The following is a 144,179-nucleotide window of genomic DNA, read 5'->3' on the forward strand; positions in this document are numbered from 1 at the left end:
GATGACGTACCTCAGGTTTTGTTGTCATTTTGTGTAAATATGGGCTTTTATTGAAGAAGCTGTTTGTCATGAGTGTAAGAGAGGTAATATGGGACGTGAGCTTTGATTCATTACTTAAGCCTGATCCATATGTTGATGTTGATGATGTCATGGGGTTATGATCCCAATTGATGAAGATGAAATGTGGACCATGAATCTGCCTCTTGAAGTAAGGATCTCGCGGGCCATGTGAGCCCAATCCATGTAGTTGAATGAGATATAAGCTTATTTTGGGCTTTAAATAGATTTACCCAAAAAATCAATAATATGTTGATGTGCAATGGCTTGCCAATGAAGTAAGGCCATGTGGGCCGAAAAAATGATCCTCAACATGCTTCAATGCAAAATGGAAGCGCTGTATATAAGCTACCCACCGAGCATGCATCCTGTTAATGCTAACTTGACTGTTGATATGCTTCAATGCCTAATGATTTGTATATAATACAAACTCCCTTTGAATTAGGTAGTGCTCCCAATGCTTAAAAGTTCGTACTATAGCAAAAAAACTCCAGCTCATAGGACCACCATTTACTTCAAGCTTCAAAAACTTTCTCATTGAAGAATGCTACTGGTCTGTTGTCTTGTGAAAAAACAGCATCTATCCCGACCACAGATGCATCACACTCCACCTGAAACACCTTATCAAAGTTGGGCAATGCCAAAATCGGGGCTGTGCTTAACTTTTCCTTGATCAAGGCAAAGCTCTGTTCTACCTCATTTCCCCATGAGAACCTCCCCTTCTTCAGACACTTAGTGATAGAGGCTACTATGCTACTGAAATCTCGAACAAACCTTCGAAAGAAGGTTGCTAGCCCATGGAAGCTTCGCACATCACTCACTGTCTTTGGGGTTGGCCATTCTCTGATTGCACAAACCTTGTTCTCATCAACATGAATCTCATCCAAACTGACCACATACCCTAAGAACAACAACTTATCAGTCAAGAAGTTGCACTTCTTCAAGTTGATATACAACTCATTGGCCTGCAACACCACCAAAACTTCTCGTAGAAGCTTAAAGAAAGCACACACGATGCTTTTTTGATAGAATAGAAACTAAACTGTTAGTTCTTGGTAGTAAATCTCGAATCCACGAGAGGTTTTCCTAAATCCACAAGGAGAAGAAAACTACAATCCACTAGAGAAATAATTTGACAAAAGTCTGTGTTTATTGATAATAGTCTAATTTGCCTCTAACGACTACAAAACATATAAATACTGAGAAAAACATCTAAAAACCCTAATTCACACTAATTACGTGATTATGTGACAAAATACCGAAATTTATAAAAAATGGCAAAATTGAGTTAGATGCAGAATCATAAACTATTGACCTTAAGGGTCGTCCCAAAATAGACAAGATCTTATTCTGACTTTTAAACTAAAAATTATTAAGGAAAAACAAATATTACTATAAATAGCAAAAATATTGTTTTCGGGCCTTAAGGAAGGAATTTGCCTAAATTTTGGCTACAATCATGGTAACATGAATTTGGATCAGAATGTCATTTCCCTTCAACCTACCAAATTTCATGCAATTCCGACACTGTCACCCCGATGACCCCTACTGGCACCCCCCTTTAATTTTGCGTTGTGACTTCCTGCGCCCCTGCTACTCTAGGAAGGCATGTGCTATCTGTTCTACATCGCATATAAAAGGAAGAGAAGAAATAGAAGAAGGGGACACATAATATAGCAAGAGAAAAAATAATAAGGAAAACACTCAAAAGAGATTCATGTAACATATCACATTTGAATTAATAAAAAGACTAGAGGTTTACGTGTTCTTGTCCAAATTTCCCATTGTAAATTAATATCAACCCATAACACAAATTAATCCTAACATGTGTTTTGCTTAGTATCTTAAACCATAGAATTACTGAACACGTTCCTACGTATACCTCATGGCCATATTTTATAATTTAGTTTAGCTGGGATATTGTGCCAATACATAATAGAGGTTTATGCTAGGCACTTTAAACCAATTATGCCAATATATAATAGAGGTTTGCAATGCATTTCGAAGCAGTTATTAGTTCTTGAAAGTTTCGCTTCTGTGGTGGCCATTATTCCTTCTCAAGATAATCTGAAGATAAGATTCTCCTCATGGCCATATTTTTTATTTAATCTAGCTGGGACTTTGTACCAATACATGACAGGAGTTTGGTAAGCACTTTGAACCAATTATTAGTTCTTGAAACTTGAAGCTTTAACATCTCAAGATAAGATTCTGTTGGGGATATTACACAAAGTAATAATGGAAGAATAAGGTTAATACAAAAAACAAACATAAAATAGATAACTTGGAGGCACTATATCGTTTTCCTTAGATAATAGTTGCCCCCCACACTTTTGTTGCTAAAGGATTATCACAAATTTGTCCCTAAGATACAACCAAGATGTTGGGTTCTACAGATAGCAATTTTGGAGAATGACCACAGGATTTCTTGTGTTTCTTGTGTTATTTTTTCAAGTGAACATAAGCGTCTATTTATACCCATATGGTTATGTTTCATGAAAAGACATGTATGGAGAGTTAGTTATTTTTCAAGTGAACATAAGCCTCTATTTATACCCATAGTGTTATGTTTCATGAAAAGACACATATGGAGAGTTAGTTATTCTTTCATAAAACAGTTAACAAAGATTGAAACCTCTTCAACCTTTCTAAATAGTCACTAGAAAATTCTACAAAAAATTCCAGAAATTTCAGATTTTTGAATTTTCACTAAGAAAATTCCAGAACTTGAATTTTCACTTTATGAAACCATATTCTCCAAGCTCAAATGTCATTATTACAACCTATCATTGTATATACCTATATATACAACAATCTCCCACTAGGTTCTAATAATATATGTCTCACTTGATTGATATCCTATCATGCATAATGGAAGGTTTCTTTCAGCTTAAACCTCCCTTTGGTGTAATTGCTTAAGAAATCAACAGAGTTAATGGTGGCTTGATGCTTAAACCAAAACTCTTATGTGTTGAAATCGAAAACAACACATACATGAGAACACCCACAACACATTTAGAAATCCACTGTTGTTAGCACTATCATGGCCTTGTGCTCTTCCTGGTTTAAGAAACATTTACAAGAGAAAACGCTTTACTCTTGCTAGAAGTGGCACCACTTCTATGTTCACAAAGGTGAAGTTCCTTCTTATGTTCTTGTTACATAGACATTTATAATTTATGAACTTCATTAAGAGTTTAAAACTCATTCTCAATTTCATCGTAACAGTCTGCAGTAATCCATCCTGAATGAGACACAAGTTTAGTGCTTTTACTAACCACGTATCAATAGCTTGTTGTTACCCTTTAAACCTCTTAGATATAATCAATTTGAGGTTGGGTTCCTAATATTGGTGATTCTCTTAAAAGAAGGGTTTTAGTCTCATTCCAATGGATGTTATCCTTACCAAGTCTAGAGACACACTTCAATAAATGACCTATTTTATATATAAAATTACGTAGGCAATAGACTAGTCCAATCACATTTGACTTGCCTTACGTATTTTTATCTTAGACTTTTAAGTCTAAATTCACTTTGTATATAACTCATGTATACCATATGCATTGTGGTTTTACAACTACAGTACAAGGAATGGCTTACTATGGTCATGGCCACGACACTTTATCAAAATCTTAGCCAATTTGTTTCCTTGTCCGTTACCATTATAATCAATGCTTTCAATTTAATTCTATAGTAGAGTAAGAAATACACCTTATTTCTTTAATGCTTACACATAGCATCCCTACATATAGTGATTATCTAACTAGACATAGATATTATCACTCACATCAATAATAGAATTAAAATTAAGTACTTTCTAGTGATCAACCTCAAGTTTTAGAAACTTTGAAAGTCTACATACTATGAAGGCAATATCTAGTTTAGTTCCATACATGATACATAATTTGTACTTAATACACTAGCAAACTCGAGCTATGCATCCGCCCTTCCAGTAATCTCTTTATTTAATATTAGAATCAAAGTGTCTTTGCCTCTTTAAAGATATTAAAATCTAAGAAGCAAGTTTTCAACACTAATCTCAACACAATGAGATAACACAATTCCCAAAAGAATGAGAAATCACTAACCTCAACACAATGAGATTACTCAAATCTCAACAAAATGAGATAACATAAATCTCAAAATGAGATTAATATAGTGCACATCTCCACTATATTTCTTTACTTGATTCTCATTCATAAAAGACTTTCATTTAATTAAGGAAATAAAATCCCACCAGTCTTTCAAGCAAACTTCTTTACCAAGATCATTTTTTAAGAAAGTCACTTAACATATATATGATGCATACTCAAATTATATGTGGAGACACAATCTAATATTTCATTATTGATCCTTGAATGTTCAATTAATGAACTCACTTGTACTCTATTTATTTCACAAAGAGGTACTTTCAAAATAGGATCACAATATGTGCTTGTTTACACTCGAGACATCTACCACACATGGTAGAATTTAATCACAATGAATTTAACATCCCTCGATGTTAATTCTCAATACCTTTATCAAGCACATCTTTGATGCACATTAGCATTCTCATGAGTCCATAACTCGTTTAAAGGTTATACCGCCACACTTTCTTGGAAATCATAATTCCACCATTTGAGTTTCTAAACCCCACAATTTGGGTTCTCAACCATTCGAAAATTCACATATATACATACACTATAATTACATATATCAAAATGTAATAATAGAATATAGTGAATTTCTTTAAAATTATATGAATGGTTTTAAAGATATCAAACTAATAACACAAATAGTTACTAGTGTATAGATTTCAAAATTCTATCTTTTTCCCTTTGTTTCAAACTTTTTACTATTAACCTTAGACCAAAAGATTTTATATCTTATTCTAATACCCACTCACAACCAATTGGTTTTAAATCTAGATGTAGATCCATTAATACCCAATTATTATTAAATAATATCGAGTCTATCTCATCATTAATAGCTTTTACAATAGAAAGCTAAATCTTTTTAGTAGCACAAAACTTTCTAAAACTTTAGGATCACTTCCCTCAAAGAATACCATGAGTATTTAATTAGGAATATACTTTTATTACCTTTAACAAGGTAAACAAGAGAGTTTCACATGAAATAAAATTTGAATTAAAATCCTTTTTATTTCTCAGACTTTGACTCCACCTTTGTTCACTTGGTGAACCACATTTAAATCTTTAATATCACTTAATGTGATATTTAAGATTGGAGTCATTTACTCGTGTTTAAGTAAGTATCAGGATATCCTTGAAATCATCTTTGAATTTAAACTCAATAAATTCAATATCCTTTGATTTCACTCTTATATTAGACATTAAGTCTAATAAACTACAACCCTCGAATTTACTCAAAACCTACATATACATTACATACCTTCTTTGATTAATTAGTCCTCTTTGGACTATCATTTATAAAAGGTTAAACACCCCTACAATTTAAAATGATAAGCATTTGGTCACTTTCTCATTTCATAACACATATGAAATAGTTTTGAGATGAAACTTTATTATGCACATAACATACACTAAGCAAAGCTTCTTCCCATTGATCAGATAGGAACTTAGCTAATTGCACTCAAGTTTATGGCATTCACCATATCAAATAGAGTTTTCTCTTTTGACCAAACAATTTTATTAGGGTGTATAAGGGACTGCACTTTGTTATATTATGACATGTTCCTCAAAAGAATAATATACATTTAAAAATATTCATCATTTCTAGTTAATACACCATTCAATTCAAATCATCATGCTTATATAAATTATATCATGTTTTGACATAAATTTCAAGAATTTGAAATTTAAAAATCTCAATCTAGCATGCCACAAATAATATAAGCACAACGAAAACATATTGATAAATAATACTTTGTTTGAACATATCATTAGTAGCATATCCATTGCCTACTAATGTCCCATACTTGAATAAGACCATTTTTAAATAATAAATTGGCTTTTCTTGATATCAGGTGTGAGAGTGCTTTTTTCTTTAGTACAGGCCCAAGGATCCTGGGCCAAATAGTTGTATTTTGGTGGACTGGGCTTGGTTCACCTCAGCTAAATGGGGGCTGATTACGAACCAAGTTGTGCGCAAGTCACATGAATCTCCTCGAGGCAAAAATGCGATTCCTCCTAAGCAATAAAATACCATTATAAGTGTTTTAGTATCATAAAATGACCCTTTACTCTTACAAAATAAGTAAAATAGATGTTCATAATATTCACAATGAGAAAGAGATTGAAATAGAATATTTAAGGCTTATCTTTTATCGTATAAATATTTTAAAGAATTCCTTTACTTGGTACCCCGGGCGTACTGTCGTGGGATCCCGGGACGTACTGTCGTGGGATCCCGGGGCGTATTAGGCCTGTAAGAACCCAGAATCTCTGGTTCTCTGCACTATACAATCTTTCTCCATGCTTGTTATGCAATGGAGTTTTGTCCTTTCCTTTTACCTCTATAGGTCTTACACAAGAACAACTATACAAGGCACATATCTTCAAATAATTGTTAGTTTCTTAGATTATGATATATATATATATATATATATATTAATACATATACATATATGTAAATGAATTTTATGAGAATGATTCAGCTACGAGGATCCTGGCCCCAATTCTCACAGACTTAGTGCTTTTGCACAAGACTTGTGGGATTTGGAACTCAAGTCTGAGTGGCTTTACTTGGGCAAAAGACTCAGCTTTACAAGCAAGAATATATGTATTGAGCAACAAGAAGCAGTAAAGGAAGATAATATAATAAAGAAATATGCAAAGTAATTGTTAGAAATTCTCAAATCAATATGAGATATTTCATTATTTTTCTTAATTGTGGATTACAAATGTGCTCACTAAGACGTGATACAAGGTTCAAATAAGCTTAAAAATTACAGACTTTGATGGCTATTCAAGCCTCTAAGACTTGCAAAGTTTAAATCCTTTTGAATCCAAGTATGTGCTATAGTGGCTGTTTCTAGGATACCGGGAGACAAATATGTGCTATAGTGGCTGTTTCTGGGATACCGGGAGACGTTCCTCTGTTTTTCTTAAATTTTACAGAGTTCTCATGGCTCTGTTATGATATTCTTCCTACTGAAAATCCTCCCCTTTCAACATGGGTTTTCTCTTTCTTTTATAGTGTGTTTTCTAGGGCTCCATGGAACTAGTGATTTTCTCTCTTTTGCCCCTCAGAACTCGTGCTGTGACAGTTGCTCAAGGGCTGGTCTCTTCCCTTTTTTCTCATAGTTTTCATCTTTTATTGCTGTTTCTTTAAAAGTCATTTGCTGACTTTCCATTCCGGGGCGTCCTCAGCAATTAGCCTTCAATCTCTCTTCTTTCAAGGTTTCTCATTTTTCAGACTTAGCTGTCGGTGTTATTTCCTTGTTGTCATTATTCCCAAATAGTTGGTATCTTTTACTGCTGGGTTGAAAGTTCTCTTCCAGTTGCTTCTACGTATGATTTTCTTATTCTTGGTTCCTTGTGGTACAGCTCCTTTGTTCATGAATGTTTGCTTTATACTTTCTAATTCTTTGCTGCACCAGTGGGTACTTGAGAAGGACATCTCTGTTCTTCATTTCTTGTATTTCGTGGTACCTTTCTTGAGTTGTCTCAATCCTACAGTAGCTGTCCTGCATTACCTGAGGATCCCGGGCGTCTGGCAGCCTCTGGGTATCCCGGCCCAGTTCTTTCACTGAATTTTGCTGGACTTTTTAATGACCTTTTTGCTGAAAATCTGAACATAAATAGGGCCTTAATGTTGATTCTTCTTTCTGCTTGAATTGGGCCTTCTTTACTTTTCATGGAATGGGCATTCTTGTGAAATTTTGGCCTTCAACATCAGGTATGTGGAAAACATAGCTTTGGCCAAGAGAACTTCTTGCCAAAACTCAATTTCACTTCAACAATGTACTTTCCATGAACTTTTGCCTTGCTGTGGATATCCATAAGCACCTCTAGTTCTATGGAAGACTCCTCGTAAGTCTTGAATTGTGCCTTGTAGTTTCACACATGCAACATTGCACCCGAATCAAACCACCAATCGGAAGGATTTATAACTACAACCGTATGAAATATAGTGATCTTTATCCTTCTTATTTTTTTAAGAATTTATATTCTCAAAAGTAATGGTCTTTCTTTCCACAAAGGAAACATGACATATTCTTCTTGTCATAAGAAGCACTATTCAACCTATGGAATTCATATTAATTCTCAAAGGAATGATAAGTCAAATATATATACATATAAATGACTTAAAACCCATCATGCCTTTTAAAATCAATCAAGATGTCTATGAAAACCATCAAGGTGGGTAGGTGTCCGTAGTGTTTTTCATTCACATGGTTACTAATGAAAAACAGTAGCATCAACAATTCTATTAAAACATCAATTAATGTTTATACTCCACATCTATTCAACACGAGAAAAGACTGAACTTGTTGATAGCAATTTCAATAAGAAATTATAGAAAACATGACAACCCATGTATCGAAGTTCTAACTTTCTTGTGATAAATAGAAGCCCACAAACCAAAAACCTCCCAAAATTACTTAGATTCAATACTATGATTCCAAACGATGCAAAGAAACAGTTATTTCACTGATATCATTTCATAAATGCTTCTATGTTAGAATTCTCAAGTTGTACATAAATCCGCAACACATGCAAAGATTCTAACAGAGAAACTCATCAATCATTTTGAAATTCAAATTGTCCATGAACAAGAAATTTGTACCTTCAATGTTTAAACTATGAACATGGCTTTTAATGCATTCACAATGTAAAAGAATCATCACCTTGTCTTGCCAACAAAGAAACTTGTTTCTTTAAGCCTTATTCCATTGAATCTTCTTGTTCCATTGAATCTTCTTTATGATTGATTCATCATTTGAACAACTCTTTAAATCCAAGCCAATTACTCTTTCTACTGTGTAAAATTGGTTCCATCAAAATAATCCAATTTCACCAAACCATGGTTCAATATCTTCAAAGTTGTACCATCATTTACTCCTTATCTTGTGGTCAAATTTTGTCTAAGATTGTTGGGGATATTACACAAAGTAATAATGGAAGAATAAGGTTAATACAAAAGACAAACAAAAAATAGATAATTTTAAGGTACTATATCGTTTTCCTTAGATAATATTTGCCCCCCACACTTTTGTTGCTAAAGGGTTATCGCAAATTTGTTCTCGGGATACAACCAAGATGTTGAGTTCTACAGATAGCAATTCTGAAGAATGACCACAGGATTTCTTGTGTTATTTTTCAAGTGAACATAAGCCTCTATTTATACCCATAGGGTTATGTTTCATGAAAAGGCACGTATGGAGAGTTAAACGGTTAACAAAGATTGAAACTTCTTCAACCTTTCTGAACAGTCGCTAGAAAATTCTGCAGAAGATCTCAGAAAATTCAGATTTTCGAATTTTCACTTAGAAAATTCCAGAAATTGAATTTTCACTTTATGAAACCATATTCTCCAAACTCAAACATCATTATTACAACATATCCTTGTATATACCTATATATACAACAGATTCTACATCATGGCCAAATTTTATAATTTAGTCTTGCTGGGATTTTGTACCAGTACATGATATGGGTTTGCTAGGCACTTCGAACCAATTATTAGTTCTTGAAACTCTAGCTTCTGTGAACGCCATTACTCCAGCTCAAGACATACCACTTCGTGACTTCAGTTTTTTGCTTGGTACTGACGTTGTAGGAGAAATTGTAGAAGTGATAGGAGAAGACAATTGCATAAAGGCCAGAGCAACTTGTTATGACAGTGTGGCTTTAGTTGAGGACATATCCCATCACATCCACTATAGCTTGTTTCACTAGATAATAAAGGCTGGGGAAAGATGATCACAATTCCTTTAAGCATTATTATTATTGGTGGTGCTAAAAAGTCATATTGCTATTTTTAGCATCACCAAATACAAAACTATACCTACATTGGTGAAGCCAAAATTAAATAATTTAGCTCCATAGCTACAATACACTGCCAAAAGTGGTTGTGCACGGTAGCTCATATGTAAATATATATATTATTCATGTGTTCACACTATTTTGTATTATTATTCACGTGTTCACACTGCACTGTAGCGCATTCACCTATTCACACTATAGCTCATATGTAATAAATAAATAAAAATAAAAAGGCGGAAATACTATTTTCGTCCCTACATTTTCACCCAATTTTCACTTTGGTCCTTACTTTTTTATTTTACCACTTTTAGTCCCTAAAATGAAAAACGTGTTTTTTTTTAGTCCCTACCATCATCTCACTAACAGAAATTGTCTACGTGGCAAACAGGGTGTACTATTGGCACACTAAAAATTGATGTGGCCATTAAAATAATAATAAAAAATTTTATTTGGCATTAAAAAAATACCATGTCAGCATCAATCTAAATTAAAAAAATTAATTTATCAATTTTAACTAAATAAAAAAAATAACAAAATTAAAAACCAAAAATTACTTAAATTAAGATATAATTGTATCTTGAACAAAAACACCAAGAACATAGATTTAAATACAAGAAAAACATTTTCCTTTTCAGTCTCCTTTTCATCCTCTCCTTTTCATTAAACCCACACAATCCCATCTTCTCCTTTTCATTAAACCCACAAAATCTCATCCTCTCTCAGTCTCTCTTTTCCTCTCTCACATAGCCCGATCCCCTCTCTCACATAGCTCGATCCCAGCCATGGCCGAAAGTCAATCACCTTCTCTACCTCATCCTCTCAAACCCACATCCTAGGCAAACATGAGCAAGAAGAAAGCAATGGCGACTAAGAGAGGAGGTGGTTTTGTTGTCAGGTGAGGTTGATTTCGTTTGGGTTTGATAGTTTCGAATCTGAGGTTGGAGGTGATTTGGTTTCGGCTCTAAGGTTTGGATATGAGGTTTGTGTATGGTTTCTCAGAAAGTATAAGAAAATTTGGGTCTTGAGTTTTGTGTTTGGGGGCCCAAAATCTGGGTTTGAATTTAGTGTTTCGGGGCCAAAAATCTGGGTTTGATTTTTGTGTTTGATGTTTTGGTGGTGTGGGGGTTTGAAATATGGGTTAGAATCTGGGTTAGAATTTAATTTTTTGAATCTAGGTTTGAATCTAGGTTTGGAATTAATTTTTTGGGTTTTAAATTTGCTAGGTTTGTGTTTTTGTTCAAATGTTTAATGTGTTCAAGTTTAATTTATCAATTTTATCTGGGTTTGTCAAGAATGTTGGCATGAATTCTAATTCTGGGTTTTGGCTCTAAGGTTCGAATTTTCCGGGTTTTAGATTTTGTTTTCATGTTTAATTTCATGTTCATGTTTAATCTGATGTGGATTTGAAGTTTAATTTTGTGTTCTTATTTTATAGGTTTGTGATTTTTGATTTTTAATTTTGTGTTCTTAAATCTGGGTTGGTGTTCTTGTTGTTCTTGTTAAAGGTACACTTAGATCTCAATTTATGTGACTTTTGGTTTTTAATTTTTTTTTATTTAGTTAAAAATGATAATTTTAAAAAAAAAAATTAGATGCTGACGTGACATTTTTTAATGCAAAATACATTTTTTTATTATTATTTTAATGACCACATCAGCTTTTAGTGTGCCAATAGTGCATTCTGTCTACCACATAGACAATTTCCATTAGTGAGATGACCGTAGGGACTAAAATAGAACGAGTTTTTCATTTTTGGGACTAAAAGCGGTAAAATAAAAAAGTAGGGACCAAAGTGGGAATGAGGTGAAAATGTAGGGACGAAAATAGTATTTCTGCCTAAAAAAATTATTTTATTGTGTTGTTTATATTATTAGATTGTGTTGAAAGCTAAAATAAAATCACTTATATTGGGTGTTTTGTAAAGTGAGAAGGTAAAATAGATAAAGTAGTTTTTTGTGAAGAAATATTGCTAAATTTATGACTCCACCAATATGGATGCATACGATAAAGAATTTATAGTAGCTACACAGGGGAGAGGATACAACCCATGAACTCCCCTTACCATCAATCATGGACACTAGTACGATTGAGGAGACTAAAGGTTTGTTGCAATTTCCTCCAGTATTAATCATGGGGAAATTATTGGGTAGTCTCAGTGCAATGCTCCGATCTCTCACATGATGGTGGACCAGACTACGTAATAATTTGCCTAATCATAGACCTATGAGCTGTGGGAAGGTGCTTATAATGCAAGAGTAATTTCTAAATATATTATTTAGCAAAAAAAAAAAAAATCTAAATATACTAGTGCGTTGTGACACCATGAAAAGGAAAAAAAATTTGAAAGGATAAATTATCATTTGGTCCATAATGTTTGCTTTATAGGTTAAAATGATTTCTAACCGTTCAAATATGTCAGTTTACTTCCTAACTTTTCGATATTGTGTCAAAATAGTCAATGATTTTAATTTTTTTTAAAAAAAAAAAAAAAAAAAAACAAAGAAAATATTTGGAGTTAGTTTATTTTCAAACTTAAAATTTGAAAATTTATTTTCATTGTTTTCTCAGGAATGCAAACAAGGAGGGAAACATGTCCATGGTGTAAAGCTGAAAAATGATTTTTAAAAATGTTAATGGAGAGTGGTGAGCATCTGAAACAGCAAGCTCAAAAAGAAGGAAAGGATAAAAATATGATTAAATGACAGGGAGGAAAATCTTAATTAAATGCTAAGGTTAAAAAAAGAAGAGGAATGATCATATCCAACCAGTGCATAAACGAATAAAATGTCTGGATGCCATCATCACAGTCACACTAGCCAGTAGCCACAAGATGCTTATAAATTATAACAGGAAACCTTTCAGTAAACACAGCTAGTACCACCGGCAAGGTCTTTGGCCAAAAAAAGAGAGATATTTCACTATCGAGACTACTAAGGCAAAGCAATTCGTGCGGCAAAATGGTGAAGGTTGAGGTCACTATCATTTCAAAGGAAACAATCAAACCATCTTCACCAACATTGCACCATCTGAAACCATACAAACTCACCCTCTTTGATCAGGTCACTCCTGCAACTTACGTTCCCACAGTCTTCTTCTACCCCATGAGTACTAATCTCAATCTCGACAATGTCCCAAATTATTGCACAGCTTAAAAAATCCCTTTCAGATACCCTCAATATCTTTTATCCATTTTCTGGGAGCATAAAAAACAACCTTTTTATCCATGATTTCGACACAAGTGTTCCCTTTTCGGAAGCTCGTGTTAATTGTTCCATGTTTGAGTTCCTTAAGCACCAAGAAACAGACTTACTGGCCCTATTCGTTCCGTATCGTGCCTTTTGCAAGGAAACAGATACTACTATAGGTCAAGTAGCTATTCAATTGAATATCTTTGTTTGTGGTGGAATAGCAATCGGGTTGAGCTGCTCACATAAGATTGAAGATGCAACAACATCGAGTGCTTTCCTTCATTCTTGGGCTGCCACTTTTACTGGGTCTCCGGAAAAAGTTTTACATCCAAATTTCTCTGAGGGATCAACCATGTTTCCACCGAGAGATTCACTTCCTCAAAAGCATATAGATACAATGGATAACTTATGGTTCAAAGAAGGTGATTATGTTACAAGAAGGTTTGTGTTCCATGACAAAGCAATAGCCACCCTAAGAGCCAAAGCAAAAAGTGAATTAGTTCCTAAACCTACACGCATTGAGGCACTAACTTGTTTCATTTGGAAACATTGCATGGCAGCTTCTAAGGGCATATCAGCAGGTTTGAAAAAGACATCCATGGCCATGCTGGTCCAAGCGGTGAACTTAAGGGCACGAATGAAGCCTCGCTTGTCAGATGCTTCTATTGGAAATATATTTTGGTGGGCACCTGCAGCAGTTGATTTGACTATGGAAGAGAGAGAGTTGCATGAATTGGTGGACCTTGTAAACGCCGCCATCGCAGGGTTTGATACCGATTTTGAGAAAAATTTGCAAGGAAATGAAGGGTATTTGGCTTTCTCTGATTACTTTGACCAGTTAGAAGAAATGTTTTCTGCAGAAATAAAACCAGATGTTTGGGCGTTTACATGCTGGCTTAGATTTTTTAACGATCTTGATTTTGGTTGGGGGAAGCCATTTTGGATTGGTATCATGGGGAAAGTTGGTTCTGCATTCAGAAATTTAATAATGTTCAGTGAAACCCCATGCGGTATTGGGATTGAGGCATGGGTGACCATGGATGAGAAAGAAATGGCTATATTGGAGAATGATCCTGAATTTCTTGCATTTGCTTCTCTAAATCCTAGCATTTTACTCCCTCTTTAAAATCTTTGGATGTATTTATGTTTGATGCCCAAGATAAGTAAAATCGAATTGGTTGATGGTACGTATGTAAGTTTGTGTATGAAAAGAAAATAAATCATTAATAAATTGGTTTATCAAGGCTCTACTCTTGATAAAAATTAGGGATCTGATTACTTTACCTCCAACACTGTTCACATGTTTACACTATTGAATCTAAAAGGGTGTGTGAACTGTTGAAGGTGAAGTAATAATTAGCCTTAAAATTATAGGAGTACTTGTAAGGCATTTTGCTGAGTATGTAAGTTTAAAGAATTCTCGCATGTATTGAAATTCTTCTTCTTTTTTATTTTTATTTTTTATAATTGTAATTCCTTTTCTGAATCAAATGTAACGAAGTCCTTAAGTTGTAATAAGAATTTATATAAGTGCAATTCATCCACATCTATTTTGTTGTGATTCAATTTTTCTAGACAGAATGACAGCATTAGTCGTCATAGTGATTCGCTTTACACAATGCGTGGATAAATCTAGAAATTTGCTATGATTTTGTCTCCATTAAGTATTTGTGAGTTGAAAGCTTATCAAATCCTCTGTATAGGTATCAACAACCCGAGATCCATGCTTACAATCCTAATATTTCTTGAATAACCCCTAATCCATGGTAATAAGACGGTAAAATTTTTGCATCTATTAGCCTCCTCATTTATTAGTGCCTTGAGTACAACTTTGTTATGATTCCAGTGTTCTACATGGATTAAGTGTAAGTTTAATTATGTGTTTATAAGCTCTTGGGTATTCTTCCCTTGCAAGCTGGTTTTTAAGAGTGACATCTACTCATGAGTTTGTGGAATATTATGATTAGACAGCAAACCAAATAAGCATTTAGCATCTAGCTCTACACTAAAAGATGTTTGATGTTGAGATACAAAGGCAAGTAAGAGGCCATATTGGAGGGCATGAAGTTCAGCTTTGATGCTGGAGGAGTGGCCGAGAAACTGAGAGGATCCTTTTAGTTGAATAATGTCTTTTTTTTTTTTTCGTTTAACTCACTTTAATGTCTTTATATATATTTTTAAGCCATCTCTGGTTAGAAATTTATGCCATGCCTTTGTTAAACATTTTGGGGAAAATATATTAAATTTAAAAAAAAAAAAAAAAAAAATCAAGCACTGCGTTGTTGATTGGGATGGGCTTAATTTTTTTGACTAAAGATTCCATTACAACAATCACTTATACAAACTCAGAGGAGTCAGAGCAACCCAGTGAAAATGAGCTTCAGATTCAGGCATCGAGACACGTACATTTTCTGACTATATGTTTACGGTGCGCAATTTTTATTGATATTGCTGGTGCATGTGGATCATGTTGCTTATAGCACTACTGGAGCTGTCGAAGGAACCAATTTTTATTGCAACTGGGAAACTTGTCAATCTTAGTGAACTACAGCTTGTTGATTGCGATAACACCGTTAGCTACTTAGTTCTAAGTTTTAATCTCATTTCGATTCATGCTCAAGTTAAAAGCCTTCTTGTATATCTTCACATTGTGCTAAGAAATCAAAAATCTTTGGAGTTTTTTGTTTTTTTCTTTAATCAATCATTATATAAAAATAAAAATTATTGATTTGCAGGCATTATATATGCCCTTAATGATCTCAGATAACTTTTAGATAGATGCTTATTAAAAAAAAAAAGGGCAATCTCCTTATGGTAATATGGTCTAAATTGAGTTATTATAATACCCATATATAATGATTTCAGATAAGTTTTACTTTTACATAGGGTATTATGTTAACTTAAGCCCAACCTCACCAAGGTCTACATTGAATTATTATGATATCCTTTTAATTGCGGATGCTAGATTTTTTGCGGAAACCTTTAGGCACATTTTGTGCCCATTTTATAATGGACTTACTAAACAAATTACATTTAAGTATAATATCCAATGACAATATATATTTGATCAAAATATATTTATATTATTTATAAATAATAAATATAGCATCAACTGGTTTAACCTGAGAAGTATGTGCTAGATTACATATATGAATAATGAAATAGAGTATATATGTATCTCTCTAACAATATCCTCTTCCTTATTTTCTCTCATCAATCATCCTCTTATAATTCTTTAATTGCAACCTAAAAAAAAATGAAATTATAAATCAGGATTTAGGCCTCATTTGTTTTGGTGTAAAAAAAATTTCTTTCCCTTTTTTTTTTCCCGGTGCTTGGGGTGGCTAAAAAACAGTTAGACCAAAATTATCTTTTGTGCATTTTCTTTGAGGCTGTAATAAATTTTTTTTGACCTATTATTTGTTGAAATAGATATTACTGAGAGTAAATATTCTATATGAATACTATTTCATGAGATGAAAACGCAACTAATTGAATGATGATTATAAAAATAATAATCATTCCATTTCAAGTCTAATTAATACTATGTTTCAAACGTGCCATAAGCTTTCTTTAGATTCTGTCTTAATTCTTATGTGTCAAACCATATAGTTTTGTAAGGTATATCTATATGACATATAACTTACTGCAACAGTAGAAAGCTAAGATTTGTATTTTTTATTATACACACGGGTATGTATGTACGTTTGTGTATATATGTCTCTTACTTTTGTCCAAATTGGTCCGTCTGGTAGGAGAAGTGGAAAAGTTAGAGAATAGAAAATTGGTGGAAGGATGAAAATGTAGAAGGATAAAAAAGATTTAGGTTCTGTTTGGTAACAGTTTTTGTTTTTTTATTTTCAAAAACTTGTTTTGGGGAATATAAAGAAAAAACAATTTTCTTGTATTTTTGAAATTAAAAAAAAAATAGTTTTTGAAGAAAAAAATAAAAAATACCAAAATATGTTGTTACTAGAATTTGAACTTTAATGCTAACTCATTAAATGATACAGATTCATTAAATTATATACATATTTTCATTGACTTTTGAAAATTAAAAACTGAAAATAGTCTTTTGTATGTTTTCAGTTTTCTTCACAAATTGAGTTTTGAAAACAGTTTTTATTTTCTGTCTATTTTTGGTTGCCAAACAAGTTTTTTAGTTTCAAAAATAGAAAAAAAATTTTGAAAACAAAAAATAAGGGGAAAAAACCCAAACATAACCTTAGTTTTCCATTGTGTGTGTTTGGTTGGAATGGTGGAAAAATGAGAGGAATGGAAAATTCTTTTGTTTCATTGAGGAGAAAATTGGGAGGATAAAAAATGTAATTTATATAAATTTACTCTTAGATAAAGATTTGGTCAATATGTCAGGAAGGAACACAGACTTGAAATTGAAACAAATAGAGTAATAGGTTTGGACTTGGTCACCATGTTAAAGTGAAAAGAATGCTTATGTTATTGCATTCACACTAAGCCTCAATTGTTGACCGGTTATTATGCATTCACACTAGTTCAACCGTGTAATAGATTTTGGGTCTTTGGAGTGATGATTACAATATTATAATAGCAATTGTTTATATAGCCGCAATGAACTAGTAGTTCTAAGTCCAACATTGAAGTTGAAAAACTATGAATACTAAATACATTCTGACCAATTGCCATGCTACATCATGTATTGCCATGCTATTTCCTACTAAGTATGGTCCAAGCTTTGATTGATTATGTAGCTTTTACTTTTGTTTAATATATATATATATATATATATATATATATATATATAATATTAAGGTCAGTAGATGTCCAGCGGCATCAAGAGAGCATTCTAGCACTAGATTGATGGATTAAAGCAATCTCACATGGCCTTCAATGTTAAGTTGAATATATATAGTTATATATATAATGTTAGAGTCAATGGACATCCAGTGCATTAAGAGGGAATGCTAAGCAACAAATTAAGGCAATACGTGGCTTCCAATAGTAAATTGGATAGTTACGTGAATAAATGAAAAATTTTAGATATATCATTATTGTCTAGGATAAACCGTTTAAGTGTGAAAATAGATTTTTAAGTGGAGAATTGTGTATTGATGAACCTATTTTTGGTGTTGTTAGGTTCTAATTCTACTAAATTGTTGTGATTCAAGGGAGGATGATTTCTTTTATTTTTGCAACTAAGAGGTAAGTGGTGTTTACTAATTTTGGGGATTTTCCCAAACAGTGTTGGTTATTAAACTATTATATATCAAAGAAATATATTGTTATTCTATACATATAAATGGATATTTTATAATTTCTTGATGTGCACATTGACTATTCGTTTTATGAAAAACTTGTGGGACAACCTAAATTTATTTAAACTTGTATATGTGAATATGTCTTTATATTTTGAGAATTATGAATGGATTATTTTGTGAGCATATTGAATATGTTTTGGAAAACCTATGGCAAGTCGTGATTAGAAGCTCAGTATGGTATTTTAGTCCTTAGCAAGGGACAATCATACTGCAGCTAGTCCTTAGCAAGGGACGATCCTAGAAAATGGGACAGTGCACTTTTGATAACTTCTTAGCAAGGGAGTATACTATTAAGGATCCAAAAAGGAAGCTCCTTAGCAAGGGAGTGCACCTTTAGGTTCCAAAGGAGCTTTCCTTAAGAAGTGGGGATGGAAAGGAGGTTCTAGTCCTAAAAGGGACAATACAACCCTGTCAACGGGGTGTAAACGTTGACCACAAGAAAAGCCTAGGAAATTGTTTATATGATGGTATATATATATTATGATGGCTCACAATATAAAGATATTATTTTCTTTTACATGAAATAGTTGATGACAAAATATTGATAAGTTATAAGTTGTGAATCTGTTGAAAGAATTATTTATTTGAAAGGTTTGTTCCCACACCCCAATTCCACTTATTGAGTTATCTCACTCCCCTCCCTTTTATTTCCCATTACAGATACATTAGATGAATTACTGAAGTAAAGATTCTTGGGAGACAGAAGTTACGAACTATTTTTGTGGAACTAAGGATTTTATTATTATTTTATGGCATTAAACATTATATTGGAGAATTATCTTTGAGGATGTTTTGTATTTGGTGAATTAGAGTTCTGACTTTTGTGATCAGATTCAAGGTTGCTAGTTTCTTTTATTTAATATTTGTTTTGTAAATAGTTCTGTATTACATTACATGTAAGAAATAATTTATTTTGTATTCATTAAATAATATACTTTATCAATAGTTTTTTTTTTTTGTTTTTTTGAGAATGTACTTTATCAATAGTTGATTGGCATAAATGGCGTGAAATTGTTTTTAAAGGATGAAAACATAAAAATAAGCACCGTACCACGTCGTTAGTGTCCCATTTAAAGTTAAACACCCATTAATGAGCGACTTCTAGCACATCTAAAAACCAATTTATTCTATAAGAATAAATAAATAAATAAGAACCAATTTATTGGTAGTAGCCTTTTACCGTTTGAAGATGGCAAATTATTTTGGGAATTCACTATTCAGCAGCCCTATTGTAAAAATTCAAAACATCCTTCCCCATTTATGAGATTCTGGTTGGAATATTGATTGCTTCAACTACCATCTAACATCACTTAATAAATTTCCTTGAACAACCCCTTGCTGAATAGTTTCTCTGTCAATGTCAGGATGCTTATAAAAGGAAACTTTTGAGCAACACAGCTAGTACCACTGAAAACTAAGGCAAGGTCTTTAGCCAAAAGAGAGAGAGAGAGAGAGATTACTGAGGCAAAGTAACTAGCTAGTGTGGCAAAATGATGAAGGTTGAGGTCACTATCATTTCAAAAGAAACCGTCAAACCATCTTTACCAACATTGCACCATCTGAAACCCTACAAACTCACCCTCTTAGATCAGGTCACTCCTGCAACTTACGTTCCCACAGTCTTCTTCTACCCTATGAGTACTGATCTCAATCTCAACATGTCCCAAATTATCAGTCAACTTAAAAATTCCCTTTCAGATACCCTCAATATCTATTATCCATTTTCTGGGAGCATAAAAGACAATCTTTTTATCCATGATTTCGACACAGGTGTTCCCTTTCTGGAAGCTCGTGCTAATTGTTCCATGTCTGAGTTCCTTAAGCACCAGGAAACAGACTTACTTAGGCTATTCGTTCCGTATCGTGTCTTCTGCAAGGAATCAGATACTACTATAGGTCCAATGGCTATCCAACTGACCCTCTTTGATTGTGGTGGAATAGCAATCGGATTGAGCTGCTCACATAAGATTGGGGATGCAGCAACGGCGAGTTCTTTTCTTCATTCTTGGGCTTCCACCTTTAGTGGGTCTCCAGAAAAAGTTATAAATCCAAATTTCTCTGAGGGGTCAATCATGTTTCCACCGAGAGATTCACTTCCACAAAAGTATATAGCTACAATGGATAACTTGTGGTTCAAAGAAGGTGAGTATGTTACAAGAAGGTTTGTGTTCCATGACAAAGCGATAACCACCCTAAGGGCCAAAGCGAAAAGTGAACTAGTTCCTAAACCAACACGCATTGAAGCACTGACATGTTTCATTTGGAAACATTGCATGGCAGCTTCTAAAGCCAAATCAGCAGGTTTGGAAAAGGCATCCATGACCATACTGGTCCAAGCAGTGAACTTGAGGACACGAATGAAGGCACACTTGTCCGATGCTTCTATTGGAAATATATTTGGTGGGCTCCCGCAGCATCTGATTTGGCTATGGAAGAGAAAGAGTTGCATGAATTGGTGGACCTTGTAAACGAATCCATCGCAGGGTTTGATAGCGATAGTGCGGAAAGTTTGCAAGGAGACGAAGGTTTTTTGGCTTTCTCCCATTACTTTGACCAATTAGAAGATATGTTCTCTGCAGAACCAAAACCAGATGTTTGTGCGTTTACATGCTGGCTTAGGTTTTTTAACGATATTGATTTTGGTTGGGGGAAGCCATTTTGGGTTGGTATCATGGGGAAAGTTGGCCCTGCATTTAGAAATTTAATAATATTCAGTGAAACCCCATGGGGTATTGGGATTGAGGCATGGGTGACCATGGATGAGAAGGAAATGGCTATATTGGAGAATGATCCTGAATTTCTTGCATTTGCTTCCCTAAATCCAAGCATTTCAATCTCTCTTTAAAATCTTTGGATATGTTTTGTGTTTTTTATTAAGAGAATGACAAAGTTTAGCTACAAAACCATTTGTAGCCTAAGGCTACAAACTGCTCTAATAAATTGACATGTGTAAAAAAAATGGCATGTGCATTGCACATGATTACTTAAGTAAAATTAACCAAACTAACCCTAGTTAACTACACCACCTATTAAAAAAATAAAAAATAAAAACTAAAAAACTAAAATGGATATTCTCTCTCTCTCTCTCTCTCTCTCTCTCTCTCTCTCTCTCTCTCTCTCTCTCGGCTTCTCTCCAAACCCAAAAACCAAATCTCTCTCACCACTAGTCACCCCCAATCTACCACGTGAGTCTCTCTCTCTCTCTCTTTTTATTCCGTTTTGCATTTATTTTTCAATGCCACCAACTGTTTTTCAATGCCCAACAACTGTTTGAAACAAAGACTAAGTCAACATGTTTTTATTCTTTACCGTTGTTATTGATTGAAAACCTTTTCAAAGGTGATTATGACACAGTACAGTTCAATGGATATTAAAGGTTTTGATTGGTTTAATGGATATTGTATTATTGTTGTAGAATGGGTCTTATAGTGGCTTCAAGGGTGCAGAAACTAAATTAATATCTAACTTTGGGTAGAAAATAAAATCATATACACTGAACTTTTAATTGATAAATGTTGTTAGCATTGAAAACTGAAGCCTCAATGATGATTTGTTATTTTGTATACATAACGAGGAAGTATTAATTGCAATTTAACATCTTATTACTTGTGAGGATTAAATGATTCAACTATTAGCAAGAACTTGATGTTAGAACATTTTGCAAATCTGGTATATGGATAACCTTGATTCCTTAAAAAACTGAAGAGGATTTGCTAGCTGTAGTTTATAAGTTACCAAATCTTGTTTAATTTACTTATAAAAAAATGAAATTGTGTATTTCTTCTTCGCTAATATATAATAGTGCTGCTATTTGTTGTCTTGTACTGTGGTTTTGTTGTAGTTTTTGTGATACTAAATTAGCTAAGTTGTAGAAATTGTATTCCTTTTTCATTTAAATTTGAATTTATCTTTGATTCATCTAAAAAAGTTTGTTTTTCTTGTTCATATTGACTTGATTTTAAAAAATATAAGCAACTGAGGGTAAGTAAACTTTATAGGCTTTTAGACTTAGACATTCTAAAACTGTAATGTTTTTAAGTAATTCATTAAGAGTATTCTTTAATGGGTCTAGAATATTGGAATACTACTTTTTTAATATTGTTTATAAAATTTTTCCTTTTTCTGATTTGATTTTGAATATGTATCTTGACTATAGATGATGGATACTAGTCAAATCATTTTATTGGAAGATGAATTGAATGGTTGCATAGCTGATCAACAAGAGAAGGCTCAAGTAGAACCTACTCATGGAAGCCCAAACAAATCAAATACTCCAAGTAAATATAGCAAACAAATTGTGTTGGAAGATGAATTCATTGATTGGATACCTGATCAACAAGAGAAGGCTAAAGTAGAAATTACTCCTGGAAGTCCAAACAAATCAAATACTCCAGCAATTGGTATGAAATTTGATTGTGATGATAGTGCATATGAATTTTACAAAGACTATGCTCACCGAATCGGCTTTAGTGTACGGAAACATTCTGTAAAGTGAGGAAATGTGGGGCAAATTATACGGAGAACATTTAGTTGCTCAAAAGAGGGTGAACGAGTTTTTGACAAACGTCGCGAAAATGCATCTTATCGTCGTCCAATTTCACGAACAGGTTGTTTAGCACAGATGACTTGTCATCTTCAAAAGGATGGCATGTTACATGTTGTTTCTTTTCATGGCCAGCATAATCATGAGTTTGCTCCTTCGCCAATGAAACATATGTTAAGATCGAAGAGAAAAATTTCACTTGCTCAAAAAGCCATTGCAAATGATGCAGAGAGGTCTGGAATATCAATAAAACAAACCATTGAATTATTGAGCATGCAAGCTGGGGGTCGTGAAAATCTTGGGTTTATGGCGGTTGACTATAAGAATCGTGTACATAATGAGAGGAGGATGGCTTTGAGGAAAGGAGATGGACCTGCAATGATGGAGTTCTTTCATAAGATGCAATTGGTAGATCCATCTTATTTTTATTCAATACAAGTTGATGATGATGGTCAAATCATGAACATTTTTTGGGCTGATACTAGATCAATAGTTGATTATGGGAACTTTGGAGATGTTATTTGTTTTGACACAACTTATCGAACAAATAGATATGATCGTCCCTTTGCTCCATTCGTTGGGGTTAATCATCACAAACAATCAATTATCTTCGGTGCAGCTTTACTTTATGATGAGACTATAGAGTCATTTAAGTGGTTGTTTGAAACTTTTTTAATTGCAATGTCAGGAAAGCAGCCAAGAACTATACTTACAGATCAATCTGCTGCAATGGCTAAAGCAATAACAGAGGTATTTCCTAAATCTAATCATCGTTTGTGTGTATGGCATATTTATCAGAATGCTGCTAAGAATCTACATCATGTATTTCATTCATCTAATAAGCAATTTGTAAAAGATTTTAGTGATTGTTTATATGAGTATGAAGATGAAGATGAATGGCTTATTTCATGGGATTATATGCTTAAGGAATATGGTCTTACTGATAATAAATGGTTGCATAGCATATTTGATGCGAAAGAAAAATGGGCTATTGTATATGGTCGACACATGTTCACTGCCGATATGAAAAGCACCCAACGTAGTGAGTCAATAAACAATGTTGATGTGCATGAAATATATACAATAAAGTACTCACATATCTACATATTTAGCCTTACTTTTATGTTATTTTGTGACTAATTATATAATATATTTGTGTTGTAGGTAACAAGGGCTTTACATGCAAAGTGGGGCTAAGCCAATTGAATCAAGCCAACTTACATTCAGCCAGGCATGAATCCAAGAAAACACCAAATCCAAGTCCAATTCGGATTAGGATTCCAGATTGCACATCAGTTAGTATTTTTAGTATAACTTTCGGCTCAGATGTCCAATCGAGATGATACAAGTTGGGCTGGAACGATAACTTAAAGGGCTACAACTTTGTAGTTTACCAAAAGTCCAAATTCTGACGTTAAATGGGCCAAAATAGTCGGTTAACTGAAGCCTAAAAATCTGGAATTTTCTCCAAACAGGAATTCAACTTGTAATAGGATTCTTTAACCTATTTAAAGGCTCTTTAGGGCAAAATTCAGAGAGGCTGAAGCTAGTGCTAGGGCTGAGGGCTGAATGTATAGAGAGTGCGGCTACTTCTTTGGTTTTCTTCTATGACAGTTAGTTTTATTTTATTTGTCTAATTTAATGTTTAGTATTTTATTTTTGTGTTTTCTTTCAATTACTATGTGTAGCTAAATTTATAATTAGGGTTGAGAATGAAACTTTATTAAGGATTATCAGTTATATTTATGTGATTTGATTTTTCCCACAATAATTGTTCTTTAATGATTTAAATTGTTCTTGCTTCATATCAATTGATTAAGATGTGATTCTAGATATGAGTTCAATCATGTTTTTCTCATGATTTAGGATTTGTCTTAATTAATTGAATGCTTGGTTTATTAATTCTTGATTATAAAATTGGATATCACTTGTGATTTGTCTGTCAATGGATACAATTTATGATTTGATTTTTAGAATTGGATATATCTTGTGATTTGTTTGGCTACGGATACAATTGATGATTTGATTTTATACTTAAGAAGCGAAGAAGAACATGCTATTGATTTTTAAAATAAGGATTTTAATGATGATATTTTCCATGATAGCAAGATTGATTTCTAGATTATCATGTAGTGAGTTGGGAAAAATTAATGATCATAAATATATGCTGATATGACTTACAAGGCGGATTCCAAAACCTTAATTCCTTTCTCTTGATTGTTTACATCTTTTTATTGCTTTATATATTTTTCTTAGTTTAACTATTTGCTTAATTTTATTATTTGCTTAGTTTATTTTATTGTAACCAACCAATTCTTATTTAAACTAGATTAGGATTAATTTGGTTAAGGTTTAATTAATTTTCCTATGTTCATACAAGTCCCTGTGGGTTCGACCTCGTTCTTGTCTAACTATACTTTGGTACGGTTCGTACACTTGCGAGTATTTTAAAATTTCACAACAAGTTTTTTGGCGCCGTTGCCGGGGACTTGGTTAGGAAAATAAATTAGGTCTTAATTGAATTTTTCCTTCTACTAGTTGTAGTTATTTTTTTTAAATAGAAAAAAAAAACAAAAAAAAATTAATTTCTTTATGCTTGGTGTATGAGAACTTGGATACGTGATAAAGAAAATCGTCTTGTTAGTTTTGATTATTCATCCATAATGGGAGAAACTGGAGATGATTCAAAAACTCTTAGGGAGTTGTTCTCACCCATAACCACCAACCCTCCATCTTGCATAGTATTGCCTGCAACCACTGCTACACATTTTGAGTTGAAGCCACAGATAATCCACCTTCTTCCTACTTTTCATGGATTGGATAGAGAAGATCCTTATATGCATGTGAAGGATTTTCTTGAGATTTGTGCTACTTGTAAGTTTCAGAATTTCACTGATGACTCTGTTCGCTTGCGTTTATTCCCTTTTTCCTTGAAGGATAAGGCAAAAGCATGGCTTAATTCTTTGTCACCTGGATCTATCACTTCATGGGAACTGTTGGTCACAAAATTCCTCTCTAAATTTTTCCCAATGGCCAAGACCAATGCTTTGAGGAGAGAAATTGCAGATTTTTATCAGGATGAACAAGAGAAATTTTATGAGAGTTGGGAGAGATTTAAGGACTTGATCTTAAAGTGTCCCCATCATGGTTTTGAAACATGGAGACTAGTACAATATTTTTATAATGGTTTGACTCAGACAAATCGTAACATGATTGAGTCCATGAATGGTGGTGGATTTTTGAGTCTTGTAGATGATGAGGCATACAAATTTCTTGAGAATTTTTCTGAAAGTTCACAACAATGGGATTTTTCCAATCGTAAAGAGAGATGTGCCCCTGCAATTAAGAAAGGAGGATTGTATGAAGTCAGTGAAGATTTAGACATAAAAGCTAGGTTGGACAATCTCACTCGTAAGGTTGAAGCTTTAGCTTTAGGTAGAGGGATGAATTCTGTCAATCAAGTTCAAAGTGAAACCGGCAAACTACTTTTTTTTCTCCTTTGTTTTTGGCTTTGACTATTCTCACAAATCAAATACACGTTGTACCTTTGTATTAGTTGTTAGTGACATATAAGGCCCAACAATCTTTTTTTATATTATTTTTTTATAGATACTCATCAATTTTGAAAACAACGGCTATTTGACGAGGTAATTATTAGGTATTCTCGGAGTATTATAAATATGTATTTTCTTCTTTCACATAACTATAGGTATCACTAATTAAATTTAGGCGAAACTACATAATTAGTCCCTGAAGTTTATTCTATATGCGCAATTGGTCCCTCAAGTTTCAAGTGAGCGCAATTGATCCCTCGAGTTTTCAAAATGAGCAATATAAGTCATTCGGTTAACTTCCGTTAGTGGTGTTACTTATGTGTCTAACAGAATAATAACCTAACATTTTTTAAATGATATGGCATTCTTTTTATTAAAAAATTACAAAATTAAATTAACACATAAGAAAGAAATTAGACCTTTCTAATTCAAATCTGTATCCTAGCCCAGTACAAAAGTGATCGACGGTGCCATGGCAATGTCAACATAATGGAAAGAAAAACTTTATGGTTCGACGGTGCAATTGTTTTTAGAAAAACTTTATTCAGCACCATTGATTATGTGCCTTGGCTTTAATCGGATTAAGACAATTGCAATTGTCTTAAAGAAAAACGTTATTGTTCGACAGTGCAACCTTTAAGCAATTGTTTCAGAATGATTGACAGTGCCACGTCGGACGAAGACAAGGTGACTCCGGTGTACAAGCTCGAAGAGATCTACGAGCTTTGCAGAAATACCAGAGGAAGCCAGAGAGTAGGTAGACTAAAGTTCCACCAAAGAGTAGTTAGACTAAATTTCCACCAATGTAGTTGCGGACCCATATTTGGATGAAGTGGGGTAGTGGGTCCCACAGTTTCATTGACAAGAGACTCCCAAGAACAATGCGGTTGTAAAAGGTGGCCCTATCCATGAATAGTTGCGGATATGCACCATGGTCATCCATGTTTGGTGGAGGATGGTCCAATGATTTCTTGGGTCGGGTTCCGGTGATGGGCCGACGGAAATGTGGCCAGCAATTTGGAACTCAGAGAGAGTGAGAGAGTAAAATGAGGAGGTCTGAGTTGGAATAGAGTATTTGAGTTGAAGATTCCAAATATAACCGGTGTGTAAATAATATATGGAGCGTGATAACAAATGAATAGTGCAGTGGACAATTGTATTTGGGATGATCTAAATCTAATTCAATAGCCATGGATGGTATTTAATAAAAATAAATGTCACGTCATTTAAAAAATGCCAAATCATTATTCTGTTAGCCACGTAAGTAACACCGTTAATAAAAGTTAATCAAATGATTTATATTGCTCATTTTAAAAATTTGAGGGATTAATGGTGCTCACTTGAAACTTGAGGGACCAATTGCACACATAGGATAAATTTCAGGGACTAATAGTGTAGTTTTGCCTTAAATTTATGGTGAGACTCACAATTCATATGAGAGGGAAATACGCATTTATTGTGCTCTCGGGGTATTAAATAATTTTCCCAGCTAGAGACTAGCTCTACCAGTTTTTTCTTATGGATATGTGTGCCCTAATTTAGGTGACACTGCAGTATTAATTAAGGACAAGGATTTCCTCCAAACATGTTTGGAGGAACTATTGCAAACAGGGACAGGTGTCAAGCACAGAAAGAAACACATAAGCAAGGCTCATGTGCGTTGCACATGACCCATTTTAAGTTGAGTGCTGTTAACCTTAACGTTAATAGCGTTAGTCAAAGGACACGCCTCACTACTCTTTCATCTCCTCCACAGAGTTTCCTCTCTCTCAACCTCCAGCCACCTCTGTTTTTCTTCAGCAACCTCAGACCGGCAAGGGCATCTACTCTCTCAATCTAACCCAAACGGCACATAGCCAAGCCAAGCCCCTCTCATCCTCCTCCACCTCTGTTTTTCTCATGTCCACCATTGTTTTCTCAGCAACCTGAGACCGGCAAGAGCTTCCTCTCTCTCAGCCTATGGCCACGTATTGATGGGAAGAAAATACTCTCTCTTTAAAACCCAATCAATGCCTGTCTCATCCTCATTCTTTGTTCTTCTCAGAAACCCCAACCACTGCCACAGGCTCCGCCTTTCCCATCCCCCACCCACCTCTCCAGTGCCAAGGACCACCGATTCTAAAAAATCTTTTCAAGGCTCCGACTTCTTTCCAGGTTTCTTACCAAATCCCTCTGTATTTGATATGATTTTGGTTTGTTTTGTGTGATATATTTGGATGATTTAAGTTTGGTTTTTTCTTGCTGTGATAATTAGATTTCTTGTTTGTAATTTTTTTTAAATTATCATTTTGGCTAGCTTGAGTTCTTGCTGTGATATATTTGTAATTCTTGTTCTGTAATTTTTTTTTTTTTTTTTTTTTGGAGTGGGTTTTAAGCAATGAGAAAAATAGAGGTGGAGGAGGATGAGGATGAGAGAGGCATTGATTGGATTTTAAAGAGAGAGTATTTTCTTCCCATCAGTACGTGGCCGAAGGCTGAGAGAGAGGAAGCTCTTGTCGGTCTCAAGTTGTTGAGAAAACAACAGTGGACATGAGAAAAACAGAGGTGGAGGAGGATAGGAGGGGCTTGGCTTGGCTGTGTGCCGTCTGGGTTAGATTGAGAGAGTAGATGCCCTTGCCGATCTGAGGTTATTGAAGAAAAACAGAGGTGGCCGGAGGTTGAGAGAGAGGAAGCTCTGTGGAGGAGATGAAAGAGTAGTGAGGCGTGTCCTTTGGCTAACGCTATTAACGTTAGGGTTAACAGCACTCAACTTAAAATGGGTCATGTGCAGCGCGCATGAGCCTTGCTTATGTGTTTCTTTCTATGCTTGACACCTGTCCCTGTTTGCAACAGTTCCTCCAAACATGTTTGGAGGAAATCCATGTCCATTAATTAATATTCAATCAAGCAGTTACGTACACATTTCTTTTTCCTCATCAAGTGCAATGACTTTCCAAGCATTTCGACCTGTCGCTCAAGCTTTGGATTCTTGGCCATGCTCTTTGGAGTTGTCACTACCGGCATACTCGTCCACAGTCCACACTTGTTGTTTTCGTGTAGTTGGTGTTGGATAGAATTGAATATCTATATATATATAGAAAGAGAATTTCAACCTATTAGATAATAACCAAGATATCAAAATTATCATTCGCTATTAGTGTAGGCCATCCATAGTAGTTTATTTTTTGAATAGATATTCGAACTCCAAATTTCTTATTCGAAAATAAGATATTTTACCAGCTAAGCTAGCTAGAACCTACTACTATAAATAGATATTGAATCTTAACATAATACATTCTTTTGAAAAATATGGAATGGTATTATGTTAAAATTCTTTTTAAAAAATTTATGATGAATAAAATGTCTCTTTTTTTTTTTCTTTTTTTTTGAGAAGTAGATTATTATTATTTTTTTTATACAAGCTAAGATAGAAATTCTACTCTAATCTAATCTAAATGTATATGTGTGTAAAGCTCACTCCTGAAGACTTAAACCCTAGCCCTTGCCCTCCACACCCTACAAGCACTTATACTTGTGGAGTGACCATTACACCAAGAGTGTGCGGTGGTAGAAGTAGATAAATTAAATGTCTTTAGTTATGGAAAAAAAAAATTTTGCAACGGATGGAAAAAGCATTTTCAAACCTAAACCATTTAAATATTTTACATTACACACCAAAATTACACTAAAAATTTTAGAATTCCATCTCAAACCCATTATGCATATAATTGAAAATTCTAGCCCTTAAAACTGTGTTTATCTAACTATGCATTGGATCGTTTTGACCTAAATATTAATATTAAAATACTATTTAACTATATTTAAAGGGTTATGCGAAACTATGCTTGATTCTTTTTTATTATTTGTAATAAAATATTTGAATTGAATTTTAAATGGGAGTGGCAATCCATCATGCATTGTAGTACTCAAACACACTACAGAAGAAATTATGGATGTTCTTTGAAAATGTACTCATAGGCCATTCGGATTCATTGCTTCACAACTAGATTTTGTACTAGTCTTGAATCTTGATTCTTCTTTATTGTGGGACACACACATGACAGGTTTCGGGAAAAATGTCCTGACACTCCTTAAACTTTCGGGTAGTAGCCATGATATTGATACCCCTTAAACTTTTGTTTTAGCTAATTTACTCTATAAACTTTACACAATAGCCAAATCAATACCTCAGTTAGTTTTCGATTAGAATACTAACAAAACAATTATATGAAACTCACGTGGACTTCAAAATACCAAAGCTAATCCATGAACCCGATGGTAGAGGAGAGAGAAACCAAGGGTTAGGTTTTGAGAGAGAGAGAATCGATCGAACCAGACCAGCCATTATGGTTTCGCCGAAGCCAGAATTTGTGTCTTGCTGCTGATCTCATCGAAGAAATAATGAATAACTCACTGCTCCGCGAGATCATAGCTTAGTACTATTTGATTTAGTGCTTCACATGTCACAACTAGATTTGATCATGTGCATTATTCAATTTATTCTTTATTATTTTATTTTTCTTTCTCTCGTTCTTTCATTCGTTTTTCCTTTTTATTTTTATTCAAAATAAGAAATATACAGTTAAATGCCTTTATAATTTAAATGATACCTCATGTTTTATGTTTTAAGGGAGACGTGCAGGATTCAAATTCCTTATAAGTTATGACAATCAATTTATACTTGAATATGGGGCCCTTGAAGACAAAAAGCATTACAATAGAGTGCCTAGTTGGGTTGACTATCAGCAGCCCTAAAGGAAAAATTCAAAACATCCTTCACAATTCTGGTTGGGCTATTGATTTCTTCATCTACCATCTTTAAATTGCTTAAACATAAATCGGACACATCTCTTCTCAAAGCCAAAAGTTTTCAATTCAGAGGAGTTAATGTTGAATAATAATACCCGAGCTTTCATGATCCTCCATGATTGCACCCAAGCAAGCCTACCACCTTCTCAAACATGCACATCAACATAAACTTAACATCATGATATGGGCTAGCATTTTAATTCTTCCTCATCGCTTCTGATGAGAATGGAGATCTACATCCATCATACAAAACACACACCGCCACAATCAAGGCTGCATATAAAAAGTTGTGTGAAAAGATTAATTAATTAATTTTTTTTTTTTTTTTTTTCTGTTGCTAGGTGATTGCGGGGGCTAGAACCCCCAAGCAACAGGTCACAAGGGTACCTGGGTGCCAATAGGCTACTGAGGCCAATGGCATGTGAAAAGAATAAGTTGTGATTAATAAAACATCATTTTTATATAGATTTATGATTGATCACTTTTATTATTCACTAATTATAATATGTGTTGTGAAATTTTTCTATGTGTAATCATGGCTCCATGATAGACCATTCCAATTCATTGGTTCATAACCAATAAATTGGGACTGAGATAATTTGGGTCCCAGTAGACCCCTCTAGGAGTGGTCATTAAAATACTGGTACTACAACTATACTATCTCAATTATCTAATTTGAAATGATTGATTATGACCCTTGTGCGATTCAATTGTTTGAGTAAATATTATTGAGGAAAAAGAGCATTCACATCATCTTGCATAAATTATCTTTTTTCTTTTTTGTCTATTTAATAGGAACTTTTTTATTTTTTTACTGACTCACTTTTCAAAATACCTTAAATCATATTATATATTTTATACTATATTTTATTAAAATGTCATTTTTTTAAAATTGTTTCTTTATTTGCACACAATAACTCTCATTAACTTTCTTCCTTCATCCTATGTAAATAAAGAATAAAAAACTAAATATAAAATGAATAATGTCAATGTAAATTTACATGGCTATTGTAGTAACCATGTATAATATGTGTTGTGAAATTTTTCTATGTGTAATCATGGCTCCATGATAGACCATTCCAATTCATTGGTTCATAACCAATAAATTGGGATTGAGATTATTTGGGACCCAGTGGACCCCTCTAGGAGTGGTCATTAAAATACTGGTACTACAACTATACTATCTCAATTATCTAATTTGAAATGATTGATTATGACCCTTGTGCTATTCAATTGTTTGAGTAAATATTATTGAGGAAAAAAAGCATTCACATCATCTTGCGTAAATTATCTTTTTTCTTTTTTATCTATTTTATAGGAATTTTTTTTATTTTTTTAGTGACTCACTTTTCAAAATACCTTAAATCATATTATATATTTTATACTATATTTCATTAAAATGTCAAAAAAAATTTAAATTGTTTCTTTATTTGCACACAATAACTCTCATCAACTTTCTTCCTTCATCCTATGTAAATAAAGAATAAAAAACTAAATATAAAATGAATAATGTCAATGTAAATTTACATAGCTATTGTAGTAACCATGTATAATTACACAATTTTGCATAACCTGATGTGGGTGAATTTTGGACTTAATTGACTAAAATGTGACACTCTTTTCTATTATACAAACATTGATGCGAGTGTTTTAAGAGTATGTTTGGTTGGATGAGTGGAAAAGTGAGAGGATAGAAAAGATTTGGTTTTTCCTCATGTGTGTTTGGTTGGAGGGTGGAAAAGTGAAAGGGTGGAAAACTTTTTTGTTTGTTTATAGAGAAAAAAGGGAGGATGGAAAATGTAGTTTATATAAATTAACTATTATGCCCTTGTTATATAATATATAAGAAATAAATATATTTACACTCATTAAATGATATAAAAATTAACACAAATACATATACATTTATATTACTTTTCTTTATTATATATAAATTAAAATTTGTGGGCAACAAAAACTGATTATGCGTTAACTAGGAAGACATTTTCAAAAAAAAAAAAAAAAATTTATCCACATGACCATTTTTGCGTAAATTGGGAAGATATTTTCAAAAAAAAAAAATTAGAATGAGGAAAATAATGAGGACAAGGCAAAAAAAAAAAAAAAGAAGAAGAAGGAGAAGAAGAAGAAGAGAGAAGAGAACCTGGAGTTCACGTTGCTGTGCTGTGAAGATGCTAAGAAAGAGATAAGGATGAAGAGGCAAAAAGTTAATCCGGTCATAGGTGTAGTGAGAAAGTGAGAGGGATAGGTGAGTGCAATAAAAGTGAGGATATTTGTGTAATTTATTACCCACATCATCTTTTCTCCTTAGTTTTCCTCCCAAATTGGGAGGACAAAATAATGTGGGCCTAGATGGATTATTTTCCACCCCATTTTTTGTCTCTCTTGTTTTCTCTCCTAAACCAAATAAAAGAAAATTCCATTTCCCACCCTATTTTCCTCTCCTTCTTTTCCATCATTCCTGTTTTCACCCCAACCAAACATACCCTAAGAGAACCTAACCCAAGGGGAATAAGAGAAAAAGTAAGCCATGAAACTAGTTTCGTAATTTTTGTGACAATTTGTAGTATTCAAAATTTGAGAAAACATTGTCCAAATAAGAGGATCATAAATTTTGGATACATTACATTTTAAACCCTATATTTTACACTTTGTTTGGTTGGGGATGGAAAATTTGGGATATCTAAATAGAAAATGGTAGGAATGGAAAAGATTTAGTGTTTCCTCCTATATATGTTTGGTTGGGAGGATGAAAAGTTGAGAGATGAAAAACTCATTTGTTTGGTTGAGGAGGAAATGTGAGATGATAAAAAATGTAGTTTTTATAAATTTACTTGTACGGCACCAAGCTCCCTGGCCCATACAGGCCCTGGGCCCAGTCCCAATGGTACGGCGCCGAGATCCCAGGCCCATACAGGCCTTGGGCCTAGTCCCATACTGGCCTTGGCACAGGCCTAGTGGAAAGATCCAGTTATACCGTGCCTTCCTTGGAGCTTCCTTAAATACACTGACAAGTGTAGGGCATTGAGTTCCAAGAGGTGATCGGTCAAGCGTTCTCGGTCAAGTATACGAATCATTCCCAGGAAAATGTGGTATGCACGGGAGACTGGGTTGCCGAACATAATCGGTCCAGAAGGAATCAAGTTCCAAGACCATAAATGCAGCACCGCCCTCTCACCTAAACATCCACTTAAATCAAATAATATTGGACCTTCAATAGCACAAACGGTGACTGTAATCATAATCTCCCCACTAACCTTGGCTATAAATAGAAGAAAGTTGGGAGAAGAAGGGGTTCGAAAAATTTGAGAGAAAAGAGTCAAGGGAGTGAATACCAACTGGGCGTTGTTTTGAGTCTCTCTGCCGAGAACGACCCATAGTAGGAAATTCTCAAGTCCACTACAAATAAATTGTAAGCCCAAGTGTTCTAAGGCCCAGCAGTCTTATTCTTGGTTCCTACATTACTCTTATGTCTTTATTCATAATAAAAAAAATACGTGGGGTGAGTTTTGTAGATTAGAGAAGTTTTAAAACTAACAAAAGAGTGATCCTATTTTGTAGGGAGTTAGTGAGTAGAAATAGGAATTTAAATCAACGTAAAAATATGAGTTTATTAGAAGCATGAAGGCATTTCAACGTAGAAGTAGGAATTTATTATTTTTGTCAATTTACTATTTTAACCCCATTTTTAAGTTTTAGGTAGGGGTATTTTTGACAATAAAAAAAACAATAACTGACTTTATTTTGTCAATTTACTATTTTAACCCCATTTTTAAGTTATTGGTTAATTAATTTAGGGGTATTTTTGATAGAAAAAAAAAAAACAATAACTAACTTTCTGAATCCTCTTAATATATACAGAAGAAGTAATTTTGTTAATCATTAAATAAAAATTTATTATTTATTATCAATTAAAATTAATCTATAAAATTTAACACGTTACACATTATATTATATTATATTTATGTTAAATTATTTATATATATATATATATATATATATATAATTAGTTTTTTTTTTCCAATATAAACACTAATGAAATTGTTTCCAATGTTTAAAAAAAATTAAATTAAATTAAAAAAAAAAAAAAAACTGGACAAGGACATTGTAGTAGAAAGAGACAGAGATGTGTTTGAAAACGATAGAAGATGATAAGATGGGGTAGTTAACGTTATAATGAGAGGGACATAAATGTAATTACAATCCGCTTAAGTAACAACCAACAAAATTACCTGAGTCAAACTGGAGGGATTACATTTTTATGGGCCCAATGAGAGAATACTTGAGTCCTGCCAAAATCTCTCCTATTTTCTCCTCGAACCAAACAACTCAGAAAAACTATTCCCCCTCCCCCCTACCACATTTTCCATCCCTTCAATAATTGCCCCTACCAAATGGGGCCTTAAGGAAATTTCAAATTAAATATAATCATTCCAAATTAAATTATGAGTCTTAATAAGATTGCTATAAAATATAAATTAAACCTTATAGTTTTGCTAATTTAAAGTTGAACCATGAACTTTAAAAATCATATCAATTTAAATACAAAACTTATCGAGTTTGATCTAGGGATTTGAATTAATGTGATTTTAAAGTTATATGATTTAATTTTAAGCTAATGAAAAGGGGGGATAAAGGGAGATTTGCGGTGGTTGTCTGAGATGTCTTTTTTTTCCATTTGAAGAATTAAGAGTTTTGAGAGACAACCCCTCAAAAAAAAATAATAATAAAAGATTTTTGAGAGACACAGAGTACCTCTATATTGGATAATGAAAAAAAAAAAAAAAAAAAAAAAACATAACAAAAGGAATATATTTATTCCATTTAAAAAAAAAAAATGACCTATGTGACCAGTGAGTTAACTACGTGTGAGAAATGCGACTTTATGGGAAGAGATTAATTTCTATAAGGACATACTATAAAACTCATATTTTACACTTCCAATTCCAATATGTCACATCATCTAATCACATATTTAAGAATAAGCACAACTATACCCAATCAATTTTAATATCCATATATAAATTCAACCAAATTGGGAGTTTATTGAGATTTTATTAGGTGTGGTTGGATGTATTAAATTTTAAGTAAAAAACTAATGTGGCAATATCTTATTGGATGGTGTAAAATATGGGTTTTCCACCCCATCCTTACCAGATTCAAACTCTTATGGGAATGCTTCAAATTCTCCTTTCTAGTTTCTAGTTTAAAATGGAGTTCCTTTTGATTTAATTACATGAAAAAAAATTTAAGTAAAAACCTTACACAAAATGTCAAACTGGAATAGATTACAATACTTTGGTACTAGTCTACTAGATACATTACAAGAAAGTAATTACACAACTCTGTTTCCTAATTACATTCTAAACAAGAAAATAGAGAGGAAATGATTACTAAGAAAATGCATGACTAAGTTACTGAATGAAAATGTGTTTGTCACCCACCCAATAACCTAAAGTTTGTCTCTTGTGGTGCAATGACCAATATAAACAAGTTATCTAAGAAAACTACTGAAGGTAAAATATTGAACCCTTTTTTAGTTAGAATACCCTTTTTTATAGGTGAGAGCTTAGGTTTGAACTCGGGGTTGGTCCCTTTATTTTATTTTTTTTAATTTCAAACAAGAAAAACCATACTATTTGTCACGTCCCAAACCCGATACTCGGATTGCGACCATGACTGACATGCTGATATCAAGCTAAAACCTTATATTAACAAGAACCAACTAAACTCTAATAAACAAAAATCTTCCCTCTTTTTTTTTTTTTTTTTTTTTTTTTTTTTTTTAGAGTTTCAACTTATGGCATCCACTCCTAATGATAACTCTTTATTATCAGACCAAGCCACCAATCAGTTTTTGGTATAGGTAGGGATTGAACCCCAAATCTCTTATACAACCATCAGAGACTTTACCAGTTAAGCTAACTGGAACCCACTGTTTCTTTACTTCTTGATATAACTTTTGACTTGATATTCAGAGCATCTACATTGTACTTCAAGAGATAACACAATCCACCAGTTATTCAAATTCTAAATTTCACATAATACATCTCTAATTATACTAATATATACAACTCCAATCAGAAGATCCTAAAATACATAATACTACAAAACTAAACATCAAATTGCTAATTGGGATCTATGCTTTTAAAACTAAAACCAGCTCCTTCCAAAACTCGACTAAGGCTCTCTCTGCTCCAAAATAAAACCTACTAACTGAAAGAGTGGAAAGGGTGAGCTACACAACTCAGTAAGAATGCATGTAAATCAAATTATTTCATTTTATGAATATTTAGATATGAGAACATCTTTTCATGCATAGAATTTTATACTATTCATAATAATAACTTATACGTTTTTCATAGGAAAATAATTGTTCTCCTTTTTCTTATCAGAATAATATTACCAAAACCTTTTCAGGTTAAATTTCTTCTATTTCTTACAAAGTCACCAAATATAATATTGATTATTTAAAATCATATATATATATATATATATATAGTCTTATTACAAATAATCATTTTGACTTAAATTAGATAATTGGTAACTTTATCTTAAATTAGAAACATCTTGACAAATAAGAATACTTTTCTTTATAAACTTCTTCTCATAAAATATTATAACTTTCATAGTCACAAAACTTAACGTTTCTTAAAGAACAGATATCTGATAACTTTTTAACATAAGTTTTCATCAAAAGCTTTATTTTTAAAGCATAATAGAACTTTAGAAATTTTTATCTTTAAACAACCAACTTTTCCTTATAATTTCCAAATAGCTTAATAGCTCATTCATGATACATATTAATCAGTCCAATTGTAAGTCTGTCATAACTTTGGGAGGCTTCCAGCACATAGTGCCAGGCTTCCAGCACATAGTGCCAAGCATCGTTCTCAATGAGGGCGGGTACAGCAGAGTCCTCACCACTTATAATGGCCAATCAGAATCTCCATGGAAATACCAGTACTATAACCCTTACTAACTGAGTTCAGGTCATAACAATGAAATAACCGAAAACTATATTTTTTAGATAACTATGCTTTTACATAAATATTTCATAACAGTAGCATATCCACTTCATTCTTAAACATTATGTTCGTGATATAAGTAATATCATCAATATGCTTAAATCATATAAATAAGGTTTCGAAAACTCATGAACATATCTTTGTCTAAAATATGATTATATGCCATATCTCTAATTAAAAAATTTTTAATGCATAATACACTTTAAAATAATCTCATGACTTATCAAATATCCATATAACTTATCCTTTACCTGAAAACAGAAGAACCGAGAGCCTAAAGTCAAAGGAGCTCAGACCTGGGGGCTGGTAACACCTAAACCAAATATCAAAGCTTATTACTATCAATTATTCCTTATCATAAACTTACACATTCATCTCATAGCTTATCTCTTAAAATCAAGGAAATCATAATCCCACCTCAACGAGGTTCCCACAAACATATTATACACACATCAACAAATGATGTACCAAACTAAAGAAAAACCAACATTCTCATATTTATATCATATCTCTAAAAGAGCCAACTTCATTTTAAAAGGTGCTTTGAGATTAGGACAATAATACATGCATAAACATAAAATCCTTTAAACATGGTCATGTAACCATATACACTCACATGGCAACATACAACACGTTGAACAAGACAACAACATGAAAAAAGCAGTAGAATAGTTTAAAACCCCTCCTTTGAGTACTAAACCTCGAACCAAGGTATACAAAATTTATCTATAATTCAGACATACCAAATGATGAGCATATTAATTTATAGCTCAAAACATTCACCCTAACTTTAGAATTAAATCCTCAAAGTTAGGTATGTCACTTACTGTTCACTGTTTATTCCAGCAACATATATTCCACTTATAAAATACAAATGGGCTATCAATTCACATCCAATTTTCATGCTAATTTACAACCACTTCTATGGATGTCTAGTAGATTCCATATCATTTTCAGAGCCAAATCATAAAACTATGATTTACTAAAAATCATACAAGAAAACATACTCAACTCTGTCCCAACAGAATTTCAATTAACTTACAAATTGCACTTTTATTTTTGTATTGATCCAATTGCTGTGAGACCAAATCAGTAACAACCACAAGTGTCTTAGATTTCATGGGAAGTATCCCTAGCATCAAAATTCATTGTATAAAATTTAATACATAATTTATCATGCGTAAACACAGAATCTGTCACAGTGATAGTTTTGCAACATTTTCTTGTAAATTCACAAACAATTATCAAACGATGGTATTTTCATATGAAATTTAATGCACACATACTAGATAGATTATATAATAATCTCCAACAAACTTTTTACCCATATCTGTCCTAGAAAAATACAGGATTTATAATGACCAAACAGGTTAACCAATGAGTGCAACTCTTAACAAGTTTATGAAGTGCCTATTAACTAACTCTCAACAAGTTTCAATTACTGAATCAACTACATATTCAGCACCTCAATTAGCAATTTCATAAGTTTATCTAGCTATTTTACTCATTTCAAGACTTATCCATAACGGATTTTATCTTAGTCTATCATCTAGGAGCACATGCAAGCATAAACAATGACTCAATTCATATTCGGGCAATCAACAGTTTCTAGAATCCAACACACCCATATACAAATTCATAAAACCATCACTTAAGTTTAAATAGAAAATAGATAAAAGAATTAGGTTTTCCCCTTACCCTAGGCACAGGTTCTTGGAGTGATAGAGCTAGAATCACTCTTGTATGAAAGTATTTCCCTTTCCTAGTTGCTGGACCCGAAAGTATGAGAGGTAGAGAGCTTGAGAGAGTTTTTAAGTTTTCTAGTTTCTTTGAGAGAGTACGAAGAAGAAATGAGATAGAGCTTTATTTTTCTTTCGGTGTGTGGACCCGTGGGTTTGAGAAAAGGGACTCAAGAGAGCTTCTAGCTCTTTTCTTAAGAGAAATAGAGCAAAGTGAGGTGAGAATTCTGGTTTATTTGGACCCACGGGAATAGAGAGGGAGAGAGCTTCTTGGATGTTCTAGTTGTTTTGCGAAAGTCAAAAAAGAATGAGATGAAGCTTGTTTGTTGCATGACCGACCAAGTGTTGGTCTTTGGGGTTTAAGAGGATAACATTGTAGGGAATTAACCTGAAATTCCCAACCTATGAGAAACAAAAGAATAGAGAAAAAACACACCAAAGAAAAAATAATTACACGCACAAGACAATATTTACGTGGTTCGGTAATTTGCCTACGTTCACGGAGTTGTAAAGATTTCACTATTATCAGAGAAAAAATACGAGTGCGACAGTACAGTTTTTTTTCTTTCTCTCAAAAACTACAACAACAAACTCTAATCAACAAAACTGCGTTTTCTACTTCCTATGCACAGGATTCACAATGGGCTACAAAACGGGCCAAAAAATTTTGGGCCGACAGCCTCCGCTCCATGGACTAAGCCTTAGAAAATCTCCCATTAAAAACCACGCAACATTATTTGGGTCGGGTCAGGTCGTCAACCAGATCAAACATAACTAGGCTCCACAAAGCCCAACAAACATGTGTCACACATGCATGACACTTTGGCTTTACATGTGTTGAATTTCACTTGGTTGCATGTGTGGGTGGAATTTCCACTATATCCTACTCTTGACTACCTATTTACAACCTTAACCATGTTATAACATCTCATGCATCATACCTAATTAAAACACCAACTATGTATCTAATAACTTAAATTACTTAATATAGTTTTGTACATACTTAGTATATATATAATACAATTAGCCATTCAATTATTTATAATCTTTACAATTCTTATTCAATGGCATTATAAAATAATATGTTTATTAAATACTCTTCTATTAATTATAGAAAGGAAGTGGCTTAAAATAATAATTAACGACTCAAACATATAGTTTAACTATAAAGTTGGGTCGGAATGTTACACTATTGGTTAAGCTGGCAACCTTCGAACAGTCCCCTGTACAAGGTGAACTTTGATGATGCTTTGTTTGACTTAGAACAAAGCGCTAATTTGGGTGTGGTTATTAGAAATGAAGCAAGACAGATGATGGTTTCTCTTATTGAAAGAGCTCTGCTCTCTTTCACAACCATTGAGGTATAAGCAATGGCAACTAGGCGGCCTTTAGTTCTAGCTCTGAAGACAAGTTTTGATCGAGTTATTTTGGAAGGTGACTCACTGGTACTCATCAACGTGCTCCAAAAACAACAGGTGTGAATGCGAACAAACAAGATAAAAAAGGAGTATAAGAACAAAGGAAGACACAGCACCAAGAGCAAGCAAAGAAGAAACAGCTCTCACTCCTTATCCCACTTCGGCCACATAGTAAAAGACATACAGTATCTTGCCTCTTGTTTTTCAGAAATACATTATTCCCATGTACGTAGACAATGTAATACTGTAGCTCACTCTTTAGCGAGGTGAGTAATATCTATTTCTCATGATTAAATCTGGATGGAAGATGTACCACCAGATGTTCTCTCTGTACTACGAGCCAATTTTAACGGCCTCCCTTAATGCAATGCACTGTCTTTTTTCTCAAAAAAAAAAAAAAAAAAACAAACAAACAAACAAAAAAAAAAAACAAAAAGGTAAAGTGATAACAATCCTAATATGTCATTATGGTATTGATGACAATTTCATTTTAAACAACTTAATTAGGCAATTTAAGAGAAGTGAGAAGTTCAATGCATTTGTTTGTTTGTTTGTTTGTTTTTCCCATAACTCTTAGAGAGGATAAGGTCATTCTAGTGAAAATTTTGACTTATGTAATTAAGTAAGAAAAAGGGAAAAAAAAATTGATCCAAAAAAATTGAATTAGGTTACATTTTAGTACCTAAAATTTGAAAAGTTAAATTTTAATCTCAAAAAATTGTAAACGTATTAAATTAGTCATTTCATAACCTTTTCAATATTATTATAGTTTATGTGACTAAAGTCAATAAAGCCACCAATTGCTTTACTATAATTGCAAAACTACGAAATGACTTTGGTACATTTATTTTCATATAGAATTAAAAGAAAAACCTTTTAAATTTTAAGAATTAAAATAAAGCATGATCAAAGAACAGACCAGTCAAGGAACGGAAAAGTGAAAGGACATCATCGCCTTGTCTCCCCAAGTGCAAGAGCAAATATTAGGACTGAGCACTTGACCCGGCCCACCCAAAAACCGACCCGACCCGAACCGACCCGATATGCTTTGGGTGGGTCTAAGAATATTCGGGTCGGGTTTCGGGTCTTATTTTCGGGTTATTTTCGGTTTCGGGTCGGGTTCGGGTCGGTTTTTCGGGTCCTATAAATATCTAAGTCTGAACCCGATTCTTGTGTTTCTGAAAAAAAAAAACCCTACGTTCTCTTCTCTTCAGTCTCCGCCTCCCTCAGCTCTTTGCCTCCCTCCCTCCCTCACTTCTCTCTTTATTCCTCAAAGGTTTAAACCTCATCCTTACAAGCCAGTTTCAAGCCATTTGCTCCATTTGTCTCTGTGTAAGTCATAGAACCTATTTCTTGTTAATTTGTTATCTCTGTTTCTTGTTAATATAGTTGGGTTTTTAATACTTTCGGATTTTGGGGTTTTTTTCTATGTGAATATCCTGTTTGGGTTTGATTTTCTTGCTTTTTGTGATGTGGGTTTGGCTTGAATCGTTTTTTTAAGGACCCATTTCGAATTTTTTTCAGGTTTTTAACTAAAGAGCTCTTCTGCCTCTCTCTGGGGTTTCACTATTTTGCTTTTCGCCAAGGTAAAAGACCTCTCTGCCACAAAATCTTTGAAAGCTTTACTCTGTTTCTCTGTTGGATTCGTGTACTTAAACTGTTTGCTTTAGTTTCTTAAACCAAAGAACCCATGTCCTTTAAGTATGTCATGTTTTTTGCTGGTATATTCACATGTAATAGTTTTGATTTTAGCTAAAAATTCTATTTATTGAAATTTAACATAATTACACACTTCTGTTCTGTCAACACACATTGATGTTTACATTCCTTGCAATTTGCAACTAATATATGCAATGCTCCACCACCAGTAATTACCACCAAGTAACTATTCTGGTAAGTAGTTAATCTCCAAACTCCATAATTTGTTGGGTAGTTGAAGTACTGAATTAAAGTATTAATCAATTCTGTACTACAATTGTACAATGCAGGAGATGGGGAGAGCCGAGAGCAATATGTGTATATATATTTATGTAGTGGCAAGCATGCGAGGATTTAATTAGTGCAGTGGGGATGGAGTTGGCAGTGCCAACCTGCTACTTTTTTTTTTGGGGTGAAGATTTGTAATCATAACTATTTACTTTCCTCCACCTAATCTAATCATCATTTCTGGGTTTTGTTTTTTTTATTTTTCTTTAAAGGGTCTTTCCTGGAAGGAAAGGAAATACTTCTAGATTTTGGACTTTGGACCTACTCCATGTCCTATATTGTGTCATGTAATTTGACCCAATTAATAATTTTTTTTGCTGTACTAGAGTGGTTTCGTTGTTCCAAAAGCATTTGCTGGTGTTTTGTCTGATTGTTTTTGTAGGTAGTTTTTTCGTTTTTGTTTTTGTTTTTAATAATTTCCTTAAATGACAATGTCAGCCTCTTGACTACTTGTTTGATTGTTCTCCATCTTTCTGACTGTTTGTCTCTGTTTTTAATAATTTCCTTAACAGGCAATGTCAACCTCTTGACTACTGGTTTAATTGTTCTCCGTCTTTCTTACTTGGTATTAGGCAGTAGTAGCTGATGATATATGCATTAGCTATGACAAAAAGGTGGTCGAGCTTTGATATGTATCCAACATTTGACTAGGTAACACTGTTTCCCTTTTCATGGTTCAGCCTCAATTTTGTGATCTCATATTATTCACTTGCCTCTATCTCTGTCTCTATGTTGCCTACTATTTTTGCCTTTTGTTTTGTAATGCTAACTGTTGATAGTGAATGATCTACCAGAATTATCCAAGGTTTCTGTGTAAAGGTGTGGAAATTACCCAGAAGTATTCCTTATGTTAGAATCCTCTATAGGATCAGGTTGGGATCGCAATCCCACAACCCAAGTCACTGTTCAACCTCAACTCTAACACCCTCACTGATCATCACAGTCAGATCAAGACTTTCTGCATAGCACATAGGACTAATGCCCCACTTTCCACATAAAATCCTGTTAAGAACTGAATCAATAGCCTTGCATTTGCTTGCAAAAGCCTAACACCACAACCACCAGGTACAACTTTATGTTATAATTTTTAAAACTAGTTGGTAATTTACACACTAGGAAGTACGGACACTTCATTTAGGATGCCGTACTCATGTCTTATTGGCCATTTTATGTTATAATTTTTAAAACTAGTTGCATCCATTCAGAATTTAAAAGAATATTTCTTTTTTTGCAGCAACCCCATGTGTATGAAGCCAAGTTTAATGTTGGAGCTTGAAGAAGTGCTTACATGCAGGATTATTGAAAAGAAACTTTTTTTTGACAACTAAGCATTCTGTCCAGCAATGGATTGCTGTAATTTGTTTCACGACTAAGCATTTTGTTGTAATGTAAAGCTTTAGATATCTTGTCATAGTTTTTCATTTCCGGCTCTTTAGTGCTTGTGTTGGTTTTTATGCATTTGTTTTGCTTTCTCAAAGTTCTAACACTGTTTGGAGAGTACACAACAGAATGAAATGAATTAGAGTGGATAGGTTATAAATGAATGGAATGTGGAGGACTATATTATTTTCTTTTGTTTGGTGTGCTTTGGAGTTGCATAATAGAAGGAATAGAAAGAAGAGATATCATACTTTGATGGTTCAATGAAGATATTGTTGGTTTTGTGTTTTTATTGTGTATATCCATTTAATAGTCATAAATGTGGCTTGCTAAGTAGATTTTAGTTTTTATTTTCATAATTTTTTTTTTTAAATGATTTGATATTGGATTTTTTAAAAAATAGTATTTAAAATGATTTGATATTGGACTTTTTTTTTTTAATGAGAGATTATTATTACAAAAAGGAATATAGTAACTGAATATAGTAACTAAATGCACATGGAAAACAAACAACAGCAGCAGCAGGGAAAAAAAAAAAAAAAAAAACCGAGACCCGACCCAAGACCCGGAAAACCGACCCGATTTCAGACCCGAATTTTCGGGTCGGGTCTGGTTTCAGACATATAAACCCGATTTCTGTCGGGTCGGGTTTCGGGTCACAGTGAACCCGAACCGACCCGACCCAGTATCAGTCCTAGCAAATATATGCCCCATGGCGGTCCAGCGTCATTATTAAAGTTGTCGGGAAGTCTTTTGGTTATAGGAACCTCCTTACTCATTTGGGAAGCATCTGGAAACCCAAAGGTAAATTTTCTATGATTGATCTGGGCTATGATTTCTTTCTTGTTAAATTCTCTATACTCGACGATTATCAGAAAGCTCTAGAACAGGGTCCATGGTTTGTGGGTGAAAATTACTTGTCCGTAAGGAAATGGGAACCAGAGTTCCAAGCTGCTAAAGCCAAAGTCTCATCAATGGCTGTTTGGATTAGATTAGCTGAATTACCAATAGAATTATTTCATCCTAACATCCTTAGAGTAGTTGGTAATACTATAGGTACCTTTCTCCGTATTGATACCATAACCACTTCAGTTGCCAGGGGACGCTTTGCAAGGATTTGTGTTCAAATTGGTTTGGAAAAACCCCTTATGCCTAACATTACCATAGGAAAGTTTATTCAAAAGATTCAATATGAAAACATTCCCATGCTATGCTATAATTGTGGCATTTTGGGACACACACAGGACAAATGTAACCACGCAATATCAAATACTCCTATAGAAGACCAAGCCCAGGTCCTGAAACCCAACCCAGCAATAGGTAACCCATCTGACTTCGGCCCATGGTTTATAGTAAACCGTAGAAGCAATAAATCACGAACAGAAGGTAAGTCAAAACCACCTAGGGTAAATCGTCCTGAACTTATTTCCACACGTTCCCTCGGAGATTCCCCTTCAAACTCTTATCGCTACACGTATACACCAACGCCGTCACCTAATACTACCTCCCCAACTCCCCAATTAGCAAACCTGCCTACTGACTCTTCTCAGCAACTTCATAAATCGCTATCCAAGAGGTTCACCTTACTTGAGTACTCAACGAAGGATCCCACAGAGGAAGCAAGTGATACTGCAGTGGATGTGATGAAGGTTACACCCGTCGAAACGGAAGATGATGATTCTAATACTAACGTGGCAACTTTATACACTTCTAATGTTACTGTTTCATGCAACGAGGCCACTATTTTAGGGCAACCATCCCCTTCCACTACACATATTTCCTCCATAACATCTCCCTCGTCTACGCACAAACACAATCATGGACTTCGAACCATTACTTCCGGACTCCCTCGACTCCGACTCACCACCCTCTTCTCCTACCCACCACCACCAGAATACCAACATTCCCACAATCAACCCCTTCGCTCCAGCATTCACACCTTTGGACAATCATCATTCCTTCAATTCATTTCTGTCTCTGATTCATCTCCCAAATGCAGAACGTCCAATTCCCATAATTTAACTTGCTCTTCACCCAGAAACTCCAATTTACTGGACTGCTCACACGATACCAGCCCAAACGACACCTCATGGGCCTCATTTGTAGGATTGGAGCACTCAACTACAGATGCTGAATCCAATAACCTTCCCTCACAACCCAACTCCCTCTTAAGCACCCTACCCCCCCTCCTTCTCGCTCCCTTCGTCCGAGGAGACTTTCTCAACGAGCAACATCCACACCAAATGCAAACCGTCGAGCCACGTCAAACCTTGTCGACGACTACAATCTGCCAACTCCAATCTACAAGATCCTAGCCACCGAAGAAATGATGTTCTCAGTCGAATCAGAGAGACCAAAGCTAGTTATAATGCATTTCTCTACTCGGTTAGGAACAATGGCCGTTGCCATAATCTCATGTCCAAAGCCCATGGTCTTACATCCATAGTTCAAAATTTACTTGGAACCCTTGACCACGACACAACAATCTCTGTCTCCTTTCCCAATGAGGTCAGTCTGTCTGTCCACCTCCCAGAATCCACCTCCGAGTCAACCCCTCATTCCCCAATCCTTAATCATGAAGATAATCACATGGAATGTTAGAGGGGCTGCCAGCCCAAATTTCCGTTTGAACGCGTAAAACCTAGTGAACACTCACCACCCTGACATAATGGTTATTCTGGAACCAAAAATTGGTGGTTCTCATGCTGAAAATGTGGCTAACCAAGTGGGTCTCTCCCGTAACTTTTGGGTAGATCCACAAGGTTTTTCTGAAGGTATTTGGGTTCTATGGGAAGGCCAACGTTGCAACATAGATGTTGTTCGTGCCACAGAACAAAGTGTCACCATGTTGATTAAGGTAAACTCTCATTCTACACCTTGGTTATTTACAGCTGTCTATGCTTCTCCCACTCTTAGTAAACGTTTAAAGTTTTGTGAGTTTTTGATTGAATTAGCTAATACCCACAAATTACCTTGGCTGATAAAATAGGAGGAAGAGACTTAATCCCTAGCCGAGTGCAAGCCTTTGACAATTGTCTAAAACGATATGGTCTTTTTGAGCTTGCTTCAAGTGGGCCTAATTGTACTTGGACTAATAAATCTTGGAACTGGTCCAAACACATTAAAGAAAAACTTGACAGAGCCTTTTGTAACAATGAGTGGCAACTCCTTTTTCCACGGGCCCATGGGCTTACTCTCCCTAGGATGCACTCTGACCATCACCCAATTAGTGTTTCCACAGAGGGTTGGAACACTCAAAAACCACATCATACTTTTATTTTTCAACCTATGTGGTTGACTCATGCTACCTTTAGGCCCCCAGTAGACTGCTGCTGGAATTCCCACAACACACATGTCATGGAATCCCAAAACTTCACCACACTATTTTACTCTAAAATTCACCACATGCAAAGTTGCCTTACTCGTTGGAACTCGGAGACTTTTGGAGAAATAGGATGTAATAAGAAAAGACTCAGGGCTAGAATTCTAGGAATCCAAAAGGCTTTATGCACTAAACATTCCAGGTTCCTAGTAACATTAGAGCGAGACCTCATACATCAATATAATATAATTCTGTATCAGGAACATCTATTAGGGCAAATGAAGTCTCGCATGTTATGGCTGACATACGGAGATGCGAACACAAAATTCTTTCAACTCCAAACTAAAATTCGTCGTGCCAGACAACATATAGCTACTCTCAAGGATGATACTAGTGAGTGGCTACAAGGCACACATCTGCACACTCATGTTACCAACCATTTTCAAAATTTATTTCAAACGGCAAATCATCATAATACTCTGCCTCCTCCAACTGAAACATTCCAAGCTGTGGATTTTAATCTTAATTTTTTTCCAAAATACCCTTACTGCTTTCCCTTCAACTGAGGAAATTCGTACCACCCTTTGGAGTATTCACCCTCAAAAAGCTCCTGGCTAAGATGGACTGCATGCGCAGTTCTTTCAACACTCTTGGGGGACTTTGAGTAGAGATATTACAAAGTTTATCCGAACTATTTTCATTACTGGCCGTGTTCCCCATGATCTTACAGCTATAAAGTTGATCTTGATTCCAAAGGTTTCCAACCCTGAAACAGTTCATCAATTGCGCCCTATAAGTCTCTGCAACACTCTATACAAACTTCTTTCGAAAATAATTGTTTTGAGGCTAAAAAAATTCCTCCCTGACCTCATCCACCCAGCTCAATCAGGTTTTTTTCCAGGGAGGCATGCTAGAGATAACTATATAATATCCCAAGAATTGGTTCATCTAATACACAACAAACGGGGACAAAAAGGGCTCATGGCTGCCAAAATAGACCTAGAAAAAGCTTATGATCGTCTTAAGTGGTCTTTCATACGGTTCACCCTTCAGTTTTTCAACTTCCCTCAACAAATAATAGATCTTATCATGGCATGCCTAGAAACATCTTCGATTTTAGTCATGTGGAATGGTCAAATCAGTAAATCTTTCATCCTTCAAGAGGGGTTCGCCAAGGTGATCCATTATCACCTTATCTATTCATTCTATGTCTAAATCATTTGTCTCTCTTAGTGGACTCAGCGCTTCATACTAAATCTCTCCAACCTATCAAGGTCAATAGAAGAGACCTAACCATATTTTCTTTGTAGATGTCATTTTCCTCTTTGCCCATGCTAATCCCCAACAAGCATATATTTTATTTAATATTTTTAGAGGATTCTGTAATAATTTTGGGCAACTTTTTAGCTCCCACAAATCTAAACTATTCTTCTCCCGTAACACACCTGTGCAGATCCAAAATGACATTGCTGCACAAATCAATATTCCTATAGTTGAGGATTTAGGAAAATATCTTGGGCTGCCAATTCTTACTTCAAGGAAACTAAATACCACCTTTTCTCCCCTCCTCGAGCGGATTAAATCTAAAGTTCGTTTGTGGCAACCAAAACTCCTGTCAATGGCAGGAAGGCTAACTCTTATCAAATCTGTGCTCTATCCAATTCTAAATTATCACATGCAAACAACTTTACTTCAAGCAGCTGTCATCTAGCATCTTGAACAAGCCCTTAAAGGGTTTCTATGGGGGGACATAGAAAATCAAAGGCATTTTCATCTTCTGTCTTGGGAAAAAGTCACCAAAACAAAGCAACAGGGTGGTCTAGGAATTAGAGATATCAAACTCAACAATGAGGCCTTCCTTACCAATCAAGCTTGGAGAATTTGGACAAACCCAAATGGCTTTTGGGCAAAATTTCTCAAACAAAGACACTTCCCCAATTCTCACTTCTTAAATCCAGCTATATCTACTTATGGTTCTCATTCTTGGAAAGCCATTCTTAAAGGTCGCTCTATATTATCAAAAGGGACTTGCTGGATAGTTGGAAATGGCCAATCCACAAAATTCTGGACGGATCCTTGGTTACCTAATGGTACTCTTCGATCTTTAATTCATGGACCTTTAATGCCAGGGGAAGACCACGCAAAAGTGTCAGATGTTCTTGCACCAAATTCACAATGGAACCTCAATCCTCTTAGTTTTGATTTGCCTATGTCTATCATTAAACAAATACAAGCAACTCCCCTCTCAGACTTCAATGTTACTCAAGACAAGCTCATTTGGTCATCACATGCGGGTCTTTGCTCAGTTAAGTCAGCTTACATCTTTTTATCTAAGCAGACACAAAACATAACCCAAGAATCTAACCTGTCATGGAGTTGGATTTGGAAAATTCCTATTCCCCCCAAAATCAAACTTTTCTTATGGAAATGTGCACACAACAGAGTACCATCGCGAGCTTTCATTTTCAAACATGCCAACCTAGCAGCTCAAGCGTGTCCCAGATGTGGCCTTCAAGAAACAACTATACATCTCCTTCGAGACTGCTCATTCCCAAGGGATTTGTGGCTCACTTTCTCCTCTTATCATCCTACCCCAAAATTTTTTGATACCCCTATACACTAATGGTGCAAAACAAATATTCACACAAACGTGACAGTTAACAATATTCCTTGATACATCCTCTTTCCATTCATCTTGTGGTCCATTTGGTTAAGTCGTAATTCCCTTGTTTTTAGCAATAAATATATTACTTTGTCCCAACTTCACAAAACAGGGATACACCATGCCACTGAATTCTTCTATTTAAGCATGCATCCTAAACTTCAACACCCGACCACCATTACAACATTTGTTGGATGGAAACCAACTCCTTTCCTCTTCCTTACTCTTAATACTGACGGTAGCGCAAAAGGAAATACGGGTCATGCTCGAGCAGGCGGAGTTATACAAGATCATTGGGGGAAATGGTTAGGAGGATTCTCTATTAACATAGGCATCACCCATAGCATGATGGCAGAACTGTGGGCTATTCGAGAAGGTTTAAAATTTGCTTGGAATAATGGATACAAATATATCAACCTTCAGGTGGATTCCAAATTGGCACACAATTGGATAACAAACCTGAACTCCCTATTTCCTCTGGAATATTCTAACTTAATCCATGATTGCAGGTCTCTCCTGGAGCGACCTTGGGTGGTCAAAACTAACCATATTTGGAGGGAAGCTAATGGGTGTGCTGACCTATTGGCAAAGAAAGGAGCAGAGCAATCTGAGCGTGAAATTTTCTATGACACCTGTCCTGCGTTTTTGATGCAATGCTATTTTTGGGACTCACTAGGATTCACCTCGCCTAGATCAGTGGGTTGTATATACCAAGGAAGTTGAAATCTATCGAAAGTCTATGTGTGTGTGTGTGTGTATTAGGTCCTTCTCTGTTGTTGTGTCTGTCTTGTTTCAGTGTCTTTATCGTTGTGGTGTTTTTGTATTGTTTGATGTGTTGTGGCGGTGTTTGTCAAGTCTTGCTGTGTTATTGTATAGTGTGATATGTCTGTAGTTGGTAACTCTTTGTAGTTTCTGTACTGTACTTTTAGTGTTGCAATAAAATCCCTTTTAATGCAAAAAAAAGAAAAAAAAAGACAAATAAAACATTAATAAAAAAATGCCAAAAAAAGAAAAACCTTGAACTTTGTGCTAAAATCAAATTGACTCCACAATCTTCCAATTTAAAACTAAAAGTCCCTAAACTTTGAGAAAATGCTTAAATTATGTCAGGAAAAAAAACATAAGAAAAGAAGAAGAAAAAAACTTTAATTAAATTTAACACATTAGATCGATGGTTGAGTTTGATTTCGATCCAAAATCTATTTTTGCATTTTATCCTCAAATAATTTATTTTATATATAAAATAATAATAATAATAATAAATTATGTGGCAGCACTATGAAGGCCCAGCCCAGTACGGCACACAGATTGATCCAAGCCCAACAATCCGTCTATGCTGACGTGGCGGAAGTGGCGCCAGAGTAAAACCGGTACGTATATAGTAGCCGCGAAAACTCAACCCGACCTATTAGACCTTTCCCTTCTCTCTCTCTCTCTCTCTCTGATAGCTCTCACTCAGTCTCAGTGATCGGTTACTCGCTAGTCCACACCCACAATGTTCCGTATACCTTCCGACGCCGCCACGCCGACGCCGATGCAAATCGACGGCGGAGAAGGGCACGATCGTCAAATTACGGGAGAAGAAGCGTCCGAGGAGCAAGGCTATGGAGAGAAGGGAAAGGAAGAGAAGGAGAAGAAGAAGAAGAAGAAAGAGTTGGGTGAGAGTAACTTGGACGGGCTTTGTTGCTCTATTTGTATGGAACCCTGGGCTTCCCATGGCGATCACCAAGCCAGGTCTGGCATTTCAATTCCTTTACCTTGAGTATTTCAGTATTCTTAGCCATCTGTATATGTATATTCTTAATTCAATTATTGCTTGTGTGTAATGCAATGGTGTTATCCTTCCCTAATAGCAACTAAATTCAACTATACTTATTGGCCAATTTGAATTTAATTAGGGAACCTAAGGTACAAAACCTAAGGAACTGTATCAAATTTTTGTTGTCTTTAATGGTGGAATCATAGTTTGTTGGTAATGTTTGTGAAGCGCTTGAGTACGGTGCTGGAAGAGGTGGCATGGCATCTTTTCGTTTGTGAAACATTTTGGGTGTGAAAATTGTTGTTCTGTTCTTATTTGGATTCATAGTTTATGATATTTTGTACATTCATATTGATCAATCATTGAACAAATATGGTTAAGGATTGCAGTTGTCTTCCTTGTGGACATGTATATGGTATGTCTTGCATCATTAAATGGATTCAACAGTGCCATGGATATCCTGCAAAGGTAATTTTTTTTCTTATTAGTTGATGTGATGTACCGCTACTGAAGAGGCTTCAGTACATTCTTTTCTGCATCTTACCTATGCATTTCTTCTTTCTAGTGTCCACAATGCAATGCAAAATGTATTTCAAAGGATGTCAGAAAGCTTTTTGCGTCACCTGTGGTTGTGCATAATGAAGGTCTACAGAAGGTAATGCTCATGTATCATACATTGAAATGCCATTCTAAAAGATAGACATGGCACATGGGCACTAATATTTATTGATTCTATTGACTCATGCAGAAAATTGAATCTCTTCAAACTGAAATCAGGTCTCTCAAGAATGAGGTAATCCCCCCAATCCAAAAGAAAGTTACTTATTCAATTGCTTAGTTACATCGCTTCCTAATGTTGGCTGCTTTTTTCCTTTGCTGTTTTATCCGTATCAGACTATCATTTATTGTCTTGGTCTATCTTCATATATCCCTTATGCTTGAGTCTTACTGAGATTATGATGTGCCTACCGTTATGATGGCTATTAGCTATGACAGTAGTCAATGTGGCTAGGAATACTTTTACAAAATTTTCTGACTATTTTACATGCAAATTATAATTCTGTTGCAAAAAAATTATAGAAATTCAAGAGGCAGAGTTTCAAGGTAAGACCAGAGGGAACTTCCTTTAGTATATGAAGTACTCTCTCTCTCTCTCTCTCTCTCTCTCTCTATGTATATATATATATATATATATAAAGTCATTAAATTTCATTTAAAAGCTCAAAATAAAGTGCTACCCTAGAACATGGGATGTGTACAAAGGAAAAGCAAAGAAGAAAAAACAAAAAAGGAACAAAGAAAGAAAAAAGGGTTAACATTTGAAATAGAAATCATCTAAGAAGCCCCTGAAGGTAAGTGTGGAGAAATGTGATGGCATTTTTTGCCCATTTATATAAAGCCTTAAGAAAAGCAAGCTTTTGACGTGGCACAGGTAACTCCTTGCCCTTTTTTGATAATTTGATAGTTGGGAGAGGGAGAATTTGAACCTTGGATATCTCCATTGGAAATTGATGAGGTGTCAATCAATTGAGCCACAAGGTTCCTGGCAAACAACATGCAAACCACATACCACCCTATTAATTCCAACATACATACAACAAATTTAATGCCCCACTTGGTGATAAGCTTGCGTTACTAAGCTTGGAAAAGACAAAGGTAACCTTGCCCTTAAAAGTACATCTATTATGCTCTTTTTAAAGACAACACATGAGATATAATTTGGATTCGGAAGTAAGATATGTTTTATAGCAAAAATACTATGCCATTTACAAAGGACATAGAGAAGACTAAAGAATACAAAAGAATGAATTTATGTACAGAGAGACAACGACTCTATAAATTCAAGAATGTAACTGGTATTAGTGAATCCCCATGCTCCAGACCAATCAAATAAAAAACCACTAAACAAAGCTACCATTTGGGTTCCTATTATATCCTTATCCTTAGACAAAGACACCACATGAACTATAAAGGAACTGTCATCCAAATTTCTCCATTTTTTATTTTTCCCAATTTTCCTTTCCAAGAAGCCAACATATTAGTTACTGAATTGGGCATTACCTAAGTCAAACTGATATAGAAAGCGCAAAGAAAATTTTATTTTTATTCAATCTTATTTGATTTAAGAAGTCAACTAGTGTAATTTTATTGGTAAATTGGATTTTATTTTAAGTCTTTTTAGTAAAAAGGATATTATTATTTTTTTTTTTTTATATAAATTTTCTAGAGTCGAGAATTAGTAATTCAATAATTAGCTTTCCTAAGACCTACAAAAAAATTGGCTTTTCTAAGTCTTAGGGTTTAGTTTTAGCAGTCTATATAAGTGTGCTATTGTACTCTTGTGGAGATAAGTTTGATTGATTAGTGAAATTTCTCTTGGAATTTTTCCGAAGGTCTAGTGGTGACTCCAACTAACTCTAGATGTTGACTCCAACTAACCCTAGACAAATCTTATATTTCATACCTTGTTATTGTAAGTTGTGATATATTTCTATGATTAAGGGGAAGGGAAACATGGGGGAATTCTTGATGTACAGTGACATCTGTTTGTGTGTAATTAATGTGAGGAAGTATATTGGTCGTTCTGTTTATATGGTAACTTCAGTCTTTCTAAAACTTGCACAATTGGTCTGGAAGTTAGCTGCTCATATCTAGAGGTTAACGAGGGGATGTGAATTGGGTTTTAATTGATGGTTTATGTCACCCTAAGGGGTAGCAAAATTGGCTGCGAACACCTTATAAAACGGAGGTCACTAGTTCAAATCTTACCTTTCCTCTTCCCTTGGGGCTTAAACTTATCCAAAAAGAAGAAGAGGAAGAAGAAGAAGATGGTTTCTACGTCATCAATACTTAGGACAATATTGTTAGAAACTTTGTTGATGATTCTGTTTACTATATGCTGAACTGCTTCAGAGATGCGTTAATCTCTCACTCTCTCTCTCTTTTGGGTGCAGAGAGCTGGTTTGCTTGATGTTCAAGATAAGTTACTCGATGTACAGGATAATCTACTGAATGAATTGCACCAAGTCAAGAAGGTATAATCTATTGATGTTTGTATTTGGAACTTGACATTTCATGCCAATGTTTTAGGTTGTCATTTTGATTTCCTCTTTTCTATGGTGTTGATTTTTTTTTTTTTTTTTTTTTTTTTTTGTGGGGGGGGGGGAGGAGGGAATACTAGATCCTTCTTTCAATTTCCACAGGTCATTATTAAATGTTTTAAAATTATTTTTGAACTGAGAATACTAAATATTTTTCTGTCCAACAAAAAGAACTATAAACAAAAACTTGAGGCCCAATGACTAATAGTTTTAAAATTATTTTGTTGTGTGTTTATAGTTTTCTCTCTTTTCCCTTAAAACTTGAGGCCTGATTTTGGTTTTGTAGAAGCAAGCTGATTTGGAGAATGCAACATTAGGAGGGATGGGGAGTAAGCCCCTTGGATTCTTTTCTGCTAAGGAATCCTGGGGAGAGAATAACGGTAATCTTCATCTTCTTATTTTCATTTTTTAATATTAATTTTGATGAATAACTTTAGGAAATGAGTATTGCTTTTGTTTATTTGTTTTTCAATAGTTTGATTGGTCATCAGTGTAGGCTTGCCTAGACACCTAGGATGAATGGATACTCCATTTTTGCTCAATTACCCGTATTTGATATGTATCTTACCGATATAACACCAAATACCTCTAAGATACATACCAAGTCTTTTTTTTTTTAATTTTTTTTTAAGTGTCAATACATTTAGGATACACCCGTAATACGACTTGGATACCATTGTAACCCAACCCCCAATAGTGAGAGATAGCCCGGACTTGTAAGAATTTTTATTTATATTTTTTATATATTGGTTTTAATGTTGAACACTTATCTAGTTAGCGTTTATTTACTCTTTTGGTTCTTTTTTTTTATTCTTAACATCATTTAATGGTTATGAATTCACTTTGTTATCCATTATTACTTTTAAAGTGATATTTGCTTAACAATATATAAAAAAATATATTTAATAAGTAATTAATACATGTATCCTCGATGTAATCATACCCTAAGTTTTTAAAAAATTGTTGTATCCCCATACCAATACCCATATCGTACCCATACCTGTATCTGTACCATTCCATCTTTGCCAGACACTCAAGTGAGGAGAGGTGTTAGTTGGTACTTTACGATCCTTGAGGCAAGATGAGATTTGTTAGACACTTGCCTTTGTGCCTAACTGAGGGCCTGGCTCTGGTTGAGGTAACAGGTACTAGAAGTAAGCCCCTTACTGAAGGCTCCTTCATTAGTGTACCATTATTACACTCAATCCAGGCAATCCTTTCTCATTCAAACTGGAATGTTCTTGTCCAATGATAATCTACCCTCCTAAAACAAGGGGAAAAAGATGCATATATTACAAGAGTACCCTTTGCCTTATGAACAATAAAGGTTCTCAGTTAAAACATAAATTTTTTAAGTAAGACATTGTTTTAATTCTCTAACAACATGTTGCACATAGGCCTCAACAATAAGGTTCTTCCCTTTTAATCACATGGTTTCTTCTTTTAATTGATTATTTCCCAGATTTCATATAATATGATTATTTGGTTCATTAATAAAAAATAAACTAAGTGCCTTTTGTGACAAGTGTCCCAGGCAGTATAGGGACCTAGGGGGTACCCCTTGCCTTTCTTCTTCAAGAAAATTCAATTAAAATGGTGTGAAAGGGATGCAACCCTAGTACATGGTTAATATACAAATGAAAAGCCCAAGCAAAAAAGAATAAAAAATTAAAGTAAAAATACAATAAAGGTTATTGAAAGCTCAAGGTATCTAGGAACTCTAAAAAGTCCACATTAGAAAAAAGAATGAGAGACCCACAAATATTCTATGGAAGAGAGTCATTATTATTTTAGATTGGTGCGTTATGTGTAAACAGAATGGGGATTCGGTGGTTCATCTCTATCTTCACTGTCCTTTAGACTGAGTTGTGGACCATGGTGAACTGTTTGTTTGGAATTACATGGGTTATGTCAGCGGGTCATTGATATGTTAGCATCCTGGCATGGCAGTTTTGGTCAACATCAAAATATAGATATTTGGAAGGCAATGCCACTTTGCACAATGGGGTGTCTTTGGCGGAAACGGAATGCTAAAACCTTTGAGGGAAAGGAACAGTCTATTTTTGAGATTAGGTCTTTTTTCTTTCATACTTTGCTCAATTGAAATTTAGCTTTATGAACTTTTACATGCTTTTCTCATATATGTCATCCAGTAATTGTGTCATATATTCTATTTCCCAATCATTCACCACTCTAATGAAAAGAGGATTTCAATAAAAAGCAACCCTAATGTACTATAGATAATCTACAACACGAGCATCTTTGTCCCTACCAAATAGGAAAAGATTAGAAAATCTCTCCTAAAGAGTAGTCTTTCCCACAGGTCAAGCTATTTTAGAACCGTCACCAATGTCATGTACGATAAAATGTGAGAAGTTGTCCCATTTGTTAATATTCTTCTGCAAACCCACACCACATGTCCCCCTAAGCCAAGAACCTTGTATCTGAACTGGCACATCTTAGTGTTTTCAAAGGAGGCATCTAGGGTCCAAATCCCTCCATCCCTAACTATTTATTTATAAAAAATATGGCCCCCTCATTAAAAATCAACTCCCTCAAGTGGTGCAATACGTGAAATCTATAACCTTCCCCCAAGGGTACCCTTCACTATGTTGCATCCGATTCTTTTATCTTTTTTCCATGTTTGATCATTGTTTTGCTAATCAAACATAGCCATAATATGTAAAATCAATCAACTAAGTGGTTTATTTACTGACATATGATGATGTAGGACACCACATTGACTCAAACATTAGCAAACAGGAAATTCTTCCCTGCAGCTTTGTACTACAGGTGTGCTTGTGGCTTTTCTCTTTCTTATTTGTTAACTTACTTTCTCAAATTTTAATTACAATTGGCTGCTGCACATTACCAATCCAAGAAAAACAAATCCACTACTTGTATAACAAACTTTTACATTTTTTGTGCAACAAAATTGAGGTATAGCATTGAATTACACTTTCCATCATGATCAAATGCTCTTGAAATGGAGCCATAATCATTTGAAACTGAAATTTGTCGCGTAAAATATGATTTAAGGACAACCAATGATCTCTTGAAACTAAATTAAACCAATAAAATGTGAAAAAATTTACTAATTTGGTCCTCACTCTACTGCGCAAATTGAATTTGGTTACTTATCTATTAATTGTTTCAATTTAGTCCTTCAATTTTTAAAATCAATTCAATATCATCCTTTTTCTGGTACTAATATGTCACCCATCAAGAATGACATTGCCTTAATTTTGAAAGTGAAGGAATTAAATTGAATTTGTCAAATAATTCAGAGACCAAATTAGTAATTTAAACCTATAATATATATAATAGCCCCTGATATGCAATTTGTTATTCCATCTCATAAAATAATCTATATTTCTCTTTTTGGATGTCTAAAAAAAATTTGTCTTTGCTCTAACTGCCCAGGTCTTAAAAGAGGATGCTGTTTTGTACCATTACATATCATACAATCCTGCTGCATGCTTTACATTGTTTTGATCCTGTCCTTTGCATATCACATCTTAAAGTTTATTTGGTTTGGTTCTTTTAGTCTTGTTTGTGGATTTCAATTCCAAATGCTTTGTCAATATTTTGAATTTTTATTTGGACTATTCTCTTTGTGTGTTGACATTTTTCTTCTCTATGATTTTAATGAAGCAACTTTAATTTTGTCAGCAAGAGTTGGCTGTAGAAGGTGCAACACTTTTTGATATGGATGCTTCTTACCAAATTTTAATTCTTGCTCGAAGGATTTCTGGGATGGGTGGGACACATATGCTCAACAAAGTATATCTCTTCCTTAAACTGAGGGAGAAAATTGATTTTTGTAACACATGTATGCACCTGAGTTTCTTTGTTCGACTCTTTAGTTTAATTTGTGTGAACTCTTGTTTCCACAGATTAACTTGATCTGTCCTCATGAAAATGAAGATATACAGCTTCCTAAAAGAATAAGGGCCATTAAGGATCTACGTGTCTCCCCATGTGGTAGACTCACCCTTTTAGCTTCACTTGGGAAGAAATTATCCATTCTTAGGTAATCTTTTCATCAGCCTGGTGCTTTTATATACATATATTCTTGGAATCTAGCTAATTTGTTTTGTTTTGTTGTTTCAGCCATGGAAGCAATGAATTAGTCATCAATTATGATTTGCAGGTACAACTTCATTCTCTTTTCTCTAAATGCCAGTGCATGAAAACAGAGTGTTCATGTTCCTTTTAAAAAAAAAAAAATCATTTCTCTTATATATTTTACTAGATATTTAACTATATGGTCTTAATTATTTTACTATATAGTTGGTTTGGAATTACTATTGCCTTAAAATAATTAAGACCTTATAGTTCTTTCTAACATTTCATGAAAAGCTGTGCCAAAGGGTGCCTTGTTTAAGAGTGTATGGTTACAGAGTATCCATGAAACATCCATTCAACCACTGTTCTAATCATATACGGAGTCTAGTATCCATAGCATATATGTGATACATTCAGACCTTGCAACAGGGACTGGAATGTGGAATGCCACTTAACCTTTAATGCCGTATGAAGGGATCAGGTTTATTTAGACCCTATATACATTGCTTATGCAAAAGATAGATTGTGCTAAGGTAGTCCTAAGATGGAAGTTTGATAGTACTGCCTTCTTTTTACTAAGGAAGTCATAGTCTATTGAATGTTTATACTAAGGACAATTTTTTTGTTGTCAATGTCAGGCTTAGTTATGAAAATAACAGTCAGACTGGAGATAAAATTCTGTCAGTAACTGCAGAAAATTACTGTTCTACCACTGAGGACAAAAACACCTCCAATTTTTCAAATCTATGACTCAAATAATAAACTTAATTAACTTTAAATTCCTTTCAAGTGCAACCTTCAACATCAGGTAGACCTTCACCAAACTGGATTCACATGTGGGCCCCAAAGATGAAAATAACTGAATAGCTAAAACAGTAATTAACACAGAAACAGCAATTTGACACTTTCTTCTCACTGGCATTAACAAATTTTATATCTAACAGCAATGATTCTTTTCTAGAGGCTATTATGTTTTGCAAGTTCTGGTTGAGCAACAAAGTATTAATAAGGGATAACAGACACAGAAAGGCAAAAAAAAAAAAAAAAAAAGAGGTACAACCACAAAAATTAGGGAAGAATTAGTGGCTATCTTAATTCTTAAGGTTTGGAACTAATTGATGGTTTCCCCTTGAATGCTTTAAATATTCTTCAGGATCTCTTTTATGGTACTCTACTCTCTCTCTGGGTTTACAAATAATTAATCTAGTTCTATTGGACGTATTTTGCAACAGATTTAATAAGTGGTCTTTCTTGCAAGAATTCATTTATATTTTACAGTGTAAATAATGGTGGATACTGCATTATGCAATTATTTTCTTTCCTTTTTTTCCTATGCTGCTACACTACTTCTGCTTGGTCTGTAATTATTTATATAAACATTACATTTCCAGGACCCGGCATGGTCATGCTCATGGGATAGTAACAACCCAAGTTATATTTATGCTGGTTTACAGGTTTGACACTTAACTATGACCTTTTTTTAAAAATATATCCTTGATAATATAGTTAGCATAATTTGAAGAGTAATGACAGTTTAGAGTCCTTGGTGCTCGCTGTTGTCAAGAGAGTTAAAATCATATTGCATCTTTTTCTCCTGTTGCTGAGGATTTGTTATGAATCTCGTCTCTGTTTTGTAACAGATCAACCTGTAATCTTTTTCTTTCTTCGCTTGATATGTACTTATTTTGTATATTTAAACAAAAATGAGGGAAATTACATTAAAAATATTTATAAAAAAAAAAAAAAAAAAACCCAGAGGTTTTTCCCTTGTTTCAAATTGAACTTGAAGATTTTAATTTCATGAATTAAGACCATATGATATTCCTTCCATTGCAATTTCCCCATCCATGAGCCCATGTGACTTGTACGTAACACCAAATAAACATGTGAAGTGATGCCATTTCTGTTATGAAGTTGAAGTGGAAAAAAAAAAGAAAAGAAAACTCTAGTGCTGATCAGTGACCACCACTCTCTCCTCCCTCCCCACCTCCTCTGTCTTTCCTCTTCCCTTCCTACCCAACACTCCCTCTTCACTTCCTAATTTTTCTTCTTAAAACACCACCAGATATAACACAAATTTAGAACCAATTTCCTGAATTCATAACAAGTGTTGGACCCTTTCTTAACTGTTTCCAGGATCTTTTGTACTTGATTTTTGGATATTAATACAAATTTTTTATTATCTCTAGCTCAATCACTAGCCCCAATAGTATGAAAGCATACCAACCAAAGAACATCAAGTGCTCTAGCCTCCACCATTGGTGCCATACCCTAAGCCTAAAATGAGTGTTTTACCACTATGAAACATAGCTATTTTTGAAGGAGAGCAAAGGACCTCTTAACATTGAGCAAAAAAATAAAAGAATTCTTTACCACAAGAGAAGCCTGAGAAAGTTGGTGAAGGGTGGGACGCTTTTGAATTCAATGGTTGTAGTATTGAATGACAGTCTAAACCAGCGTATGGTGTAGTATTTCTTGGACTGTGAAAACCCATAAGCTCTCTCCTCTTTTGATAGTAATACTAATCTCTGTAGGCACTAAGGGAGGTTCCTCTTATTCAGGTTGTAGCACCTCAAAAGAAATTCTCTAATCTTCTGTGTTTCATCCATGTTGCAACTCTCTCACGAGCAAGTTGAGAATCAATGGTCAGGTCATGCAGGTGATGAAGGATTTTAATTTCTAAAACGAAATCTTTCTGGTTGTTTATTTGGATTTGATACTTCTCGGTTATTCGCATTTGAAGGATGCTTATGGATGGGGGAAATTGCAACAGTAAGGAAATTATGTAATTTTAATTGATGATATTAAAAACTCAGTCCAATTTGAAACTAGGATAACATCTCTGGGCTTTTTATGTAATTTACCCAAAAAAATAGATGTAGGCAATCCGTAATTCCGTATATTTTACTTTTCATGTTGGTTTATATTGTATAGTGCTATTATAATTTTATATGATTCAAATACTTTTGATTTGGATGAGATTGTAAAATTAACTGTAATCAATTTTGCAGAATGGTATGCTTTTGACATTTGATATGCGTCGGACCAGAAATCCTCTGCAGTGCATGATTGGATTGACCTCCCGGCCCATTCATACTATATACTCCCTCATAAACAACCCAGCTTTTGGTCAGGGTGCTCACAAACTGCTCACTGCTTCTTCCATTGGCCCATGTGTGTGGAATACTGGTTGCGCCAGAGAAAGGTTGGTCTATAAAAGCATGTCAGAATTATTTACTTGGGTCCGTGCCTGTTTTGCTAACTCATTCAGGAGGCTGCACTGCTAATTGCTTTAGTTGTGACTTAATATCTTGAATTTGAATCTTAATATATAAAATTTGTCTCCTTGTTGATGAACTTTATAAAATTTATTGCCTTTTCCAGTCATTAAGTTCAGTCCAATGATATTTTCCTTTTTGTCTTATATCCATTTTAATTTTGGTTGAGAGAGTACAACTGTATGCTTAATTATGCATAACTTTTGTTGTATCATCTTAATTATCTCATGCTGAGAAATGCATTTATTTCAAGCTACTGATTTATGTTGCTTGTTGACCCATTACTTTCAACTTGATTCCTTGTGACATGATCTAGAATCCCTTTCCCAGACATGAACTTCAGTAGTTCAGTCCATTGATTTTTTTTTTTTCTTCATCCCATATTACTTAGTGTTTCAGTTGAAGAGTCAACCTCATGTGTAACTATCCATGACTTTTGCTTGCATCTGAACTATAGCGTGCCAATGAATGCATATATCTCAAGCTACTAATAAAATGTGTACATTAAATTTATTGTATTTTAGAAGTTTACATTCTGTTATAAGAGATCTGAAGGTAGTTTGGAAATGAAACATTGTCACATAGTTATTGTATTCGTATATGCAAGGTTAGTTTTTTATTCTCATGGCGCACAAATATAAGCTTGCAAACGCATCAAGTTTCAGATAATATGCTATAACAGAATAGGACCTTATAATTGTGAGATACAATTCATGGAGGAAAGATGGTGTTGACAACATTATGATACTAGTGGGCACCTTCTCTTGAAACTTACAGAAAATCTGAACTTGTCTAAACACACATCTTAGGTTGGTGTCATCTCCCAAGAGATGGGGGCAAAGAGAAGAAAACATGTCAAACTGTAGGTAGAAAAGCTCTATATAGCTGTATGGAGAAACTAGGGAGAGCATTAAGATACTTGAAATATGTTATTTGCGTTGGACCATGTTTATGTGCTTGATTTACATCAGTAGATCAGATTTCCATGAAGAACGTAGTCTATTAGATATCCAAGTTCAGCCAATTATTGACATGCATGCACTTTCAAGCATGACGTGCATTGACATAAAAATGAATTCATACCTATGACTAAATTTTACAGAGATGTAACAATTTATAAACCTCAATACCGAAGGGAGTTTTTGTGACACCTCTTTTTTTTTGGGTAAATTACTCACACACAATGAGTTTTAAACCCAAGATCTCACCCTCCATCCCATTATTATAGGGCGAGGAAGTACCAGTTGAGCTATAGCTCTTTGGTTGAAACCACTTTCTTCATCCTGAAGTATTGCTGCTGCAGTTAGTGGATGCACTCATATGCCATCACAAAAAAGTAATAATTCCAGTCCATGTACAGAGTACAGACATATATCTGGTTTCCTAATCTTTACTTAAAAGCTGTACAGTAGATACTATGGATTGTAGTTAGTGAATGTCATCTTTGTCATTACTAGGTCAAAAGCATGTTAACATCCCTCCCTTTTTGTATGCTTGATGTACCAACTTATCCTCTTGGCAACAAAGAAAATGAAAGCAAAAAAGAAACACGTAGTATTGGGTTCCTGGTTACCACAATCGTTAACTATAGATTAAGTCACCTGCTGGCCAATTGTAGCCATCTTTAGGAGTTAATGGTCTGCATGATCTTTTCTTGTGCTTTTTATTAATTCTTTTGTCAAAGATTGACAACTTCCTCACCTACAATTGGTCTGTCTGGAAAAAAGAAGTTTTCTGATATTCGAAGATGTTCACAAACATGCAAAGTAGTTGATATCCTAAGGGGCAGCATGTTGGTTTCAAGCATTAAAGCCCAGGAAACAATCCCTTTACATCTGCATTCAGTTTCCTCAATTAATGAATTTTGAAGGAGCAGGAAAGGATTTCAATGTTCTAGGAGGAAAGGGATAGAAATATTTAAATTTCCAAAGTGAAACATCTTAATGATGTCATTAGCTTAACATTTAGCACTGCCTTGAAATCTCACTGGTTGTTGGTATTTTATATATATATATATATATATATATATATATATATATATATATTTTTTGACTTAGGGTTTGACTTCCAATCAAGAAGAACTTTTTCATTGCACCTAAAGGCAACCTCCAATTCTAAAGAAAGAGAATATGAGAAAGAGATGTATGAATTAATAATATCAAAATAGTTAAATTAAAGAACATTTTTTTGTTCACTAGGCACAGATAGAGAGAATGACTAAATGTTTCTGATTTTCTCTAACTTTTGTCATGTCAACCTGCAAGCTCTTCTTTCCCTCTCCCATCATATTTTTTTCTCTTTTTATGCTCTTTTTACGACTTTCCTCTTGTAATAGCAGAATTTTCTCATAAAATTCCATCTGAGTTTCTGCCATCTCTTCACACAGAATTTACTCCCTTTTCTGAAATACAGCTCTCTTAATTATAGGTATGGGATGGTAGAATTGTATTGAAATTTAACCTTCTTCCCAGCCAATCATATTTTTTATCCTTATCTAGATAAGTCCCTTATCCATTAGGACTTCATCTGATCAATTAGCTGCTGCCGGCAGTGATCCATTTCATTTAGATCAGTTTTCTTAAGCCATAGTCTGATGCAGAAAGGAATGGGTAGAAAATAGAAAGAATGGGGCAAACCCTAGGCTCGATCATGTAGCTTCTAATAAGAAACCTTTGTTCAAATTGCACTGCCCCAAACCATTCCGGGAGCCTTTTTTAATAGGCTTCAAGTATTACAAACAGCCACAATTACATCCCATAAAATCCTCAACAACATAAAAGACCAAATTCAAAATTAAAAAATATTAAATTAGGCTCCAAAGATTACATCAAGCCACAATTACATCCTATAAAATCTTAAACAACATTAATGACCAAATTCAAAATTCAAAAATGTGATCTGAAAAAAGAATAAATTCTTAAAATAAAATTTATTCTGCTCCCTGCACCAGAGTCTAGTAACAAATAGGGTTTAATTCCAGCACAAAGTGGGACCCAAAGTGGCTTGTTTGGATGCTGGAAAACCTCTAGCTGTGGGCTTGGAACCAGGCCCATATCTGACATATTTTTGGGCCTTTCAAGTCTCCTTTTAAAGCCCAATGCTGCCCATCCTCACCAAAGCATGGCTCCCCCTGGCTTTTCAAAAAATTTCCCTCCCCCTTTTTTTTATTAATAAAAATTATAAAGTATGTGTACATTTTACAGAGTGGCTCCCCTTGATATTTAAAAAAAAAAATTATGCAAACACTCATTTGAAGTACTATTGTCTTATTTTTTGGTGGGTGGGGTCGTGTATCCATTGTTTACTCCCCAATGGTGAGTCCAAAGGGCCCTGTCTTGGTGAGGTTCCATGTGATAAATAAAAAAGTACTAATGTCTTTTAATATATATATATAAATATATATATATATATATTATTCAGTTTTTTAGTAATATAACTTATTAAATTATGGAGCATTGAAAGCCTATGTTTTCAAAATATATAAATAAATCTTTTTTAGTAAGAGTCCGAATTTTTTTTTTTTTTTTGGGGGGGGGGGGGGGGAGAGATATTTTGCTTTAAAAGTTTAGGACATGTTCTAACATTTCTCTTATTATATATTGAAGGCCATTTCTAGTTCCTGGTTTGGAGAATCAAGGCATTTGCATGTCACTTGCTTATAGCCCCTCAAGTGATGACATTGTTGCTTCATATCGTCCTAAGATCCTAGCATCAAATGGAGCTACTAGTTCTCAATCTTCACAGTCATCCACTGCTCTTAATACTGTGGGTTCTCAAGTTCTTGTCAAAAGGGTAGCTGGTAACTTTTACAATAAATTGGGATCTACGTCTACCAATGTAAGTTATGTTCAGATGACAAAGTCTACAATTATAAACATAGAGAATTGCTACCCAATTTTTGCATATGGGGATGAAGAGACCCACGGATTGAGGTTGAGGGCATTGCCAAATCTATCTGACAGCCAGAATCTTAAACCACATCAACTTCCTATACTTGACGTGAAGTATGCACATTCCCAAGGCTCAGGTTTACTTGGTTGCATTAGTAAAGAGAAGTTGCAACTTTTCTCTCCAAAGTACATGTGAATAGGTATGTTTATCACTGAAAGTCTTTAATTTCTTCTGCAAAACTTCTTTATCTGGTTTTTCTATACAAATGGAAACAATATATCTCAGTCTTTCTGTTTTTAGATTTTAAACTATTAATATCTGATTGGTTCTGCTCAACTTTTTTGAATTAAGGCTTTGTTGAGTGTTTTCTCAAGCATGACCAACTTGGCTTACTGTTCCTCTTCCTCCTCATCTCATTTGTTTGCTCTTGAACCCCAAAACACCATTGTGAGAGGGAGCCGGATTTTGGACTTGTTGTAGTGCCTAATGAATGTCTGGATAGCAAAATTAAGAGCTGTCATTTGCAAGTGATTTGCAAATCTGATATTGAAAAGTCATATGATCATGTCAACTAGGCTTGCTTGCTATATTTATTAGGGGGAATGGGTTTTGGAAAACAGTGAAGTTGGATTCACTCTTCAAAGGAACCAGGTGTTGAGATAGGGTAATCCTTTAGTGTCCTTAATCTTTATTCTTCTCATGGGGGGTGGTTGCTTTTTAGACCTTCAAGTGGGAGATGATGCTTGTGTTACTATTCCAGTTTCTCATTTGTCAATTGTTGATGATGATACAATTTTGTTTCACGATGCTCATGCAGAGCATCTCCTTCACATTAGAGTAGTTCTACTTTGTTTTGGGTTGTGACAGGATTGAAAGTGAACTTGTTCCTGTGGGTGAGGCTCAATGATTTGGCTAGTTTCTTGTGCTGTAAAGTTGGTTAACTACCTATGAATTACTTAGGGCTGCCATTGGGTTCCTCATTCAAAGCAAAGTCTGTTTGGAATACAATCATAGAACAAGTAGAACAGAGAGTGGCTGGGTGGAATTTCCAAAGAATTACCCAGTGAAGAAGAAGATGATCTTCCGATTCCCCACAGCTCTTACCACATATAGCACCAATCAAGAACTACAATATGCCTTTTTCGAAGATTATTTGTGGTAAGAATCTTCTTTGCGTCGAAAGGGGATTTGGAAACCAAAGATTCCTAAGCGCGTGGCAGTCTTTTTGTGGACAACTGCTCATGGTCGGATCCTCACTTTGGATAATCTAATGCTTAAGGGTCGCCCCTTGGCTAATTGGTGTTGTATGTGTTGCCGTGATGGGGAGTCGGCAGACCACCTTCTTCTTCATTGTCCTGTTACTCATTCCCTATGGTCCTTTATGTTTCAGGCTTTTGGTATTCATTGGGTTATGCCAGGTTCGGTGGCAGGTTTGTTATCTTGTTGGCATCAATGGCTTGGGAAGCATAAATCGGACATTTTGGAACTTGGTTCCAGGATGCTTAATGTGGATTGTGTGGTTGGAACAAAATCGTCAATCTTTTGAGGACAAGGAGAAGACGTTGGATGAGTTAAAGGTTTTAAGCCATCGCAGTCTTTTGGAGTGGTCTCATTGTTGGGGTTTCACTAATTGTTCTTCTCTCTCTGAGTTTATGTCTTCTCTTAGCTTAGTTTCCTGATTACCCTCTTTTTGTTGTGATGTGTGCTCTTTTTCTTTCTTGTTGTTCATCATCATGAACATCTTGTACTTTTCTCTTAGTTTTTATCATTAATATTAATTTTCTGATTAACTATCAAAAAAAAAAAAAAAAGAATCCTACCTAAGGAGGTAGACCAAGATCCATCTATCTTTATTTGGACACATAAATGAAGGGATCGAAGAGATTATGGCTGATCGTGTTCACCAATAAATTACCCGAAATTGGATCTTGGTTCATTTTAGATTTTTCCTTTTAATCATAATCAAAGATGTTTTCTTGTCTCTCATTTCTTTTAAAAAGAAGAAGAACCTAGTGGATCCAACTTTCACTTTGAGTAACCTTACTGCGGTCACTCTAGTGAAGAAAGGTTGCCACTTCCCCCTCTCTAAGAATAAGGTAAGCTTACAATGCTCCTTCCTTAACCTGGGTGAGCCTTTTGACATAGGAAAAATTGGAAAATTTGTCTGTTTGCTTGTGGTGGGTTAGAGGTAGGTGAATTTGTGGATCTAAAGTTTAGAGTTGTTGTAGAAAAGGTTATTGAGTTTGTATTAGAAATTAAAAGATGGTTTGAAGAGTTGTTTGATGGTTATTTGGTAGAAGAAAGTATGCGGTAAAAGGAAGGGTTTGATTAGGGATTGTATGGAAGAAGGAAAAGAGAGGATTTTATGGTGTTCAGGGGCTATATGAACAGTACCACAAGAGAGAGAAGAAGAAAAGGAGATAAGAAAAAAGGAGAAAAGAACACGCAAAAGCCAACATGCCTCAACTCTCAAAATACTCAATAATTTTATTAATCAACTGCATCTCCTTTTTTAGAACATTGATCTCACATACACACACATATATAAGTACTATTTCTTGTCTTATTATTATTAGGACTCCTATTTTGACTAGTAAATTAAAAACCAATGAAAGACTAACTTTGACTCAAAAGAAAATAAAACCTAAGATACTTGGGATATCCTGGAAAATTATAGACTCAACTAAAGTACCAAAATACCCTTAATTTGGAGGAATCACAGAGATTACAGATTTGCCCCTGATTAAAAAACCAGCAATAACTAAGAAAATAAAAACCCAAATAAAAAATTGTTTAACTATAAAAAATTCATACCTAGACTTTTAAAACCATATGACTTTTATTTCAATTGGACTTCACACATGGACCCGATAAAATAATTCTTGAATAAGCAAATTTGCAAAGTAATAGCAAATCAATCTTCCGTCATTACCTTGGCCTTTTGGATCGTCTTCTACCCAAAGCGATATCCCCTGTTTTATGTTTCCCATTGGGTTTACCTTACCTTGTTAACAGGTTGACCCCATTGCATCAAGGAAAGTCTATCTTGTGCTATAGTTCAGCGATCTCTTTCCTACCAAGGCACTCAAACTCCCTAGTGTCCTAGATCACATTCTATGAATTGAAAGGGTAGCCTACTCATCCATCAGTTCCTCTCATAGATCAGTTCAGTTTTACGAAGCATTTAGGCACAGTTCACTTGTGTTGATCAATCAAGAGCTTTGCCGCCCCTCCTTAAGGTTACCTGTTGTATCATACATGTCTTTCATTGTTTCCCATGCTCCATTCCCCATGTATTTATCCAAAGGATGAAGAGTACATTATTCAGTCTACCAACGTATTCCACCTTGTTATGGAGAGAAGGAAAATCATCTCTAGAGAGAGGTTGATCAGGACGAAATACGGGGATGCATTAGGGCCATTGGACCATGCAGAAGGCTCAAACTAATCCTAGGTGTGGTTTTTGTGTGTGCGCACCACATGTTAATAATTACTCATAGGTATGGTTTGTGGAAGAGTGTAAGAGTAGGACGGGATAGATTTGTGACCTACATTACTCGTGGTTGGAGATGGATATAGGATAAGATTCTGGCATGATTATTGGAGTGGTGATCATGCATGAAAAGAGATGTTCCTGATCATGCATGAAAAGAGATGTTCCTGAGTTGTACTCCATCATAGTTGACAAAGTTGATAAGATTCTGACATGATACTTGGAGGAGGAAGCACATCATGGAATGTTAGATTTGTTGGCGAGTTTAATAATTGAGAGCTGGAATCAGTTGAGTATATCTTTATCATTCTATATTCCTGTACTCCTAGAGGTAGTGTTCATGATTGCTTGGAGTTGAGATTGAGAGCAATGGAAAGTTTGATGTGAAACTCTTCGTGGATCCAATGATGTAAGATTCCAATGGAAGAGTATATGGCATGTAAAGATGCCAAAGAGTTTTTTTTGTTTTTTTGTTTGTTTAGACAGACGCATTGGAAAAGATACTGAGAGGGAATAAAAGTAACTTTCTGTTAATAAAACATGATAAAAGAAAAACTCCTCTCTACCCAATCTTCACTGATGAACTAATGATTTTTGTGATAAAGATGATCTTAATGATCTATTATTTTGTACTCATTCTGATCATCTTAATGATAAAGACAACTCTATTGATGTATTATTTTGTAATCATTCATGACACTGATCATCTTAAATTTTCAGATGAATCGAAGTGCTTCCTGGCTTTCTGGTATACCTTCTGAGCACAATACACTTAATGGTGAGTACTGTCCACTTGAGTATATGATGAGTATAAGTAGGAGGAGATGGCTGTTAAATTGTAAATAGCATTATAGAAAAGGAAAGGTAGCACTATGATAGCCCGAGGGCATGTTTTGCCTAGAAGATGTGAGGTTTTAATTTGTTAGGTTGTAGACATGCCCAGTTGCTTAGATGGTGCATGCGTTACTTAAAATGTAAAAAAAAAAAAAAAAAAAAAAAAAAAAAAAAAAAGAGCTCAATGTTTCAATATGTTTTTTTAGCCATTAACAGTGTCAACTTCTTTTTAGCCTTTTTTTCTTTTTCTTTTTCCTTTCAAGTGTACATAGGAGGATCGAATTGAACACCAGACGTTTATCCACATAGGGTAAGGCATGCCATTAGGCCATTGGAAATTATCTTTTTAAACCATATTTCTGGTTCAAGTGAGATGGCCTGAATTTTTATCCTCTTCACTGAAATCCATTTACCTTATGTTTGGTTCAACTTATTTTCATGCTAAAAAGGAATATACAAGTCTTAAGAATCACATTTTTCAAGGTACAACTGTATTTTTACACAATAAATTGAATAAACTAATGAAAATGAGCCCATCCAAATGTACAATAACATCCAAGTGGGATAAGATTTAGCTAAATTTTGGAGGAAATTGAAATCCAATTTAAATGGTAGGAAGGGGACTTAGATCCTTTTCTCATCTAAGTCTCCTTTACTCCCCTAATAATGATAATTGTCACCCTAGTTCAAATAATGTTTTTACACGCACCATCTCGAAGTTTCTTCTTATTCTAAACTATACTATCTTAACTGCTCGGTTACAATTGAAAGCCCAAACTTTACTTCCATAGTGAAACTTCTTATTCTAAACTATACTATCTTAATTGCTCCGTTTCAGTTGAAAGCCCAAACTTTACTTCCATAGTTTGGCTACTTTATCTTCCCGTAGATTTATAGATCCATATACTATGATTACTTAGCAAAAGCATATTTCTGATTCCAAAGTCACAAGGCATAAATTAGTACAATGGCCTTTCTACAGGGAAATGAAAGAGTTGTATTAGTACAATGGCCTTTCTACAGGGAAATGAAAAAGTTACAACTCGTATATTATAATGTCTTCATTAAACATCCAACCTAAAAAAAAAAAAAAAACCTAAGCTATGAAAAAAATGTCCAATAATCTTTCCATATAATAATAATAAAAAAATGCCATATATTTAAACTTCATTTTATTTTATTTTTAAAATGATACTGACTATTCCACAAAACAGAAGTTAGATACATCGGGCCTGAGTCCATCTCTATTTTAACTTTTGTAATATAGTGTAATCAGTGGAAAGCATTGAGTTATTTTATGATGGATGTTTTAAAGTGAAAAAAAGAAGTCCGACCTGCCGGATTCGAACCAGCGACCTAAGGATATCTATTAGGATAAACCTACTACAGTCCTCCGCTCTACCAACTGAGCTAAGGTCGGTTTGTGTTTTCATTTAGATTGTAATTAGCTATGTATCTTGTACAGACTAAACTTGACAACACCCCAATCTTGAGAGTTGAAAATCATGCTTAATGCGTAATCTTGCGAAGGAGATAGTACAACTGACATATAACATATAACAAGAGATGTCATGATCATGTCTGATAAAAAAAAAAAGATATGAGTTTTTTTTTTTTTTTTGGTAGAAAACAAAAATAAGTATGTGATGAAGCAATTCCTACACACTTAGGGCAATCGAGAAGAAGATACGCACCAACACGCTCACTACTCAAGACCAAAATCTTATTGGCCCAAGTCCCTTATCATTAGGTTACTTGTTGTGTTAGCTAAGGTTATGTTTGGTTGTATATTTAGAAAATATTAAAAATAATATTTTTTTTAATTATTTTGTATTTTCATAAACTTTAAAAAAAATTCAAAATCTCTGAAAAAATAAAATTTCTTTAAGAATAACTTTTTATGCAATATGTTTTTAAAGTACACTAGTAGCATGCCCGTGAGATTAAAAAAATATATTCATTATATATAAACAAAAATAATATTTACTATATTATGGAAACTATTTTAATAATCAATGAGCCACTTAAAATTTTAATAGAGTTTCACCTAAAGTAAATTTAATTATCTTTATTTAATGAACCATACGACAAAAACACATTCATTTTACCACTAAATTATGGTACATAATTAATAAAAAAAATATTAAATTTAATTCTAAATTGTTTGAAACTTTTGATTTTAAAATTTTAATTGGGGTAGAATTCAAACTCTCTTGAAATTTTAAGTAATAAACTATTGTAACAATTAATAAATCACTTGATATTTTGGTAATAAACTATAAACTAAGATAAACTATTTTAATAATTAATGAGAGGGAAAATAGTCACTTGGCACAACCATGGTTTCTAAGACCCCATTTTTTTATTATATAGTATAGTAGATGACATATATGATTTGATAATTCATGTCATTTTCACATTGTTTTCTACTTTAATAAAAAAAATATTTCTTTTCAAAACAAGTAGCAAACTATTTTTGAAATTTTTATTGAGTAGTAATAGGGATACAAAATTTTCCACAATCTTTTTCATTTATGAAAAGTTACGTCTCTAAACTTATTATTATTTATTTATTATCCTGATTTTTTTTAATAAATAAAACAAGGAAAACAACAATGGGGGTTTATGTACCTATGCACTCTCAAAAAAAAGCAAGGGCTTACACACAACATTCCTCATGGATGGCCTCCACTGCTCTGAAATCACACAACCAATTACAATACAATGAGAAGCCCACGTAGATAGCAAATGAGCCCCACATTCCTATCTCTATTCACCCAAATAACGTCAAACTAGTTAGATGGATGAGTTAGACTTCGTCACAAGACTCACAACACTAGAGGAAAGCTCGTGTCATCAACAACCCTTCAACAACTACCCTCGAGAACCTTTCCTTGGTTGCAATGCAACCACAACTACTAACCTAAATGCAAGAGTACGTTATTGCAGATAGGGGATTTTCTTGTCTTAAACCTCTAGATGACTAAATTCTATTCAACATTACACACCTTTGTGAAATGAAATTTGGCAAAATTTTCACATGTATTGAACTTGGAATGGATAGTACAATTAACAAAAAAAAAAAATCAGTCATTCCTATCATAGGCATACTGCATATCCACCTTGATCCCCAACATCTCTCTCCCTTTCCTTCTGATCTCAAAGTTATGGACAACTTCTTGAACTATTATGGAATTCTACCGTAAGCACCTTCCTAGAACAAATGCATCTTAAATGAGGCAATAAAATGTTATAAAAGGGATCTCACTATTGAAATCAATAACTTAGTTATAATTTTACAAGAGAAATTTAAGCTTATAGGCTTAGACAAGCTAAACTGAGTGAAAGAGTTTGGTCCAACAAGCTTTGAAATCAAGGATTGAAGGTTTGGTTCCATTTCTGCAGCAAATATCCCTCGAAAAAGAAATTCCCGACAAAATATATTATAACTTCTTCTTCTTTTTTTGAGAAAAAGAGTAAAAGACTAACTTTTTTATAACTTTTTTTTTGTTAGAAGAACTTTATTATAGCTTTATTATAGCTTTTTGATTGTTTATTATTTGCCTTAAAAAATAAGATTGTTTAATATTAGCTTGGTCTTAGAAAAATTATTTAACAAAAAAAAGAGCTTGGTCTTAGAAAAAACATGCAGCATAGATGTTTATTATTATTATTATTTTTTGATAGGCATGCAGCATAGATGTTGGCCGTGCAATAATAAAATACATAAAAACTGATTTTTTTTTAAAAAAAAGTAAAATATTGAAATCCCAAATGCAAGCAAGGTTCTTCCCTTTTGTAACGCGAAATGACCAAATTGTCCTCTGACGTTACGTTAAATTTTGCATTTTTTCTCCATGTAGGTTGAGGGTATTCCTGCCATTCCAATTGATATAAATACCTATATATGGCCTACTTATCCAATTCCAGACACATCCACGTTAGAAGGGCACATAGAATTCAGAAGCCTGTGGAAAACAAAGTTAACAAACACAAAACGCAAGCAAAACACGAAACATACAAAGAAATTCTCAAATTCTACATTTTAATTCTAATTCTGTCTCCTATTATCACTCAAACCCATTTCTCTAAAATCTGTTCTCTCTACTCTCTCTGTATCAATTTCTCTGCAAAAGAAAATGATTCTGTAAAATGTGCACGACAAGGTATGGCTTAATTTTCCTTCTTCTTTTTTTTTGGTTATATTATTATTATTATTATTATTATTCTTAAGTTGTTGCTTCACTAGTATAAGGTTTGTGTATAAATATGATATGGGTTTGTGTGATTTTTAACTATTATGGTTAAATGCATTGCAAAAACCCTGAAATAGAATCATGGGTTTAGGCTCGTACTTGTTGTTTTTAGATTTTTATTTTTATTTTTGATATTAAGAGTTAAATCTGTTGTGTGTAATCTTGGTGATGTTTCCTTTTCTTCTTCGTTTTTCTTGCAGAAGTTTTGTTTTTTCAGGTAATTTTTTCAGTAACGTAAATGAAGTTAAATGTTAAGTTGAGATTGAGAAATTTGAGATTCAAGATTACTGAATCAATTTGGTAAAGGAATAAAGATTTATGCTTTGCATCTTGGAAGCTAAAAGATGAATTCTTGAATAAAATAATTCTTCAATTTGGTTTTGTAAATAATGCTTGACATTTTGGATAAGAAATTGTGTAGAATCTTAGCCCAGAGATGAATGGGTAATTGGGTATGGTATAACAAGGTTTTTTTTTTTTTTTTTTTTTTTTTTTGATGGGTTAATTTGTATTTATTTTTTTAATTTGGTTCACATGGTATGGGTTATGTTGAAAAGGAAATCCGCTCTGTTTATCTAACATTTGGATCTGTGTTGAACAAGCAATGATTGTCAAGTTTTTTTAGTAGTTATAGATGGGGAGAGTAATGAAAGCTTTAGCTCTACCATAAATTGTGCTTGTGTCAAACAAGGAAATGGGTTCTTGCATTTGAATGTGCCAGAGTTGATAGAAGATAGAAAGTATGAAAATTAATGCTTGCGGTTGCTTGTTGGGAAGTTATTATTTTTCTATCTTTAGCAAGTAGTAGAGGTTGATTGGACAATGAGTGATGGTCTAGATTGTATTGTGGAGATGCATAGGTGTCTGAGATAAAAAAAATACATGGTTGTAGAGAGTATAATAATGAGACTAGCAGTGTGACGATGGATGATGCACTTGTTGTATTGAGAAGTAGCTTTAATACCTTCTAGTCTGATTTTTATCTCTAGAAATTTTCTATCTCTCAGGACATTTGACACTTGATCCAAAATATGGGGTATTGAGTGGCCTAGGGAGTCATTTTTATCTATTTGGAATTTGATGAAAATCAGATTATAAGGTACAGTGAACTGATACAGTGATACCTGTTTGGATGGAAGTTCTTACTGAAAGTAAAAACCAATTTCTGGGAAAGTAAATGAAGAGGGAGTCAGTGATAGAGGTAGAAATGAACTTTGTGAATGATTATCTTTTAAAGAATAGTACTAAGCATTTCCTTTGGCCAATGAAGGCGTAATAGCTGTTGCCATTGGCATTGGCATTTTCTTTCTTTTTTGGTTTTTTGTTGTTTTGGATAAGTAGTGGGGTTAGTGCTTCTTCTTTTTTTGGGGGGGGGGGGGGGTGTTAATATGTCGTTAAGCTTAATTACAAGTTTGCATACTGTTGAGAAATAATAACAACTATGAATTTACTAATAAGGAAAATGTGGTTCATAAGATGGAGCTCATGTCATCTTTGTCTTTTCTGTTGAAATTCTTGTGATGTTTGCAATTAAATTGCACATTCTGTGAAAATATTTAGAAATTAATATGAAAAATTGGAATCAAACATATGTAAAATTTATGTTTTGTGTGATTCATGAATTTCTCATTTTGGGAGAATCTATCAAGTTTCCCAAGTTTCATAATTTCAAATTATGAAGCTAGGAGATGTCAACTAACATGTATAGTTTTCATGTTAAGATTATCCATATTGTTTTATTTCTTTCTTTCTTTCCTTCCTTCCTTGACATGTCCATAGCACTGAAGAGCTACTTTATGTTGAGCATTAGCTGTTTTGTCACGTCCCTGTATTCCACATGGCCATTTCTGTTGATAGAACCTTAAGATGGCTTCTTAAAAGGAACTGTTGTCAACTTCCATTGTGTCATTGCAGAAGGGAATGTTCGTTCAGTTCAGAGACAATGGAGCAAAATACTGGAAGTTTCCGTCGCAATAGAACACAACCTTCAGAGCATTCTACATGTACTGATAAAGAAAATCAGTCCAAAGAAAAAGATATGGGCACTTCCATATATGTCAATCATGGTAAGACTCTTGATTTGGGTGATCTTGTGCTGAAGGGTTTTGTAATGCTAGTTAAAAGTTAAAACATAAAATAAGGTAGTATCATTTTTTTTTTTGGATAATCCTAGTCTGTCAATTGCAGTGATGTTGTCCTCCAATTTCTAGCTTTGTTTCAATTTAGTCCCGTCCAAATACATTTAAAAATAGGTATTGGAGTTAAGTCATATGTTAGCAATGTGACTAAAATTGCTGACGTGCATTCAGTGGAGACAAATAGTCTACATGGTTTGGTTTTTTTTTTTTTTTTTTTTTTTTTTTTTTTTTTTTTTTTTTTTTGTATAATTTCTAATTAACAAAGAAAGAGGTTTCTGCCTTCCATCCTCTCACTCCTCTTCCTTCAACCCTTCCAAAGCCTGACCCCACACCATCCAATCCTACTTCTCCTGTGGCCCATCACTACCTCAAGCTCATGCTAAACCTTGTCAGGTTTGTGCTGTAGAGCTTCCCATTTTTGTCACTTTTCCCTTACCAAAACTCAATAGCTAGTCTTCCATGAGAACCAAGCCTGCCATATTCTCACAAAAAGTTACAAGTGAGATTGTACATAATCAGACTTGGAGATCCAAATCCTTCAATGATCAAAATTAATGTGGGAGAAGGTGCAGTTTCCAGCAAGACATGCAGGTTAATTGCTAGAGAGGAGTTGCTTTCTGGCACCCCATGAGCAAGATAATCATTGTTGATTGGTGTTATATGTGCAAACCAAATGGGGAGACAATTATCCATCTCTTTCGACATTGTGCTATTGTTAGGAAGCTCACACTGCTAATATTTGCTCTGTTTGGGATTTATTAGATCAATGCAAAATTAGATCCTAGTTTTTCTTTTCTTTCTTGTAAACCTCCCATATACTAAGGTTTTGCCTTCTTTTTTCTTTTTCCTAATAAATTTTGATTGCTTATAAACAAATATAAACAAAATTCTATTGATGTGGGCCAATTGGCATAACTCTGTTATGACTTCCTTAAATGGAAATTTCATTCACATGACTTTCTTATGACTTAACTTTGTTAACTTGACCAAAACATATTTATGAATATTATTACTTATCAAAAAACATATTTGAATGAAAGAGTGAAATTGAAATGAAGTTAAACATTGAAGAGTAACATTGCTACATTCAAAAGAATAAGCACGAAATAGCAACATTATTATGAAGACCAAGAGTGCACTTTACTCTTTCCTTTTCTTTTCTATTCTGTATTTTTCAAAATATTTTTTATAATTACTGAAATTCATTATTCAAATATTGTTCTCTGAAGAGTAATCGGGCTGAATGTGTGATGTAGCTGCAATTGCCTGGCAAGAGAGTAGAAGAAAGTGGGTGGGGGATCCATCTCGACGACCAAAAAGAAAGGCAAAGGACCCAATTATAAGGTATATACTTTTCCCAATGCTTTGTTGATACAATGGGATCAGTGACAGTAGTCAATGTTAAAAATATTATACTATCTATATATTTTACTATTTAAGCAAATAGTCTTCTGTTTTTAGAATCATAAGCAAATAGTCATTGAGATTGAGGGATGTGTTATTCTGAAGCCTGAACTAAAATCTGTGGACTTGCAAACTCGAAAGAACCTTTTTGGTCTTAATTCTTGGAAGCAAAGGTAGTGAGTATAAACAAAAGGATGATTCATAATAGAGTGACTAAATTTTACGCTAGCCATCAACCTACCACAACCCTCCTCCTTTTCTTGGGCTTGAAACCAACTATGAGCAAAATATATGGCACTAGCAAAAATAAAAGGATGATTCGGCTTCTCTATTTTTTTTTTCTTTTATGTTTTCTTATTGGTGAGTGTTTTTTTATTCATCTTCATTATCAGACCTAGTGTCATAAAATGAGGATCCTGTTGCAGATTAGGTAAGGAAAAAAGATTGCTTACATACCTACAAAAAAGAAAAGAAAAAAAAAAAAAATATATATATATATATATATATACACATACACACATATGAGAAAAATGAAGAAGTCCTCTTGTTCAAAAACCCAATTATGAAACTCCTTTCCACATCACACCTGAAAATAATGTTCTTATAAAGTGAGATGTGCTTTCACATCTTTTAGGGTACTTCTGAGATATAGAGCAGGGCTTGTAGCTTAAAGGATTAGAGCACATGGCTGTGAAACACCGAGCCAGGGGTTTGAATCCCTTATATTTGCTTTTTTTTTTTTTTTTTTTTTTTGGGTCTGTTACAATATTTCTGGCCATCACAGTCTTTGTCCAATATCATTTTTCTGTAGTTACATGATTGAAAGATATCTGGAAAATTTATTGTTTCAGTTGGTCCATGGCATATGAAGATCTGCTCTTGACTAATGAGCCTTTTCCTGAGCGAATTCCTCTACCTGTAAGCTTCTCAACACACACAATTCATACATGCATGTCATGTTCTTGTATTGAATATTTCTTTATTTATAACAGCAGCACAGGGTGCTGATGTGCACGTGTTTGTTGTGTGTGTGTTAGGGAGAGACGGGGGAGAGCGAGAGACTTAGATTTGAAGCTTTGAAAATTAAAATGAGAGCAAAAGATAGAACTGATCACATCATTACGTAACTTATTCTTTTTGGTGCTGACTTCTGAGATCACATTTATGTCTTTAAATTGATTCTGAGTTACCCATTTTACCCCCCAAAAAATATTTCTAACCAATAATTTGTAGTTACAGTTTAGGACAGGGGATGTCTAGAGTGTATTATAACTGCCACCTTAATTGTGCGTGCACCTATGATTTTGGAAGTGCTTATGTGAATCTGGTTGATTGGTCGCTTGTGCAGGAGATGGTAGACTTCTTGGTTGATATTTGGTATGATGAAGGCCTTTATGACTAGATAGCTAATTGATAGTGTTTGAGTGATGGAATGGAGACTGATGGAAGGTGGATACACTTGAACACTTAACATTCCAATTACACAGTCTATTTCTTGTAGCCTATTCTTCCATTTACTTCGAATTAACACGACTCATATAGTCGGATTTTTTAGAAAGTCCCCAGGTTGGTGTGTGGGGGGGGGGGGGGGGGGGTTGGGTGTGGTTGTTCCTCTAGAATTATAAAGTTCACATTTTATTGAAAATTATAGCTCTGAATTATAGCTCTCAGATATTGATGTATCTCATTCAGCTTTTACCATTGAAGGAAATTGTGTTGTATTTGTCACTTGCATCATCGGGAAAATACTACCTATTAGAACACGCTTTGTAATTCTTCTGTTATTTGTAATCGTTTTAACATAGTTCTGTTATTTGTAATCTTAGAAGTATGTTATTCTGTCTCTTTAGTCTTTTTTGCTATTAGTGTAAAAAAATTTGTTTTTACTTAATTGATTTTTTCTAACCCTTCCAATTTTTTTTCTAGGATGCCACGTAAACTCTACAATTAGTAAAACGATGTATTTTTTGTTCATTTTTAGAGTGACAGAAGTTAAAAAGTTTGAATAAATTTGTCAAAACTTAGTTTGCGTTGGTTTTGAGCAATTCTTTTGGATTAACCAACGAATATTAGTCCGAGCCTGATGATCTCAACCTGAATTTTGGATAATTGCACAACTTATAACTAGCATGGTTTTGTAAGTTCCAAGTAACTCAACTGGTAAAAAATAAATTTATTATCAAACCAAGCTCGTCACACGTGCTTTGCGTGTACAATAATGCTCTTTTTTATTTATTTGTTTTTTTGGTTTAATGTTATAATGTTTAAAAGTGATATATAAATAACTGTGTTTTTTTTTTGTGTTATAATGTTTAAAAGTGATATATAAGTAACTAATAAGATAACGTGAAATAATGTTTAAAAATGAGATAGAGATAGTGTCTTAAGTTTAGTCAAAATGCCAAAAAAAATAAAAAAACTTTAGGTTGAATGGAGAAGATAAAGGAAAAAGCCTAAAACTTAATAATAGTAAATTACTCTTTTAACCTGTTTGTGTTTTTTAATTTGAAATTTGTTAACTAAAAGATGAGGATATTTTAAAGAGTTTAAGAATTTGTGTGAGGATATTTTAGTACACAAAATATTAAAAATTAAACCAGAAATTTTGTTATTAATAATGTAGGTAGATAGATAAGAGCCCTGAGTTTGAATTTTGTTTACACGAAAAAAGAAATTTCTTGGTGTCTTATAATAAAAAGCCATTTTTATAAAGTGAACATTAAATATTTTAAATACTATTGTATTTATTAGAAAAAGATCTTTGAACTGAGTCATCACTGGTCACTATAGGCTGTTATATGGCATAAATTATAATAATATTCAACACTGTACAAGATAGAAAGAGTATGTATGTCATCAGATGATGGGCTCAAATGGATTAAATCTGAAATCTTGTGATATAATTATCAAATCCCAAAATAGTCTATAGTAAGAAGGGCCATTTTGAATTTCCTACGTCCTTAACCTTACCCAGCACATTCAAATGGGCAGTTTGGATTGCCTATCCCTTACCTGTGGTGTGAAAACAATGTTCCAATCATCTTATTAGCAACCTTAAACCTTCAAGACTTTCACCCTAATATGCCATCCTAACATTCCGATCCTTTAGAGACGAGGTCCCATAAAAAAGTGGTATCCATGTCGATAATGATCGGGCAATCTTCTTGAGTTTGGTATGATATAAATCTCTTAGCTGAATATATGAAGTCTAAATTGCTAAACTTTTAAACCCAAAACCGAGTTGAATTTATATCGGAGTGAAAAAATAGTTTCTTCAAAATCAAATTTTTAACACAGTTAGAATTATTGAAATTGGTTCTTTCACAAATTGGATAAAATTGATATGTTTTCCAATAACCAACTTTCACAAATTCTCTCTTATTTTTGTGTTGTGATGGACGCAAGTGAAGTGATAGAACCCAACAAGCATAAGGTGATCAAAGATACTTGCATTTTGGCTGTTGACTACACTTCAAGTCCAAAGTCCAAACAGTCTATTGGAGTTGGAGGATAGAGCACACGAAAATCTTGAAGATAGACACCCCAGTGCACGTTCCTTGAAGAAATATGTGAAAGAAATTAAAGGTGAGATTGAAATATTTGTTTTGTTTATAGAATATAAGAATTTGTTAATGAATTAGAAAACCAAAATAGAAAAGACCAATGTACATTGACACACACATACTGTTGAGCAGGAGCAAATAGAAAAAATGATGATAATGGTGAAAAGAAGATTAACATAAAATTGAGAGAATTGGAGAACTGAAGAAGAAGCCATTTGAGTTTGAAAACCAACGTGAGTGTAGTGGGAGTGTGGTCTTATTTTGTAGATAGTGTTTTACGTGGAAGTTAAAGAAGTATTTTTACCAAGTTTTGACCCTACTTAAACGTAGGGTGTAGGGGTATTTTGAAAAAAAAAAACCAGTTCAAATAGGGGAAACCCCGTAAATAGAGTAGTATAGATGATATGATATGATGTCAATTCAGAGTTTGTTTGGATATCGTTTATTTGCTGAAAATTGAAAACTTATTGTTTAAAACACTATAGCAGAATACTTTTTAAAAGGTAAAACACTGTTTACTTGCCATTGTTAACGTGTGTTTGTGCTTCGGCTGGTCCATGAACAGTGCCATGGGACCAACCAAAAAAGCAAATGTAACTTCAAACAGACACGTTACTAAACAAACTCACACTCAATCAAACTTATCCAACCCATGATGGTTGGGTGGATCAGATTAGACCCACGATTTGGACTCTTCATATAAGCCTATAAGTTGAAAATGTTATACGGATGGTAGACAAAACGTCAAGAAATTGAAAGGAACTTTTGCATCTCCATGTTTTTACTTTTAAGTTATCTTCACAGTTTGAATTTGAAAGACAACCTACCAAAATCATGCAAAATGTTTTAAACAAATCACCGTCCAATTGAAAAGTGAATTTGAAAGACAACCTACCAAAATCATGCAAAATGTTTTAAACAAATCACCGTCCAATTGAAAAGTGAATTTGAAAGACAACCTACCAAAATCATGCAAAATGTTTTAAACAAATCACTGTCCAATTGAAAAGTCGATGATAAATCTTACAAACCAAACTCCGTGTCAAACTCCAAGCTAGTTGGCTTTCTAGTAGTACAGCTCTAAATTAGATGTATAAAATCACACGCATTTTGTACACATTCGGTCCATGAGTATATTTAATTATATATTTATTTCAGTCTACTGTATTTGTTTACATCATTTATTTATAAAATCTAGTTGTTGCTTTTTGTTTACATAATCATAAAAGTAAATTATTTTGTACTGTATATCAATTTTGTCTACTATATATATATATACACAAACCCTAAAACAAGTCATTTACCAGATCGCACTTAACACATTTTCCTTCTAATGAAAAATCTGGAAAAAAAAAAAAAAAAAAAATTCCTTATTGGTAACTTTCTCACTTCCCAACTAATTTCTCAAAGATGAAAGACTTCAATATAGCTAGAAGTGACCTAATTAGTAGTTAAGGGTATGCTTAAAAAGATAGAACGTCTAGTAAAGCCAAGTTGTGATTGTTGTGCAGCTTGCAAACGTTGAGAAATTATTATGCCTGCCCTAGACTTTAAGGAGTATATAATAATTTTTTGTAAGAAAAATATTAAAGTTACTACAAGTTTCAATATAAAAAACTTACAAACTGATGTAGTAAGAATATAATTTTATTACTTCTTATAAAGAACATAATGAACAAATGTTTAAAATAATTTTTTGTAATTAAAAATAAGTTAGTTTGTAAACCTTATATATTAAATCTTTAGGAAATTATATATGAAGTCCACCTGATGGATTCCACTGCCTCTTAAAGGATGTGGTGTTTCTTTGAAAATCTAGCCGGTAGTTTTTGAGACAGCACAACCATTGCTTTCTCATATCTATCGTACATGTATGTCTTGTATTAAATTAATACATAATGTAATACGCACGTTTATACTGCACTCATCATATGTTTGTCTATATAAAGGCTAACCCCATGCAATTTTTACACATTGAATACAATATTCACAATTCTAACAGAACTTTTGAGCCAACACCCATTACTTTGTGTTACTTCACAAAATACAACGACAAGAAACACAAAGCAAAGTTGAGTTAATGGACCACCTAGCATTTTGGCTAATACTTCCCATCGTGTGGGCATGCATTCATGTGCTCACTGCCGCTCTAGGAGGCCGGAAGTCTGGCTCTTCAACACTTCCCCCAGGTCCCCGCCCTTTTCCGATCATCGGAAACATCCTGGAGCTGGGCAACAAACCCCATCAAGATGTTGCCAAGCTCTCCAAAACCTATGGATCCCTTATGACTCTCAAGCTTGGGAGCATAACAACCATAGTCATATCCTCTCCAGACATAGCCAAAGAAGCACTGCAAAAAAATGACCAAGCCCTCTCCAGCCGAACTATCCCGGACTCTATCCAAGTATTTAACCACCCCAAAAATTCAATGGCATGGTTGCCCGCGTTGGCTCGTTGGAGGAACCTCAGGAAACTTTCTGCCACGAAAATATTTGCTCCACAACAACTCGATGGCACACAAGCCCTTCGACAGAAAAAGGTGAAAGAATTATTTGACCATGTTGACCAATGTTGCAGTGGTGGGGAAGTGGTTGATATTGGTCGAGTAGCCTTCATTACAGTACTTAATACCATATCAAACACTTTTTTTTCCATTGATTTGGCACAGTATAGTTCAAATTTACAGTCCCAAGAGTTCCAGGACCTTATATTTGGTATCATGGAGCTTCTTGGAAAGTCCAACATTGTAGACTATTTCCCAGCACTTCGTTTAGTTGACCCGCAAGGTATACGGAAAAGGATGAAGAGTTATTTTACAAAATTGATCGGAATTTTTGATGGTATCATCAAGGAACGAGTACAATTAAGAGCTTCATCAGAGGGTTCTAAGGCAAGCAACGATGTACTAGATTCCTTCCTTAATCTCACTGAAGAAGATAATTCAGAATTAAGCTGCGACGATTTCAAACGTCTGCTTCTGGTAATTAAATACCTTTCTTAACTTTGCTTCAAAACACTTAATTATATTAGTTTTTTGGTGTAAAATGCATTAATGTGGTACTTTTTTTTTTATTATACAAGCACCGATGAGTGCTCTTAGCAACTTAGCATTAATTTTTAGCCGCAGGAAAAATACTAATTAAGAGCATTATTTTTTGTCTTCATTAATAAACTTGGGCAGTGCTCTATAAGTTTAGCTCTCACACTATTCTGTATCAGGATTTATTTATTGCAGGGATTGACACAACATCAAGCACTGTTGAATGGGCACTGTCTGAGTTAATACATAACCCTGAAAAAATGGCTAAAGCCCGAGACGAGCTTAAAGAAGTTCTTGGCAAGGATCGGCTAGTTCAAGAAGTGGACATCTCAAAGTTCCCTTTTCTACGAGCAATAGTGAAAGAAACCCTTCGTTTGCACCCACCAGCACCTTTTCTAGTTCCTCACAAGGCTGAGACTAATGTAGAAATGCGTGGCTTTATTGTGCCCAAAAATGCACAAATACTAGTAAACGTGTGGGCAATGGGACGAGACTCAAGCATATGGACAAACCCAAATTTATTTATGCCTGAAAGGTTCTTAGAACAAGACATTGACTTCAAAGGAAAAAACTTCGAGCTAATTCCCTTTGGAGCTGGAAGAAGAATCTGTCCTGGATTGCCGTTTGCTAATCGGATGGTGCCCTTAATGTTGGCATCTCTTGTACATTTCTTTAATTGGAAGCTTGCAGATGAGATGAATCCAGAAGATATGGATATGAGTGAGAGTGAGACCTTTGGACTCACCTTACACAGGGCTAAGCCTCTCCGGGTTATTCCAACTAGAGTGTAACTTCTGTTATTTCTGTTTTTTAGGCAAGTGTATGTGCATGAGTAGAATCGTTTAATGTTAGGATTTTCCACAAGCATTATTGTTCACCGTTGGTAGTAATCTTCTTGAATCGTCATGTTATGTGTTACAATAAATTTAAAAATAATATAATAATTGTTGAGAAACAAGGTGGACATGCAACTATGTTTATTCGATTAATGTCAATGTTCTTAGATGCAACTGTTTTTATTTTTATTTTTATATATCAATGTTAATGCTAATTACTATATGTAGTGTCATGGTTCATCTTCTTAAGCTTACTTGGTTGATTCTATTGATGTGTGGCATGGTAGACTTGGACATATAAATCTTGGTTACATAAAGAAAATGAAAGAATGTGGAATCATAAACTCACTAAGTGAAGCAAACATGGAAAAATGTGAAATTTGTGCCAAAACTAAAATCACCAAGAAACCTTGTAAATCTGTAACAAGAGAATCTGAAACTTCTTAGTTTGGTATATAGTGGCTTGGGTGATTTAAAACCCACAATGACTAGAGGTGGTAAAATTATTTATGTAATCTTTGTTGATGACCATTTTAGATTCACTGAACTTTATTTATTAAGAACCAAAGATGAAGGTTTGGAAATGTTTATAAAGAATAAAAATGAAGTTGAGAACCAAAAGAATAAAAGGATTAAAAACTTAGAACTGATAGAGGAGGTGAATATGAGTCTAACTCTTTTAAAGAATTTTGTGAACAAAATGGCATAATTCATGAGGTAACTCCTCCTTCTTCACCTAAATCTAATGGAATAGACGAACGGAAAAATAGAACTCTTAAAGAGATGATGAATGCTATGCTTGTTAGTTCTGGGCTATCTTCCAATATTTGGGGGGAAGCCATTCTTTCGGCTTGCCAAATACAAAATAAGGTATCTCATAAGAAAACTGGTAAAACTCTTTTTGAACTTTGGGAAAGACATAAGCCTCTAACTTGGAATACCTTAAAGTGTGGGGGTTGGCTAAGGTTATGCTGCCTGAGCCTAAAAAGAGAAAACTTAGTTCTCGAATATGTGATTGTGTGTTTATTGAATATATGCTAGCAATAGTTCATCTTATAGATTTCTAGTTATCAAGAGTGATATTTTAGAATCTTACACTATTATTGAATTAGAAAATGCTATATTCTTTGAACATTTGTTTCCTTTAAAAAATAAGGAAAAAGTAATGTATGAATCTATTGATACTTCTAATGATCTTGTTGATGACATGCAAGAATTAAGAAGTAAGTGAGCTGGGAAGGAAAAGAGTTACGGTAACGATTTCTTTGCCTATATTGTTGAAGATGAACCTGTAAGTTATTATGATGCAATTAAATCTATTGATGCACCATTTTGGTTGGAAGCTATTAATAGTGAATTAGATTCTATTATGTCTAATCATACTTGGGAATTAGTTGAGTTTCCTCCTAAGGTTATTGGTTGCAAATGGATATTTAAAAGGAAATTAAAACCGGATGGTACAATAGATAAGTATAAAGCATGCTTAGTAGTTAAGGGCTATAAGCAAAAGCATAATGTTGATTATTTTGATACTTATTCTCCAGTTACTAGAATTGCATCTATAAGAATTTTGTTTGCCATTGCATCTATTCACAAACTTGTTATACATCAAATGGATGTCAAAACTGCTTTTTTAAATGGTAATTTAGATGAAGAAATTTATATGGAGCAACCCGAGAGTTATGTTGTCCATGGACAAGAATATAAAGTTTGTAAATTGGTTAAATCCTTGTATGGATTAAAACAAGCACCTAAACAATGGCATGAGAAATTTGATAATATGATGCTTACACATGGATATGTGATTAATGGTGCGGATAAATGCATAATAGTAAGTTTAATAATAATGAAGGTGTCATTATTTGTTTATATGTTGATAACTTGCTTATATTTGGAACTAGCCATAATGTTGTGTACGATACGAAATGTTTTCTTGCCTATAAATTTGATATGAAAGATTTAGACGAGGGAAATGTTATTTTAGGCATTAAGATCCTTAGGGAAAATGATTGCATTATACTATCACAATCTCATTATGTGGAGAAAATTCTTTAAAAATTTGAACATTTTGATATGTCACCTATGTCTACTCCATATGACTCAAAGGTGCGCTTGGTTAAAAATCATGGTGATAGTGTTTCACAAGATAAATATGCACAAATTATTGGTAGTTTAATGCTTTTGACAAATTGTACTTGTCCTGATATTGCATATGTTGTTGGTAGATTGAGTAGATACACTCATAATCCTAGTATTGAGCATTGGGATGCAATATCTAAATTATTGAGATATTTAAAGGGGACTTTTGATTTTGGTTTGTCATATTATGGCTTTCCTACCATTTTAGAATGATATTGTGATGCTAACTAGATCTCTGATACAGATGAGATGAAGCCCACTATTAGATATGTGTTTACAATAGCTGGTGGGGCTGTCTCTTGGAAGTCAACCAAGCAGACTTGCATAGCGAGACCCACCATAGAAACAGAGTTAGTGGCCTTAGAGAAGGCTGGGTTTGAAGCTGAGTGGCTTAAGAGTTTATTAATTGATATACCTCTTTTTACAAACTTTATTTCTTCTGCTTACATTCTTTGTGATTGCCAAGCTGCCATAGCACGTGCTAAGAACAAAATTTATAATGGGAAAAGTTAACATATCTAATTGAGGCACAATATTGTGAGGCAGCTTATTGGTAATGGTGTTATGTCCTTGGACTTTGTGAGGTTAGAAAGGAACTTGGCTGATCCTTTGACCAAACCACTAGCAAGAAGGTTGGTGAATGAGACATCTAGGGGGATTGGAATGATACCTAAGTTGTGACACTGTGACTAATGCCCAACCTCTATAATGGGTGATTCCATGTAAAGGGTTAAATGGGTAGAGGTCATTAGTGGTCCATGTGGGCACTGTCATTTATTATGTGTTTTCCGCTATCTTATTAACGAGATTAGTGATAAGTCCATCCCTATGGTGTGAGACAGTGCTAAGTTGCAGAATTTGGTAAGGATGAGTTTAGGCTCTTAATGGATCCATATCCCTACTTGTTGGGATGGGGTGTATTTGTACGCACTCCTGATAGATGCCACCAATTAAGTTGCAAATTATTGGAGGTTGAGCTTTAGGCTCTTAATGGATCCATACTCCGTACTTGTTGGGATGGGGTGTTTTGCACGCACTCCTGATGGATGCCACCTATGTGTGAGTGGAAGTTGTGCCACTTCCTATGAGACTTTTTGGGTAGGTCTTTAGAGCTCTCATAAAACCCAGTGGTGCATGACCTGGATAAGGTGCTAACCCGCTTAAGAACAACCTTGATAAAGAAATTTATGAGGGTGGTAAGTTTGGTTTACTAACAGCTTCGTTAAAAGAGTTTTAACTCCACCATTGTCTTTTAGTTCCTACTTATTTATCCTATGTATGGTTAAAACCTTCTGGTACCATATTGATGCATGCTTTCTTCAACTGCGTGCCTTTCCTATTTTGTGTTTGTAACATGTGGGGAATTGTTGGTGTGGGTGTATGTTCAAACACTTTTATTCTTATTTATTTTCTAGCCGTTGGAAATTTATGAGAAAAATAGCCGTTGGGCAATTATGAGAAAAATAGCCGTTGGACAATTATGACAATATAGCCATTGGGCTTTTAAGGGTTATTAGTAACCAATAACTATAGAATATTATCTTCATAAGTAGCCTATATAATACTCATCATAACACATTTTCTAAAGGGTCTTTTTACTACTCTATATTTTAGATATACACGACTCTACTGTAAGGATATATGTGATTCACTTGTTAGGAACATATGTCACTATTTTATGTAATTGTGTAGATCTAGGATGTGTTTAATACTTCAAGAAACTGTGTTTCAAGATCAAATGTTAAAGCCATGCACAAATTATTGGTAGTTTAATGTTTTTGACAAATTGTACTCGTCCTGATATTGCATATGTTTTTGATAGATTGAGTAGATACATTCGTAATCCTAGTATTGAGCATTGGGATGCAATATCTAAATTATTGAGATATTTAAAGGGGACTTTTGATTTTGGTTTGTCATATTGTGGCTATCCTACTGTTTTAGAAGGATATTGTGATGCTAATTAGATCTCTGATACGATGAGGAGAAGCCCACTAGTGGATATGTGTTTACACTAGCTGGAGGAGCTGTCTCTTGGAAGTCAATTAAGTAGACTTGCATAGCAAGTTTCACCATGGAAGCAAAATTAGTGGCCTTAGAGAAGGCTGGGTCCGAAGCCGAGTGGCTTAGGAGTATATTAATTGATATACCTCTTTTTACTAACTCTATTTGATAGGCCATAAACTAAATGACCTCTTGTGATAGAAATTAATTAATTAATTAGCCAAGTTATTAATTAATCAATTTATCATGCAAACGCATGGTAGCACAAACAAATCACCAATAAACTAATTATACAGCGGAAAATAAATAACATGGTGATTTGTTTACAAATGGGGAAAACCTAACAATAAAAAATCCCACCGGGTGATTTTCAGGTCACCACTCCCGAAACTCCACTATTATCACAACAAGCGGTTACAAGTAAAGGAACCCCAAGTATCTTACCAACCTACAGTTGAACCCTTACCCCAATACCCAATTGGACTTGTTCTGTAGTGACAGTTCCCCTTTCTGATGCACGACTCCCAAGTGCATGACTAACCAATTGCGCGAATCCCAATACGCGACTTCAATCACCAACTAAGAAGGTTGTTGGCTACAAAGTTCTTTAGTTCATCCACACGATGAAGATCAAGAAGATGCTTGGTTACAAAACCCTACGGTGTACATACACAGCAACTTCTTCAAGAGAAAGAGATGAACTAGGGCAAGAACTTCATCTCCGGTCACAATTTGCTTGAACAGAGTTTGCTCAATGCTTGTGCAACTTGATAACTATTTGACGGCCCTTAAAACAATCCTTTTATATGTCTAGGGTTAGGAGAAAAGAAAGCCCAAAGACATATTCAGGGATCCCAAGAAAATCATATCAGAATTCTGAAATTCTTAAATCTCGACAGATAGGAGGTGTCGAGCAGGTGTCAAGCACACGGGGCTTGAACAGCTTTCTTAAGCTCGATAGATGCAGCTGTCGAGTTTTAATGAATTTGCACTATCAGCTTGTTTTCTTGGACAGACTTGAAGGCTTCAACACTTGATCTTGAAACATGGTTTCTTGAAATATTTAAACACATCCTAAATCTACCCAAATACAAGTAAAGCGTGTTTTGTCAATGGATAAGCCAATTACATAAAATAGTGACATATGTTCCTAACAAGTGAAACACATATGTCCTAACACTATTGCTTCTGTTTGCATTCATTGTGATTGCCAGGCTGCCATAGCACATGCTAAGAACAAAATTTATAATAGGAAAAGTCAACATATCCAATTGAGGCACAATATTGTGAGGTAGCTTATTGGTGATGGTGATATGTCCTGGGACTTTGTGAGGTCAGAAAGGAACTTGACCGATCCTTTGACCAAACCACTAGCAAGAAGGCTGGTGAATGAGACATCTAGGGGGATTGGACTGATACCTAAGTTGTGACACTGTGACTAATGCCCAACCTCTATAATGGGTGATTCCATGTAAGGGGTTAAATGGGTAGAGGTCATTAGTGGTCCATGTGGGTACTGTCATTTATTATGTGTTTTCTGCTATCTTGTTAGGGAGATTAGTGATAATTCCATCCCTATGGTGTGAGACAGTGCTAAGTTGCAGAATTTGGTGAGGATGAGCTTAGGCTCTTAATGGATTCATATCCCTACTTGTTGGGATGGGGTGTATCTGCACGCAGTTCTGATGGATGCCACCAATTAAGTTGCAAATTGTTGGAGGTTGAGCTTTAGGCTCTTAATGGATCCATACTCCCTACTTGTTGAGATGGGGTGTTTTGTACACACTCCTGATGGATGCCACCTACGTGTAAGTGGAAGTTGTGCCGTTTCCTATGAGACTTTTTGGAAAGGTCTCTAGAGCTCTCATGAAACCCAGTGGCGCATGGCCTGGATAAGGCACCAACCCGCTTAAGAACAATCTTGATAAAGAAAGTTATGTGGGTGGTAAGCTTGGTTTTCTAATATCTTGGTTAAAAGAGTTTTAACTTCACCATTGTCTTTTAGTTCCTACTTATTTATCCTATGTATGGTTAAAACCTTCTGGTACCTTTCTTTAGCTGCGTGTCTTTCCTATTTTGTGTTTGTAACATGTGGGGGATTGTTGATGTGGGTGTGTGTTCAAACACTTTTATTCTTATTTATTTTCTAGCCGTTGGAAATTTATGAAAAAAATAGCCGTTAGGCAATTATGAGAAAAATAGCCATTAGGCAATAATTAATAATATAGCCGTTGGGCTTTTAAGGGTTATTAGTAACCAATAACTATAGACTATTATCTTCATAAGTAGCCTATATAATACTCATCATAACACATTTTCTAAAGGGTCTTTCTACTACTCTATATTTTAGATATACACAACTCTACTGTTAGGACATATGTGATTCACTTGTTAGGAACATATGTCACTATTTTATGTAATTGGCTAATCCTTTAACAAAATGCACTTTACTTGTAATTGGGTAAATTTAGGATGTGTTTAATACTTCAAGAAACTGTGTTTCAAGATCAAGTGTTAAAATCATGCAAGTTTATCCAAGAAACAAGCTGAAGAAGTGATGTTCATTAAAACTTGACAACTAGCCATCTATCGAGCTTAAAATAGCTGTTCAGCCTTGTGGCTCGACAGCAGCTTGACAAATAGGGTATCTATCGAGATTTATGAAAAACAAAATTTCAGTTCTGTTTTAACTCTAATCTGTGATTATGTGTTTGAGTTTTCTTTTCTCACAACCCTAGACATATAAAATGATTATTTTAAGGGCCGTCAAAGAGTACACAAGTTGCACAAGTGTTGAGCAAAATTTGTTCGAGCAAAATTTGTTCAAGCAATTTGTGACCGGAGACACAGTTTTGCCTTAGTTCATCATTCTTGTGAAGAAGTTGTTGTATTTGTACACCGTAGGGTTTTGTGATCAAGCATCTTCTTGATCTTCATCGTTGGGATGAACTGAAGAACTTTACAGTCAATGATCTTCTCTAGTTGGTGATTGAAGTCACGTACTGGGATCCGCGCAATTTGCTAGTCACTATTGGGAGCCATGCATCGAAAGGAGAAATTGTCACTACAGAACAAGTCCAATTAGGTATTGGGGTAAGGGTTCAACTGTAGGTTGGTATAAGGTACTGGGATTCCTTTACTTGTAACCACTTGTTGTGATAATAGTGGAATTTCGGGAGTGGTGACCTTAAAATCACCCGGTGGGGTTTTTGCCATGTTATTTTTCTCCATTTGTAAACAAATCACCGTGTCAATTTATTTTCCACTGCATATTTAGTTTAATTGGTGATTTGTTTGTACTACCATACATTTGCATGTTAATTAACTTAATTAATTCACTTGGCTTAATTAATTGGTTAATTTATCACAAGGGGTCGATTCGTTTTTGGCCTTTCATCTATTATCTTTCTCTCCTACATATTTTTCTACAAGAATTTTTTTTTTTTTTTTTTTTTTAAGGAAAGGCAATAGAAGGTTGTTCTTAAACCTTTTATGAGTGGAAGTGCATACATCACAAAGATCGATGCTATAGTCTAATCTTAGGGGGTTGTTTGGCCAAGAGAACCAATCGCACCAAGTTTTACGTTGGGTGGCACGAATCAACTTTTAAGGACAACACTCTTTGCATGATTCTATAGCACTGTAAGATTGTTCCTAAATTTACTTAGATTTATATTATTATTACTTATTTACATTCTTGCTAATTATTTGAGATATTGTTTGTTGTATCAAACTTGTTTATTCACTATTATTTTTCCAAAAATCCACACTTCCCCCAGGCCCCCACCCTTTTCCAATCATCGAAAACATCTTGGAGCTTGGAGCTAGGCAACAAACCCTATTAAGCTGTTGCAAAGCTCTCCAAAACCTATAGACCCCTTATGACTCTCAAGCTTGGGAGCATAACAACCACAATCATTTCCTCTCCAAACATTGCCAAAGAAGCACTCCAAAAAAAAGACCAAGCCTTCTCCAATCGAACTATCCCGGATATCAGCCGAGTAGCTGACCACCACAAAGTTTCAATGGTGTGGTTGCCCGTATTGACACACACACACACACACACACACACACATATATATATGTGTGTGTGTGTGTGTGTGTGTGTGTGTGTGTTGAAATTTTAAATTTTTGTCCTAATAGCCCCCCCCCCCAACACACATTAAAAAAAAAAAAAAAAAAAAAAAAAAAAAAAACTGGTATAGAAATGCAATTTGAAAAAATAACCGACAAACTAAAAACTACAAAATAAAAAATAAATATGGACTGAAAACCTAAATTACAATTCCCAAATTTTTACCCTAACCTCACTCTTGCCCCACTCAACCTCATCAACGCCTCCATCACTGTTGCTGCTATTCTTTTCCTCAAATCAAACTCGGTGTTGCTGACTTGCTACTGCTGCTCCTCCTTAGATCCTTGATCACAATCACACACGAGTCTGATAAATCTAAGAAATTTCTCTCCTCTCTCAAGTTCATATTTTTGTTTTTTTGTCTTTGCTATATTGCTCTGCTTTAGCCCTTTGCCCTCTGCATTTTTTATGAACTAAGATGTGTTGTTTTTGTGAGTTGTGACTTTTTATGGACTGGTGTGTTGTGTGGACCGTAGACTAGTTTGTGGCTTTGTATTGACTATTGTGTAACTATGGCTTTTTTTGTGGACCGGTCACTTGTGTGCTGTGTTTCAGTGTTTGTAACTTTTTTTTTTTTTTTTTTGGTTTTGGTTTTATCTATAAAGACATAAAGTGACTATTTTGTGAGTTGAATTTGTGAGACTAGTCTTTGGTAAGTCATAAGTGACTTTTTTTTATAGTGAATTTGTGAGACTAGTCTTTGGTAGTGATTGTTTTGTGAGTTGAATTTGTGAGCCTAGTCTTTAGTAAGTCATAAGTGACTTTTTTGTGAGACCAATTGACCAGAGTCTTTGGTCTGATTGTTTTGGTTTTATCAAAAACTTTGTCTTTGTTACTTTGTGTGATGTGGTTAATATTAGTAATATATATGAACTTGTGAATTTTGTGTTTGTCACTTTGTGTGATGTGGCTAATATTAGTAATATATATAAACTTGTGCTTGTTTGTGATTATTTTGGTTTTAGCTTTTTTTTTTTTTTTTTGGTTGAGAAGTCCCTTTTTTTAGTTGGTGTATAGAACTACGAAATATGGAAATAATGAAACATTTTTCTTGATTTGTAGATCATGAGTAAGTCCACTACAATATTAAATTTTCATTAAAAAAAAATAAAAAATAAAAAATTGTTTTAAGTTTTGGCCCCTCAGGTTCGAATCCTAGTTCCATCCCTAGACTCGTTGGAGGAACCTCAAGAAAGTTTCTACCACGAAAATATTTGCTCCACAACAACTCGATGCCATACAAGCCCTTCGACAAAAAAAGGTGAAAGAATTACTTGACCATGTTAATTAATGTTGCAGCAATGGTGGGGAAGTGATGGATATTGGTCGAGCAGCCTTCATTACAGTACTTAATTCCATATCAAACACTTTTTTTTTCCATTGATTTAGCACAGTATAGTTCAAGTGCATTGTCCCGAGAATTCCAGGAGCTTGTATGTGGTGTCATGGAAGTAGTTGGAAAGTCTAATATTGCAGACTATTTCCTAGTACTTCGTTTAGTTGATCCACAAGGTGCATGGCGAAGGGCCACCATTTATTATGAAAAACTGATGGGGATTTTTGATGGTATCATCAATCAAGGAATGAGTGCAATTAAGAGCTTCATCAGAGGGTTTTAAGGCAAGCAACGATGTACTAGATTCCTTTCTCAATTTCGCTGAAGAAGATGGATCACAATTTAGCTTCTACAATTTCAAACATTTGCTTTTGGTAATTGATGACATTTCTTAAGTATGCTTTAGAATACATAATTATATCTTTTCTTTGATTTTCTTTTTAGGTAACTTAAGAAGTAGAAGGGCAGGATGAAGCTCATAATAAGCATTCTAATTAAGCTCATCTTAAGGTTATAAATACAATTTAGTCATTTTTTAAATGAGAGAAAATGATTCCTATATTACTTCATGTAGTAATGGGAATCTAATACTACTCGGTAGCCTAGCTTGCTCATCATATTTATCAACTTCAAGATCATCATCATTTTCAAAAATTAGTAACTACATTGTAGCACTAATTCGAGCAAGAATATTTGGAAAGTGGGAAAAAAGGAGAATATTGTCCAAAGAAGGACAAAAATATATGAGTAGATTGTTCAGTAGTTTTGTTGGAGTCACGTAATTCCTACTCTTTGTTAGCACTAACCTTTAGCAGCAAAGCAAACGCAGGGGCGTTACTTTTTGTTTTCATTAATAAATTTGGGCAGAGTACTCTGTAACTAGCTCTCACACTATTTTGTATTTGGATTTATTTATTGCAGGGATCGACACAACATCAAGCACTGTTGAATGGGCACTGGCAGAGTTAATAAATAACCCTGAAAAAATGGCTAAAGCCCAAGACGAGCTTGAAGAAGTCCTTGGCAAGGATCGGCTAATTCAAGAAGTAGACATCTCAAAGTTTCCCTTTCTACAAGCAATAGTGAAAGAAACACTTCGTTTGCACCCACCTGCACCTTTTCTACTTCCTCACAAGGCTGAGACTGAAGTAGAAATGTGTGGCTTTACTGTGCCCAAAAATGCACAAATACTAGTAAACGTGTGGGCAATGGGACGAGACTCAAGCATATGGACAAACCCAGATTTATTTATGCCTGAAAGGTTTTTAGAACAAGACATTGACTTTAAAGGCCAATATTTCGAGCTGATTCCCTTTGGAGCTGGAAGAAGAATCTGCCCTGGATTACCGTTAGCTAACCGGATGGTGCACTTGATGTTGGCATCTCTTGTACATTTCTTTAATTGGAAGCTTGCAGATGAGATGAATCCAGAAAATATGGATATGAGTGAGACCTTTGGACTCACCTTACACCGGGCCAAGCCTCTCCGGGCTATTCCAATCAGAGTGTAACTTCAGTTACTTCTGTTCTTTAGGCCCGTATATGTGTGTGAGTAGAATTGTTTTATGTTAGGATTTTCCACGACCATTATCGTTCACCTTTGGTAGTAATCTTCTTGAATCTTCATGCTGTGTTACAATAAATTTAAAAATAATATAATAATTGCTGAGAAACAAGGTGGACATGCAACTATGTTTATTCCACTAATGTCAATATTCTTAGATGCATCTGTGTTTTTTATATTAAGTTATTAACTAGCACGGTTTTGGTCCAATTCTGTTCGTTGGGTCTATTTCCGTTCAAATCGGCCCATCAGGTCTATTTCTGTCCGTTAGGTCTACTTTGGTCCAATTCATTTTATTCGGCCCACTTTGGTCCATTGGGTCTATTTCGGTCTATTTTGATTCAATTTGGTCCATTCGGTCCACTTTGATATTATTCGGTCTTTTCGGTCCAAACAACGTGATATGTGAAATTAGATGTATAAAAATATGTTGATATTTGTCAACACGGATGTTTGTCAGAATAATAAATGTTACACACAAGAAGAAAGTATCAAATACTATGTAATGAATCTCACTACAGTACTCAAGTAAAATATATAATAAAAAAAATGTTATCAATAACAAAAGTGTCTTGTTGTTACTTTTAACATTACACATACTTTGCAATACATATCACTTTTCACTAGGGGTGTACATGTGTTAAGTTGGATCCAGTAAAGGGATTTTTTCAATCTAACTCAACATGGTTGAGTTGAAAAAATCTCAATTCAATCAAACTTATCCAACCCACGTGGGTTGGATTAATTGGATTTGACCTGTAGTGATCCAAAAGGGGGTCTTGCAATCCATGGAATCCCACATCGCCTAGGGAAGCACATGGGGATGTGCTTATAAGGAGTAACCTTCCTTAAATGTGTAGAGGCTTTTTCCTCCACTGCTATGTGCTTTGAGGGAAAACAAAACGGTGAGGGACATGGGCCTCAAAGCGGACAATATCTACACAGTTGGGGTGGGGTCGTTTCATATGGTATCAAAGCCATGCCCTAACCGGAAGTGTGGGTCCCACACGCGAGGACACGTGTGCTTGTAAGGGGGGTGGATTGTAGTGACCCAAAAAGGGGTCTTGCAATCCATGGAATCCCACATTGCCTAGAGAAGCACATGGGGATGTGCTTATAAGAAGTGACATTCCTTAAATGTATAGAGGCCTTTTCCCCCACTGCTATGTGCTTTGAGGAAGAAAAAAACCGTGAGGGGTATGGGTCCCAAAGCGGACAATATCTACACAATTGGAATGGGGTCGTTACAAGACCCACAAGTTGGACTCTTCATATAAGCCTATAAGCTACAAGTTAAAAATGTTGCACAGATGGAAGACAAAACATCAAGAAAAGGAACTCTTCATGTTGAACTCTTGCATCTCCTGTTTTTACCAATTGAACCACTGGTTTTTTCAATTTTCACTGGAACAAATTGGGGTCTAGTTCTAAGTTGAATAGGGGACAAAATAGATTTTTGAGTTGATGCTAAGGTGGCTGTTTCATTTCAAATCCTAGATCGTAGGTTGGATAAAAACAAAAGAGCCCTATATTAAAAAAAAAAAAAAATGTTAATAACATATCAACAAAACTAAAAATCAAATAGGACAAAATTAATTTTTTTAAAAAATATTATTGTGTCTGTCAAAATATTATCAACCAAATGTAAAATAAAATAAGAAAGAACTAAAAAGAAAAAAAAAATTGATAATAACAATTAAGCCGTTGCAAATTTAAAAAACCAATTTTTTATAAAATGAAGTTGATATGAATCTAGGTTGCATGTTTTGTTAAAACACTAACAATAGTTTTTTAGTAGAGAAACATTAATAATTGTTGATAAGAATAAATAAGTTTTTTTTGTTTTTATCTAAAAATTGTAATTTGGTGCAGCCATTTGGCGCAACCATGACTTCTAGACTCAATTTTTATTATTATATGATATGATATGATGTCAATTCTAGTTACTATTTGTGATTGTTTAACCCTCAAGCATTCCTAGGCATAGATGTATAAACAAAGCGATATGTGAAATTAGACTAATAAAAATATGTTGATATTTGTTAAAACAGATGTTTGTTAGAATATAAATGTAACACTCAAGAAGAAAGTATTAAATACTATGTAATAAATCTCACCACAGTACTTAAGTAAAATACCCAAAAAAAAAAAAAAAAGTTATCAATAAAAAAGTGTCTTGTTGTTACTTTTAATATTACACATACTTTGCAATACGTACCAATTTTCACCAGGGGTGTGCATGTGTTAAGTTGGATCCAATTAAGGAGTTTTTTCAATCTAACTCACCATGATTGTGTTGAAAAAATCTCAATTCAGGGTCTGTTTGGATACTGCTTATTGCTGAAAACTGAAAACTTATTACTGAAAACACTGTAGCAAAATAATTTTTAAATGATGAATAGTGCCCATGGGTCGCATGAATAGTTTTTAAATGATTAATAATTTGTGTTTTTCCGTACAGCTGGGTCCCATGAACAGTGCACGGGACCCAGTTGCTGAACGCAAACGCCATACGTAATGAGTTTGGAACGCAATCCAAACTTACACTCAGAGTCTGTTTGGATACCACTTATTGCTGAAAACTGAAAACTGAAAAAACTGTAGTAAAATAATTTTTAAATGTGTGAATAGTATTGTGGGACCTAGTTTTAAAGTTGTTTTTTTGAAAAAAAGTACTTGCGGGTCCCATGAACAGTGCATGGGACCCACCAAAAAACGCTTGGACGCTGACGCTGATGCTAGACGCGCTATCCAAACGTTCACTCAATCAGACTTATCCAACCGATGTGGGTTGGGTGGATCAAATTAGACCCACAAGTTGGACTCTTCATATAAGCCTATAAGCTACAAGTTGAAAATGTTCCACACATGGAAGAGGAAACGTAAAGAAAAGGAACTCTTCATGTTGAACTCTTGCATCTCCATGTTTTTACTTTTTAGTTTTCTTCACAATTAGAATTTGAAAGATAACCTACCAAAATCATGCAAAATGTTTTAAACAAATCAAAGCCCAATTGAAAAGTCGATGATAAGGATAGGTTTGGATAGCATCCAGCGTTTGGAGTTTTGCGAGTCCAGCGTACGAGACCCGCAAGTACTTTTTTTTTTTCATAAAAACAACTTTAAAACTGGGTCTCACGATACTATTCACACATATAAAAATTATTTTGCTATAGTATTTTCAGTTTTCAGTTTTCAACAATAAGCAGTATCCAAACAGACCCTAAATCTTACTAAATACATTGAACTTATAATACCTTCTAACCAAACTCCGTGCCAAACTCCAAGCTAGTTGGCTTTCTAGTAGTAGAGCTCTAAATTAGATGTATAAAATCACACGCATTTTGTACACATTCCATCCGTGAGTATATTTAATTATATATTTATTTCAGTTTACTGTACTTGTTTACATAATTTATTTATAAAATCTAGCTGTTGTTTTTTGTTTACATAATCATAAAAGTAAATTATTTTGTACTGTACTTAAATTTTGTCTACTCTCTATATATATATATATACACACACACACACACACACAAACCCTAAAACAAGTCATTTACCAGATCACACAAAACACATTTTCCTTCTAACGATAAATTTGGGAAAAAAAAATCCTTATTGGTAACTTTCTCACTTCCCAATTAAATTCTCAAAGATGAAAGACTTCAATATAGCTAGAAGTGACCTAATTAGTAGTTAAGGGTATGCTTAAAGATATAGAACGTCTAGTAAAGCCAAGTTGTGATTGTTGTGCAGCTTGCGAACATCAAGAAATTATTATGCCAGCCCTAGGACTTAAGGAGTATATGATAATTTTTCATAAGAAAAATATTAAAGTTACTACAAATTTCAATATAAAAAACTTATAAACCGATGTAGTAAGAATATGATCTCATTACTACTTATAAAGAACATAATAAACAAATGTTTAAAATCATTTTTTGTGATTAAAAATAAGTTAGTTTGTAAACCTTATATATTAAATCATTAGGAAATTATATATGACGTCCACCTGATGGATTCCACTGCCTCTTAAAGGATGTGGTGTTTCTTTGAAAATCTAGACGGTAGTTTTTGAGACAACACAACCATTGCTTTCTCATATCTATCATACATATGTCTTGTATTAAATTAATACATAGGGTCCATTTGGATAGAACTTATTTTGCTGAAACTAAAAACTAAAAACTAAAAACACTGTAGCAAAATATTTTTTAAATGTGTGAATAGTACCGTGGAACCCATTTTTAATAAAAAAGTTGAAAGTGAAATTTGTGGGTCCCGTGTACTGTTCACAGGACCCACAGAACTGATAAAGGGATTGAAAAGTCAACAAACTATGGTTACTGTTCATGAACAGTAGCATGAACAGTAGCATGAACAGTAGCCATTGTCCCCCCTAAACGCATGCGCAAAAAAAAAAAACCGCAAACGTGAAACGCAACCTCCGGATCCAAACCGCACCATAATGTAATACGCACGTTTATACTGCACTCATCATATGTTTGCCTATATAAAGGCAAACCCCATAATTTTTACACATTGAATACAATATTCACAAGTCTAATAGAACTTTTGAGCCAACACCCATTACTTTGTGTTACCTCACAAAATACAAAGACAAGAAACACAAAGCAAAGTTGAGTTAATGGACCACCTAGCATTTTGGCTAATACTTCCCATCGTGTGGGCATGCATTCATGTGCTCACTGCTGCTCTAGGAGGCCAGAAGTCTGGCTCTTCCACACTTCCCCCAGGTCCCCGCACTTTTCCAATCATCGGAAACATCCTGGAGCTGGGCAACAAACCCCATCAAGATGTTGCCAAGCTCTCCAAAACCTATGGACCCCTTATGACTCTCAAGCTTGGGAGCTTAACAACCATAGTCATTTCCTCTCCAGACATAGCCAAAGAAGCACTGCAAAAAAATGACCAAGCCTTCTCCAGCCGAACTATCCCGGACTCTATCCAAGTATTTAACCACCCCAAAGTTTCAATGTCGTGGTTGCCCACGTTGGCTCGTTGGAGGAACCTTAGGAAACTTTCTGCCACGAAAATATTTGCTCCACAACAACTCGATGCCACACAAATCCTTCGACAGAAAAAGGTGAAAGAATTACTTGACCATGTTGACCAATGTTGCAGTGGTGGGGAAGTGGTTGATATTGGTCGAGTAGCCTTCATTACAGTACTTAATACCATATCAAACACTTTTTTTTCCATGGACTTGGCACAGTATAGTTCAAATTTACAATCCCAAGAGTTCCAGGACCTTATATTTGGTATAATGGAGCTTCTTGGAAAGTCCAACATTGTAGACTATTTCCCAGCACTTCGTTTAGTTGACCCGCAGGGTATACGGCAAAGGATGAAAAGTTATTTTACAAAATTGATCGGAATTTTTGATGGTATCATCAAGGAACGAGTACAATTAAGAGTTTCATCAGAGGGTTCTAAGGCAAGCAACAATGTACTAGATTCCTTCCTTAATCTCACTGAAGAAAATAATTCAGAATTCAGCTGCGATAATTTCAAACGTTTGCTTCTGGTAATTAAATATCTTTCTTAACTTTGCTTCAAAACACTTAATTATATTAATTTTTTATTAAGTAACTTTAGAAGTAGAAGCGTAAAATGCATTAATGCGGTACTTTTTTTATTATACAAGCACCGATGAGTGCTCTTAGCAACTTAGCATTAATTTTTAGCCGCAGAAAAAAAACTAATTAAGAGCATTATTTTTTGTCTTCATTAATAAACTTGGGCAAAGTGCTCTATAAGTCTAGCTCTCACACTATGTTGTATCAGGATTTATTTATTGCAGGGATTGACACAACATCAAGCACTGTTGAATGGGCACTGTCTGAGTTAATACATAACCCTGAAAAAATGGCTAAAGCCCGAGACGAGCTTAAAGAAGTTCTTGGCAAGGATCAGCTAGTTCAAGAAGTGGACATCTCAAAGTTACCTTTTCTACGAGCAATAGTGAAAGAAACCTTTCGTTTGCACCCACCAGCACCTTTTCTAATTCCTCACAAGGCTGAGACTAATGTAGAAATGCGTGGCTTTATTGTGCCCAAAAATGCACAAATACTAGTAAACGTGTGGGCAATGGGACGAGACTCAAGCATATGTACAAACCCAAATTTATTTATGCCTGAAAGGTTCTTCGAACAAGACATTGACTTTAAAGGAATAAACTTCGAGCTAATTCCCTTTGGAGCTGGAAGAAGAATCTGTCCTGGATTGCCGTTTGCTAATCGGATGGTGCCCTTAATGTTGGCATCTCTTGTACATTTCTTTAATTGGAAGCTTGCAGATGAGATGAATCCAGAAGATATGGATATGAGTGAGAATGAGACCTTTGGACTCACCTTACACAGGGCTAAGCCTCTCCGGGTTAATCCAACTAGAGTGTAACTTCTGTTATTTCTGTTTTTTAGGCAAGTGTATGTGCATGAGTAGAACCGTTTAATGTTAGGATTTTCCACAAGCATTATTGTTCACCGTTGGTAGTAATCTTCTTGAATCGTCATGTTATGTGTTACAATAAATTTAAAAATAATATAATAATTGTTGAGAAACAAGGTGGACATGCAACTATGTTTATTCGATTAATGTCAATGTTCTTAGATGCAACTGTTTTTATTTTTATTTTTATTTTTATATATTAATGTTAAAGCTAATTACTATATGTAGTGATCGTTTAACCCTCAAGCATTCCTGGGCAATTGGGATTAACAGAAACAGAGCAATATATGGAATTAGACGCAACAATATGTTGATATTTGTTGATGCAGAAGTTTTGTCAGAATAATAAACACTCAGTAGAATACAAAAAGAAGTCCACAATAGAAGAGAGTTTTATTTTTACTTGTAGCATTACGCATATTTTGCTATATACACAACTCTTCACTGTTTCACACTTTAATTTTTTATTTCCTTAGAGTTGCATTTTCAATCTAAGCTTAGCTACAACTTGAAAATGTTACATCAACATGGAAGATGAAAAGTCAAGAAAAGCAACTTCTCTTAATGTAACTCTTCCACTTCCGTGTTTTGCAAAGAAAACATGCAAAATGTTTTAAACAAATCACCATCCAATTGCAAAAGTCGATGATAAATCTTCTAGTAGGTGTAGGGCGCTAAATTAGATGTATAAGATTACACCCATTTTGTACACATTCGGTATATGACTATATTTAATTATACATTTATTTTCAGTTCGTTGTACTAATTTACATAATTTGTTCTTATTCATACTATTCATAGGATCCGTTTGTGTTTTTATTTATAGAATCTCCTCTAGTTGTTTTTTTGTTTACATAATCACAAAAGTATATCGTTTGTACAATAGTTATGCTTATAAAGAACTTTTGATGTCCGTATGTTAAACATGATAGCATGCTATTCCATTTAACCTAGCCAAAGGTCTTGTAGCTGAATTGGCACCTCCCCATGTACAAAGTGCTTAGGGGTTTAGGGGAGAAAGGGTTCGAGTTGCAAGGTTAGCGACATATTGTAATTATCTCTAAAAAAAAAAAACCTAGTCAGGGCCAGCTCCACATTGTGTCCAGGATTGTCACAAGACCACTGGCTTGGAAAATAAAATAATTACTATTTTCTATGACATTTTTATTCTTAAAAAAAATTTGTGACTACCTTAGAATTTTTAGGCTCAATATAATAAAACTTTGATCAAAGTTTGGCAACAAACTTGATTGTAGTCTTATAAATTAACGTTACAACTCCATTTATTATTATTTTATTGGATATAAATTTTGACAAATCCCTACTATTGGATTACATTTTTTTTTAATTCTCCATACTTACAAAAATTTCAAAAAAATAAAAGATCAATAACTATGTTATCAATCAAATGTTTAAATTTCAAATTTTTGTAATTTAAAATTATACATAAAAAATAAGTTATGGATCGAATAGTAAATAATATCCAATTGACATGAATTTTGACATGTGTTTTAAGAATATAAAGAACATGCAATTCAATTATTAGATTTTCAAAATATGTAGTCATATTAATCTATTTAATAAGAGTTGTAACTTTCTACTACAACTAAGTTTGTAGCAAAAATTTGTTCTTAAACTTTGATTCCCTTAACAATATATTAGGTATTTACAAAAAAAAATGCCCAAGAAATTTTTTATTAAAATAAAAATTTGAAAAAGATGTAGCTTGCAGCATTAATAATGAGATTATCATACAACAATTTCAAAATAAGAAAATTCTTAGAAGGAAATTGTAAAATTTTATGTATTTGCATTTTTTTTTATCAATATATAAAGTTCTCTTTTTATTAGATTTTATATAATTTAAGTTTTTTTTTAATGACCACTTTAGAAAAGAAATTTGGAACCGCCACTGAACCTATTTAATATATTTTGGATACTACAAATTATTTAGTTTTTGTTTGTTGAAAGTATATGGTTTATGGTTTCGTAACTTTCGTTAATATTTGTGAACTTGTAAATATGGGTGTCCTTATTTGTTAAGGGATATGCTTAGTTGGCTTATATAATATTTATATTTTTTAGATTTTTTCTTATATAATTATATGAGATATTAATGATTATTAGCGTGAATATATATACACACACACTGTGGGAGTCAAAAACACAATAAAAATAAGACACTCATTCAAAACAGGGGGATTTTTTGTATAACTTACTAGTACAATTTATTTATTACAAGAAAAAGGGTGGAAATTCCATAATGGGAAGCTCAAACAGCAGATTAAGATAATATGATTACAAATGTGAAGAGCAATGACCTACAAACTGCCTTCTCAAGGTACAGAGGAATAGCAATTAAATAAAGGAAAAGAAAATCACCATTTGGCTTTTTCTCCCTCTAGCTCTTTTCTTGGTTTCTCTCTCAATATTTCTCGACCCCCTCTTTGTTGCAACCTCTCCCATTTTTATAAGCATATTTCTTCCCTTTATCTCTCTAGCTGGTCTCTTTCTCCAGGCGGCCTACTCCCAACCAGATTTCTTGGGGATATTTACCTCCTCTTTCCTTGGTTTTCCCCTCGTTTTTATCCTGAAACAGGACTTTTGGGGGGTGTTTATTCTGTTCAAGTTGCCCTATATGTTTTTAATGCAGAAGTGATTAGGTAGAGAACTTCTCATTAATGTGGAGGTGATAGTCTTTGTGATCCTTATCCTCTCGAGGAGTTTCCCGAGGTATACCTAGTGAGAGTGGCATCTCGATTAAAAGAGGGATTAGTTCCCCAGGATCGCTCCTTTGCCTACTTCAAGGTCACCCGTGTTTATTACCTTGGAGTTTCAATGTTGGTGGCATACCTAGAACTTCGCGAGAATCATTTGGGGTGACATTTCCCCTTATGACCCACAGAGATGGGCCTAACCCGTTCTTTCAATTATGAGCTTTCAAGCCCTTTGGACCTCGACCCAGAATTGAACTCAAGCCCCCACACATATACTATATATAAGAGGATTCTCCTTTTTCAACTGAACTTTTATGTGGTTCAAAAATATCCTCTTTAGGGTAACTTCATTTAGAAATAGAGTTATAAATGTCAAATAACAATTTTCATTTTGAATTCAAAAAGAAAACTCATAAAATTTAGGATTTTTTTTTCCTTCACGTTTAAAAAAGAAATTATAGTTACTTTTTATTTCTAAAGTTTATCATTTTTATTTGTTTGAAAAATAAAAAATATATATTTATAAATTATAATAGATGAAAATTATTAATTTTTACCCAAAAAAATAAAAGAGCCTATGAGTAAAATCAAGTCATCACTGGATCTCTTATAACATGTTTTTCTTTTAAAAGAAAATATCTAAAATGAAAACATACGTAGTGGCAACTTTCTCACTTCTCGGTAAAATCCTTGAAGATGAAAGACTTCTATGAAGTTACATAAGTAGTTAAGGGTACGCTTAAAATGACAAAATTTGACTACAAAATTGATTGTAGTCTAACACATGGCATACTATGATCGGTGAAGAATAAAGAAGAATACAAAAAGTAGAACAAAAGTTTTTTGTATTCAGTTTGAATTAACTTCTTAAGGCTATGTGTTGCAAGAAATTTAAAATGCATATAATAATTGTTGAAAAACAAAGTTGAACATGCAACTTTGATTATTCTATTAATGTCAATGTTCTTAGATGTGATCTTTTAATCCTCAATCATTCCTGGGTAATATGGACACACAAAAAGGCCATATGTGCAATTTTAAATTAGATTTATACGAATAAATTGACCTTATATACCTTCTGAGTTATCTAAAACCAAACGTCGTGCTAAACGCTGATTCCATGATTGTTGGTATCCTAGTATAGCATCAATCCCTGGATCTTGTTCCCTATATGCTAAATTCCCTGTATCGATAATAATGCGATAGTTGAAATCAGATCTGTTAGTTATTAGCTAAACAATTTACTTATTTTTTAAAAAATGGTAAGTCTATAGATATGTGAAACAGAAAACTTTCAAATTAAATTTGAAAAAACAAAGATTTCAAATTAATTTGTCACACCATTTTGTTATATTTATAAATTTGATAGTTACAATAAGGGATTTGAAAAGTGAATATTTTTGTTGAAAATACCAGAAAATGTTAGTTGAACTACAAGACTCTTGTTATGCACAATTTATTGCATCCTTATATGATAGGATTTAAAATATAATCTCCTTTTTAACTATGTATGTACTTGTAAAATACTCTAGCACTAACTATGTCGATTAGTAGTTTATTTCTCAAAAAAAACTATGTGATTGAGTACTAACGATGTGATAGACAACCATTGCAATATATAAATATATATATATATATATATATATTTCTTAATTCTTTTATATTCAATTATTACAATAAGTGAGAAGAGAGGAGAAAATTTGAATAACAATTCTCCTCAAGAAGAAGATTAGACAATACCACTAAATTACAATAAATACTCATTTAGTTCAATTTCCTAACAATAGATTAGATGCTTACATAATAACATGTTACAAGCATTATTCAAATAATAAAACGCAAGTGACAAGCATTCCAATCAGATCATTAAAATCGCATTCTAGTAATGCGTCAAAGATATTGTTTAGTACATTATTGTTGCACCAAATCTGATCCAAATCATTCTTTAGTGGGACTCGCAACCATGGTTTTCAGACCCGGATCGGACCGTACGATCCGACCGGATTAACCGTGACCTTCTCATCAATCCGGTTCTTTAGACCCTAAAAACCGTTCTATACATAAAAAGCATGAAACCGTTCGAACCGCGGTTGAACCGGCCGGTCTAAAAACCGTTCACGATTTTCACGGTTCAGATCAAAGCAATAAAAAAATTTAAAAAAAAATTGTTGAACCTCCTTCCTTCTTGCGTGTCTCTCTATTACTCTTTGCATTTTTCTTTTTCCGCTCTCAGATCTTCCATTCGTGTCTCTCCATAAAGTTTGGATCTTTTTTCTCAAGTGATAGAGAAAGAGAGGGCAACATGAGATAGAGAAAATGAAAGAAGTTGTTGACCCAAAAAAAAAAAGGTGGGGAAAGAAGGAAGAAAAGAACAGAAATTCACAAGCACACAGCGGTGGATGCTCAAGTGAAGAGAAGAATAGAGAGCACTGCATCTGAAACTTTCAAAGAAAAAAAAGAGAAGTTTTGAACTGCAAAATGCCAACTTTGAACTTTGAAGCACTTTGCGTGGAGGTTCTTGGAAGTTGAGAACTTTCATTTTATATTAATACTCTTTACTTTTATTTATTTGCTTTATTGGTCTGTCCGCCCACCAAAACAAGAGACTCCAGGTGCTGTGCTAGTTAGTGTACTGTTGAAGAAGAATGAAGGCTTCAGGTGAATCATCACATCAATTCACAACTAATGTCTAATGGGCTATTTATGTTGGGCCCAAAGAACCTAACAATTACAACAACTTTGGTTGTCTTTTAAGTTAAATCACAAGGCCCAATGATTCTTTGTTTAGCCCAAAACGCATTTCCATTACACGTGCAAAATATGAAATTGCTAAAAGCATGATGAGAACTTTTGAGTGAGTTGAACCAACTTGATTCGAGCTGATTAGGAAAAAATAACTAAGATATAATAATGGGTTAAAATGAAAAAAATATCATAACTTAACCGAAAGTTATGATATAATAACTTAAGTTACATATTAAGTTACATAATAACTTAAGCATGGTTTTGTAACATAAAAGTGAAAGTTATAATATGAAAAAATACATTTGAAAGATAGATTTTTATATTTAATTCGGTAATTTAATTTAATTTTTCTATTTATACTAATTTAATATATTTATTTATATTTAAATAATTATTAAATTAATTATGACGTCATCACGGTTCGACCTCGGTTCAACCTCGATTCGACCTTAAAAACCTTGAACCTCTTCCTTTTACGGTTCAATGAACGATCCGGGTCCGAAACCTTGCTCGTAACAAGTCAACTTTTGCGACACCAATTTGATTTTCTATTGGTGAAGGCCTATTTTTTTTTTTTTTAAATAAAAAGGTTGTTGTTATTACTATTTAGTTTAACCCTTAATGACAATATTTTACGCTAAAGGGTTAAAATATTTTGTTCTATAAAGTGGTTAAGAAGGAGCGCGAGTCTTTTTCACGTCATCACGTATGGTTGTAATGAAATATGGGCATGGCACATAAAACTCTTTTCTTATTATTATTATAATATTATTTACTGTCACTTACATCGAATATTTGAACTTTAAAGCTTTTATTCAAAAAAAAAAATTTAATTAAGTTAATTGGAACTCACAATAATGTCATTTTCAAGTCAAATGAAATGGAAATTAACTTGCTATGTGCAAATTTAGAATTTTCCAATTAGCTTAGAAGTTCTGGAGAACATCTGCCTTTCACATACATGAAATGTTTTTGTTGAGGTTGTGGGAGTGGACCCACTGTTTCTCTTATGTTTTGTTATGCTAAGTCTAGTTCATCGAACCAAACAAAACTTAATTAAACCTAATTACTTTTAGGAGCATCACAATTGAAAGTTGGATTATTTGAAAATTTTGGTTCAAAAGCAATTTTTGAAAAACTTTTTCAATAGTCTTTAGGATTAGAAACATAAACAAGCTCAAGAAATGATGGAAAATAGAAATGACACTGAGATGGTCAAAACTGACAAAAATGCACCGAATGCACCAAATGGACTGAAGTAAACCAAAATAAATCGAAGTAAACTAAATGGACCAAGTGGACTAAATATGACCGAATAGGACTAAAGTGGACGGAATAGGACCGAGTTTGACCGAATAAGATTAAAGTGGACCAAATAAGACTGAATGGACTGAATAAGAATAAAGTGGACTGAATGGACCGAATAGGAATAAAATGGACCGAACTGAATAGGACTGAAGTAGACCGAAGTGGACTAAACAAGACTAAAGTAGACTGATTAGGACCAATGAGGACCGAATAAAATCAAAGTGGAGCGAAGTAAACAAAATGGACGGAATAGAACCAAACTTCACTGATGTGGAACAAATAAGACCGAATAGGACCGGAATTTTTTTTTTTAATTTATAAATATTAGTCTTTAGACACCTAAAGTATTTTTTTTATATGTATTTCCTAAGAAATATAAAAAGCATTATCAAAGGATTTGAATTTTATTGCATTTTTTTTAGCTATGCTACTCTTTAAAATATATATATATATATATATATATATATGATATGTGCATGACTCCATTTCAATATGCGGAATTTTTATTAATAAGTAAAAAAATTTAATATATAGTTTACTTATTCAATATTTTGAAACTAAATGGGTTGAAAAAGAAGCCCTCAACTTTGTCAATAGCCTTTTGTATTAAATTTTAGTTCTATAATAAATTATTTAGAAATAAGATTTCTATCAACATAATTTTGTGAATTTCGTGACTTTCATATGACAAAATATTTTGTCAACACTTCTAAAATACTTGAATCTACAAAATGTGCCCTTAAAAATTAGAGAGGAAAAAAAAAGAGCTATTAATAATCAATAATTGCATCAACCATCAAACAACTTTAATTAATTTTATGGGAAATATTCACCAAAAAATCGGAAATATTATATCAAGACCAATAAAATTTATCTACTTGAAAATATTATAAGTAGATATAGTTTAATAGTACTATTTATTATTAGATAGAGTTTTATATTATTACTATTTTTTTTTTTTGTTCTATTTTAGGCTGAAATTTGCTAGAAAGTTTTCTTTTTTTCTTTTTTTTCTTATAGGTAAAATTTGTTAGAAATTTTTATCCCATTTGAAAGGATAAGTTGGAAATATCATAATGCGAAAAACAATTAGGTGCACCTAAGGACTAAGTAATGTTTAGTGATTTTTCCACTCAATAGTATGATACAAAGTACTCAATAGTAGTGAACTAGTGGAGTAAGGTAGTAAGTATGTGTGAGAAAGTTTGAAATTAAAAAAAAAAAAAAAAAAAAAAAAAAATTATTACGTTAGTACTAGTAGGCTTATCGATAGATCTTAAACGGTATCTATGTGATATGATATTCACTAGGATTAAAATTGTTTTATTTCAAATGTTTCTTAACCTTTAATTTATATTAATATTAATGAAAGAATTATGGAGATTAACACCATGTTATGATTGAATTAGATTCTATTCCTTCAAAAATAAATTACAGAGGCTACCATAGAAAAGCACCAAAAAGAGGGAAAAAAAAAGAAGGTTGTATTTGGTTCGATAGAAATTGATTTTGGAAAAATATTTTCTGCATTTACGAGTGTTTATTATAGCAATTGAAAATGTTGATTAACCAGAAATTGTTTTCCTGTTGCCTATAAAATAAAGGCACTTATAGTGGAATACAGTTTACACTTTCATTTTCTGTCTTACTCAAAACTTATCAATTAAACCTCCACTCTCACCCCTATTATCGTCCTTGGTCACCATTGTCGGTCTCCAATCACAATTTATTTTATCTAAAATGTTCATTTTTTTATTATATATGTGTTTAGAAAATGAGAAAATTTAAAAATAAAAAATATGTTTTTCATCGCATTTTTTTTTGAAACACAACCTGTGGGGCCCAACAATTCGTGGACCAGGCCCATTTGCCCTTAGAGAGTCCGAGGGCCCAATCCGAGGAGAACTGTGGCCCAAGCTCCATGACGCAGAGCACAGACCAATTTTGGGAGGCAGCCGAGGACAGTCTAGTCCTCGGCAGGCCCATAATCCGCCCAGAATAAAGGGATAAATTCGTAAGGAAATCCAAAATATCTTGGGGCGATTACCCTAAATACCCTTCTGGATAAGGCCCAATGCCTGACAGAACCGTACTCTGCAGCTTTATCAAGTCATCCCCAACAATTCCGGGATTAGACTGATGGGACCAATGTCAGTATTTGTAAAGACTGACCCTACACGTGGACGAAGGACATCGAATGCACGCTAGTATAAAAGGAGAAGTAAGTGAATCTAGTAGGGGGGGAGAAAAAAGAAAGACTTCATGAATAAGATCGCCGGAACGATCCATGCACAGAACAGAGAAGGTCCTCCGTTGGACAGCCGGAAAGGATCACAAGGGTCCTCGGATCAAGTCCGAGGAGCCCATTCTCAGAAGTGGCAGCATGGCGGGGCTTTAAACGTTTAGGCCCAGTCCATTTTCCACAGGGACCTTTCTGAAATCCAGACCGGACCATCGCCTCGTGACCAAGCCCAAGCTTTTCAAGCCCACTCTCTACAAATCGTATTGTGAGGGATCTCTCCCGCGTGAACCCAAAAATGTCACTGGGCCGCGCAGGAATCGTGTCCTTACACAACCAATTACTTGAAAACTTTTTTTTTTTTTTTTTTTTGGGAATATTTTATGGCCAGAAAAAAAATTTCATGGAGCCAAACACGGCAAGTTAAAAAGTAGCAAAACGGCTAGACTTTTTTTTAAGCTGCAAACGACATCGTTCTAACGCAGCCACCCCTGGACCCCGGCTAGACTTTTTCTTTTTCTTTTTCCCGCAGAAGGACACAGAGACTTTTCCTAGGAAACAAACACGGGAAATGAGAACGAGTAGATGCTTTGAGTTTTGATCTAAAGCAGAATATCATCTTTTTTTTTTTTTTTTTTTAAGTTAGTTTATCTGAGTTCTGTATTCTCTTCACTTTTCTTTGAAAGGCATAGAAAAAACAAAAAATGGACAAATTTAAGAGCGTGTTAAAGCCCAAAGCTAACCCACAAGAGCAATTGAGAGGTTGGCAGCGACGCCTCCGCCAAGAGTGCCGCAACATCGAGCGACAAATCAGAGGCATGTTCTCTTTTTTCTCTCTCTCTTTTTTTGTTAAGTAATGTAAATTTTGATTTATGGGTTTTTTTTGTTGTTGTTGAAATTAATGAATTTTGGTTGAATTCGTCAACTTTTTTGTTTGTTTTTTTGTTTTGGTTTAATGGGTTTCAAAGATTGGATTTTTAGATTGATGGGGTTGTCTGATTTTGTGTTTTGATGATGGATTTTTGTCTAAATATTATTTTCATGGGTTGGTTTTTTTAGATGTTCAGAGAGAGGAGAAGAGTGTGCATAAAGCAATTAGAGAGGCTGCAAAGAGAAATGACATGGGCTCAGCAAAGGTAATTTGTAAATTTTATTGCTTTTTCCCTGATGGTTCAATTATTCATTTATTGTTAAAACATTTTTTTTTTTTTTGGGTATATATATTTATATAAGATCTGGGACTTTGGAAATAATGAATTGTTATGATGACTTAAGATTTGTTAGAAGAATCAAGGATTCGTATGTTTGATGTGTTCTCAAAGTCTATCAGTGTTGTCTAAGTTTGTTCCTTAGTTCATAAAGTTCCTAAAGTCATAGATTCCTTGAAGGATTTGTGGGTTATGAACAGGTTATGTATTTGAAAGGAAATGCAGTTAATTATGTGGTCCAGATGGTCTTTTTGCCCGTGTTCTTTCTTTCTTGGTTTCAGGAGTAACACTGTCCTGATTGCAAGAGTGAATTAAAGGACTGATGGAGTATTATATCCCTCTTGCATGTGTGTCTAAGTTCAATTTTTATGCGGGCATGTGCATCTCAGTTTAGGTTTAGCCACATGGAATGCTTGGGTGTTCACCTTACATTGAATGTCTACTACTGTTACTATGTTATAATTGAGCTTTCATCTTTTCCATTATTTTACATTCAAAATTCTCATGTATATTAAATCCAGGCACTTGCAAAGGAAATTGTGATGTCAAGAAAGGCTGTGAATCGCCTTTACGAGAATAAAGCCCAACTTAATTCAATCTCAATGCACCTTGGAGAAAGTGTTGGTATGTTGCTTAACTTATCTGAACATATTTCTAATTTTTTTTTTAATAAGTAATGCAATCTTTATTGATATAAAAATAGAGTCACTCCTGTATACATGGAGTGTACAGCAGGGGACCAAACAATCACATGCAAATTACATGAATCTAATCAAACAATAACAGAACATAAAGAATGACTATGTATGATTGACATCCAATCCAATAAGGTTCTAAGAAAAAAAAATTTAAGGTCAGGCATGGTCCTTTTTGTGTCCTCAAAGCTCCTATTGTTCCTCTCCCTCCATATGCACCACATCAAACAATGTGGAGCAGACATCCACAAAAGTCCATTCTGATGGGGCGTCTAAAGCGACCTGGCCAAGAAGCAAATAAACCCACAACAGTCTTCAGCATCACCCAATAAACTCCAAATAAACCCAAAACCATAGCCCATAATTCTATAGTAACAGGGCAATGCAGTAAAAGGTGATTAACTGATTCCCCATTGCATTTACACATATAGCACCAATCCAAAAGCCACATTTTCTTTTGCCATAAATTGTCAATTGTCAAGATCTTCCCCAAAGTGGCAGTCCAGCTAAAGAAAGCAACTCTATATGGAATCTTTGATTTCTGTATGCTCTTCCAAGGGAAAGATTGGTCATCATTGCCAAGTAGAACCCTGTAATAACCCTCACTGTGAAGCCCTTATTGTTATCAGGTTCTAAATTCAATGCAAGCATGTAATTTAGGGATGGCAAAAATTTCCACTCCGCTTGACCCACCCTGCCCCACTTTACCTTGCATGGGTTTTCTCAGCCCCAAAGAGGTGACTGGCAAGGGGCAGGATTTACTCCATCAGCCTCATCTTACTCCGCCCTGCCCCAAATGTGTGTGTGTGTGTATATTTAAAATATATATTTAAATTATTTTTATATATAATTTAATCTTTGTTTGCATTCCTATATACAATTTTCTTTGAACATCTATTTATAATTATAATTTTTTTTGGTACATATTCTTATTATCCCCCTAAATTCTTGGTTTCTCTCTCTCCCTTAGCATTCTCATGACTATCCTTCTCCTTTCTGTTTCATCTCTACCCCATTAATGTTGAAGCCAACTCATTAGGGATGACAAAATACCTCCAAAGCCACCTAAATCTGACCTGGCCCGCTCCTGCCCACACGGGTTTTCCCGCCTTGAAGAGGGGACATGGCACCTTTGATCTGAGCCTGCGCCACCCCATCACCATCCCTAGCATGTATATTTTTTTTTTGATAAGTATCCCTAGCACGTATATTGTCATGTGAAAATAGACATTACCTCGTTTTTAAGCATCAAGCTGATGAACCTTGTTTGTGACTTACAACTGAAGAAAATTACTCCATATTCTTCTTTTCTTTTTCTTTTTTGGAGGACTTACATTTCAGAATAAGGTAAAAACTCACATGTTGCTTAAGAATTTTAGTACATCAATGCTAAATTTTGTAAGAATGGTTTTCAAAAAGAATGGGCAAACTATGTTCCCATGTGTTGGTGATATAATACCTGATCAGTACAGGAGTGTAAATTCTCAACTGATGGCAACCCATGCTGTTAGACATCTTTTATGATAGTTTATTCAAGGACAAATAACAAACTTGAACCAGAGGGTGTAGTAGGTAGAATTTAGATGAAACCATTTTGTTGGAGTCAATATATGGTTTAAGAAAGAATTCACTTTTAGCATGTTTGTAATATGACATCTCTAAAATAGTGAAAGAAATTTACTCCAATATGAAAATTTTCCTTTGTTTCTCTTCAGAAAACAAACTAAGAAGAAAGAAGGGAGAAAGAAATATAGAGATCAACTAACATGTATAATTGTGTTGTGACTGGCCTACAAATTGATCATTGAAGGAAAGTCTCAAAGTCCACCATTTAGTTTATGACTATACTAGCTGCAAAGAAATTCTTTTGCCACTGCTTAATGGTTAAAGTCATATTCAATGAACTTGACTTTATTGCTGATAAGCAATGACTTATGTGTGTAAATGGAGATTTTCACTAATGACTTTTTCTTTAGATATTCTATAAACTAAACATATAAATAGAATTCAGAACCCCTTACCATCTTTATGTGTAAATTTATGTTGTGGTCTATGGATGTGATGTCAGCAGTGAAAGGCTTTGTCACACTTGTAGCAATCTCTTTTAGTTATGATTGTACTGTGTTCTCATTGATTCTGTGTTTGCTTGGTTTTAGTTTTTTTGCAAGAATATTTTGAAATAATTTCAGTGAAATAAAAAAATTCAATGTGCCATGAAACTTGCAGCAATTTCTCGTACTGTTGGTCATTTGTCCAAGAGTGCAGAGGTCATGAAACTTGTCAATAACCTCATGAAAGCTCCAGAAGTGGCAGCCACAATGCAAGAATTTAGCAAAGAAATGACCAAGGTATCTCTTCACCCTTGAACAAGTATTCATTCAAATTCTTTATTGGTAAGAATGATACTTTTTGACAGGTTTAGTGGGAAGAAAACTATTGTGTTTTGCTCTTCTGATGTTGACTATTTCAGTGTATAACCATTTTAATTTTCACTGGGAGTGGTTTTAATGGCATGTTAGAATATCTTTTGACTGCACTTAATGCGCTAAGTGCTCAATCTGGCTTAACTAATGTTGTTTGGAGTTACAATCTTGTATGCTCCTTAAGTTAGCTTATGTGATTAGACTTCTCTTGTTTTACATATTAAACATTTTGGCTGAGAAGATATCATTTTTATTAGAAGAATGTTTGTTATGTATCCCTGCAAAGTTTGACTGTTTTCAAATGTCATTTAACATATAATCATTTTTTATATAATTAAATTGTTACAACAAGTGGGGAGGGGGGGATTCAAACCTTGGCCTTCCTCATAAAGGAGACCAAGCAATGCCACTAAGCTACAAGGCTCTTGGCCATCTAACTTAATCATGTGAGAATGAATAAAGTATTGCTCAATTCTCTCAATGATATGCAAAAAGATGAGTCAGACACACCCTTTAATTTGGGTCCCTGTGATATAAGGTGTCAAGGAGTGACCTTTTACATACTAAGGTTTCAGAATGTTCACTGTCAAGCACCAGTTTTGATCTTCTTTTAATTATTCAATTTTGTCATATGTTCTTGAATTCTCTGGAAGTGACACTTATTTTTTAATTCAGGCAGGAGTGATTGAAGAATTTGTGAATGATGCTGTTGACACTGCATTGGATTCAGAAGATATAGAAGAAGAAACTGAAGAAGAAGTTGATAAGGTCCTGACTGAAATAGCTGGTGAGACGGCTGCGCAGCTTCCAGAAGCTGTCAGGAAGGAGAGGACAAAGTTACCTGCCCAGAGAGCTAGTACTTCACAAGAAGTATGTGGAAAATTAATCTCTTCATAACTTTACGTGATTTTTTTTTTTAACGAAACCAAGGAACTGATCCATATGGATTTTCACAGGAAGAAGCTATTGCTGAGGGAGCAGACGATGAGGAAGAGCTGGAAGAGTTAAGAGCACGGCTTGCTAAAGTGAGATCATAATTTCTCCAATTGTTTTCATTGCTTAGCCACTGAAGTATTAGAGAAAAAGGAGTTTGTATCATTAGGGTTCTAGCCTGTTGTTCTGTTTGAGATTGTAGGGCTTCAAACCCAGCTTAACATATTATGAACAGATGATACTTTTTTAGCAAAGGCCATTATATGCTATCTTGTGTATGATATTAAAAAAAAATACTAACAAAGTTTTTATTTTTTTAATAAAAATGAATTTCTGAAATCTTCTAGTTTTTATCTGATTATCTGTTTTTGCTTTATTCAACAACTTCTTGCCTTTCTTTCCTTTTCTGAATTAAGGATTTTTTTTTTCTCCCGGGTGCGTATGTGTGTGTTGGGGTCTCTGATGTAAGAATTGGCACTTGGCATTTCTTGACATAACAAACAATTATAATTGAAAAACACTATAGAAAATATTGGATTTTTTTTCTTAATCCATCCGCACCTTGTGGTCTAGGTTGGAAACTTTGGTGCTTGCCTTTTTTATGCTACTTAATACACAATGTTTTCCAATTGGCACAATCTTGAATATTGATGCCTTCAAATATAAGGAATTTTCAGCATTCAAGTTCAACCATTATAGTTTTTTCACTAATGATGAAAGTTCAATCATGATATTATATCTATGTAGATTGTGTTTTAATATAAACTCAAATTTTTATTTTCAAAAAAACTAAGTATTAACACAAACCAAAATCCAACCAAAACTACAAGAGAGGGAGAGAGAAAAGGCTCTGTGATGGGGAATTAAAAAAAACACACACACACAATAATAATAATAATAATAATAATTTTTTTTTTAAACCATAAACCTAAATTAGAGTTATTTGATGCTTCAAAGCTAAGGCTACTAAACATAGCTTCTACTACTGGACTGAATTTTGGATTTGTTTTTCTCCTTTTGTTGTTTAGTTATGGTGGCCTTTGTAAATCACATTAATTTCGTGTACGAGGAAATTCCTACAAAGTACATAGCAAAAAAACAAAAACAAAAAAAGAGTCTTGCTTAGACAGAGGGGAAAGGAAGTTATATAAAGAAAAAGTCTTGTTAATTTCGTTGCCTTGTACAAATGGCTTGAACCTCTTATAGGAATAGAGGATGTAACATGACAAATCATGAATACTTATAATTCTCTATCAATAATACACGCTTCCTTCCTACTCAATGAATATTTACAAATTTCTACTTATACAAATTGGTGTCCTTATAGTCATATATACTTTCAACTTCATGGCAATTTATAACGAATAATAGATAACTTCATGGCTGTTCGCAACGAATAATCTAAGAACATCTTTTTAGCTGTATGTTATACTTTTAATAATTTTACATTGATTTATATTCTTAATTTATTTTGAGTAATTAAGTTATCGTGAATAAAAAAAAAAAAGGCGTAAATGCACTTTTAGTCCCTACATTTTGCACTTTTTCAATTTTGGTCCCTACATTTTATTTTTACCACTTTTAGTCCCTAAACCAATTAACGCGTAATATTTAAGTCCTTACCGTCAACCAACTAACAAGAAAAGCTAAGGTGGCTGATGGAGAGAATTAAAAATCATTTAGAAACATTAAAATAATAATAATAAGTTTTATTTTGGTATTAAAAATGCCACATCAGCATATAAATTTAAAAACAGAATTAAAACCCAACAATCACAAAAATTAAGATCTAAAAAGTATCTTGAACAAAGTTAAAAAAACAAAATTTTCAGAAAATTTTCTTTTTCATTAGAATATTCAGAAAAACATGTTTTTTCCCCAATCTGGTTGGAAACATGTGCAGACCATCTCTTTCTTCCAATTCCATTTCAAATTACAATTCCTAACTAAAACCAAACAAATCCATATAAACCAATTTCTCTTCTCCACTTATCAAAAAAAAATTTCTCTTCTCCTCTCTCTGAGCTATTCCACAGTCCCCATCAAATCTCTCCAAACCTCTATCTCTACCTCTCGATCTCACTCTCTCAGCAAGGGTGATGACAACCTTGAGCTTCTCCATGACAAGACCGTTCTCAAGTCGACGCCATAGCTTGAGGGGTTCGGGTGGAAAGAAAATTTATGGGTTTGTGTTTAAGTTTGTTGGTTGGGTTTGTGTTTATGTTTGTTGGCTGGGTTTGATCGTTGGAGGTGGTGGCTGGATTTTTTTGTGTTTGGGTAGAGAGAAAATTTCTAAGTTTGGGTTTGGGTGGAAAGAAAATTTTTGGATTTGTGTTTAAGTTTGTTGGCTGGGTTTGTGTTTATGTTTGTTTGTTAAATGTGAGTTATTTTAGTGTTAAGTTTGAAATAAAATCTTGATTTTTTGGGGAAAATGTTGATGATTGTTCAAGAAAAATTATGAGTTTGGTTGGGTTTGTTGTTATTGCGAGCCGAATTGGCTGGGTTTGTGTGCATGTGTTGTTTTATAAGAAAATTTATGGTTTTGGGTGGAAAGAAAATGTTATGATGCATCAGTTTTTTAGATGTGAATTTTTTTAGTGTTTGGTTTGAAAGAAATTTTCTGGGAAAGAGTTCTTTGATCTGGGTTCAAGTTCTTTGGTTATGGGTTTATGGTTCTATAACTATTTCTTGGATTTATGGGTTTGATTTACTAGAGGTTTCAATGTTGAATGTGTTAGTATTTTCCGTGTTAAGATTGATTATGAATGTTGGCTGGTTGGGTTTGTCTTGATTTGGTGAAGAACATGAAGTTCATGTTCTGAAGAAGAAGTAGAACATGAAGACTATTAATAGTCATATTCTTTCCAAAAACTAATGAGTATTTTTTAAAAAAAATTTATTTATTTTTTTAATATTTGTTTCTAATTTAATTAATTAATGTGTGTGATTATATTATTTTTTTATTCCCCTATCAGCCACGTCAGCTTTTGCTATTAGTTGGGTGATGGAAATGACCTAAATGTTAGGCGTTAATTGGTTTAGAGACTAAAAGTCGTAAAAATAAATTGTAGAGACCGAAATAGAAAAATGCAAAATATAAAGACTAAAAATGCATTTATGCATAAAAAAAATCTTAAAGTGGTAAACAGATTCAAAAATATGAAAAATCGTCAAGAGAAACTAAGCAAATTAAACCAAGTTTGAAAAATAAATTACAATTTAACATTTCTATTTCATTTTATATGAAAATTATATTATTCTACAATTTTTTCTTCAATTTTATTAGTGATATCAATTAATATTTTAAAAATAAATTTTACTTTCCGATTATATGTTTCTACAACCATTTTCGGTGTGAACTGTGAAGCATCTTAAAATGTGACTAGCCTCATCACACGCGCTTTGTGCGTGGGATGAGTCTTTTTTTTGTTAGTGGTCCTATTTTATTATATATATATATATATAATTTTTATTTTGAAAATTGAATTTAAAAGTGAATAAATTAATTTGAAAATTAATAGGAGAGTGGTCCTATTTTTTAGGCAATGTTTTAGTGGAAGTTAGAGTTGCATTTTTATTAGATTGTCTTTTAGTTTTGTCTCTACTTAAACATAAGAGTGTAGGGATATTTTTAAACAAAAAAAAATTAGAAATTCAAACAAGGAAGCCCCTTAAATAATAACATAGATAAAGTGGGGAGGAAAAGAAAAACAAAATCTTTAACGTAATAAATAAACAAACATAACATTCCCTTTTTTAACTTCTTTAATAAAAAGCAAAGCAAGGTACGTCATGAAAAGCATTTTTTTTGCTTTCCCCAGTTAATATCTCATATTCTCACACAGACTAGCACCGACCTTCTCGCCCACTCCACTGCAAAAAGACAGTTCTCTCAGCTTAGATAGCAAAGACCCAAAACGGAATCTCTTAAACCAAAGCTTATTAATTACGTGCATTCTTTTTAACAGTAGCCCACTTCACACGTGATCCCTCCTTCCTTTTCTTCCCGCAACTGCAACCCAAAGCAGCTTCTCCTCCACTCTCCACGTCACCACCATTACCAACCCCCCAAAAATATCTTTAAACCCAAAAAATAAAAATAAAATTATGTCTATCATATTTTCAAAGCAAATTTTAATGGAGGAAAAATTATAGTCACTTATTCATTATTTTACTATAAAACTCTTACATGTTTAAATTGATTGAAAACTTTAGTTAGCTTATAATAAAAAAAATTTGTTAAATTTATTCAACAATTTTAAATAAATAAGAGTCTTTAAGTAGAATAGCCGAATAGCGGATAAGTAACGTTGTCCACTTTGAGAACGGTATAATTTCTCGTAAGTAAAATGTTGTTATTTTCTGTTATTACCGGACAAAAAAGTAATTTTAGTAATGGTTTCAAATTAGAACCAATAACAATCATTAGAATTTATTAAAAAAATGTTATGAACTACTTAAAAAAGAAAATCTGAATTCAAAACTTTTGCCAGTATGTTGGATCACTCTAAGGAATTCTTGGGTGTGGAATAGAGAATTACATCACCCAAAGAATAGTCAAATACTCAAAGAAAAAACTCGTCCGTTTCTTATATTATAAACCGACCCAGACCGACTCTCCCGCAACTAACAGCCCACGAATGAAGTAGACCGTTAGATACTTAGTTACCGCCACGTCACCTGTAACAGGTGAGTCAGGTGACCTGTACTCTCTCTCTCTCTCTCTCTCACTCACAAATATATATAAGCATTTCCATTTCTCTCTCTCTCTTCAGAGAAGAAAAAAAAAACTTACAAAAATGGAGTCCTCAAAAATCTCTCTCTCTGTTCTATTCACTTTCATGTCCCTCTTCTCTCTCTCTTCCTCGATCAACTTCAACGAGGACCTTCATATAGCAAGGTCGAACCTGCCGTCGGTCCAAGCCGAGAAGTTTATCAGAGACCTCAATTTGTTCCCCAAAACCGAAATCAACGTCGTCGACCGTCCAGGTTTCTCCTCCGCCGCCGCCGCACCAAAGAAGATCGTCGAGAAACGGTTCGCTTTTCCCGACCTCGTCGGCTCCGGAGTCACCGTCGACGATTTGGGCCACCACGCTGGCTACTACGATATCGAGCATTCCCATGCCGCTAGGTCAATCTTCTAAAACCCTAGATTTCCCTTAACGGTCTCTGATTGGTATTTTCATGTAATTTTGCGAGTTTTAGAACCGTAAAGTTTTTGTTTTTATCTTAATCTGATCATTACTATTAATTCAAACAAATTAGTGATTTATTACTCTACTCGGTTTCTTTAATTTTTTTCCTAATATGTGTTCCTTAAGCATTAATTCAATGCTTGTTTGTTTTCAAATTATAGGACAAACCCAATTTAAATTTGGTACATTTATGTGTAGGCGATTTAGGAAATGAATTTGATTCGATAGCAAAGTCTCACATGTGGAAATAGTGAAATATTATTACTTTAAAGGGAATTAAGGTCTTCGTTGATCATCAAGTTTTTTTTTTTTTTTTGGTAGTTTCGCTGTTTGTAATAAAATTTTATTCATGTTTGTTTCTACGTAAGTGTCAATTTTGGGTACTTGGTTACTGTTTCTTAGTATTTGGTTTGATGATTTTCAGGTTGTTCTACTTTTTCTTTGAATCACGCACCAACAAGAAAGACCCTGTTGTTATCTGGTTGACCGGAGGGCCGGGATGTAGTAGTGAATTGGCCATGTTTTATGAAAATGGTCCTTTTTCTATTGCAAACAACATGTCTCTTGTGTGGAACGAGTACGGTTGGGACAAGGTATCTATTTTCTTTGTACTTTTAGATGTGATTCTATTTCTATGGTTATAGGTTGTATTAGTTTAAGCTAATATGAAAGTGTTAATATTGTATAACAATTAGATGGGTGTTCCCTTTTTGACATGTAGCCACTGTCTACATTTCAAGTCTTCTATCTAGAAGAGAATTTACAAATTCGTTTGCTGATTTTGCAGGCATCAAACCTCCTCTATGTTGATCAACCAACTGGGACTGGCTTTAGTTATACTTCTGATAAACGTGACATCCGTCACAATGAAGACGGTGTTAGTAATGACCTTTATGACTTCTTACAGGTGTGTCTGTCTATTCATAATAAAAGTTATTGTGATAGAAAGATAATTCAGTAAAAAAATTTCTCAATTGACTCGTTTGTGTATTATAATGTTGTAAGGAGAGAATTAACTGGACTTTACATCATTGGGATTATTATTAAGAAAAACACTGTTGAGATGAGAGAGAATAAAAAACCGTGTTGTATCTGTATGTGAGTATTATTTTGACTCAATGAGCTCTTTCTATGATATCAGGCTTTCTTTGCGGAGCATCCTGAATTTGCAGAGAATGACTTCTACATAACTGGGGAATCTTATGCTGGGCACTACATCCCTGCCTTTGCTGCTCGAGTTCACCGTGGAAACAAAGCTAACGAAGGAATTCATATAAACCTAAAGGTCTGTCACTGATGACTGATATAACATAATCTAGAGTTTATACTTGGTCTTTTTAACTTTCCTGAGCAGCTGACCTGAAATTAAATGGTTAACAGGGATTTGCCATTGGTAATGGACTTACTGACCCTGCAATCCAATATAAAGCTTACACTGATTATGCACTGGACATGGGCTTGATTTCAAAAACTGCTTACAATCGCATTAGCAAGGTGATTCCGGTCTGTGAAACTGCGATCAAGCTTTGTGGTATGTTTGCATGTTAGATTGGCATATCCCCTAATGTAAATTTGATACTGTGTTGATCTTTTCATTTGTGCTTGTGCATTGTAGCCTCTTGTTGGTTGGCTACTACTGCTTTTTTGTCTCTCTCTCTCTCTACACTGTGGTTAAACTTTTTTTTTTTCAGGCACTGATGGTACAATCTCTTGTGTGGCTTCATATTTTGTTTGCAATACTATATTCAGTAGCATCATGGCCCTTGCTGGCGATATCAATGTAAGATAACTCATTCTATTCTTCATTTAGTGCTTTAAGTCTGATCATGGTACTGCAATTTGTCAATTCTTTTTTTTTTTTGGGGGGGGGGGGGGTGAGTAATTAAATTTTCAATTCTTAATTTAACATGTTTTCTGCACAAAAAAGCATTTGACAATTTCCTTTTAATGAAAAATATAAAGAATGATTTTTTCAAACAGAAGAGTTTGTAGAAGATGGGAATATCCCCCTTTTTTTTATTTTGTTTAGACAATGAGACTTAAGACCTGAAAATATAGACTATTTGTGACATAAGCATAATTCCTTTTTTTTTTTTTTTTTCCTGAAACATAAGCATATTTCCCTTACCTCTTGATTTTCATAACTATGTGCATTCTGACACCTGGATAGACCTCAAATTTGACAAGCATTAATATTTTTACTTTGCAGTATTATGACATTAGAAAGAAGTGTGAGGGGACCCTCTGTTATGATTTCTCAAACATGGATAAGTTCCTAAACCAGGAATCTGTTAGGGATGCACTAGGAGTTGGGGATTTAGACTTTGTGTCGTGTAGCCCTACAGTGTATCAGGCCATGTTGGTGGACTGGATGAGGAATCTCGAAGTGGGTATTCCTACACTTCTTGAGGATGGAATCAAATTGCTTGTGTATGCTGGAGAATATGATCTCATATGCAACTGGCTTGGTAAGCTTTTATGCTTAATGGAAAACCAGCATGTTCTAAGTTAGGAATCTAATGTGTTAAAGAATTACCAATAACAATTGTATTGGATGTGATTCAAGCCTGGATTATAATTTTGTTTGAGTAGGTAACTCAAGATGGGTTCATGCTATGGAATGGTCTGGTCAGAAAAATTTTGTAGCATCCCCTGAAGTTCAATTTGAAGTCAATAATTCAACAGCTGGAGTACTGAAAAGCCATGGACCTCTCAGTTTCCTTAAGGTCTCTCTCTCTCTCTCTCTCTCTCTCTCTCTCTCTCAGACACACACACCACACGCACACCTCACCTACCAATGGCTAATTGTTGGTTGCCAGTGCTGACATAGTTGTGTGATATATGTAAACAATAAACAGGTCCACAATGCGGGTCACATGGTTCCTATGGACCAGCCCAAAGCTGCATTAGAGATGCTGACAAGGTGGACTCAGGGCAAACTTTCTGAAGTGCCATCTGATGATACTGGAATATTGATTGCTGAGATGTGATTGCCTCCTTCTTTCATCTTATTTTGTTATCTTATACAGAGCTGTGTTTGACCTCAATGTCAGAGCAAATCAGTATATTGTTTCCTTGGGTTCTTACTATGCTTGTAAATATTTGTGCACACCTCAACTTTGGGATGAAAAAGAACTCTAGTCTCTAGATAATGTGGTATCTTGACGTTTTTTGAAGATTTCTCAACAATAACCAATGAGAATATGATGCCTAATGTTTGTATAGTTGATATGCTTCTGTATATTCTTTCTTTTTCTAGTTTGTCTATTGTTCTGCGTTGTAATTTGACCTGCAAGACATTTCAACCATCATCATGTGGTCATTCAAGGGGAGTGGATGTAGACGAAGTTCTCAAACAAAAAGTCTGTTTTGTGTTTTTTCAAATTTCTCAAAAGAAAAGTCTGTTTTGTGTTTTTTCTGCATTGATAACCGATTACGGCTTTGTGCTAAGCCATCTGATATCACCATGAGGTCGATAGTTATTTGCTTATGGATGGTACTTTGTGATGCGCAGTTGACCAAGTATCTCAATCCTGTCAATTTTGATAGAACTTGAACAAACTACTAGATTGAAGCCCATGAACACCAACCTTGAACAAACCCATCTGAATACTCTCTCTCTCTCTCTCTCTCTCTCTCTCTCTCTCTCTCAATGCCAGAGCGGGAAACAATCCTTGAATTTCTGCTGCTAATCTCCCTATATTCTCATTTTCCCCCTCTTTCTGTGTCTTTTCTCTATTTTTATGTATAGAGAAAAGACAAGAAGGGGGAGGAAAATCGGGAAAGATGAGATGGAAGAGGAAGAGGAAGAGGAAGAGGAAGAGGGGGTAGTAGATTATAGGTTGTAGAAAAGACCTTGCTCTGCTAAAACAAATGCAGTTGAGATCTTAACGTGCGGGGTCCAGACTACAGAGGTTAATGTTTTGCGGACCATTTATATGTTGGGGTGGGCTACCTCATGATTGGCACAATTTGGTATCAGTTCTTCTCCCAAAACTTTCCACCTCAATTTCAGGTATATATCAATATATGTCTTAAATGCAATGGCTTTAGCATTTCGAGTGTGAGCCTATCAATTTACCAGCAAACACTCTTCTAGCCCGAATGCCATTTCTCACAAGTCACAACTAACCAGTCAGGTTAAAATTAAGTCTCTCTCTCTATGTACTCGAACCCCAAGTTTGCTTAGTCATCTGAAAAGGTTGTCCCTGCACTAGTGCTAGAATATCTCATTAGCATTATGGAGTACTAATGTACTATATACAAGTATACAACTGAAACGGATCTCGATGGATAACTTTAGCCACCAATACCATGAAAATTTCACGAGTAAGACATTTTGTTACCGGGAGAGGTTTATGAGTTAGAAACATTTGTCAAGGGTTCTTTTTACATTTCTTGTACCTTAGACATGCGTCTTAATGTTATTGGACAACGCTTAGTCTAGGCTTTTTCTAAGAAGGAAATTGGGCCTAGCGCTCTACGGAATGGGCTCCAAAGTACCATTCTACAGCTGCCAGTTTGTGCGCAAACATTAAGTCCAAGTACAAGGGAAGACGCTACAAAGTAGACTTATCCTCTGTTTCTACCGTAGAAGGAACTTTTCTTCAGTTTCTGCCATAGGACTGACTTTTTTGCTGTGCGGTAAAACTTTCTGTTGTCCAATAAAATCTTTTGCTGTGCGGTAAAACTTTCTGCTGTCCAATAAAATCCTCTGTTGCACGGTAAAACTTTCTGCTGTGCAGTAAAACTTTTTGCTGTACAATAAAACTTTCTGCTATGCAATAAAATCTTTTGCTGTGCAATAAAGGTTTCTACTGCGTAGTAGTAAAGCTTTCTGCTGTGCAGTAACATCTTCTGTTGTGCAGTAAATTATCTTTATCTTTTAAAATATTTCATTTCAAAAAAAAAAAAAAAAAAAACTCATTTGTTAATTGTTATACGAGTACGACAATGCTTTATCTGTCACCCACTATTTATCAATACGGCGAGCCGTTTCCCTAACATAGCAAGTTAACAACAAGAAGCTCATCGATAAGTAAAACAAAAAACAATGTACGAGTTCGTTTAGCTGCCTCCGGATAAAGAAAAAAGTAGAGTCTCAGACTCATAGTCTTATCATGGCGTCCATGCTTGGGTTTTTACCAAACCATTCTCTGTACTCTCGAGCGCTATGGGCCCCTTCAGTCTCCATAAACCATTTTGTAGCTTCACCTTCACATACTTCAACTGTTTCATATTTATCCTCAAACAACACCCATCAGCTGAAGCTCAAGCATTTCCCACAACCGCAAGCATCTTCTTCTGAAGGTGAGCTTATCCTTTTCAGTTTCTTCATTTCTTGTCTTTATTTTCACTCAAGAGGGTATTTTGGGAGATGGGTATGTGTTAAACTTTAGTGGTTAAGCTTTTAGCCTTTTAATAATGTTAAATTTTGCATTTTCTTGATTGTTTGCAAAGTTGAACCAATTGAAGTTGAATATGTAGCGTTATAATAATGGTTAAATGATCAAATTCACCCTTCTTAATGCTTTATGCTGTTGGAACAATTGGAAATTTATCATAGTATGGAGCAGATGGTCCTGAGTTTACATGTGAAAGGGAGTGTTAGAATAATAGCTAAATGATTAAACTCATCATTTCCTAACAGCTTAGGCTTTGGGGAAATTGGTAATTTATAATGTAGTGTTTGGAGGATTTGGGAGCAGGGACTATGGTTGTATAAGTGAAACAATGTAGGAAGGTTAAGGGGTAGAAGGAATTATTTGAATGCAATTTTGTTTGTTTCTTTCGTAGTCATTTGCATTAGAGAATGAATTTGACTTATTTGAACAATCTTAGCTTCTTGATGCTGCTACCACTTCTTCCCAGTGGGCAGGCAATAATTGAAAATTCAGTAGAGACAAGAAGAGGAATTGGTTGTTGGAAAGTTGGCATCTTTATTTCTAAATCGAAACTTATTCATAAACACATTTTTGAGATACACTCACTCATTCTCATAATCATTATTTATATTCTTATATTCTTTGAAATTTAATGCTACCTTTTTTTTGGATTATTATCTTCATCTTACAGGAATTCCTGGTGAGTTAATTGAAGACTCAAAGTTTGTACCTTTGAATGCTGAGGATCCCAGATATGGTCCACCTGTAAGTTCTGGTTAGTTACATTCCAATTGTAAAATTCTTACTTCCTCCTATGTGATGACAAAGATTGCTCATGCTCTTATTAGTAATACTTTTAGACAATCGTATATACTATGTGGTTTTGCTGTATGTATCAGCTCTAAGATACAAGTTTCTGAAACAGAAAGATATTTTTAACTTTAAATCTTTTTCTATATTTAGTTGTTCAGTTTAGAATTTACAGTACCTTAAAGAAAGTAGTTACTCTTATTTTTGGATCATGTATACTTGTAAGTTATAACCACAACCATAACTTGTTGCCTGGGAAATCATAAACATTTTCCTAAAAGTGGTTATTAAAATAACTAAATAGATGGGATCATATTCTAAATCCTACTGAAGTTGATGATTCAAACTTGCAGGCTTTATTGTTATTGGGCTTTGAAGTGGAAGAGGCCATGAAGGTAATCTTTTGTTTTTCATATCATTTGCCATCTCTGCCACTATTCTATACATTAGGTGAATATTTGAATAGGCTCTAGGAAATGCTTTTGTACAATAATAAGCGTAAATCAATGTAATACTGTTGTTTGCTACAAAATATATATTTTTTCATATTAAAATTCATGCATATTGTGTCCAATAAGCTTTGACTCAAATGACATGTTGAAATTTGTTGTGTGTGTGTGTGTGTTGGGGGGGGGGGGGGGGGTGTTATTTTGCACCTCTGTTTGAAGGTTATAAGGTTCAACGTTTAACTTAAGCTTTCTTTTCCGTCTCAACCAAATCTTTGAACACCATTTCTGCTCACCATATATAGTAAGAAGTACCGCATCCAGGATCTTTTGTTTATTCTCATAGTATTTATAATGGTATTCTGACTGATTATTTAAATAAATAAATATATATATATATATATTTTTTTAAAAGAGAGTTTTGTCTTTAGTGGTCAGGTTAGCATGTATCATTATGATCATATAACTCGAGGTCTATTTCTAAGATAATAATATCAAATGGTGAACCAGTATGATTTTTTTTAAGGGGGGGATAGGAAAATTGTCAATGTGAAGATATGGTGCCTGAATTTGAATTTGTAAGCCTTAGGAATGACTTCCGTGCAGCTTTGAGATGAATCTTCATTTAAGGAAGCATACTGTGCTTGGCTACTTGCCTCTTTGTAGGACTTTTTTTTATATTAATGCCCAAGAAATTGGTTCTATCCCACCCTACAATTCTTTTTTTGTTTTCCTCATGCAGATACAACAGCTTTTGAAAGAGTTGGATGGTGAATTCCTTGAGGTATTTAGTTATACCATATATTTGTGTTCACTTTATATGAGCTTGATGGAGAACTTTTTCCAGATAGGGGTAAACCTGAAAATCGTAAAAATCATTTGTTTCTTTCTTCTATACTTTTTCCATTGATATCCTGCTCTTGACTTAATTATTTTGAAATTTTCACTTTATGCAACTCTGGAAGATATTGAGTACCATAACCCCATGCTTAAGACTTACATGATTTTGTCTAAATGTGCTCCTAATCTCTATAATAAACTTGATGCTCACTATTGTAGATTATTTTTTGTACTGAAGACATGATTACTCGTCCCCTTTGGGAAGCAATGAATACAAGGCAGCCCCGTTTGGAAGCAGTAAAGGTTGATTTCTTCAACTTGCTACTCACTTTTTTCCTGTTGATAATTCTATTATGGCCAATTTTTTACCTATGTCCTGCCTATCGTATCTTGCCACCAACATGTTTCAGTGGAAGCTGAATAATCCAATCATGTTTTAATAGCATTTGATTCAATATATCTTGTTGTTATACCATCGAACAAGTACATCTTTTCTCTTAGAACTCTTACAAAGGGGAAGTCATCTTAGTATCTAAATAAATATCTCTTTACTCAATTTGTTGAATTTTGTTATTTACTGGGATGGAAAATGTAAACTACTAAATACTTGTTTTTAATATTTTTCGTAGCATCAAATGCCAAAAACTTCTCTTCTCAACATTATGTGAACCAACCAAATAATAATGCAGTCAAAGCATTTCACCTATTGATTGGAAGCCAATACTTCCCAGAGAAGGCAGTGCTTTAGGTTCTAATAAAATGAAGGATCATCTCAGATTATAAAACTTGTTAAATTTCAACTTGTATTCATACTTGTATGCATGTAACCAGTGTATTTTCTTCCGCAGGTAGCCAAGTCACTGCCACGGATCTGCTTCTTATCTGGTCTAAGTGGAGAGGAGATGATGGTGTTGATTGATGCCTTTCCAGAAACTGGTATTGGAACTTTCCTTACCCCAGATGAAGCTAGTAAACTTCACATTTCGCTTTGAATGGTAGTCAAGTCATAATTGAGAATTTTGACTCAACCAGAGGGGCTTCCTGAAAATTTTGAAGTTCCAGAAACTCTAATCTCAATACTTTAATATGAAGGAATAAATCACATTAAAACGGAAAGAATGTCAGACGAATCGATACAAAAGGATGTTGAAATCTGGAACTTGTTACCAAGTACCAGCATTATGGCCTGGGTATATATGTGGAACAGAGATCTATCTCCACCATATGTACATGCATTTTTTTTTTAAAAAAAAAAATTGACGAATATGTATATGCATTTAATTCATATGGGTGAACTTGTAGAGTCATAGCAATTTCTTCATGTGGTTTTCTTGTACAGGGATGCCCCAAACCCAAATGCAAAACTTCATTTTGCAGTATATTTATATTTATACACATATATGCCCCTTCCTCCTAAACCCTAATTTGGCTCAGGGAAGTGGACTCTTTGATCTTCTCAATGGGTGACCCCTTGTGTCTATCAAGTATCGTTACAGTTAATGGCGATAAACCATATTTCCAGTGTTCCTTCTTTTAATCAATTATACAGTTCCTGATAAATATATCCGGATAAATATATCTTGTGCTAGCTTCCATCTATGTATTACATTTGAAACTGTCCTTTTATACAGGACTAGAACCAGCCGTATTTGCGGCACTTGTTCCCAATAGTGCTGATAAGCCGCTCCAGGAGTTGATAGAAGAGATTATGGGGGACCATGAAATGCTGGTAAAGATTTTTCCTTGATATCTATGTGAGTTTCTATGGAATCATCTCATCTTGTTACCGATGCTATACTTTTATTTTCATGCAGACTGCAAAGCAACCCAGTTCGACATAGGCATATCCAAATCAGATGTCTGCAAGAGTATCACTTTTCTTCATGAGCTCGATTGTTTTATATAGTGTTGTGGCAAAAGATCATCTAGTTTTCAGTTAGAAAAACGTATCTTATGTTCTATAGCAGGAAAAGAGCATATAAGTAAATATGAAGCTTTGTACGTCATTAAAACTTCAAATGATATCCTAATCTTCTTATGATGTTGACAATGATATCTGACGCCTCTTATGATGTTGACACCAATGCACGTGTAAAATTCAAGCAACTCTAGAAGCTGAAATGGATACCTTGTCTTTACATTGTTTTTGGCTTGATGATCCAAATATGTTACATAAAATTGCTCAATCATCATGAGATATATATATATATATATATATATATATAAATTTGAAACATCCAATGTTTTATCGTTCACATGGTAGTTTTGCTTGTAAAGTGCTCCTGTCTTTCTAATTCCTATTCCGTCAATAGTCACAAAACCTGTGGAACATGGATGTCTTCCCCAATCAAAGCCACCATCCAATAACAAGATATGAAATGTGTTAATTAACAATTTCTTTAACTTTTTCACTAGGTCAGCACTATGAATGTAGGTACCAGCCAAAAGGTACAAGCTAGTCAGTAGACAAGCGGTTATTGTAAAGGTTGATAGAATTCCTGCATTCATTTGCGTACAATGTAATTTGAATACACATCTCTATGTCCACCGTGACCACTGCTCTAGGACATGAATTATACTATCCTACAGGCCTCGATACAAAAGGAAAAAAAGGAAAAGAACAATAACCCTAATCACTAGAACTTGTGCTTCTTTATTTCTTTTACACAGTATGACAAGAGTCTATTAAATTACATACTGCTCACAAGAACTTCAGACTGAGCGAGGACCACCTACATCATCATAGAAAGAGAACCAAAAAATTGAGATGATCCAAAATAATTTAAGCCAGAGCATCAATATTCAACTACACTGGTCCTTGCTACAGCAACCACAAATGTGCTCTGGTGAGAATTCAGAGCAGTCTTAAGCAACCTTGCTGGGAGAATATGATAAGCAGCATGCAGCATTATGTCTCCTGCAAAAGAGAGAGTTGGTTTGGTTAGCCCCAATATCCGAGTAATCCTGATATTAGCAGCATAAGTGTACTAATTATTACCAATGTTTTATCTGATAACTTCCTCTGTATTTAGCCATACAACCTATTGTCAATACATAATATCTTATCTTCTCCTATACTCCCCATCCAAACATATTATTTTTAGATAGGTAAAATTAATTTTATTGAAACAAGACTACCTAGTGAAACTAGTCACGAAGTAGCCTAAAGAATTACAAACGAAAAACTATCTACATATGCATCAAATCTATGAAAGAATTAATAGAGTTGCTATCTGTGAGACCCAATGCAAAGGACCACTCATAAAGATAACTAACTACTACTACTACTACCATGTTCTTTTTTGTTTAGAAAAAGTGGTTAATTCAAAACAACTCAAGTTCAGTCATTCTTGAGTTTATCCTAATCAATCAACAAACCTAAACCCAGTAACCCCTATTGTAGACTCTAAATCATATATTTCCCCAAACCTAGCCATTTGAGCAAGCAGTAACATCCAGGTCACCATATTTATCATACACAAAGTTGGTTCATAAATTTCAAGGAATAAACCAAAACAAGCATCAAACTTATCCAAATAACAAAACATTTGAGCAAGCAAATTAGGCCCAGGCTCAGGTAGCTTGGTTTTTTATTCAGGCCTCTGAAAACAAATATAACGTCTCTTTGCAAACTACATATGAAAGCCCTAACGAAACAAACACATCTAAACCAAATTAAAATGAATGCATATAACCCAGAGAAAGAGAACTCCCTAACAACTTCACTCAACCTCTTTTTCTACAAAGGCTAGAAAAGAAGGAACCGGGAAAAGCTTATGTTTTAATGAATCACTTGTAGATATATTGCTAATACACAAAGAGTTAATGGTATTTCACGATGACCAGTCGATTGAGGCAAAGCAATACTTGAAACAGCAATCCATAAGATAGGAGACACACCTTCATTTATAAAATCTATGCAAACAAATTCATCCAAGTAACATGGCTGCTCAACAAAACCATTAATCATTGATACCTACAAACTTCCTGTAACCCCAAGTTTACAAAGAATAAACCCCACTACCTCCAATGTCCAGACAACTAAGAGAACAGTACAGAAACTTTCAACCATGTCCCCCAATCTCATGTTATGGTTTCCCAACACAATCATATATAGCTCTACATACAATAATCCCATCAATCAAAGAACCACCCTCTGCAAAATTAACCAAAACTGATCTTATCTTCACAATTCAGGCACATCCAAATATGTCAATGATAAAAATCAAAACTAACAAACCCCCTAACTTGACATCCACTACCATCTAAACCACGTATTTTCAATTGGCATCTCTTGGTATTTCCAATGGAAACGTTCAAACAAAGTACAAACAATTAAAACACATCAAATAAACCATTGAGGTTCAATTAAACTTACATTTAAAGCATACCCAACACCAAAAAATTTGGTTTTTTTCACTCATCCTCTTCACTCTCATCGCTGAAGTAGCTAGCTTTCTTAACTTTCTTCCTCTTCTTCTCCTCAACCTCAACAACCCCATCAGTCAATAACCGCTGGTTAGCCCCACCGTCCACCACCGACGCCCAATTATCATCCTCCAATCCCACCACCTCTTCCTCCTCCTCCTCCTCCTCCTCCTCATCATCATAACCACGATCTCCAATCCGAAACCCACCACCACCACTGCCACCGCCACCGCCACCGCCACGTGGCTTTTTCGGAACAGGTCGCTCCCTAGGACCCAGCTGATTCTTAGGACACTCATAGGAAAGGTGCCCATCGTCCCCACACTCATAACACCGAGACTTATCCTTGTACACGCGCTTCCGAATAAACTCAGGAGCTCGCCCATTGTCGGCGGCAATGGAAGCCGAGATGGTTCGCCCGTTGAGGATCTTCCCGTGCATTTGACGCGCCGAGGAGAGAGCGTGGTCCTGGGAGACGAACTGGACGAAAGCGACGCCGCGGCTTTGGCGGGTGACGCGGTCTTTGAGGACGGTGACGCGGGCGATTTTGCCGAAGGTGGAGAAGAGAGTGTGGAGGTCGGAGTTGGTGAGGGTGTAGTCTAGGTTTGATACGTAGAGCGTTGATTTTGATGGGGCTAGCCCTTTAGACCCACCTTTGGTTTTGGCGGCTCTGTTATCGTTGGCGTTGGGGTTTTGTTGGGGTTTTGAGGTTGTGGTAGATGCTGGGTTTGAAGAAGAGGAAGAAGGGTAGCGGTAATAGAAGGTGTCGTCTTCATCGTCGCTGCTATCGGTTTGCTTCTTCCGCACCATGGTGCCTTTTCTCTCTCGACTGTTCTCTTTGCCACTATTTGTTTAAATTTTTTTTTTTTTTTTATATATGAAATTTCTGACTTTTTTTTTTTTTTTGGGCCCGAATAGCACAATTTAAGAAAATTTTAAGTGAGACACTTCCGATCAAACTTATTTAACTACGTGGCACTCTCTTGAAAGTTTCAAGCGAAACTCAAGTCTCAGGCAAGCATTATGGGCTCACATGGCCATTTGATTAAATGGATTTGTTAACGGATGCTTTTAGAGTAATTATTAATAAATCATAATAAAAAAGTTTTAATATTACTTTTATGAGAAATATAAAAAATTACTAATAATATTTATTGTTATATTATTCTCTCAATAGAATGTTTCTAAAAATAGCTCTTAAACTAATGTCCTTAGGGTATTGGTTAACATTTACCTTAAACATAATACTTGGAACTTGAGTTTATTTCACTTTATTCGAGTTCTAAAAAAGTACTATATAACTAAATAAGTTTGACATGATATTTTTTCTTACAATTTTTATAAAACTATGTTATTTGGCAAAATTATCCTGAAATTTCATCATATATATGCATATCTTAGTTTTTTTTTATTAAAAAAAAAAAAATTATTATGGACAAATAATGGCTACAACTTAATATGCCTATATTTTGAAAATCTTAGATTGCATGTTCTTTTAAGATCTTAACATGCGTGTCAAATTTTGTATCAATCATATGTTTTTTATTATTCAATCTCCGTAAACCTATTTTTTTGCACATAATTTTATACTACAAAATTTAAAATTTAAATATTTGATTGACAATTTAGATATCGTTCTTTGATCTTCTATAAGTTTGCACATATGGCGGGTATAAGAAGAAAATATTATTCAAAGGTGAATTTATCAAAATTCACATCTGATAAAAAGATATTTGGTGAAGTTGTAGTCATTGGTTACAATTAAGTTTATAATCAAACTTTTTCTATTTGTAATCCCCAAATATTTGTCTCTCATTCTCTTTCAAAACTCTCACTGTCGCCCTTCCATTTTCAATTTCATCTCTATCTTAACAATAATGGAGTCATATTATTAAGAAAAGTAAATTACCTCTATCTTGCCCCATTCCTAACTTACCTCGCTTTAACCATGTGCTGGTTTTACCCACCTTACCCCACCCTATAACAATCCCTAATAATTTTATTAACATATCAAAAGGACAGTATAGTTCCTTGCTCCAACAATTGATTAAACTAGTTTACATCTTCTAAGGGATTGTGATGCAGTGAGGAGGTTGTGGTGTCAAGCTGATACTAATAGGCGTGATAACAGGTTCTTTAGTGCAGACCTGGGCTTTGGGTTGTGGAAGAACTTGTGTGATAATACGAATTATGGCAATCACAATATTAGTTGGAGCTATTTCTTTGGTTTTTGCATTTGGAAGCTTTGGTTATTTTGCAATAGATGAATATTCGAACCAGGTGACTCAAGTACACTTGCAGTGGAGGAAATCAGAAACATGGCAGTGGAGTTTTCCTTCTCTGCTGGGAAGGTGAAGCATACAAGTGGCAGGTTCCCAATACAGGTTAGATGGAATAAACCTGATATAAACTGGATTAAGTTGAATACTGATGGTTCGGCTTTAGATAACCCCAGGCTAGCTAGTGGCAGTGATCATAATGGTAATTGGGTATCAAGTTTTGCCAGAGCTCTTGGCATCACTACTAGTTTTGAGGCTAAACTATGGGCTCTTCGTGATGGTCTTAGACTAAGTTCCTCACTTGGGGTTCAAGCACTGGAGATAGAGTTAAATGCAAAAGTTGTTGTGGATTGGATATTGTTAGGACATATGTGATTCACTTGTTAAGAACATATATCACTATTTTCTGTAATTGGCTAATCTTTTGACAAAACACACTTTACTTGTAATTGGATAAATCTAGGATGTGTTTAATGCTTCAAGAAACCTTATTTCAAGTTCAAGTGTTAAAACTATGCAAGTCCGTCTAAGATTCAAGTCTAAAAAGTGTCTGTCATTAAAACTCAACAGCTAACTCGACAGATAGGCATTTGTCGAGATTTATGAAAAACAGAGTTTTAGTTCTGTTTTGACTCCAATCCGTGATTGTATATTTGGGCTTTCTTTTCTCACAACCCTAGACATATAAAATGATTATTTTAAGAGCCGTCAAAGGTAACACAAGTTGCACAAATATTGAGCAAAGTTTGTTCAAGCAAATTGTGACCGGAAACAGAATTTGCCCTAGTTCATCTTTCTTGTGAAGAAGCTGCTGTGTTTGTGCATCATAGAATTTTGTAACCAAAAAGCTTCTCGATCTTCATCGTGTGATGAATTGAAGAACTTTGCAGCCAACAACCTTCTCTAGTTGGTGATTGAAGTCACGTACTAGGATCCGCGCAATTGGTTAGTCACGTACTGGGAGCCGTGCATTACAAGGAGAGATTGTCACTACAAAACTAGTCGAATTGAGTATTGGGGTAAGGGTTAAACTGTAGGTTGGTATAAGGTACTAAGATTCTTTTACTTGTAACCTATTGTTTTGATAATAGTAGATTTTCGGGAGTGATGACCTTAAAATCACCCGGTGGGGTTTTTACCGTACAGGTTTTCTCCATTCGTAAACAAATCACTGTGTCAATTTATTTTCCGCTACATACTTAGTTTAATTGGTGATTTGTTTGTGCTACCACATGCTTTGCATGTTAATTTGATTAATTAATAAATTTGGCTAATTAATCAATTAATATATCACAAGGGGTCAATTCGTTTTTGGCCTATCAAATATTAGGACGAGCTTCCTCAAATTTTCGCCATTCCTCTCTTGTTGCAGATTGCAAAGAGTTGATGAGCAAATTTCCCAGGTCATGTAGACACCGAATTTTGTATCCCTTAAGACTCCGACCCGAATTCCCCAATTGATAGGCCACAAACTAAATGACCCCTTGTGATAGAAATTAATTAATTAATTAACCAAGTTATTAATTAATCAATTTATCATGCAAACGCGTGGTAGCACAAACAAATCACCAATAAACTAATAATGCAGCGAAAAATAAATAACACAGTGATTTGTTTACGAATGGGGAAAACCTAACAACAAAAATCCCACCGAGTGATTTTCAAGTCACCACTCCCGAAACTCCACTATTATCACAACAAGCGATTACAAGTAAATGAATCCCAAGTACCTTACCAACCTACAGTTGAACCCTTACCCCAATACCCAATTGGACTTATTCTGTAGTGACAGTTCCCCTTTCAATGCACGACTCCCAAGTACGTGATTAACCAATTGTGCGGATCCCAGTACGCGACTTCAATCACCAACTAAGAAGGTTGTTAGTTGCAAAGTTCTTCAGTTCATCCACAAGATAAATATCAAAAAGATGTTTGGTCACAAAACCCTACGGTGCACATACACAACAACTTCTTCAAGAGAAAGAGATGAACTAGGGCAAGAACTTCGTCTCCGGTCACAATTTGCTTGAACAGAGTTTGCTCAAAACTTGTGCAACTTGTGAACCGTTTGACGGCCCTTAAACTGATCCTTTTATATGTCTAGGGTTAGGAGAAAAGAAAGCCCAAAGACAAATTCACGGATCCCAAGAAAATCATATTGGAATTCTAAAAATCTTAGACCTCGACAGATAGAAGGTGTCGAGCAGGTGTCAAGCACACCGAATGTAGAACAGCTTTCTTAAGCTCGATAGATGCAACTGTCGAGCCAGTTGTCGAGCTTTAATGATTTTGCACTATGAACTTGTTTTCTTGGACAGACTTGAAGGTTTCAATACTTGATCTTGAAACAAGGTTTCTTAAAGTATTTAAACACATCCTAAATTTACCCAAATACAAGTAAAGTGCGTTTTGTCAAAGGATAAGCCAATTACATAAAATCATGACATATGTTCTTAACATGTGAAATACATATGTCCTAACACCAATGATGCTAAACTCTAAAGTTCAAGGTTGATTTAGGGCCCAATCAAACTTAATTTGACTTGAGGAAGGTTTTTACCCTAACGCATGTGTATGCGTATGCAAGCTTCATGCATGCGTACACATACACGGGCATGCGTATGCATGCTAGGGTTCCAGAAACTATGAAATGCAAGTTTTTCTGCATTAAAACTGAGGTTTGGAGTGAATCTCACATCATTTGGGAGCCGTTCCAAACCCTCATTTTCTCAATATAAAAAACCATATATGGTACCCTTTGAAAACACACAGAAAATTCTAAGGGAAAATCTAAGATTCACTAAAAATAGTGAATCAAAGAGGGAGTTTTTTACAAACATCCTCAAGTCAATATTTTCTAATTGGGGCTTTTTCTAGCCTTGATTTTCGAGTTTTAAGATTACTAATCACTTTTGCATTTGATTGTGAATAGATTTGACTGAGAGGAACGATCAAAATCAAGCCAAAGAGCTTTGTGTTTAAGGTATATGTTCTAAGTCTTTTTCCTTTCTTTTCTTATTTTAATTCTTTTTTTTTCTTTGTTTTTCTGGGTTTATTTGTGATATAACACGTTTGTTTAAGTTTAGGTTTTCTCTGTTTTATGTTTTAAAGTATGTTAGGTTGGTAGATTTAATAGTTTTTGTTTCTGCTCTGTTTTTGTTCTTGTTGTTTTTGGGTTAAGGTTTGGGCATGTATGCATACGCATGCGTTCTGCATGTGTACGCATACTCAAAGTATGCATACGCATACAACCAGGGACAGACTCATGATTTTAAACTAGCGGAGACCAGAGTATAAAGGAAAAAAAAAAAAAAAAAACTCCAAATAGGCATCCATATAGTATTAAAAAATTATAAATATTCAAAATCGTTGTTTCTAAATACATTAAGATGAAATCATTTACCAACAAAGGCAAAAACAAAAACAAAATAATGTTTTTTTTAATACTAGGCTGGTTAGGATTTTTTTTTTTTAATTTTAAAATTAGAGCATTTACAATGGTGGTGTTAAAATTTTTAGCTTTTAGCACCCCAAAAAGCTACTTTATCTATTTTACCACCTCACTTTACAATACACCCAATATCAAATGTTATATTTTTTTATCACTTAATTTAAAATAATATAAACAACTCGTTAAAATAATAAAAGAAGTCATCAAAAAAAAAAAAAAGGAAGTGAGAGAATTTGAGTTTTTTAATTGAAGGAAGAGATATAATCTTAATAAAATATTGTATTTTATTTTTAACAATTTGCAACACTCAACTGGTATTTATACCAGTTTACTGTAGTTGTAAAAATTTTTGTTTTAACTTCTCCAATAACATATGATTTTTTGGTTCTTTGGTAGTAAAATAGTTTTTTTTTTTTTGGCTAAAATACAATTACCATTGTGAATGTTTTTATTGTTTTTAGGTTGGATAGTTGCTATTTGGGTGAAGCTAGTTAGGCTTATTGAGGAGAGGGGGGCCTTAGGTTTTGGAAAGGGGCCTAACTACAGAAATGAAATATATAAAAACTAAAAAATATATATATATTTGGACCTAGGGAGGCCCAGGCCCCCACCTGTGTTTGTCCCTGCATACAACTGGGCCACGTACGAAGGCCCTATGTATGTGTACTCGTACTCAAGCCCAGACACCTTAATCTGCATCTTTTTGTTGTTGTTTCTTTACTTCATTTATGATATATGCCTTTGTTTTGTTCTCTTTTTATGTTTTTGAGTCTCTGTTTCTCTGTTTGTGTTTACTTATCCTCCTCATGTTAGATTAGGGTTTTTCTTTCAATTACTCTTTGATATATCATGATCATGCATTTACATGTCCATCCAATTGTTGCATAGGTGATGTGATGCACTAAGGTAAGGTATGCATTCATATGTAATTCATTTGATTGAATATGATCTTGTTTAGGTTTAATGAACATGATATGTGAGTTTAGATGGACATGTTTGTGTTCTTGTTTCTTGATGCTTTCCGACAATTCTCTGATGCTATCATGCCTATGTTTCTACCCTTGGTATCTTGTTTATTTGCTGCCTTGAATGAGATAATATGATATGTATGACAGATGCATGCTAGGCTTGATGTGAGTTGCCATGATAGATGTAAGTTAGAGTTTTGGGGATGATAGATGTAAGTTAGAATTTTGGGGATGAATGATGCTATGTTGTATGCTAAGATGTATGCTAGTGTGTGTGTGTGAATTTAGAATGCAATGTTGAACATGCCTTTAATGAGATTAAGATGTAAGATACAATGAGTGGAAGCTGACCCACGAGTCGAGCCGTCTTAGGTGCCTAACACCTTTGCAAACCGTACCTAAACTCCAAACCCATACTTGGGTAGTAAGATCAGTCCTTCCACATAAGGGCTATATACATGGTTCCTAAGCCATAAAACTAGGTGGCGACTCCATTTCTTTTCTCTGCCCTGGTCCACTCGGCTGAGGCATACCCCTCCTCCAAAAAAGCGCTACGCCCATAGTGGCGGCTTTGCTAGGGATAGAGAGTTTGATTCCAATGGCACTACAACAAAGTTGGTTTCTATCGAGGGTCAGAACCCTTAAAAAAGTATTAAAAGCCCTCAAAAAAGATTATTTTGAGGGTCTAGAAGGCCCTTGATAATATTTGAAAAAAATTCCCTTGAAACAGAAATTTCGACAGCCAACACAACCCTTGAAACAAATGTTTTATCTTTATGGAGTATTGGCGACCCTCAAAAATTCAAAAATAAGGAAAAGTACAATAACCTTTTTTTAAGGGTCTCTAGATCCTCAAAATAGGGTTTTTCTCTTCTTTTTTTTTAAAAATAAAAAATAAAAACCCACAACAACCCAATTGTAATGAACAAAAGTTTAAGTAGTAGAAAGGAAATACACAGGGCTAACTCATCTTATATAAAAATAAATAAACAAATAAAACAAATCTTAAAATAAAATTTTTGGTCGATATCCAGAAATTAATTACTAACATCAGTAATTTTGCCATCTTTGTTTCTGATAACTTGGACAAGATAATTTTCCACTTGGCCATCTACAGTAAGTCAAGCATCCTAGAATAATGTAATATGGACAAACCCACCTGATAGAATCCACTAGTGCAATTATTTAAGATATATTTTAGTTTTAGTGCTTAATTATGTTTAAAAAAATTAAAGAAAAATATCAAATAAAATAAAAAGGAATAAGAACGGCCATATTTTAACAAGAGGCTTTAAAATTAAGCATTAGATAATAAACTTAGATTAAATGGAAAGTGGAAACTCTTCCCACCATAAAATGAGGAGGAGAGTGAGGTCCTGGTTTTGATAGAAAAATTGAGCATGTTATATTCATCAATAACTGAAGTTACGCACCAAAAAAAAAAAAAAAAACCTTTAAACACAACTAACCAGAGGGATAATCATGGCAACCACATACTAATTCTGAGTTTTTGATAGATCTCTGTGGAGGGCCTTTTCATGTTAATGGGCCAAAGCCCGTTTGCTACACCAAGGCCTGTGAGTTAGTGGGTAAGGGAGTTGGGACTAGCTTTGTGGGGTTACACTGCAAGCCAACTTATGCGCAAGCCAAGCATGCCCAATACTTAAACGATAGGAAAACGGTATGGTAGGATGGACGCGACAAATGTAGTCACAGCAAAATAACTGTCACCACGAACACAACGAAAGATACAACAGTAGAACAATTTTTATAATAAAGTATAATAAAATAAACTACCGCATGACAACTAATATTGCAAATAAAATAAAAGATAATATAGCAGAACAACTGATACAGCAAATAGAGTAAGAATGTTACAGCAGAA

At 34.3% G+C, this 144,179-nt stretch overlaps 10 protein-coding genes, 1 long non-coding RNA gene, 2 other non-coding genes and 1 pseudogene across 15 annotated transcripts; 10 read left to right on the forward strand and 4 right to left on the reverse strand.

The window, feature by feature from the left end:
- Positions 1-572: 572 nt before the first annotated feature.
- LOC115957083 (uncharacterized mitochondrial protein AtMg00860-like) lies at positions 573-3,621 on the reverse strand. The gene is made up of 2 exons (XM_031075320.1): positions 3,613-3,621; positions 573-1,022 (listed from the first exon to the last, which is right to left on the reverse strand). Exons 1-2 carry the CDS (start codon positions 3,619-3,621, stop codon positions 573-575), a joined length of 459 nt encoding a protein of 152 aa, XP_030931180.1.
- A 9,196-nt stretch (positions 3,622-12,817) lies between these two features.
- Positions 12,818-14,619, forward strand: LOC115955472 (stemmadenine O-acetyltransferase-like). The gene has a single exon (XM_031073596.1). The coding sequence runs from the start codon at positions 13,137-13,139 to the stop codon at positions 14,322-14,324; it is 1,188 nt and encodes a 395-aa protein (XP_030929456.1). The 5' UTR covers positions 12,818-13,136; the 3' UTR covers positions 14,325-14,619.
- A 5,285-nt stretch (positions 14,620-19,904) lies between these two features.
- LOC115957828 lies at positions 19,905-21,369 on the forward strand (annotated as a pseudogene). The gene has a single exon (XR_004084404.1). The product of XR_004084404.1 is annotated as a stemmadenine O-acetyltransferase-like (transcript).
- Positions 21,370-26,080: 4,711 nt separating this feature from the next.
- On the reverse strand, positions 26,081-26,189 carry LOC115958668. Its single transcript, XR_004084594.1, has one exon. It is a non-coding gene; the product is annotated as a small nucleolar RNA R71 (small nucleolar RNA).
- Positions 26,190-42,716: 16,527 nt separating this feature from the next.
- On the forward strand, positions 42,717-45,199 carry LOC115954913. Of its 2 annotated transcripts, none has more exons than XR_004083973.1 (5): positions 42,717-42,897; positions 43,090-43,151; positions 44,064-44,202; positions 44,346-44,616; positions 44,786-45,199. It is a non-coding gene; the product is annotated as an uncharacterized LOC115954913 (long non-coding RNA). The 2 variants fall into 2 exon arrangements; XR_004083972.1 differs by having other exon boundaries at positions 42,720-42,897; positions 44,124-44,202.
- Positions 45,200-52,331: 7,132 nt separating this feature from the next.
- On the forward strand, positions 52,332-71,478 carry LOC115957973 (E3 ubiquitin-protein ligase RFWD3-like). The gene is made up of 14 exons (XM_031076333.1): positions 52,332-52,649; positions 53,064-53,142; positions 53,240-53,329; positions 53,423-53,467; positions 55,629-55,709; positions 56,062-56,155; positions 58,507-58,568; positions 59,448-59,558; positions 59,672-59,808; positions 59,889-59,928; positions 61,235-61,297; positions 62,855-63,048; positions 66,727-67,211; positions 71,226-71,478. The coding sequence occupies exons 1-13, from the start codon at positions 52,411-52,413 to the stop codon at positions 67,205-67,207; spliced, it is 1,716 nt and encodes a 571-aa protein (XP_030932193.1). The 5' UTR covers positions 52,332-52,410; the 3' UTR covers positions 67,208-67,211; positions 71,226-71,478.
- Positions 71,479-72,667: 1,189 nt separating this feature from the next.
- Positions 72,668-72,759, reverse strand: TRNAY-GUA. The gene is given in 2 exon segments: positions 72,668-72,703; positions 72,723-72,759. It is a non-coding gene; the product is annotated as a tRNA-Tyr (tRNA).
- Positions 72,760-75,247: 2,488 nt separating this feature from the next.
- On the forward strand, positions 75,248-86,706 carry LOC115955550 (geraniol 8-hydroxylase-like). The gene is made up of 5 exons (XM_031073704.1): positions 75,248-75,505; positions 77,510-77,661; positions 78,990-79,077; positions 79,989-80,055; positions 85,920-86,706. The coding sequence occupies exons 1-5, from the start codon at positions 75,492-75,494 to the stop codon at positions 86,529-86,531; spliced, it is 933 nt and encodes a 310-aa protein (XP_030929564.1). The 5' UTR covers positions 75,248-75,491; the 3' UTR covers positions 86,532-86,706.
- LOC115955548 (cytochrome P450 76T24-like) lies at positions 84,469-97,732 on the forward strand. The gene is made up of 2 exons (XM_031073701.1): positions 84,469-85,680; positions 97,096-97,732. Exons 1-2 carry the CDS (start codon positions 84,781-84,783, stop codon positions 97,699-97,701), a joined length of 1,506 nt encoding a protein of 501 aa, XP_030929561.1. The 5' UTR covers positions 84,469-84,780; the 3' UTR covers positions 97,702-97,732.
- Positions 97,733-102,328: 4,596 nt separating this feature from the next.
- LOC115955549 (cytochrome P450 76T24-like) lies at positions 102,329-104,349 on the forward strand. The gene is made up of 2 exons (XM_031073703.1): positions 102,329-103,302; positions 103,563-104,349. Exons 1-2 carry the CDS (start codon positions 102,403-102,405, stop codon positions 104,172-104,174), a joined length of 1,512 nt encoding a protein of 503 aa, XP_030929563.1. The 5' UTR covers positions 102,329-102,402; the 3' UTR covers positions 104,175-104,349.
- Positions 104,350-113,684: 9,335 nt separating this feature from the next.
- Positions 113,685-118,832, forward strand: LOC115954424 (vacuolar protein sorting-associated protein 24 homolog 1-like). The gene is made up of 7 exons (XM_031072275.1): positions 113,685-113,815; positions 113,921-114,050; positions 114,294-114,370; positions 114,964-115,066; positions 117,364-117,485; positions 118,236-118,430; positions 118,517-118,832. The coding sequence occupies exons 2-7, from the start codon at positions 113,939-113,941 to the stop codon at positions 118,595-118,597; spliced, it is 690 nt and encodes a 229-aa protein (XP_030928135.1). The 5' UTR covers positions 113,685-113,815; positions 113,921-113,938; the 3' UTR covers positions 118,598-118,832.
- A 4,427-nt stretch (positions 118,833-123,259) lies between these two features.
- Positions 123,260-126,946, forward strand: LOC115956021 (serine carboxypeptidase-like). The gene is made up of 9 exons (XM_031074473.1): positions 123,260-123,624; positions 124,113-124,281; positions 124,476-124,595; positions 124,830-124,973; positions 125,069-125,219; positions 125,380-125,468; positions 125,898-126,156; positions 126,281-126,414; positions 126,547-126,946. Exons 1-9 carry the CDS (start codon positions 123,293-123,295, stop codon positions 126,676-126,678), a joined length of 1,530 nt encoding a protein of 509 aa, XP_030930333.1. The 5' UTR covers positions 123,260-123,292; the 3' UTR covers positions 126,679-126,946.
- A 1,743-nt stretch (positions 126,947-128,689) lies between these two features.
- LOC115955895 lies at positions 128,690-133,320 on the forward strand. Its single transcript, XM_031074288.1, has 8 exons — positions 128,690-128,998; positions 129,764-129,837; positions 130,236-130,277; positions 131,071-131,112; positions 131,388-131,471; positions 132,017-132,104; positions 132,800-132,897; positions 132,983-133,320. The coding sequence occupies exons 1-8, from the start codon at positions 128,809-128,811 to the stop codon at positions 133,007-133,009; spliced, it is 645 nt and encodes a 214-aa protein (XP_030930148.1). The 5' UTR covers positions 128,690-128,808; the 3' UTR covers positions 133,010-133,320.
- Positions 133,321-133,642: 322 nt separating this feature from the next.
- On the reverse strand, positions 133,643-136,460 carry LOC115955894 (U11/U12 small nuclear ribonucleoprotein 31 kDa protein). Its single transcript, XM_031074287.1, has 2 exons — positions 135,547-136,460; positions 133,643-134,085 (listed from the first exon to the last, which is right to left on the reverse strand). Exon 1 carries the CDS (start codon positions 136,404-136,406, stop codon positions 135,585-135,587), a length of 822 nt encoding a protein of 273 aa, XP_030930147.1. The 5' UTR covers positions 136,407-136,460; the 3' UTR covers positions 133,643-134,085; positions 135,547-135,584.
- Positions 136,461-144,179: the final 7,719 nt, after the last annotated feature.

Source organism: Quercus lobata, chromosome 8 (genome assembly GCF_001633185.2).
Source record: "Quercus lobata isolate SW786 chromosome 8, ValleyOak3.0 Primary Assembly, whole genome shotgun sequence".
Lineage (NCBI taxonomy): Eukaryota > Viridiplantae > Streptophyta > Magnoliopsida > Fagales > Fagaceae > Quercus > Quercus lobata.

Excerpts from the sequence above, each read along its gene's own strand:
- LOC115955472 (XM_031073596.1), top strand. The coding sequence starts at position 13,137 with ATGTCCCAAATTATTGCACAGCTTAAAAAATCCCTTTCAGATACCCTC.
- LOC115957973 (XM_031076333.1), top strand. The coding sequence starts at position 52,411 with ATGTTCCGTATACCTTCCGACGCCGCCACGCCGACGCCGATGCAAATC. Across the intron at positions 55,710-56,061 it reads AATTGCACCAAGTCAAGAAG|AAGCAAGCTGATTTGGAGAA; the intron begins GTATAATCTATT and ends TTGGTTTTGTAG. Across the intron at positions 63,049-66,726 it reads ACTGGTTGCGCCAGAGAAAG|GCCATTTCTAGTTCCTGGTT; the intron begins GTTGGTCTATAA and ends TATATATTGAAG.
- LOC115955550 (XM_031073704.1), top strand. Across the intron at positions 77,662-78,989 it reads TTCCATATATGTCAATCATG|CTGCAATTGCCTGGCAAGAG; the intron begins GTAAGACTCTTG and ends TGTGTGATGTAG. Across the intron at positions 80,056-85,919 it reads CTGAGCGAATTCCTCTACCT|GATTTATTTATTGCAGGGAT; the intron begins GTAAGCTTCTCA and ends ATTCTGTATCAG.
- LOC115955548 (XM_031073701.1), top strand. The coding sequence starts at position 84,781 with ATGGACCACCTAGCATTTTGGCTAATACTTCCCATCGTGTGGGCATGC. Across the intron at positions 85,681-97,095 it reads ATTTCAAACGTCTGCTTCTG|GATTTATTTATTGCAGGGAT; the intron begins GTAATTAAATAC and ends ATTTTGTATTTG.
- LOC115955549 (XM_031073703.1), top strand. The coding sequence starts at position 102,403 with ATGGACCACCTAGCATTTTGGCTAATACTTCCCATCGTGTGGGCATGC. Across the intron at positions 103,303-103,562 it reads ATTTCAAACGTTTGCTTCTG|GATTTATTTATTGCAGGGAT; the intron begins GTAATTAAATAT and ends ATGTTGTATCAG.
- LOC115954424 (XM_031072275.1), top strand. The coding sequence starts at position 113,939 with ATGGACAAATTTAAGAGCGTGTTAAAGCCCAAAGCTAACCCACAAGAG. Across the intron at positions 115,067-117,363 it reads GCACCTTGGAGAAAGTGTTG|CAATTTCTCGTACTGTTGGT; the intron begins GTATGTTGCTTA and ends TGAAACTTGCAG. Across the intron at positions 118,431-118,516 it reads GAGCTAGTACTTCACAAGAA|GAAGAAGCTATTGCTGAGGG; the intron begins GTATGTGGAAAA and ends GGATTTTCACAG.
- LOC115956021 (XM_031074473.1), top strand. The coding sequence starts at position 123,293 with ATGGAGTCCTCAAAAATCTCTCTCTCTGTTCTATTCACTTTCATGTCC. Across the intron at positions 124,282-124,475 it reads ACGAGTACGGTTGGGACAAG|GCATCAAACCTCCTCTATGT; the intron begins GTATCTATTTTC and ends CTGATTTTGCAG. Across the intron at positions 124,596-124,829 it reads ACCTTTATGACTTCTTACAG|GCTTTCTTTGCGGAGCATCC; the intron begins GTGTGTCTGTCT and ends CTATGATATCAG.
- LOC115955895 (XM_031074288.1), top strand. The coding sequence starts at position 128,809 with ATGGCGTCCATGCTTGGGTTTTTACCAAACCATTCTCTGTACTCTCGA. Across the intron at positions 130,278-131,070 it reads AAGTGGAAGAGGCCATGAAG|ATACAACAGCTTTTGAAAGA; the intron begins GTAATCTTTTGT and ends TTCCTCATGCAG. Across the intron at positions 132,898-132,982 it reads TGGGGGACCATGAAATGCTG|ACTGCAAAGCAACCCAGTTC; the intron begins GTAAAGATTTTT and ends ATTTTCATGCAG.
- LOC115955894 (XM_031074287.1), bottom strand. The coding sequence starts at position 136,406 with ATGGTGCGGAAGAAGCAAACCGATAGCAGCGACGATGAAGACGACACC.